This window comes from Pleurodeles waltl, chromosome 4_1 (genome assembly GCF_031143425.1).
Source record: "Pleurodeles waltl isolate 20211129_DDA chromosome 4_1, aPleWal1.hap1.20221129, whole genome shotgun sequence".
Lineage (NCBI taxonomy): Eukaryota > Metazoa > Chordata > Amphibia > Caudata > Salamandridae > Pleurodeles > Pleurodeles waltl.
The window spans coordinates 187308675-187433995 of record NC_090442.1 but is presented as its reverse complement, the minus strand read 5'-3'; the positions used below and the strand labels follow the sequence as shown (position 1 = coordinate 187433995).

At 46.5% G+C, this 125321-nt stretch overlaps 1 protein-coding gene across 3 annotated transcripts; it reads right to left on the bottom strand.

Moving 5' to 3' along the window:
* Positions 1-57554: 57554 nt before the first annotated feature.
* TUBA8 (tubulin alpha 8) lies at positions 57555-113066 on the bottom strand. 3 transcript variants are annotated; one of them, XM_069228027.1, is made up of 5 exons: positions 112569-113066; positions 84344-84566; positions 74543-74691; positions 68730-69410; positions 57555-58019 (listed from the first exon to the last, which is right to left on the bottom strand). In XM_069228027.1, the coding sequence occupies exons 1-5, from the start codon at positions 112569-112571 to the stop codon at positions 57726-57728; spliced, it is 1350 nt and encodes a 449-aa protein (XP_069084128.1). In that variant the 5' UTR covers positions 112572-113066; the 3' UTR covers positions 57555-57725. The 3 variants fall into 3 exon arrangements, with proteins under 3 accessions (XP_069084128.1, XP_069084129.1, XP_069084130.1); XM_069228028.1 differs by lacking the exon at positions 112569-113066 and adding an exon at positions 94849-94976; XM_069228029.1 differs by lacking the exon at positions 112569-113066 and adding an exon at positions 94493-94512.
* Between the last annotated feature and the right edge of the window lie 12255 nt (positions 113067-125321).

Below are 125321 nucleotides of genomic sequence, written 5' to 3'. Positions count from 1 at the left end.
ACCACAAGGAACCAGTAACCAAACTATGGAGCACTCTATAAGGTGCCCTAAAAATAACACTGGCACATGCCTGTACACACATCTAAACTGCACTGATATGATGTCTCATGGACAACTGATGGTGCTATGAAAAGGCAATCAACAATGCCTAAATTATGCCATACCTGGATTAGGTGACATGGAAATATCCATTTCACTAGGGACACAACACAACAACATAGAGCTCCACAAGTCACACCTTACCAAAATGAGTCAAGGCTTGTATTTTCAAGGCCCACAAAGACGTGGCTCACATCTGAAGTTTCAACAAACTACATGGAAGTCAGGTCTCATAGTTCATGCAGAACTGTCTCCAGAATACACACATGAATGGTCTAGTAAGGCCCAGGATAGGCCTCTCATATTTCTCCCACACATGTCTAACTGTACTTCTGAGAGTATCTGTAGTAGATAACAGTACCAAGCAGGAAGTAGAGACACAGACCATGCAATCACTATCAGGAGGATAAAATATAGGCCCTCATTACAGTAAATGCCGCTTACCGCCAGGCAGAAGACCGCCAACACACCGCCGTGGCCGCGGAATTCCGCCACAGCTATTATGACCCACAGCACGGAATCCGCCAAAATTCAGACACCCACACAAGCCCGCCACACCAAAGGTCAGTGATAAACTGGTGAAAACAAAACCTCCACCGTCACACCAACAGAAATACGCCCACACTATCACGACACACGAATCCACGCAGCGGTCTTTCAACCGCGGTATTCCATTGGCAGTACACACCGCCGCGCTCAAATTTCACACACATATACAAAACACAACCACATTAGACAATTCAAAATACACACACCTGATACACATACACAAACCACTCCCACACACCCAATACAATATAAAACACACTCCCACATCACCCACAAACCCCTACGACCACAAGTACCGAGAGAAGGCCAGAGAGAGACACTACAAACAACTACCAAGCATCCACAGGCACACAATACCATCACCCACATTACTTCCACGCACCTCACACAACACACCACTAAATAGCACCCAACTTATCACTACACACACCACCCCACACATCACCCACACCACCACATGGCACGGCAAAGACACCCCAGGTTCTCTGAGGAGGAGTTCGGGGTCATGGTGGAGGAAATCGTCTGGGTAGAGCCACAGCTATTCGGATCACAGGTGCAGCACACCTCCATTGCTAGGAAGATGGAGCTATGGCGAAGAATAGTGGACAGGGTCAACGCAGTGGGACAGCACCCAAGAAATAGGGATGACATCAGGAAGAGGTGGAACGACCTACGGGCGAAGGTGCGTTCCGTGGTCTCAAGACACCACCTTGCGGTTCAGCGGACTGGCGGCAGACCCCACCTCCTCCCCCACAACTAACAACATGGGAGGAGCAGGTCTTGGCGATTCTGCATCCTGAGGGCCTCGCAGGAGTAGATGGAGGAATGGACTCTGGTAAGTTAAAGCTTTATTATTACATCCCCCACCCTACCTGCATGCCATCACATACCCCCACCCTCACCCTCACCCCATCACTCCTACTCCTCACGTATGTCCCAATATCACAAACCACACATCCCAACACCAAGCCCTGCATGCAACAACAAAGCATGGACACCCATCACCAAAGCATGGCCACTGCACATACCCATACACCCCCCTAAACCACCCTCACAAAAGGTCCCACACAGGAATGTAAGCACTGGGGTACACGGACACCCACATATTGTACACCATGGCACACACAGATGTAATAAACATTCTTTTAAACCCCTGCAGGACCCCTACCCAACGTCACCGGACAGGAAGGTCCACACATGTCGACACCACCAACAGAAGAGGCCCACAGTGATGACAGCAGCTCTGTCCAACTGGATCTAGATGACCAGCCTGGCCCATCGGGGACTTCTGGACAGTCGGATCCCCTCTTACAGTCACAGGCCACTACAGACCTTCCCCCCTCTGGAAACACCAGCACGCACCCAGCGGGCCCATACCTCTGTCCCCAGGACACGTCAATCAGCAGTGTGTCCACCACTACAGGGAACCCAGGCTAACCCACCACCCCAACAACAACAGGGATCTGGGGGCAGTGGATTTGGGCACATGGTCCAGGGGACGGAGGCCCAGGAACACAGGGGACCTGGGAGGGCTGCTGTGCGTCAGGGGGAGGACAGGCCAAGGGAACCCACTCTCCACGAGGCCCTCTCCTCCATCATGGGAGCCTACCATCACTCCCAGTAGACGATGGCAACGGTACTGGCCAAGTTTCAGGAGACCCAGCGCCTGCAGGAGGAACAGTATTTGGGCTTCAGGGAGGAACTCAGAGCCATCAGTTCCACCCTGGGCACCATCGTAGGGGTGCTTAAGGAAGTACTCAACACCAGGAGGGACACTGTGGCACAACAAGGGGCCCCTGACTAGCATGGACGATGAACTGCCCACCACCTCCGCCAGTGCTAGTGGACAGGAGGCACCGCCACAGGACCACCACACCAGCACCCAACCCCCTGCAGAGGGAGAACCACCCTGCAAACGGTCCCTGAGATCCAGGACAAAGACAGAGAACGATGCCAAGACCCCCGCCAAGAAATGAGACCACCCTGAATGTCATCCTTTTGTCCCACCTTGTCACCCTGTCCATCCTCAAACTGCCCCAGCTCCATTTCCTATGCCCATTTGGGCAATGCATCTGTGAGACTAATAGACTGGACTCTGCCATGGACATTCCTCCACCATCACCCCTCACCATTTTACAACCCCCTCCAATACTGAGCACTTAAATAAACACCATTGAAGCACAAAACAATCTGGAGTCAGTCTGTGATTTCGAAATAGTGTATTAGCAATTACAGTGGCAAAATGCTCTTTCAATTGTAATGTCAACATACCTATGTCACACAGCTCTAGTCCATGAGGAAACAAAGCATATGTCACACTGTGGGACACATATCTGTGAAATCGTAAGGGAAAGTGACAAGTCAGTGACCATACACTGGGTGAAAACGACAGACAGTAGAGAGGTAGTAGTGTTAAAGTACATGTAGTAGGCAGGTTTGTATTCTTACCTGTGGCTCACTGGAAATATTGCAGGATCACCGAGTTCCTGTTGTCCATGTCCTCTTCTTCTGCTTCCTCGTCTTCACTGTCCACAGGCTACACAGCTGCCACAACACCGCCATCTGGACCATCCTCCTGCAGAAAAGGCACCTGTCGTCGCAAAGCTAAGTTGTGAAGCATACAGCAGGCCACGCTGATCTGGCACACCTTCTTTGGTGAGTAGAATAGGGATCCACCTGTCATATGGAGGCACCTGAACCTGGCCTTCAGGAGGCCGAAGGTCCGCTCTATTATCCGCCGAGTTCACCCATGAGCCTCATTGTAGCATTCCTCTGCCCTTGTCCTGGGATTCCTCACTGGGGTCAGTAGCCATGACAGGTTGGGGTAACCAGAGTCACCTGCAAATGGCGAGGGACAACTGTTAGACACACACTAACCTGTAGGGATATCCCCAGACCCAGACAACCATTCCCACTGACTTGCTTCCAGGTGCTCACCTAATAGCCACACACGGTACCTCTGGAGTTGACCCATCACATAAGGGATGCTGCTATTCCGCAGGATGTAGGGGTCATGCACTGAGCCAGGGAACTTGGCATTCACATGGGTGATGTACTGGTCTGCCAAACACACCATCTGCACATTCATGGAATGATATCTCTTCCGGTTTCTGTACACCTGTTCACTCCTGCGGGGGGTACCAAAGCCACATGTGTCCCATCAATGGCACCTATGATGTTGGGGATATGTCCCAGGGCATAGAAGTCTCCTTTCACTATAGGCAAATCCTCCACCATAGGGAAAATGATGTAGCTCCGCATGTGTTTCATCAGGGTAGACAACACTCTGGACAACACGTTGGAAAACATAGGCTGGGACATCCCTGATACTATGGCCACTGTTGTTTGAAATGACCCTCTTGCAAGGAAATGGAGTACTGACAGCACCTGCACTTGAGGGGGGATTCCTGTGGGATGGCAGATAGCTGACATCAGGTCTGGCTCCAGCTGGGCACACAGTTCCTGGATTGTGGCACGGTCAAGCCTATAGGTGATGATCACATGTCTTTCCTCCATTGTCGACAGGTCCACCAGCGATCTGTACACCTGAGGATGCCGCCATCTCCTCACATGTCCCAGCGGACGGTGCCTATGAAGGACAACAGCGAGCACAGAGTCAACCAACTCAGAGGTACGTACCCACAGCTTACACAGAAAACAAATCATAATCTGAAAATTGGCCTGCATGTGTGTTGAGGCTAGGCCTAGGTATGTGTGACGCAGTTAAAAATTAAGCCATGTGGGCCCCTGAAATGGCGGCTGCCTGACCTGTAAAGTGGGACAATGGGATGTGAGGTAACTGTGCTGGCGTTGTACACCGTCGTGGTAGGCGGTCGAAGACCGTGGCGCAATGCTGCATTGGTTAACATTGGACCCTATGGGTCCCAGGAGCCAATGACGATGTACGTCGGTGGTGACGGTACGCACCGCCGCAGACGTGACCGCCATTTTCTATCAGTTCAATCACTCGATACCTGATCTTCGACAGGAGAGGACCTACACTGCAAGTGCTGCTGTGACCTCGTTCTGGAAGAGACAATGGCTCGTGCGTCTAGGGAAAGGGCCCCTGCCTTCACATCGGAGGAGTTGGAGAAACTCGTGGATGGGGTCCTCCCCCAGTACACGCTACTCTATGGTCCTCCAGACAAACAGGTAAATGCACTGGGAGCATGCTGTATGGGCTATGCCTGTGTGGAGTGGGGTGGATGAAAGATGGGGGGGGAGATTGAGGCGTGCATGAAACGACAGTGAGTGCATGTGCATCATGGCAAGGGTAGGGATGGGGGCCAATGACTGTGACTGTGCATTTGGTAATAACTTTTCTTTTCCCCCTGTACAATTCATGTAGGTCAGCGCCCACCAGAAAAAAGATATTTGGCGTGCCATTGCCAAGGACGTCCGGACCCTGGGGGTCTACCACAGACGGAGCACCCACTGCCATAAGAGATGGGAGGACATTTGCGGCTGGAGCAAGAAGACGGCGGATGCCCAGCTGGGGATGGCCTCCCAACGTGAGAGGGGTGCCCGTCGCACCATGACACCCCTGATGTTCAGGATCCTGGCGGTGGCGTACCCGGAGTTGGATGGGCGCTTGGGGGCATCACAGCAGCTACAAGGGGGTGAATACACTCTCATTCTGCTGATTTTGCAAGCAGTGGAGGTGTCTGGGTGGGGGAGGTGGGCTGTGAGTTTCCCTAGGCCAGGGCGAGTTTAGTAGGAAAGGTCCCCTTGTTCTGGCAGACCCTGTGGCACCCCACCCCACCTGTGTACAGTGCCAAGTACACCTAGTCAGGCTCCTGTGTCATCCATGTGTGCAGATGTCGTCCATAGCCTTGTAGGCCATGTCCCAGGGATTGAACAGTGGAGCCCAAGTATGAGGCATAGTGCAGGGGGCTTCTGTGTCTGTCGTGTCCACCAACGGTAGCGGTAATGCATGCACTCAACATGTCTTTCTTCTGTCGTCCCCCCCTTTTTGTGGTCTCCCTGTTCTTGTGTGCAAAAGCATCATCAGGCGGAGGAGCAGTGGCACCAGAGCAGGAAGGAGCTGCATCCCACATGGCCCTGGAGGGCGAGACAACGGACTCGGAGTTCACCAGTGGGACGGAGGGCGAAGGGAGCTCCACGGCGGGGACAGGAGCTGACACCAGTGACACGGACTCGTCCTCTGATGGGAGCTCCCTTGTGGTGGCAGCAACATCTGTGCCCCCCCGCATCTACAGGTACAGCTGCCACCCCCCCTACCAGCACCGCCCTCCCAGCAGCCCCTCAGCCTTTGCCCCGTGCCCGCTCACCCAGGAGGGTGGGCATCACCTTCGTCCCAGGCACCTCAGCCCCTGCCCCAGTCACCCCTGCTGCCCTCAGTGAGGAGGCCATTGACCTCCTCAGGTCCCTCACTGTTGGGCAGTCTACCATTTTGAATGCCATCCAGGGTGTAGAAAGGCAGTTGCAACAAACAAATGCATTCCTGGAGGGCATTCATTCTGGTCAGGCGGCCCTTCAGCGAGCTTTTCAGACTCTGGCCTCAGCACTGATGGCAGCCATTGTCCCTGTCTCTAGCCTCCCCCCTCCAACTTCCTCCACCCAGACCCACTCCCCTCTACCTCAGCCTATCCCAAGCACACCTTCAGACCAGCATGCACACGCGTCAACACACAAGGGAAGCTCAGGCAAACATAAGCACCACACATCCCACAGGCACTCATACAAGCATCACAGACATGCAGACACACCAACATCCACTGCCTCCACTGTGTCCCCCTCCTCCTCGTCTCCCTCCTCCCTCCCAGTCTCGTCTACACTCACACCTGCATGCACTACATCTACAGCCACTATTGCCATCACCAGCACACACACCACCACACCCCGCTCACGTGCCGTCACCACCCCCACTGCCATTCACAAGTCCCCTGTGTCCTCTCCCAGTGTGTCTGTGACGCCACTTCCCAAGATACACAAACGCAGGCACACACCCACCCAACAGCCATCCACCTCACGACCGCCTCCAGCGCATGCACCTTCACCCAAAGTCACCAAACCAACACCTCCTACAACCACAAACTCTTCCTCCACTCCCAAACCCACTCCAGCTACCCGTCCCAGTGTCTCCCAAAAACTTTTCCTATCCAACCTTGACCTCTTTCCCACACCTCTCCCACCCCATCCGTCTCCTAGGGCCCGACTCTCCAGGTCCCAACCTAGCACCTCAGCCACAACATCTCCGGGACCAGTGGTGCCTGTAGTCACCGGAATCTGGAGTGCACCGGCCACCAGGGCAGGCAGTGTGGCACAGAGCCACAGCACGGACAGTCCCCCACCTGTGAAGCATCAAAAGTTGGCTAGTGCCCGGCGGGAGAGGGGGAAGACTCCAGCCACCAAAGCCGCTCCCAGGGGTACAGGTGGGAGTGTGGAGTCAGCTGCGACACCTTCTAAGGTGGGGAAGGGCCACATGAAAGTCAGCAGGTCTGGGAAGAGCAGCACGGCGGAAAAGACCGCCATCATCCCCGCTGCCCAGGAGGCCACCGTCATCATCCCCGCTGCCCAGGAGGCCACTGCCAGCACCTGCCCTGCTGCTCAAGAGGCCACCGCCACCAGCCCCGCTGCCCAGGAGGCCACTGCCATCATCCCCGCTGCCCAGGAGGCCACCACCAGCACCTGCCCTGCTGCCCAAGAGGCCACCGCCATCATCACCGCTGCCCAGGAGGCCAGCACCAGCCCTGCTGCCCAAGAGGCCACCGCCACCAGCCCGGCTGGGCCAGACAGGACCGCCAGCACCAGCCCCGCTGGGCCAGAGAGGACCGCCAGCACCAGCCCCGCTGGGCCATGAAGGACCGCCAGCAGCTGAGTCAGTGCAAAGGACACCGCTGCAACAAGCACCGCTGAACAGGGCACCGCCACCACAAGCACCGCTGAACACGGCACAGCCGCAACAAGCTCCGCTGAACAGGGCACCGCGGCCACAAGCACCGCTGAACAGGGCACCGCCGCAACAAGCACCGCTGAACAGGGCACCGCCGCCACAAGCACTGCTGAACAGGGCATCGCCGCCACATGCACCGCTGGCCCATGAGCGCCAAGGGCACTGACACTACTGAGGCCACCACGAGCAGGATGAAGCACTCTGGGCACAAGACCCCCTCCAGAACCAGTGAGGTATCACATCCACTTCCTCAGTCCTTAGCAGGATGAAGCACTCTGGGCACAAGGGCCCCTCCAGAACCAGTAGAGAAAGACATCCACTACCTCAGTCCTTGGCAGGATGAAGCACTCTGGGCACAAAGCCCCCTCCAGAACCAGTGGAGAAAGGCATCCACTACCTCAGTCCTTGGCAGGATGAAGCACTCTGGGCACAAGGCCCCCTCTAGAACCAGTGGCGTATCACATCCACTTCCTCAGTCCTTATCAGGATGAAGCACTCTGGGCACAAGGCCCCCTCCAGAACCAGTGGAGAGATACATCCACTACCTCAGTCCTTGGCAGGATGAAGCACTCTGGGCACAAAGCCCCCTCCAGAACCAGTGGAGAAAGGCATCCACTACCTCAGTCCTTGGCAGGATGAAGCACTCTGGGCACAAGGCCCCCTCTAGAACCAGTGGCGTATCACATCCACTTCCTCAGTCCTTATCAGGATGAAGCACTCTGGGCACAAGGCCCCCTCCAGAACCAGTGGAGAGATACATCCACTACCTCAGTCCTTGGCAGGATGAAGCACTCTGGGCACCAAGCCCCCTCCAGAACCAGTGGAGAACGGCATCCACTACCTCTGTCCTTGGCAGGATAAAGCACTCTGGGCACAAAGACCCCTCCAGAACCAGTGGAGACTGTCATCCACTTGAGAGACTGTGGCTTTGCACTACCCAGGATAGAACAGTGGGAAAACCACCCACTGTATAGACTTTAGAGACTGTGGCTTTGCACTCCCCAGGATGAAGCAGTGGGCAAACCACCCACTGTAGGGACTTGAGAGACTGTGGCTTTGCACTCCCCAGGATGAAGCAGTGGGCAAACCACCCACTGTAGAGACTTGAGAGACTGTGGCTTTGCACTCCCCAGGATTGAACAGTGGGCAAACCACCCACTGTAGAGACTTGAGAGACTGTGGCTTGGCACTCCTCAGGATTGAACAGTGGGCATGTGGCCCCCTCGTGGATTTGGCGTCGTGCACTCAACCTGCTGAGGTGCCCCCCCTTTCCCTCCCCCTGAGGTGCCTGTTTTATTGCTATCTGATGCCCTTGCAGTGTTCTCTCCATCATGGTCGGGGATCTTGTGTGGGCCTCACCCATACCATGTGGGCCCAGTGTTCCACGGACTTCAATGGAGTACTACCTGGACTACTATTCATGGTGTATATTTTGTTAATAGTGTATATATGTATATTTTTCCGTACTGGATTTTAATATATTACAATGGTTACACTAATTTTCTTTGGTCTTTGCATTCTTCCGGGGGGGTTGGGGGGTGTAACTATAATGTATCATGATGTATTAGAGTGTGTGTTGTCGTGGGTGAGGGTGGGGGTAGGGGTGTTGCGTGTTGCGTGTGTGTGTCCCTTTTTTTTCCCTCCCCCCTCCCCTGTGTCGTAGGTGCAGTACTCACCGTGGTCTTCGCTTCTAGCTTTCTTGCTCCTGGTAGAGGAGCAAGAAGATAAGGGCTGGCAGGATCTGCAGCTCTGGTTCCATGGCATCCTGGTTCCTCGTGGGGTGTGTAGAGGTGAGCGTTTTCCCTTCGAGGTCCTGTTTCTGCCGTGTTTTTGTCTGCGGTGAATCTGCCCCGGAAAAGGTGGTGGTTTGGTAGGTTGTGATACTGTGGGAGGTACTTTGTCCTCCACCTGTCTGTTGGCGGTGACCGCCGTGCTGTTTGTTTGTACCGCCGTGGCGGTCGGAGTGTTAAAGTGGCTGTCTTTGTTGGCGGTTTCCGCCACGGTCGTAATTCCAATTCTTTTACCGCCAGCCTGTTGGCGGTCTTACGGCCGCTTTAACACCGTCCGCCACCATAGTTTTACAATGATAAACAACATCACTACCCACATCACAGACATGATAAGCATGACATCTGTCTGTGGGGAATCCCTGACCTAATACACATGTCATGCTGACATCACTACAAGTCAATCCATGAACCATCCATACAGTCAGGGCAAAATTCCCAAACAACACACAAGTGTTTGGGACCTACAAACATCATACCACATCAAGGGTACAAATCATCAACAAGTGGGTTTACACCGTGCCCGACCTGTCATGTCCATGATGCCTACTGCTGTTACACGTGACTAACAACATACTAAGAGACATGAATGTTTCTGTCTGATGACATATGATGGTGACACAGTCCTGTCTGAGACATCACAGTAAATGGACAACCAGTGCAGTAGTATCCTGACTACAATAGGACCCCATGGACACATATGTGAGGGATCTGGGATGTCACGCTATCTTCATGGCTACCACATGCCTACATCTCATACATAGTTATGTACCATCTTGGAAATGGACCAGATGCAGACACATAGGCACAAGGCATGTTGGCTACAATGATGACATATCACTCATGAAAATGCACAGTCCCAACTTACCAAGGGGAAGTCCATGTTAACAGCTGACAATACATTTGTCATGTAAGTCATGTCACATGTATGATGGATACCAATGCATCACAGACTGGTGTGAGGCACAAGCACACAACATACAAGGGAGAAAGCTTTACCCTGGGTTGCAGATGTTAACCTACGTGTAACCCCAGACACATGACAGAGGACAGTGGCCCACATCCTATTCACCTTTGGACTGTAACATTTGTCTGGAGTGGTTCCTGTGTGCAAAGTAACATTCAGCAGTATTTTTACAACACTTAGCTGGACACCTCACACTGACATAAGTGCTCACTGCTGGTCAATCATACTGAGGCTACACCATGGTATAGCACCAGGTCCCAACTCCTAAAAGATGAGCACACCATTTGGGGACACATTGCCTTTCTAAAAAAATTGAATGCCAGAAGGTATGTGACACAGGCCACATTGTCAGGGGGAGCAGTCTGTGCCTCGCTCAATCACTTGACAAGAGTCAAGCATGTCATACATTTATGTACTTACCCCCTTGTGGCTGCTGTGCTGCTCTCAAACATCCATCCGAACACTCACCATTTGGGTGCACTAGACACCCGACAGCTGAGGCCCTCCACTGACTAGTTGTCAATACTGTAACTTTTGTGAATCATTACATGATCACCTGACATTGATTAGGTGCAAGATGGAACACATCCCATAAAGTGGCAAATGATAGTTACAGCTCACTGCAAACAATGCACAAAATGATACACAACCTCCAAATGTCACATGCTGCTAAGAGTCATTAGATGCAGCAACAAGCCTACTGACAGACCCATTGTGCACTTACCATATTGAAGGGAGTGACAGGTGGAGCAAACATAGAGGTAATCCTATCTATGTGTGCACATATGCTGAGATAGGTACAGGCACATGCTACTTCAGGGGGTGGGGTTTTCAGTGTTGCATCAACCAGTAGCTACATACATCCACACATGTGTGGACACAGAAACTGTTATGCTATAGGGAAATAGCTGGGCCAGCATTGTACACATCCAACTTCATACCCATAAGCACAGAGTCCACCATCAGGGCACATTACACAATAGCACATTGGTTGCAGATGTGAAATGTCCAAAGATAGTGGCGCATGCACTGGACACGTCAGTGCTGTAAGGTAGAGACAACAGGGCTGAGTGATCAAGGGAGCTGTAATGGCTATGTAACACACTTTGACAAAAATGAAATGAGCAGATTAGACACATATGATGAGCCTGTCCCCAATGCAAATACTATGGTGATGAGTGGATGTTGGCCTAAGAAGCTGTAGATAGGCAGAGAGGCATGAAATGACACCATCACATGTTCCAGGGAATTGGAGTGGGCACAGGGTCACAATTGCAGTGCAAAAAGGGATCCAATACCAGGAGAGGACAAGTTATCCAGTGGTGAGACATACACAGGCACTATTATCAGCAGGCTGAGCAGACAGACCTTCACATCATACCATGCAACAGAGTTACTTATGTAGTCCATAGCCAATTTACTATGCGTGCCTATGTCCAGGTCTGAGGGGCATAGTGAGTCTATACCTGGCTTTAGTGCAATTGTCCAACAAGGCCAAATGTGGCCCCAGACCTATGTGTAAATCAAACAATCAATCAATCCGTGCTTGTAAAGCGCAACTACTCACCCGTTAAGCTCTCAAGGCGCTGGGGTTGGGGGGGAAGTGTAGCGTTCATCGGTGGGGTGGTTCTTAAAAAAGTCATGTCTTAAGTTCCTTCGTGAAGCTGAGGAGGGAGGTGGTTTGTCTGATATGGAGAGGAAGGGCGTTCGAGGCGGTGGCTGTGAAGTAGGAAAAGGAGCGTCCTACTGTTCTGGTTCTGGTTTTCCTGATGCGGGGTACTTCTGCGAGAGAGAGCTGGGTGGAGCGTAGGGTCCTGTGTGGTATGTGGCAGTTGAGTTGCTGGTTCAGGTAGGCTGGTCCGGTGTTGTGGAAGGATTTGTGTGCATGGGTCAGGATCTTGAAGGTGATTCTGCAGTGTATGCAGATGTTGCGAGATGTGGCAGTGTCGAGGTAGGTCGAGGAGCATTCTGGCAGCGACATTCTGGATGTTTTGTAGTTTCGGGTGAGTTTTTTTTTGATTTCGGCATAGAGTGCGTTGCCATAGTCCAGTCTGCTAGTGATGAGGGTGTGTGTGACGGTCTTTCTATGTTCGAGGGGGATCCATTTGAAGGACTTGCGTAGGAGGCGGAGGGTCCGGAAGCAGGTGGAGGTGACTGAGTAGATTTGATGGTTCATGCTGAGATTGGAGTCCAGGATGATCCAGAGGTTGCAGGCTTGGCTGGTGGGGTTGGGCGGGTTTCCGAGGGTGGGTGGCCATCAGAAGACGTTCCATGCATTGGGATCAGGGCCCATGATGAGTACTTCTGTCTTGTTTACGTTGAGATGAAGGCAGCTGTTTCTCATCCAGTTGGCGACTGCTTTCATGCCTTTGTGGAAGTTGTGTCTGGCTTTGTTGGGTTAGTTGGAGGGAGAGGATGAGTTGGGTGTCGTTGGCGTAGGAGATGATGTTGATTCCGTAGCTTATAACGATGGTGGCTAGCGGGGCCATGTAGACGTTAAACAGTGTGGGGCTGTGGGAGGATCCCTGGGGAACTCCACAAGTGGTGGATGTGGGGTCTGCGAGGCAGGGGGCGAGTCTCACTCGTTGAGTTCACTGTAAACAGTGTATTAACACAAATGGGACTCAACCCATACACATGACATGTCATCAATCTCCCTGCTGCCATACAACCACATGTGACTACACTTTACAGACCTTTTATGGAATGATTTAAGTGGGGATGGCTGTCATGGCAGCTCATCTAGCCATGTCCATCCAACGCAACTTGGCTCAGGGAACACTCAATTCACACTCACACTCTCTGAACTTCAAACCTTTCACCGGACATAGATACCTGCCCATTTAGTCAATCATACATATACATTTACAGCACAGAACCAGGCTTTGCAGACTCCAGCTGACTAACTGGCCTTAAACACAGGCTAACAAAAGCTGAGATAGGTAGAGGTAGATGGTAAGTGTGCACATGGTGCACTTACCAGCTCCTCTGGTGAACTACAGAGCTGTTCATACAGGGGTAGGACCTCCTCCACCAGATTCTCCAGCTCTTCTGGTGAGAAGGCAGGGGCCCTATCATCTGTTGACGTAGCATGATTGCTCCCAAAGGCGATACACAGCAGCTCAGGTTGTAGGTGTCTTTCTGGCAGCAGTGTCAGGAGTCAAGTGAGGGAATCTGCATAAATTGGTGGTGACGGCTGCCACGTAGATGACCATCACCACCGGCGGATACTGTCATTGGCCCAAGAGAGCCACAGACAGAAATGTATTCCTATGGCAGTGTCGGCCACGATAGTATCCGCCTACCGCCAGTACGACTTCCGCCAGGGATCGCGGACGATTCCTAATGTTCAGTAGAGTGGGTCAGGCATCCGCCATTTTTTAACCATTTAAAGCAATTACATGAAATATTTTGATGCGACAACAATGAAATAGCTGCTGTTCTGTGGGATAATGAGTACTGTCCTAGTCAAGTCATGTAAGTCAATCCTACTGTCAGCCATATTGACATGTAGTCATGCTGATGTGACAACATGCTTGTAGGTACAGCCACCACCCTCTTCCATACGTGTGACCTAGGAGGTTGTGCATTCAATCGCAGGCAGTTCAGGTAGTCATCTGAACATGAGCTCCCTGTTCACAAGGATGATTGCTACATATATGTTACATATGAGGGCATTTGTGTCCCAGGAAGTGCAAGGCTTAGCTCTGGTGTGTTTGCACATAATGTTTTCAGTGACACACATAACATGTGATATCACATATCACACTTTACATGACAAATATAAGGGACACATTGAGTGACTGCCTTGTTCGATTTATGACCCGCATAGTAACCCTGGGAGGAGACGGATAGACAACATCTTGTGTACCGTCCACTCGCTGACTTGCAGACCGTGGAGGACAGATTAGTGACTCAGATCTACAGCCTGGATAGGCAGACAATCACGGATCTATGTCGTCAGTTGGAGACAGATCTGATGCCAGCCATCCGTCATCCAAATACCGTACCACCCATTGTGCAAGTCATGTTAGTGTTGCACTTCCTAGCCACAGTGTTCTTCCAAAATGCAGTGGTCCTATCTGCTGGGATGTCCCATCTTATGTTCAGTATGGTATTGACGGATGTCCTCTCAGCACTGTTGAAACACCTGGACAGCTACATCCGGTTGCCTCAACGTGAGGATTTGGCACATGTGAAATCAGAATTCTATGGTTTGGCACACATCCCACATGTTGTTGGAGCCATTGATGGTACCCATTTAGTCTTTGTTCCACTGTTTGGCATTGAACAGGTCTATCGGAACAGGAAAAACTTCCATTTTATCAATGTCCAAGTAGTGTGTTTGGCAGACCTCTACATTTCCCAAGTGTATGCTCGGTACCCAGGTTCAGTCCATGATGCCTTCATCATGCGGAACAGCGCTATTGCACAGCTGATGACACAACTGTTCCCAGAGAGGGCCTGGCTGGTTGGTAAGTCACATATGTCATGTGTGTATGTATGTATCATGTCTGCTGTTAGTGCCACTTTGCTCTAAACTCCTGGTTGCACACATGTTGCCTTGCCTTACAGGCGATTCTGCATACCCAAATCGCCCCTGGTTGTCGACACCAGTGAGAAACCCAACCACTCCAGTGGAAGTCCACTTCAACAAGCCAAAATGGGAGAACACGCTGTGTCGCCGAGTGGGCTTTTGGGCACCTGAAGGTGAGATTCCATATCATTGACAAAACAGGTAGAGCCCTCCTCTACTCACCCACAAAAGTTTGTAAAATCATTGTGGCCTGCTGCATGCTCCACAACCTTTCCCTGAGGAGGAACAACCCATACATTCCTGATGAAGGGAAGTTGGCAGTGCCAAGGGGTGAGAATCCGGAAATGCCAAGTGAGGATGACAGTGATTCGGTAAAAAATCGCAAATTGCGAGAAATTTCGAGAAAGCACACCTGGAGGAGCCTGATGGCATCACCAGCAGGAAATGAGTCATCCCAGACAGTTTCAGGTGCCACACCCAAACCAGCATCCTGAGAGAGAGCAGCCCAGCCACTCAGAGCAGCACTCAGAAGGAGCCAGCACACCTGAGCAAGGATGGACACCCCAGGCCAAGCACAGGAGAAGGGAGAAAGAAAGCGCAAGCTCAAATTCAGCGAGCAGGAGCTTGAGGTGCTGACTGAGGAGGTGGTCAGGAGCCATTACCGCCTTTTTGGAAAAAGCTCACTCCAGGTGCCTGAGAGTGAGAAAAGGAGACTATGGGCAGATATGCAATCAAAAATCTGTGCAATTGGAGTGGCACAGCGCTCCATAGAAGAAATCAAGAAGAGGTGGTATGACCTGCGGTCCCATGCGAAGGAGAGGGTGGCAAGGAGACTGCAGGAGGCCAGGGGCACAGGAGGCGGTCCACCCACAGAGGCACCATCCACACCATTAGAGGACAGGGGTCACAGAGATCGACACCTCCGGCACACCAAGTACCAGCCAAGGTAAGTGCAATATTGATTTGTAACCCCATATGTGTATGCACAAAAGCCCCTTAGGAATTAGCAAGTAATGTTAAACATTGTGAGAAGTAGTCCAGTCCACATCTTAGAAGCAGCACTACAATGCATTATGGGAGTGGCAGTCCACAACCCAGAGCTGAAAGTAGCACATACAGGCCCATATTTATACTTTTTTTAGCGCCGCATTTGCGCCGCTTTTTGACGCAAAACGGTGCAAACCTACAAAATACAATGGTATTTTGCAAGTTTGCGCCGCTTTTTGCGTCAAAAAACGACGCAAATGCGGCGCAAAAAAAGTATAAATACGGGCGACAATGTATTTAAGCAGAGTGACACCCAGAGCAACACAACACACACAACACAGTGTAGAGAAGTACCTGTACCTTTATTACCATTGTCTGACCGTAAATGTAACATACATAACTGACATGCTGCATATTGTCGTTGCAGGTGGGCCAGGCCCAGCAGCCACAGCATCAGCACGGGTAGACGAGACTGACACCCATCTGGCCTCCGATTCAAACACCAGTGGGTCTTTCAACAATGCGACTGTCCGACGCAGGCCCAGGGCACTGCCACTGCCAGAGCTCAGCAACGACTCAGATGAGCAGCAGGAAGGGACAATTTCTCCATCAGCAACAGGCAGGCGCAGCCAGATGCAGGAGGTCAGGTGTCAGCAGACCACAGCACCACGCAGGATGGCGACAAATTCCGGGGCACAGCAGCATGAGGCAGGTGAGGGTCCCTCCTTATTTGGTGGGCTGGAAGCTGCTATGTTGCAGCAGCAGCGCCTACAAAATAAGAGGATCCTGGGATTAGAAAAGAATTTGCGCAAACATAACCGCAACATGGTGGGCCTGCATCACCAACTTGACTCCCTCAATAACAACATCGAACAGCTGCGAGGGACAGGTGCAGGGACAGGTGCAGGGATCACAGGACACCAGAGACCTCACAAGTGCTGTCCGTGAACTCTGCCAGGAGCTGCGCCATGAGAGGGTGAGCCAGCGCAGACAGGAGCGCAGATTTAGGAACATGTTTGGCAGCTTCTGTCGTTCTTCTAACAGGGTGGCAAATTCAACTGCACTGATTGCCCGTCGTGCAGTGGCTGCGCAAATGGAGGCAGCACACAGCAGCAGGGATGTTGTGAATGGACTCGTGCAGATCACCAATGTGATCGAGCACATTATGGGACCGAGGTCAGCCACTTCGAGTGAACTTGCACTGGGGGACACTGAGGACAGTTCCAGCCTCAGCAGTGTAGCTGTACCAGCATTGGACATCAGACGGTGCAGTGCCAGGCACAGCACTACCACTGAGGCGGACAATTGAGGTGCCAGTGAGGTAAGTGGGCACCCGAGTGGTGTGCGTGGCCGCAAAAAATGACTTTAGCTGCCAGTGGACTTATGTTTTCACTATGAAGTAATAGTGCATTACTCAGGTCCTTCATTGTTTTGAGTTTCTCACTTAACCTTTTTTTGTTATTCCTCACACGAACATTGCCTGACTTAAGGTAATAAATTTATTTCACTACAGGTACAGTTGTCAGAGGATTTGTGTCAATTATACTCACGTCTGAAATGGTTGTATGTGATGTCGGCACTCCTTTGCCTTCCCTCTGCTGCACTGGTCCTGTCTGCTGGGTGTAGGGGTGGTATGGGATCATCATCCTCATCAGATTCAGTATCACATATTTCTACAGGTATGCCCCTGGTGGTAGCTATATTGTGCAAGATAGCACAAGTAGTCACTATTCTACATGTCGTCTCTGGACTGTATTGTAGTGCCCCTCCACTTTTGTGGAGGCACCGGAAGCGACTCTTCAGCAGTCCAAAGGTGCGCTCCACCACATTGCGGGTTGCCCTGTGTGCTGCATTGTATCTCCGTTCAGCTGGTGTTGCAGGATTGAGGTAGGGCGTCATCATGTAGGTGCGCACTGCGTAAGCAATGTCTCCTGGAAGGGACAGAGGGTATGATAAGAAGTGCTCCATCTGACATCAGCACGCCATCAATGCGCCATTGTATACAGGGTCAATACCTAGTAGATATCCTTCACCAAACTCCCCAGATAGCAGTCTTGTGTGAATCCCGCTGTGGCGAAAGATGTACGAATCATGTGTGCTCCCTGGGTACCTGGCCACGAGATCAGTAATGATGTAGGAGGCATTGCATATCACCTGTATATTCATTGAATGTTGGTATTTCCGGTTGCGGTACACATACTCTGTGGCAGATGGTGGACAGATTGCCACATGTGTCCCATCTATGGCACCTAGGACGTGGGGGAACTGTGCTATCTGGTAAAATTCAATTTTTATCTGCTGTATTTCCTGTGGGGTGTGGGGGAATCTGATGCACTGGTGTAGTTTGCTCAGCATGGCGTTGATAAATGCATTGAAAAATCTGGAGAGGGTACTCTGTGAGACCCCTCCATCTGCTGCTATGACCCCTTGATAGCTCCCTGAAGCGAGTAGGTGGAGGGAGCATAATACCTGCACAGTGGTGGGTATGCTGTGAGTCCTTGGTGTTGTGCGCTGCAGTATGGGTTGTAGCTCAGCTATCAGATCAAGTATCATGGCTGAGTTCAACCTATACCTCTCATATATTTCCTCCTCTTTCAGGTTAAAAAGTGTAATGCGCACTCTGAAAATGCACTCCTGTCTCCTCCTCCCTCTCCTCAAACCTGCCAAGATCCCCATCCTCCTCGCATTGACGTAGAGTGCAGCCATTGTGGAAAAGAGTCTGAGGCATTCTGGGCCTCTTTATATAGGTTGCACCTGGTTACCACCTGGTTTCACTTAGTGGTATTTTGCATGTGCAAAATGCCATTCTGCGAAAAATTGCAATTTGCGATTTTTTGATGCATCTCTTTGCGACTTGGATTTTGCAACTAGCAACTTGCGCCTCGCAATTTCCTACTGGAAATACCGAATCACAAATTGCGACTCGCAAAACCAGGTGGCAACGCAAAAAATTGAAATTTTTGCGATTTCTAATTTTTGGTCTGCGTATGCCTTTCATGCAGTGCAGATCACTTTTTTGCACTCGCAAACGGGCGAATTTAGCGATTCGCACCGTTTGCGAGTGCAAAAAAGTTTCATACATCTGGCCCCTTATTCTGTCCTGTATATTTGTAGGTGGAGATAGGGGGGGCATTTAGACTTTTGGATGTTATTGAATTGTTATGTATTAATAATAAATGATGTGGTTTCTTTTCTAAACCTATTATGCTGCTGTGTATTAATGTTTTTGTATAGGTGAATCTCTAGAGTGGGCATTGTAGTCTTTTGATGTCCTCCATTGTCGCCAGGTCCACCAGGGATGTCTCCATCTCCTATTTATCCTCAGTGGTTGAACTCTAGAGTGAAAAACGGTGAGCAGAATGTCGTATTCAAACATGTACTCAGATTAATATGCAATTTTTGCTTTACAGAAACAGTATGTGAGCTTATAAGTCAGTTGATGTGCCTATGTCTGCTGTGACGCAGTTAGGTGCCATGGCCTGTGCCCCCCTGAAATGGCAGCTGCCTGACCTGTGAGGAGGGTGAAGTGGAAATGAGGTAATTCCGCTGGCGTTGTGCGCTGTTGCGGACGACGACATTGGTTATCATTGGGGCCTACTGGTTCCAGGAGCCAATGGCGATGTATGCTGGCGGTGACGGTACGTACCACCGTGGACGTGACCGCCATTTTCTATCTGTTCACCCATTTGCTACCTGACCTTCGAAAGGAGAGGACCTACACTGCAAGTGCTGCTGTGATCTGTGTCTGGAAGCAACCATGGCTCAAGTGTCTGGGGAAAGGGCCCCTGCCTTCACTTCGGAGGAGTTGGAGAGACGGGTGAATGGGGTCCCACCCCAGTACCCTTTACTTTATGGTCCTCCTGACTAACAGGTGAGTACACTGTGAGCATGATGCGTGGGGCATGAATGTATGGAGTGCTGTGAGTGTAAGCCTCATGTGGGGGGGGGGCCTGAAGGGTCCTGGGCAGAGTGCTGCATGTATGGTAGTCAATGTCTGTGCATAAGGAGATGGGAGGGATATGGTGGGCCATGAGTATGACAGTCCGGACGGTATGACTAATCCCTTTTCTGCTGTATTTTTCCTGCAGGTCAGCGCCCATCAGAAAAAGGGTATTTGGCGTGCCATCACCAAGGAGGTGCAGACCCTGGGGGTCTTTGACAGGCGGAGCACCCACTGCTGCAAATGGTGGGAGGACCTGCGCCACTGAGCCAGGAAGACGGCAGAGGCCCAGCTGGGGCTGGCCTCCCAACGAGGAAGGGGTACCCGTCGCACCCTGACCCCCCTGATGTTCCGCATCCTGGCAGTGGCCTATCCGGAGTTGGATGGGCGCTTGAAGGTATCACAGCAGCCACAAGGGGGTGAGTACCGATTCAGATTCTTCACTTTGCACGCGTTAAGGTGTTACCTGGGTGGGGGATGTGGGCTGTGGGTGCCCCTAGGCCAGGGTGAACATGGCAAAGTAGGTTCCATGATGGGCAAGCTCAGATGCACTCCATCCACAATAATGTTGGTGGGCATCTACTACTGGGCAGGGTCCTGTGGGTTTCAGGTGTGCAGCTAATGGCATTAGGCATTGTATCCCATGGGCTGGTGACTATAATTGTAACTGGTAGTGCATGGCCTAGTGCATAGGGCTGTTCCCTGTGAGTTGTGTACGCCAATGGTAGTGTTATTGCTGGCATTGACCAAGTGTATCCTCTGTCTCTCCCCCCCTTTTTGTTTTGACACCCTGTTCTTGTGTGCATTAGCATCATCTGGCGGAGAAGCAGAGGCACCGGCGACGGAGGGAGCTGCATCCCACATAGGCCTGGTGGCCTATTCCACCGACGGTGAGGGCACCAGTGGGACGGAGGGTAAGGGGAGCACCACGACAGAGACAGGAGGGGACAGTACCGACAGCGACTCCTCCTCTGATGGAAGCTCCCTGGCGGTGGTGGATACCTCTGTGCCCACCCCAACTACAGGTACATCCGCCACCCCCCCTACCAGCCCTGCCCTCCCAGCAGCCCCTCAGCGTGTTTCCCGTGGCCGCTCACCCAGGAGGGTGGGCATCTCCTTCGCCCCAGGCACCTAAGGCCCTGTCCCAGTCAGCCTTGCTGCCCTCAGTGAGAAGGCTATTGACCTCCTGATATCCCTCTCTGTTGGGCAGTCAACCAAACTGAATGTTATCCAAGGTTCAGCAGGGCATTTGCAACAAACAAATGAATACCTGGAGGGCATTCACTCTGGTGTGGCAGCCCAACAGAGAGCATTCCAGGCTCTAGCCAACTCATTGATGGCAGCCCTTGTCCCTGTCTCCAGCCTCCCCCCTCCAACTTCCTCTACCCAGTCCCAATCCCCTCAACCCCAGCCTATCCCAAGCACACCTTCAGACCAGCATTAACCCAAATCAACACACAGAAGTGTCTCAGGCAAACACAAGCACCACACTTCATCTCACAGGCAATCACACAAGCACCATCCACATGCTGACACACCAACATCCACTCTCCTCCACTGTGTCCCCCTTCTCCTCGTAGTCCACCTCCCTCCCAGTAGCGTCTCCACTCACACCTGCATGCAATACATCCTCATCCCCTACCACCATCACCAGCACGCCTATCACTACACACCCCTCACTGGCAGTCTCCACCCCCACATCTATGCCCACGTCCCCTGTGTCCTCTCCCACTGTGTCTGTGACCCCTCCTCCCAAAGTACACAAACGCAAGCACACAGACACCCAACAGCCATCCACCTTACAACAGCATCCAGCCCATGCACCTGCACCCAAACACAGCAGACTGACACCTCCTACAACCACTCCCTCTTCCTCCACTCCCAAACCTTTACCCTCTTCCCACCCCAGTGTCCCTAAGAAGCTTTTCCTCGCCACCATTGATCTATTCCCTACCCCTCCCCCCCATCCTTCACTTCGGGCTAGGGTGGCCAGCACCCAGCCCAGCACCTCAGCCACCCAGTCCACGGCCACTGTGGTTTCTGCAGCTACTGCTGGTGTGAGAGGCTCCAAGGAGGCACCCGTCAGCACAGCCAGTGTACCAGCACCACCTGCCAAGGCCAAGAAGGGTCCGCCACCTCCAGAACCAGTGGAAGAAGGCATCCACTCACCCCCTCCTTGCCAGGATGAAGCACACTGGGCACAATGCCCCCTCCAGAACCAGTGGAGAAGCCATCCACTCACCCCATCCTTATCAGGATGAAGCACACTGGGCCCAAGGCCCCTTCCAGAACCAGTGGAGAAGCCATCCACTTGGGAGACTGTGGCCTTACACTCCCCAGGACCAAGCAGTGGGCAAACCACCCACTTAAGAGACTGTGGCTTTGCACTTCCCAGGACCAAGCAGTGCTCATGGAGCCCCCTCCAGGCCAGTGGCGTTGTACCATCTTCCGGCTGAGGTGCCCCGCCATTCCCTGTCCCCCTGAGGTGCCTGTGTTTTTTTTACCTGATGCCCCTGCAGTGTTCTCTCCGTATTGAGACAGGAGTCAAGTGTGGCCTTGGCCTATGTGTTATGGCCCCGTGGGCCACAGACATTTTGGAGTGGGTATTGTCCCTCCTTTTGTATATATTGTACATACTGTTTATTGTTTAAGGATGTATTTATCTAAATTTGTACTATTACACTCATTTTAATCCATTCCTTGTGTCCTTCCTGAGGGTTATGTGGTGTATATGTAATGTTGTTGCATCTGTTTGTGTGTATGGTGTTGGGTGTTGAGTGTGTGTGTCACTCTCTTTTTCCTCTCCCCTTCCATTGGGTGCTAGGTGCAGTACTCACCGTGGTCGTCTTCGCCGGCGTTCGTGTTCCTGGTGTATGAGAAGGTACATCAGCATTGGAAAAAAGTGCAGCTCGGGCTCAATGGCGTTGTGATTCTTCCTTGAGTGTCGAGAGGTGAGTCGTTTCCCTTCAGTGTACTGTTTCCGCTTTCCTTTTGATGGCATTGGTACCACCCCGGAAAAGGTGGCGGATAGCCCTGTTGTAATGCTGTGGGTGGTACATTGTCTTCCGCCTGGCTGTTGGTGGATACCGCCGCAGTGTTTGTTGCCACCGCCATGGCGGTCAGAGTGTTAAAGTGGCTGTATGTGTTGGCGGTTTCCGCAGTGGTCATGATTCCATTTTTTTTACCGCCGGCCTGTTGGCGGTGTTACCGCCGCTTTATCACCGACCGCCAGGGTTGTAATGAGGGCCTATATCTACCTATCTGCCTATCCTATGGTACAGGGTCTGACATAGCCCTTTTTAATATGGTCAGGTAGACTGTGCTTTGGGATATCTATACAAGTGAATCAATATTCAGTTATTCTTGGCTATTACAGTCCAGACATATTTGCCACCTATAGGCTGTACATTGCAAATAAATAGTTTTTGGGTGACAAGCCACCTGTGTTTTTGTGTTGGTAGTGACACTCATCCTGACCTAGCCTGTGATCTCTCCCTCCTTACATTCACATTCTCACATGTACCTCATTAACATCACATGCTTTTAACATTGTACATCCTGAAATATTCCAAAACACAATCACTATTTGACATAGATAGGGTGCTCAATGTGTTTATTTACAGGTGTTGAGTTAAAGGTGCAAAGTAATGAGTAATAACAAACACAAACAGTGAAGGGATCAGTAATGGTGGATGTCCTTAAAGTAGATGCCACAACAATTGAAGTCCAAAGTCCAGAGTCCTACTAGCCTGGAAAATGGAAAGTGTATGTAGAACAGTCAACAGAGTGATTCTGTAGCACACAAAGAAGTTCCATCAGAAGGAGGTTACTTCGTGGCAGTGGTTGAGCTCTTGACATCTGCACCTCCTGGATGCTTGGGTGGACGTCCCAGCGTGTGGGGGGTCTCTTCAGCTACAGAGCCAGGGGTGTCTGATGTGGGTTCTTCCCCTGGCAAGGCCTGCCTTCCACCGGCTGCCCTAGATGGTGAAGGGGCTGATGTTAGGGGGCCAGTGCAAGGGCCCCAATCCCTGCTCAGGGTGATGTTGATGTTCCTCAGCACCCCTGTAAGGGAGGCCAGGTTGGCATTGTGGGCCCCCCACTGTTGTAAGGAGTCATGGTGGTAATCCCTCTGCGGATGCTTCCTCTCCCTAAGTTCGACAAGTACCTGGCCCATCACGCCTTGGGACTATTGGTATGCTCCCAAGACTTGGGTGATGGTGTCCTGGCCAGACTTATCCACAGCAGCCTCATGCCGCTGGCCCACACCATCCCTCCCACGCACCCTAGCCCACGTAGCTGCGTCCTTGCCACAGTTTGCACCCTACCACTGGAACCAAGTCCATCATTGTCCGAGGTGTCTAGATGAGACTCTGGTACCTGGATTGGGGGGCACATAATGGGGACACAGGCTTGGGGGCGAATGGTTGCCTGAGATGTTGATGAAACAGGGCTGGGAGGAGTCGTCGTGGTCAGGGTGAGGCTGACCAGTGTCGCCGGACCAGATTCCCCAGCTGGGCAGTGCCGTCCTCAATGTTCACATGTCCAGGGGGGGAGTGGCAGTCTCTGGAGGGACCCCCATGTTCCCAATCGCAGATAGACCTGTTGAAGTGATGGACAGTATGTCACAGGTTCTATTGTGACATGTACCTCCAACAGTTTACAGTGACATTTGTTACATGGCAAATACACATTGGCTTTGCATTTCTCCCCTAATGTGAGAGGCACACCTGCTATCCACTGTATGGACCTGACATTTGAGGTGATGACAAATTGTATTTCAAGTCACCTTGCTACAGGCTGTATGAGTATCTTGGTACCTGGATAACTGTCCATGGGCTCATGTTATTCCACCAGTGCAGCAGAATCAGTAGCTGGGCATGATGTGGCTTAGCTCATCTTGGGACCTAATAGTCTGTCATGCTTGCAGACCTAGGACCGTGTAGTTGAGCATGTTACTTGTCAACAAGTGGTCAATGCATTGTGTATTTGTATACTGCCACGTGCATTTCGATGAGGCACCTTGGTACCTTTGTCTGTCAGTGATTTTACACGCAGGTTGGGTTGTCCTTATTGTCCACACTTTTTTCATCTTGGCTTATCTATTCAAGCTGGATCCACTTGATTTGCCATATCACAGAGTGTACTATGGTCTGTAAGTTGGTACCTCCCAGGTAGGTAAACTTCATTAGTGAATTGACAGTCAGCAACACAATGTCATTGTGGACACTGGCCTGGTGTGGGGAATGTCAGCAAATGGCCCTCCTGGGCTTTCAATTTATGTTACACCAACTACCACAAACAGCATACATAAGTCATCCTCTCAGGTGCGTTAATTTTCATTGTGAGTGAATTTGGGAGGGTGTTTGTACAGATGCACAATGGGCAGGTGTTTTACTTTGGGTAAACAGTGCCTTCTGCCTTTAGCACTGCTGTCTTTGCCTGTCCTCCCCACACAGTATACAAATGGGATGCCCTCAAGTGAGTAGAGTTCGGTAGCTGAGTAGAGGGAGAAGGGTCATAATAGGTGAATACACAGTTGTGGCTGAGTGGAGTGACATTCCCAGTGCCTTCTGGCCTTAGCATTGCTGTCTTTGCCTTTCCTCCCCACACGGTATACAAATGGGATGCCCTCAGGTGAGTACAGTTCAGTAGTGGAGTAGAGGGAGAAGGGTCACAGTAGGTGAGTACGCAGTTGTAGCTGAGTGGAGTGACATTCCCAGTGCCTTCTGGCCTTAGCATTGCTGTAACAGCCTGTTCTACCTACTCAGGGTCCATTTAAATGCCCCTCAGCTTGGTACACTCCAATGTTGTTAAATATGGGAATTATTTCAAAGGGTATTGTGTTCTAGTATTGGTGATAGTAGCATGGCACCTGCTGGGAGTTTTGGTGTTGTCAATCCCTGAGGTATGCCCCGTTTACTAGTATGTTATCCCCCCAGGTGGGTCTCATCAAAATGCTGGAGGCCAGACAGATGTCTCTGGACAGGTGGACACTGGGCTTTTAAGTGGGGTGACATTGCAGGTGGGAAAAGGTGAGCAGTGGACATGCATGACATTACATTTGGGGGACACATTTTGTAGTTGGTACTTACCCGACTCAACTCCTCCAGGTATTCCTGTCAAGCCCTCAGGATCCAGAATGCTCAAGACCTTCTCCTCCCATGATGAGAACTGTGGGGGGACGAGGTGGGGGCCCACTGCCAGTTTTGTGTACCGCTAGCTGGTACTAGAACGCCATGGAACGGACCTTGCCCCTGAGGTTGGTCCACTTCTTCCTGATGTCTTCCCTTGTGTGCGGGTAGCTGCCTACAGAATTCACTCTGTTGACTATTCTTTCCCACATTTCCATTTTCTGGGCAATAGTGGTCTGCTGGACTTGGGCACCAAATACTCTACTCTAATGATCTCTTCCACCATGATCCTTAACTCCTCATCAGTGAATCGTGGGTGTTTTTGTGGTGACATGGTGGTTTATATAAAGTGAGGGAATGTGTAGAAATAAATTTGTAGGTGCTGTGTGATGAGTAGGCAATGTGCAGTGAAGTGTGGGATAGTATGCAAATATCTGTTTGGGGATGCAGTGTGGATGTGGGATGTGTGGCTTACATGAGGTGGAGTGGTGCCCATCCTATTGCTTGCACTACAGTTGTTGTGTTCTGCGAGGCGAAGGATTGTGGTGTGTGAATGAGGTGTGTTTTATAGTGTGGTTGGTTGGTGTGTCGAGTGTGTTATGTGTGTCAGCTGCATTGTTTTCAAATCTGTCCAATGTGGTGTTTTGTATTACTGTGAGGACTGCTGAGCACCACGGTTCTCATGGCCATTGGTAGACAGCTATTGCAAGACTGCCATGGCGGTTTCTGAGTTGTAATAGGTTCTGTGGTTGGTTGTTGGGCTTGTGGTGTCAGTGATCGACCCGCCTCTTTCCCACCCTCCATGGTCCTGGCAGAGTCGGGATTGTGGCTGTCTTTTGGCTTTTGTCTGTGTACCTCGTAATACGGTGGTCTGTATGACCGCCAACATAGTGGTCTTTTGGCAGCCACCACTGCGGCGGTCTTGCAGTCAGACCGCCAAACTCGTAATCAGCCCCTAAGTAAAAACATGGGCAACCGCTGGGTGCCTAGACTGCTCAGGGTGACATGGTTACTCCAAGTGCATTGAGTCTCATTAGATGATGGAAAAGGATCAGCGTACGAATGGTGCATCATGTCTCACCTTGGGGACTGCTGATGTTGGGGCTAGCCCTAGGTTTCTGAATGCCTGAGACAGGTGACCTATATGGAGTTATGATACAAGTATTCCTTGAGTGTCCTATATGGTGATTGATGTCTCCAAGGATATACAGAGTGCTGATGTAGAAATCTGACTGAGGTCACTGTACTGGCTGTTAAAATGTCACTCAGGAGATTCCATCTCATGCAATCACATGTATAAGTGAAAGCAAATCACTTTCTGTAAAGGGATGCTGGGAATGGCCTGATTGGAGTGATGCATTTCTGGATGGAGAAGGGCACAAGCCAGAGGTATTTCTGGGTCAGAATCCAGTACTTCAAATGATTCCAGGCACTACCAGATGGGCGAGTGTATGGTACATATGGTGCTGGAAACTTGGCTCACAAAGTGGATACCTAGCTTTGAATGCTAGGAAGGGCTGCTTCTTAGTAGATCTTGGCACTGGTTGCTTTTATACACTGGCCATTTTTCTTATCTCAGCACAGACTCATTTCATTTGTAAAAAAAAAAAAAAGGCGGGTACGTTGGAAAGCACTGGGACTTCACAATTACAAGTTCTGACCTGTGAAACTGTTTACCTTCGCCTACACGCCTGACTGCTGATTATCTGAAAGCACCTCAAAGCAAGGTAATTCACTGCAATTCACATCATTGGGTTGTTTATTCATTCACCTATTTAAACAAAAAAAGAGCATTAGTTAGGCCTCTCCTATCTTTCTATGTGTGGAGTTCTCTGCCCCCCCCCCCGACTCCTGAGTCTCCACAGTCATAAAGTTACCACTACAGTGCAGTTTTGTGAATGCTGATATAGAGTAAAGTTACACAAATGTGTAAGTTTACCTTTGTGAATAAGGCCCGGTGTCTTTTAAGATTGTACTTTTTTAGAGAAAATGCTAGTCTTGTTTTTATCTTCTGAAGCACCTCAAACTTCTTATATATTGTTCTAAGTTTATATTTCAAAGGAGAGAAAAATATTGTTTTTTGTTGATGTGCCAGTTTTACACAGGCCTAGCATAAACCCCATAGGTGCTGAGTCCTTTTTTAAGGTTTGAGGCAATTGTCACTTAAGCCTTCACTTTTTTCCTCAAAGCGTATGCAGGAAAATTTGTGCCTGTGTTTTTCTTCACAAGGTTGTGAGTCTTAAGGTTCCCATGGCTTGTGAATTCACCCTTGAGAAACCCGAGAAAATAACCAAAAATGTAGGAAACTTTCGTTTTATCTTTGAAATGGACCAATGTGCTCTTCGAGAAAGTATGTGGTTTTTAATAAGACTGGTACCAACAAATGGTTTGCTATGCTAACATCACTGTCTTTCCAGCTTTCAGGAACAGTTAGAGTTGTAAAAATAAATGCCACCGTTTTTGTAGTTTTCTAAGTAGTAATCAATGTTTCCTATTTTTGTGGTTACGATCCACTTACATTTTGCAGTGGAAATAGGTATGAAATCCATAGGTGAACCCAGAAAGTTCTATATTTTTGCGAAGTAGACTAAGGGCCAGATGTATCAAAAAAACGAATTGCATTTCTTAAATAGCGAATTTTAAGAAATCGCTATTTAAGAAATGCAAAATGGTATGTATGAATTTTGCGATTCGGTAATAGCGATTTCTTAAAATTCTCAAATGCTATTACCGAATTGCAAATAGAGAATCCGACCCCATTTGCACCTATGGGCCTGTAAGCCCACAGTTGCGAAAGTTTTTGCATTTCCAAAATTGCGAATTCCAGTTAGGAATTTGCAAATTAGGAAATGCAAATCCCAGGGTGCTGGGGCCTAAGGCCCCCTCTGCTGCACCCCAAAAAGGTTTTACGGACAGGTGAAGCACACACATGTCTTAGGGGCATGTGTGTGCTACATGTCAATTTTAAAAATGCATTTATAATGCATTTTTAAAATTTGCACATGGTTACCACCAAACTTTAATTTGTGGTAATTGCATTTCCTAAATGCCCAATTCGCATTTAGGAAATGCTTGATACATGTACTTTGGAAATCGCAAATAGGAATTCTCTATTTGCGATTTCCAATTTTGAGAATCGCAATTTGTGATTCTCTAAATGGGGTCTAAAATTGCACAGCGAATGCCTTTCATACATTGCGAAAGGCATTTTTGCATTCACAAACGGCCGAATTTTGCAATTCGCACAGTTTGTGATTGCAAAAAAGCTTGATACATCTGGCCCTAAATTCTGAATTTATCAAAGCATCATGTTTTTTAGGTCATTTATGGCTTTCCCAAAGAAAGCAATAGCTGAATTGAAAACTAAAAACAATAAGTAGAAAAAATAGAAATAGATGATAAAGTTTTCATCTGTAATTTTTTGTTCTGATGACTTCTCTCGAAAGGACCTTAAGCCTGTGTCGGAGTCTTCTAGTCGCAGGGATCTACAGTGTTGGTTGCCAAAAATACGATACCTAGAGCCATCAACTGAGCTGAAGCTCATTATGATTTTTCATTGTGTACCACCCATGCATCAATTCAAATGGTGAATTCTAATGAATGAAACTGGGTATGAAGTAAACATATCCCTTTTTTAAATGGGCCCTAGAGCATGGGTTTAGGAATAGTGGTTACTTCAGAAAACTCTGAAATTGTGCTTCCTAACAATATTATGATACAGAGGGCATTTTGCAGAATTTGTTTTTGCACATTGGATTACATTTGGAAGTAAAAAATCAGAGCCATTTAGTTGATATGTTGTTTGCTGTTCTCAGTTACAAGGTGTACCCCACTTGAGTGGATGGGCCCATCACTTAAGATAAGAAAGGCCCCAAAACGCAACAAGGAGCGTTCGAGACTTTTCTTTTGAAGAGCTCTCATAAGAGACAGTGTGGGGAAAAGATAGTTATCTCTGCTACACCTGTAACAATCAGCAACAATTGGAGTTCTGGAATGTTCGTGCGATTGATGATGTCAAATGAGGTTTTGGGGTGCATTGTGATTCATCAGATGGCCCCTTGTATTTACTATCACATGCAAACATCATTTGTGCACGTTCGTATGCCTTAACGTACTAAAGCCAGCCTTATTGCCGTTGCCAGTGATTGTTTTGTGAGAGCACTTAGTTTCGTTTCATTTCCTTACCAGACCTTACAAAGGTGAGGAAACACGACCAGCATTAGATGTATTTGCAAGAGACAGCACAACATCCTGCACAGCTGCAAAGGCGTGCCCGTGTCAAAGGGCGTACTAACTAGTGAAGCGGAGGGGGGGACAGGGGACAGGAGGTGAGTAGGAGGAGGAGGGAGGGTGTCTTCTACTTGGAAATCTTCGGACGGAAATAAGAATGAAACATGTACACCGGGAGTCGGGAGCGGCTGTAACCTTGCAGATGTTTTTGGGATTATAAATCACTTCACTGTTTCATAGCATGAAATATTTATGCAGCATCTCCCATCCATGAGGGACGCTTTCAAGCCCCCATCAATTTTATGCCTAAAACGTAAATGAAATATGTCCAGGCAGTAGCGTAGCAAAAATGCGGAGAGTTCTGGCGCAAGCGATGAAAATGAACCCTGGGGTTGTAAAATGTATCATTTACCAGTCCTAAGTGCTCTGGGCCCCGGTGCCACTGCACGTGTTACACCAATAGTAGCTTCGGCCCTGAATGAAGCGATGTGTTTTGACACAACAGGGGGATTACAAAATGGGGGCCCAACAGCCCCAGTCAAGGAGTGCAAGTCCGTCTGGGAATGGATGACCATGAGTGACCACCAGATAACTGGCAATGAAGAGTGCCCTACTGGCTGGAAGCTGCCCCGGAAGTGCTGGTGCATTTCCGTTCAGCATGACTACAATGGATGGGTTCCCTTTACGGGCTAAAAATGCGCGAACGCTATCACTGGGACGCGTGCATCTCTAACGGTGCCTTTATATTAACACCCAGAGGGAACGCCCACTCTAATTAAGCAAAACATTAACAGTAATTTACTTACCAATGTACAATCCATGGATAATAGGAACCAAAAATAACCGTGGGGTATCAGTTTCTTTTAAATTATTAACATTATTATAATTCCTGGACAACCTAAATTAAAATATATTTGATATCTGTTTTATATACTACAAAACATATTGCGATTTCCCTCAGCAAACTATAGCCACATCCTGCAGCAAGCAACTTCAAATCCTATAATTCAAAATACCAGGGGCCTCATTTACGAGGCCCGTGCGTCACTGAGCGTCACTTTTAGCGACGTTCTGGTGGCGCAATGGCCAGCACCATATTTACACACATCACTTAGTGTGAAAGGGGTGTGAACATGGGTGTTGCTGTGTGCAGGAAAGTACCATCTGGCCTGGCATGTTACCCCCATATTTCACTGTATATATGTTGTTTTAGTCTATGTGTCACTGGGACCCTGCCAGGCAGGGCCCCAGTGCTCATAAGTATGTGCCCTGTATGTGTTCCCTATGTGATGCCTAACTGTCTCACTGAGGCTCTGCTAACCAGAACCTCAGTGGTTATGCTCTCTCTGCTTTCTAAATTTGTCACTAACAGGCTAGTGACTAAATTTATTAATTCACATTGGCATACTGGTACACCCATATAATTCCCTAGTATATGGTACTGAGGTACCCAGGGTATTGGGGTTCCAGGAGATCCCTATGGGCTGCAGCATTTCTTTTGCCACTCATAGGGAGCTCTGACAATTCTTACACAGGCCTGCCACTGCAGCCTGCGTGAAATAACGTCCACATTATTTCACAGCCATTTACCACTGCACTTAAGTAACTTATAAGTCACCTATATGTCTAACCTTCACCTGGTGAAGGTTGGGTGCAAAGTTACTTAGTGTGTGGGCACCCTGGCACTAGCCAAGGTGCCCCCACATTGTTCAGGGCAAATTCCCCGGACTTTGTGAGTGCGGGGACACCATTACACGCGTGCACTGCACATAGGTCACTACCTATGTACAGCATCACAATGGTAACTCCGAACATGGCCATGTAACATGTCTAAGATCATGGAATTGTCACCCCAATGCCATTCTGGCATTGGGGTGACAATTGCATGATCCCCCGGGTCTCTAGCATAGTACCCGGGTACTGCCAAACTGCTTTTCCGGGGTCTCCACTGCAGCTGTTGCTGCTGCCAACCCCTCAGACAGGTTTCTGCCCGCCTGGGGTCCAGGAAGGCAAAACAAAGGATTTCCTCGGAGAGAGGGTGTAACACCCTCTCCCTTTGGAAATGGGTGTGAAGGCTAGGGAGGAGTAGCCTCCCCCAGCCTCTGGAAATGCTTTGATGGGCACAGATGGTGCCCATCTCTGCGTAAGCCAGTCTACACCGGTTTAGAGATCCCCCAGCCCTGATCTGGCACGAAACTGGACAAAGGAAAGGGGAGTGACCACTCCCCTGACCTGCACCTCCCAGGGGAGGTGCCCCGAGCTCCTCCAGTGTGTCCCAGACCTCTGCCATCTTGGAAACAGAGGTGTTTGTGGCACACTGGATTGCTCTGAGTGGCCAGTGCCAGCAGGTGACGTCAGAGGCTCCTTCTGATAGGCTCTTACCTCTCTTGGTAGCCAGTCCTCCTTCCTTGGTAGCCAAACCTCCTTTTCTGGCTATTTAGGGTCTCTGCTTTGGGGAATTTTTCAGATAACGAATGCAAGAGCTCACCAGAGTTCCTCTGCATCTCCCTCTTCACCTTCTACCAAAGGATCGACCGCTGACTGCTCAGGACGCCTGCAAAACCGCAACAAAGTAGCAAGATGATTACTAGCAACCTTGTATCGCCTCATCCTGCCGGCTTTCTCGACTGTTTCCAGGTGGTGCATGCTCTGGGGGTAGCCTGCCTCCTCTCTGCACCAGGAGCTCTGAAGAAATCTCCTGTGGGTCGACGGAATCTTCCCCCTGCAACTGCAGGCACCAAAAGACTGCATCACTGGTCCTCTGGGTCCCCTCTCAGCCCGACGAGCATGGTCCCTGGAACTCAGCAACTCTGTCCAAGTGACTCCCACAGTCCAGTGACTCTTCAGTCCAAGTTTGGTGGAGGTAAGTCCTTGCCTCCCCACGCTAGACTGCATTGCTGGGTACCACGTGATTTGCAGCTGCTCCGGCTCCTGTGCACTCTTCCAGGATTTCCTTTGTGTACAGCCAAGCCTGGGTCCCCGACACTCTATCCTGCAGTGCACAACCTTCTGAGTTGTCCTCCGGCGTCGTGGGACTCCCTTTTGTGACTTCCGGTGGACTCTGGTTCACTTTCCTTCCAAGTGCCTGTTCAGGTCCTTTTGCGGGTGCTGCCTGCTTCTGTGAGGGCTCCCTGAGTTGCTGGGCACCCCCTTTGTCTCCTCCAAGTGGCGACATCCTGGTCCCTCCTGGGCCACAGCAGCACCCAAAAACCTCTACCGCGAACCTTGCAGCTAGCAAGGCTTGTTGGCGGTCTTTCTGCATGGAAATACTTCTGCAAGCTTCATCGCGACGTGGGACAGCCGTCTTCCAAAGGAGAAGTCCCTAGCTTTCTTCTTTCTTGTAGAACTCCAAACTTCTTCCATCCGGTGGCAGCTTCCTTGCACCCTCAGCTGGCATTTCCCAGGCTCCTGCCCACTCTCAACACTGTCGCGACTATTGGAATTGGTCCCCTTGTCTTACAGGTACTCAGGTCCGGAAATCCACTGTTGTTGTATTGCTGGTGTTTGTTCTTTCTGCAGAATCCCCCTATCACGACTTCTGTGCTCTCTGGGGGTAGTAGGTGCACTTTACACCTACCTTTCAGGGTCTTGGGGTGGGCTATTTTTCTAACCCTCACTGTTTTCTTACAGTCCCAGCGACCCTCTACAAGCTCACATAGGTTTGGGGTCCATTCGTGGTTCGCATTCCACTTTTGGAGTATATGGTTTGTGTTGCCCCTGTACCTATGTGCTCCTATTGCAATCTACTGTAATTCTACACTGCTTGCATTACTTTTCTTGCTATTACTTACCTAATTTTGGTTTGTGTACATATATCTTGTGTATATATCTTATCCTCATATTGAGGGTACTCACTGAGATACTTTTGGCATATTGTCATAAAAATCAAGTACCTTTATTTTTAGTACTTCTGTGTATTGTGTTTTCTTATGATATTGTGCATATGACACCAGTGGTATAGTAGGAGATTTACATGTCTCCTAGTTCAGCCTAAGCTGCTTTGCCATAGCTACCTTCTATCAGCCGAAGCTGCTAGAAACACCTCTTCTACACTAATAAGGGATAACTGGACCTGGCACAAGGTGTAAGTACCTCTGGTACCCACTACAAGCCAGGCCAGCCTCCTACACTGTGGGCATTCCACCGCAACACTCATTGCATTTTGACGCTGCCCCAGATTTACGATAAATCGTAAACTTGAGGCAGCGCTGAAAACTAACGCCACCCCAAGGGTGGCTTTAGCATGGTGCAAGAAGGAGAAATACTTTTATTTCTCCTAATTTTTCCTTTTTCTATGTGTGCTGCATTCTGCAGCACACATGGAAAGAGCAAAATGACATGAATGATTGTTTATGTGCCGGAAGGTGTCCCTTCCTGCACATGGTGCAAGAATGTCTGTGTTGGCGCATGGCAGCCCACTGTGCGCCAGTGCAGGGGAAAAGGACAGGAATGCGTTGTATCTTGTAGATACGGTGAATTTCTGCCCTTTTCTTTTGCCGCAGGGCAGCACAGCCAGGAGGCTTGCGGTGCTGCCCTGCGCCACAAGATTGTAAACATGCCCCTGAGTATCTTTGTCTAACGTGTTCCCTCCCACATTATTCTTTCTTTCTATTGAAGGGTTGCTGGTCTAACCAACATGACCGCCATTTTCTGGAGCAGCTAAGAAGGCTTACTTCTTTAAAGTTTCTTTTTTCTCAGAGCTCCAGTGTGTTTTGTTTTCGCTTCCTTTAGAGATATTGAAAAGGTGAGGAAATGCAACAAGCATCACTCTGGTTTGCAGGCGGCTGAATCACATCCTTTACCTGCATAGTTACAAAGATGTGACAGTGTCCTGTGTGAGTGCATGAAAAAGAATCTGAGGCAATGAAATCGACTTAGAAGTCCTGAGGCACAGGTCATGAGAATGGGGTTGGAGACCTGGCTGTGTATTCTCTTTCTGGCAGGGACATCTTAAGGCCTTAGGAGCCCTGGGCCAAAGATATGTTGGGGCCCCTGTTCGGAACTGCTTTGAATTGAAGATCTAATTTCAGCTCTTTCACGCTGTCTTTGGCCAGGTCACTGACAGTGCACTGCTACACTCGTCCAATTTCTAAGGGCCTGGTTCGCAGGGGTAAACTTATACTTCTGTGTAAGTTTATGATTTTTTTCAATGCACAAAGGAATTTTACGAGTAGTGTTTTCACGACTGTGGAGTCTCTGCACTCATGGTGGAGACCCCACGCATAAAAAGACGGAGGCTCCACACATAAAAAGATAAGCAGTCCTAAAAATACTACTCATAAAATTGGTTTGTGAATTGCAAAAAAGTATAAACTTACACAAAAGCGTATGTTTACTTTTGTTAATCAAGCCCTATATGTCTTTACAGATAGTGACCCGTGTTTTCAATACTGTGACACAGCAGCATTCACTAATGTTACTGCAAATAAGCTCTGTGACACCCTCCCATTTCTTATATATGAGTTTCTTCTTTGAGCTAAAAAACTTTTTTATGGATGTTGCATGAATCGTAAGTAAAAAAATTCTCAGCAAATCGGGGCGGGGGCTGAAAGGCTGGGGGCCTGGGCCAGATCCCACTTTGCCCATGCCTTGAAACATCTCTGCTTTCTGGGCATTTAGGGCTGGTGGAGCAGGTTGACCAGAGGATAGGGGCATGGGATAGAGGGTAGGGAGTCTAATACCTGGAAGGTGAGAAGGAGAGGTTAGCAGGGGTTTAGAGTGGGCCTGCAGAAGAGGAAATCTTTAACTCTTGTGCACCCCACAGGCCTCAGAAATTGTTGGCTCTGTGAGGAAGGTCAGATGATGGTGTGGAAGATAGGCTGGGCAAATGAGTAGCCTGGTTGGGCATGAAGAAAGGGGAGGGTAAGCAGTGCTTACCAGGTTTTAGGTATAGTTTGCAGGAGCAGCTCCTCCATGAGAGCGGGGGAGCGTCTCCCCACTGAAAAAATGCCCCAGAGCAGCTAAAAAATAAAATGGTAATAACATTTACCTATTACCATTTTATTTTTCAGCAACCCATCCTGAACCGAGTGTCAGTGCAATTGCTGCTGAGTGGCCACAGGGAGCTGTGTACTTATGTTTAAAGTGTGCATGTCCCTCTGGCCGGCCGTCTTGTGACAGCCAGCCAGACGTGCATTTTATACTTCTCTAACCTAGCTGTCTTAGGCAGCTGGGCTAGAGAAAGCACAGTCCTCCAGTGCTCTTAAGAGTGCTGAGAGAGGCCGCTCCCTCAAATCCTGACGCTTCTATAATTCTGCTTAACAGCATGAAAGCAGCACCGGGATTGGGTAGTGCAGTTTCCTGACTACGGAGTTCCTAGGAGAGGAGACACAAGAGCGAGGAGGACATTGTGGAAAGTCAGAAATGTAAGTGCCATTTTTAAAATTATTATTTTAATGGCACCTGTATTTTGCCCGCCCCACCACTCTAAATACATGCCAGCTGCCGCTAGTAGTTTGAGACTGTTTTGAGCATAGAGGTAAGTGTGACACTGGAGGTGTCAAGGGAGGCAGAATGAGATACGTTACTGGTGTTGAGTGTTGCCAGGTGATGGAGGTGGTGGACTGTGGCGCCTCTGTTGGTGTGGCAGTGATAATGTATTTACTGCCACACACATGCAAGGCAGCTGAGGACTGGGGGGGCTGGAGACCACTGGCGAGGGCTCTGAGCCACCCAAGGCCGCGCAGTGTAGGCGGGTGGTGCCACATGTCTGCCCCCGGGGCAGAGCCGGCTTTGTTGCCGGTGGCCCCCGGTGCAACTCTTCTTTGGCACCACTCCCATGACCTCCTTCTCAAGTTCCCTCACTACCTCTCTACAACAGTGCACCTCAGCTATCCATTGCCTCTCCCTGACATACATTTAGTTTTTTATAGCGCTACTCATAGCGTACTCACTCAGTTCTGTGAACCCTCTGCCCTACTTTATGAAGAGTCAAAGCTGCCACTAGAGAAAATACAGAGCTCTCACCACCAGGAGCATGAATCACTATCTTGGCACTTTTATTGTTGCCTGAAAACTGCTGGACGCACAAGGTAGTTCACGAAGTTCATGTGCTTTTAAACCCATAGTTAATTTTAAACCCAGCGCCCCTACCACAGTCAGCGTCAGGTGCAGCTGAACCAGTCACACTGCCCTAAATCTGACCCTGTAAGGGGGGGGAATGACATCACACACATTTTGACCTTTAGTTTCACTCATACACACATGCTTATACATACACGCATTTACACTTACACACATACTCTCTTGCATTTCAATACACACTCACCATTAAGCACGCACACAACATACATTTAAAAGCATTTTTTTCACTTACCTCAGCTGCCATGGAAAGTCATATTCCAGCTAATTGTACTCCTTTTTTCATTTACACTATCAGTGAATAATGAAACATGGTGATAAATGAATAGACATAGATACCTGGGAACCATCTGACATATGCTTTAGAAAGAACGCAATTTGAAACCCACTCTTTTCTGCATTATATATATGGAGGGAGAAGCGAGGGCAAACTGCTACCGTAACTCAAAGGACAGTAGACGCCTGGAAAGAGGCGACAAAGCGGATGGAATGGGAAGGTCACCCGAGAAATCCCTCTTTGGGTGGGAACCCAACTGAAAAAGATTGGGAAATTAAAGGACTTCACCAACTGGGACACCCTAGGTATCTCCGAGGTGGAGAATCTTATTGCATGTACTGTTGTGATGTACTGTGGTTGTTCGGTTGAGTTCTATTTTGATTGTTGTGTTGTGTCCTGTTATGTTTTAATTATGTTGTTTTTTCGCTTTGTCTCATGTTATTCTGTTGAGTACTTCGGAGATGTCAATAATTTCACCTACACCATCAGCTACATTATAAGTTATCAGTTGTAAGCTGGCCTTTCCTTTAAAGCTCCAGTGAAAAATGACCAGTTAACACTACCTGAGGAGATAAAATAGCTGTTCAACTATTTAAGATACCTGTCAGCCCAAAAGTGTCAGAGACCTGTTATCACTTTCAATGCTCTCTTTACGTGATATAGCTTTAATTATGACGGCCCTCATCTGACCCTTGTAGCACCACCAGTAGCATACAGCTCTCCCCTGGTCTAGCCCTCCCCTCCCCTGTCCTTCCCTGATCCCCAGACACCACACCTCCACCTCCAGGGCCTCAGCAGGCTTGCCACTGACATGTTCCATCTGCTGTGAGCATGCAGAAAATGCGAGATGATTTATCACCGGAACTGAGAACATTTTTCCAGAAAAGGACTCTGGTCCAGGTTATTATTTCTCATTCCAGAGTCAAATCTTGTGTTTGCCGAATTTTTCGGTGGAAATACTGGCCTGAATCAGAGACTCTGCCCTCCCAGTACTCATGCTCCAAGATCCGTCAAAGCAAAACACTATTGAAGAGTCAGACAGTGGGCGAATAGCCATTGATTCAGAGAAAGATGGAAAATCACACCTCACTTTTCCAGGTCCATCAGTTACATTAGGCACATACCTTTGCATCATTATCTAAAAGGACAATGGGGTGACAATTAATCACAGAATAATGCTTCTTCAAAAGGCTACGCAGGATAGACCTCCTCCAGGTAACTGGGATAAAAGATGGACAAACCAAGCCAACGAGCCGTGTAGCCCATTACCATGGTTCAATATTGGAAAACTTTGCAGAGACATCATTTGGGCCAGCAGCACACCATGATCGACAGTCTTCCAGCGTGCCAGGATTCAGGGACAAAGAATCAGGCATAGGGATAGTCGGGGATGGAAACGTTGAAGAATGTGACAATGACAACTGAATGGACTTGAAGACTAGACCGCTCCACAGACGTGTTGCACTGCACACTCACTTTCTGCTTCTCAGGGCTCTTCCCGGTGCTCTTCTTAGGCACAAGGGGTGGAGCCTTCGTATGAGGATAGTTGGACATAGAGCCCACACCTGACAATGTGTCCTCAGTCCCAAATATTGACTAGTTCGCACTGTTTATGTTTACATTACATTTGTTGTTTTGTCCCTCCCTTGTGGCCCAAGCTCAGGATTTCGCTTCACCTCCATCCATTGCTGTGTGTGTTGTACAGGAGACCCGCTTCCTCTTACCTCCTCAGATCCTGTCCAGTCTTTGTGGTGACGTCCCAGGGATCCCGGCTGGTATCTTGATCTGTCGGGTGCTTGACACAGCACCCTCCGATTCCAAGACCGGTAAGACTCAATTTCTCTTGCCCTAGACTGTCTCAATCTGATATGAACAGTGCATTCACCTGTGCTCTCCTACTAACCTTACAGCAAGTTTGGTTTGGTTATGTACTGTTCCTCCATCAATGAGGCTATGCTGTACTGCTCCCAGGCTGTGACACATCCATTCCGCGGCAAACTCCAGTCCAGTGTTTCTCTCTCCCTCTATTTCCCAGTTTATCCCTGATTCCAACAATGGATGTATTGGTACATATTCGCGCCTGTGTAGATTAGGGATGGCAGAGATCTACAGCAGGTCTGGACACCATGAAGCTGACACAGCAGAACAGTCCCTTAATTGACTGAATATTCTACCTTTGCTGTCCATTTGTAGAACATATGGGAAATAACTACATTAGCACCTACATAGAGTGTTGTAATGTGACTGTTCCACACATCAGCAGTGGTGTTCTTCACAATTCAAGTTATTTAGGCTGTATAACTTATTTATGAATGGACAAAACATCCTTTAGTCGAAGTCCTTGCTGATATCATGACTCAATATCCATTGCTGTATCCATTCTCCTTTTTCTTGACATATTGCCTGCTGCTACAAGTTTCTTTGATCAAAGAATCTTCTTTGGAAGGCATTCTCTCATACACAAGGGCCCATATTTATGGGCTTTGTAGTGCAAGGCAGTGCAGCAAGTCACCGTGCTGCACTGTCCTGCATCACAGGGAAAGTGCAGGAATGCCGCACAATCCTGTCCTTTCCCCTACGCTGGTGCCTTTTAGGCAGCCTAGCACCAACGCAGGCACCCTTGCACCATGGTGCAAGGGTGCCTGTGGTCTATGCAGGACTGTTACTGTGCAGTATGGGATACCTCCCTACACAAAAACAATCCTGACAGGTTTTTTCCTCTTTTTATGTGTGCTGTACAATGCAGCACACATAGAAAGGAAAAACAAGGAGAAATAAATATATTTCCACTCATTACTCCTCTCCTGGGTGGCGAATCTTTGTGGCATATTCCCAGGATTACAAGTATTTGTAAATCTGTGAATGCGTCAGAATCCATGGGTGTTGCGTGGGAACACCCATGCAACACCCATGGAAACACTTCCCTGGAGCAGGGTAATGTAACGCAGTGATTTGCGCTGCATTACTCGAGATTTATTAACCCACGCAGGGCCGCGTAAAGTGGTCTTGCGTGGCTTCATAAATCTCACTTAAGGTTTGCGTCGCACTTGCACCACGTTGCGTGGTGCGAGCACCGTGCAAACTGGGTCATAAATATGGCCCTTGGTCCTATGTGCTGGAATGAACTTCCGGTACATGTGCAGTGTCCACGACCATGCTGCCGTCAGTAAGAATTTGACACTGGATATGCCAGTGTCTGCGAAAAGACAGCATGCCTGATATCATCTGGACATTTTCCATATTCGGCAGTGTATGGGAAAATGGAGTCATTGATCTCCTCGGCCTGACTGCCTCATGACAATCACTGCTAAATGTAATGGATGAATATCCCAGATTTCCTGAAATTACATCCCTTCAGAGCACAGTTGCTGAGGCTGCCATTCCTGCCTTAAAAAGATTTTTTCTTAAGATATGGCATTCCAAGTAATGTAAAAACAGACAACGAGCTGCTTTTTAATGAGAAATAATTTTTCTGAATACATGAATCCCACCAGCGCAAAACCACACTCTTTTCACCCACAAGCGAATAGCATGGTTGAAAGATTCATGGCTACTTTGAAGAAAGCCGTGTGAATAGCTAAAATGACCATGAATTCAGTCTTCAAAGTGCTGTGTTAGGCTCTGAGGAACTATAAGTTATATCATCTAGGCTCTGCTAAGGGTACATGATACTCACTAAATGGACCGGTTAACACAAGCATGAGCATGACCCAGTCTTTGACCAAGAAACATATGGAATAAAGCAAGTAAAAGGGTACATGCTCACTGGAAGACGGCCACATGTAGACAGGAAACTCTTCACATTTCAGAGGCTCCGAGAATGATCCCTGTATCATGTCTTTGCAGGAGGATGAAGGTGATACTGATCTCGAGGATTTGCCTGAAGAGCCCTCTTCTTCTTCAGATGTTAGGCTGGCCTGACTCCAAGTGCAGAATGTCTTTTCCCTTGACTTCTCATCCAGATCCTTCCCCAGACTCCCTCACTGCTCCAGAGCTTTATACTGACTCGTGTTAGCGCGTCAGTCCTTATTTGGTCTTTATGTTAATAGATAAGGGGACGCGTTATAGGTTGATGAACCTTTTGACTACGCTTAGAGTGATTCCGCCATAAATCCCTAAACTGGATACAAATACATCGGCATGATCAATAAACATCAACCATATCTCTTAAGACTCATTTATTGTTACTCACCATGACCCATTTGGCCGTGAATAACACTATTTAGTAAAAGTTAGAAAGTTTATTTCTCTAGATTAACAATGCTAATGTCACGTAAACTAGTCTCAACACCAACTGATATACATATAAGAACAACACTGGTTGACCAAATCTTCTAAAGAATCTAAATTTAACTAAAGCATTTATCACTAAACATTCAAGAGTCACAGTACAAATCAGTAGCAAGAATAACTTCACATTTGAAATGACATAAATTAGGTTCAGAAAATGAATAACATTGCCTCCTTTAATGATGATTGGTTAGCATTTTCTGTGTCTTCTTCTCTACCTTCAGATTAGAATAGCATGTTTGGGCTTCATGCAAAACAGTTTAGTCAAAAGTTAATCTGGAAAACATCTAGCTATGGCTCTAGCAAAACAGCAGCTGGTACATAGAAACAAATAAATCCATAGTTAAGACAATAGCATTTGGTTATACCTCTCCTCAATGGATCAGCAAGCTGCGATTCTCTTCGTCAGTTAGACATCAATTTGGTCAGCATCAGCAATGGGCAGTGGAAGGGAATGGTTCATGAACAGGGGCCTCTAGGCGATCTCTGAACCATTTAAGGAGCATTACCTAAGGGATCAGCATACGACATCAGAAACTTAAGCAATAAAGTTAAACATAGAAATAAGGTCATCAGGAACAGTTCAGCTCCATAGACAGAATAAAATGAGCGTGAATGATTGAGAATGAGAAAATGCCCTCCTTCTCCCCTGTGCGTTCGGGCTAAGTTAGAATCATCTAAAGAACTTCCCACATTGCAATTGGTCAGAAAATCGTATGTTTACAGTCAATCAAATTAGGATTAATCCTCAAATCAAAGAAATAACTAAACTGTATTTCACACATTGATGATTGGCTCCTCTTCTCCTGTTCCCATTGTCCGACTCATCAGGTAACATTTTGTATCCATCCGTACTCCAGTCAGTGCATCCATTGTTAGTTCCTGAGAACATAGCTGTCTCATGCATCAAACTATACAGTGTAACAACTACTAATACAAGATATTCTAGCAAACAGTTCTCATGGGAAAGTTAAAGACATCTGCTAAAGCATTTGGTCAACACAGTGTGCACAATACATGAATTGATTTCTCTAGACATGCATTCCCACGGTTTTATTAAACAGTACAGTTTAAGAGGCTGTGCAGACTAGGCCCAAATCCCGCTAATTTAAGGCCTACAATTAACAAGCAAATACATAACATAAGATTATTAATATAACACACTGCTACACTTGTACTAATGCAGACACGTCAATTAATATTAATAAGCACTTAATAAAGACACTTCATATTTTAATGTATGCCACTCAAGTAGGCACATTTTCCAAGTCGCACATTATTTTCTATATTAGTTAAATTCTATGCAAATTCTTAATTCATAATACATGAAACTCATTAGTAATAAATTCAGCGTTCACAATTGTCTTAAAAGATTCAGCATAGTAATCCAGTGATGTGGTGTGGATCGCTAGCCAAGCAGCAGAGAAAGGTGTAGTGTCACCATGGTGACACACTCTCCCCCTGCCAACACCGGCCTGGCATTTCTGATGCGCATCTTCGGAGGAGAGAGAAGCACAGTGGTGGGATGAGGGCTTGTAGTGTCAGGCTACCAGGTGCAATACTCACACTGCAGACTGCAAACCAAAGAAATATAATGCTGATTTATAGTTTCAATTTTTACTGGTTTATTATGTGTCAGGGTTCACTGAAGATATTACACACCAAAATAGAGATTGCGCACCTTGAGGCTCACCTTCACTACACTAACGCCTCACACCTCGCCATGACACCTGTCATGCTTATCTTCCACAGCAGAGCCCACCTACATGCCCTAAGCACCTCCACCACACCAGACATCCCCATAAGAACATGCACCACCATACCAACATAATGGTACTATACATTCTGTTTGCTATCACTGTTCTACTGCTTCCTATTGTTTTATGCAAAAGGTGCTGTTTTTACCCATCTCCATGGTACTTATTTTATTAACCTCAGAAGGATGAACTGCTCAGTTGTACCTGAAACCTCCACAACACCAAACTCCACTCCAGATCTGACCCCATCTTCCACATTGGACATTTCTGCTACATGAGACAGCTCAACTACAGCACTAACTTCCAACAAAGCAATGGTCTTCACCGGCACAGTACAGGTCTTTGCCACCAGTCACTTCCACAACACTAGCACACATCACCACCACACATATCACTTCCACCATCCTGACCACTTTCTACTACACTGGTCTCTTTTATGGGCACCACAGCTGTTGCCGCCACCAACCAAAGAGAACCCCTGCTATTGTAATTAAGGGCAACAACAACAAAAGTACCCTTGGGGAGAGTAAAACCTATATCAGCCCTTTCAGAGGGATGGAAACTTGATTTTAGTACCAGAAAGGGTTTTGGGGGGGTCTTCTGCCCTTGAAGTGGCATGCAATTCCAAGCAGTTGGATTGTGGGGGCTGTGAATATATCAATTGCATTAGCCCAATTAAAGAAGAATACAATGTGATGGGTGGAATGCTTTAATTAATCTCAGTAACTGGTAATTACTCTAGGTCGCATCCCAGTTCATCATTGCTTTGCTCATCGAACCACTTCAGTCAGGGGCTTGCTCTAATAGGAACAGCCCAGTCAGAACTGCCAGGCCTAGTCCTCTGTGAACCAGAACACAAGCAACCCCAGACTGATTTTGGCCTAAAGATCTTGCCAGTAGGGTGTAGCTGGTGCCAGTGCCACATTGAACATGGGACCTAGGTCTGATCATACCAGATTGCACCTAGGACATTGCACCGAGGAATGCAAACCTTGATGGGTGGAATGCTTGAAATATTCCCAGCCACTGCTAACTACCTGAGCCGAATCATAGTCCATTGTCATTTTAGTTCATCATGTCACTTCAGACAGGAACCAGCCATATGTAAATCAGTCTGGGTCCTGCTCCGGTAGGAACAGCCCACCCAAAATGCCAGGCTAAGTCCCTTCTGAACGATAACACAAGCAACCACAACTGGTTTCTGCCCAATTAAAGGCATCATCACCTTCACAGTGTGTATGTTTTCTATACCACTGGAAATGTTGAAACTTTCTGTTTTTTCATGAGAGTGGAGGTTGAGTACAGAGGTTATTAAAGGCCATGAGAACTCAGGAAATGCTGCACTTGTGCGGCCACAGCAGCAACCTCTGACAAACCTAGAAGAATAGAATAAGAAGGACTAGCAACTTTGAAAAAGAAAGGCACTTTTTTGGTAAAAGAAAGTTGCTGCTGGGTGCCGGTATGAGATGCATGTCTGCCTTTCTCTCCCGGAAACAGCCACCTCTCTAGGAGCGCAGCTCATCATGTGTAAATGTTTCACTTGGCTACAGACAGGATCCGCTTTACTCTCTGCTGCAGGCACTGGGCCTGTGTTTTTATTTCTTTTGTGGGAGATGTAACAAAGTGTGTAACATTTGAATGGAGATGCCTTCACCCAGAGACAAGAAGCGGAGAAGGCAAGGCCATTCTTCCACCGAGAGATTACTGCGATAAACTTGATACCTCAACACAATGTGCTTTTGGTGTGACAAGTTGGACGAGCATTGCCAGGGCTTCTTGCTACACTGAGGACATACTGTACCTCACTCGCCACACTGTGGTATTTTTCATACTTTGTTTCTCTGCAAGCCTTCCCTTCCCTGGCAGCGGTAGCCTGAATGCAGAAGAAACTGACTCACATGTGATCAGGGCCGGCTTTTGGGCGGTGCGGCCAGTGCAGCTGCACCGGGCGTTGACTGGTGGGGGGGGGGGCACTATGTTTAAAATATAAAATGGGGTTAAAAATAGTTTAATTTCCTTGGGCGTCCAGCAGTTTCAGGCAACAATAAAAATGTCAAGATAACGCTGGTGATTAATGTTACTGCTGGAGAGAGATATGAATGTTGTCTGTGGCAGTTTTGACTCATCAAAGTAGTGCGGCCTGCTGCAGAGAACTTGCATCATGCAGGTCACAAAACTGAGTGCGAGTGAACTATGAGTAGCACTTAATTTTTTTTTAATGTATGTCAGAGAGGGACTATGGAGAGATGAGGGGCTCTCTTGGAGACTGATACTGAGGGAATCATTGGAGAAGAATGTCATGGGGGCAAAAGAAAAAGTAGCGCACCAGGCGCTACTAGTGCTAAAGCCGGCCCTGCATGTGACACTGCAGGCACAATCTGGCCTTCCTGGTTCCTGCTTTTTATCTGGGTCGGAAAGTCTCCATTGCCCATCTGTGGCCATTCATTCATTGTTTCTTGGGTGTTTTTTGGTTGCATATGAGAGTGCGGGCGGTCGCCTATATCATTTTCGTTTGCTGCACTGACCGACCGGCCTCACAACACCCAGAGAAATGGGTGAATGCAAGAATGAATCAATGGAAGGAAGAGTGAGTCCATGGACAAATTAGCAGATGGGTGAGTGAAGGTTTGGATGAACAGATCAGTGAGTATATGACTACATTTGTTTTGAGTGTAATACAATTCAGTGGAGCCATATTATTGCAACAAGAGCCTGGTTGCCACCGAGGAGGGCAGAGGGAGTGTTTCACTGCTGCTAACAAAATAAGGGAAACTTGGTGAGTTGGCGTGGATTCCACACTGTCCTTGGAAACCCGCGAAAAGAGTCATGGAGTCAGACGCTGTGCTTGATTCATGTTGAGTGCACTACAGAGCACGTTGACAACTTGTGTAGCCCAAGTGCTAGCTTCACCGTGAAGATCAGATTCCATGAGGTCTTGACCATAAACTACCACTACCTGCACCAATATGCTTCACTTCATTGGCTCTTGTTAATTTGGTGATGTGTGTTGTCATCTTTCCTGACTAGTTCTCGGTTTTGACAGTGACCTATTGCTAACAATATACATAGAGTGGACTTTTTGTGCGCCCATTCAACCATTGGCTTTCTTCAGTGAGCCCCTCGAAGCCACCCTCAGTGTGATGGTCTTTTTTTTTTGTTAAATATATTTTTGGGAGGGCTTGGAAGCTGCAGTATGGTACTAGGGTGTTACTTTCTCTTTCTTTGCCTTTCTTATATTTTTTAATTTACTGTTTCAGATTGGCGTCCACAAACTAGCCGCCACATCATAATGTATGAACATGAATTTATGGTCACGCATGCACAAGCATACATCACAGGAGCACCACAGCATTATGACCAGGGTCACTGGAATTATGACGCAGAGTAGCACCAGATTATGCTGCAGGGTTTACTGAATTATGTGGCAAGAAAAGGCAAATTATGAGGAAGAGTGTGGCACATTTTTTTATAGTATTACTTCATTATTTTGTCATTTTTGCACATGGTAATATTGTCTGGGCATACATTTCAACTCATTGGTACCAGTTTAACAACCAAATACACAACTGGAAGATGACCAGTTAACCTTTGTGAAGGGTCTTCCACTGCGATTGCACACATGCTGCACAGTTTATAGTCGTTTTTGATCTATTTATGCCAGAATAATTTTTTTTTTGCCAAAATCTGCAAATTATGGGACAAATCCATATTTATGTGAAAAATGCCACAGCAACAAAATTGCATATTTTCAGAAGCCCTGGTCATGACTCATTTTTGCACATACTTGATGCATGAATGCCATCGACCTGATTCAGACCGTTGACTCCTGATCTTTTAAGCCTTTCTTTAGGCATTATAAAGGCTCCATAAAGCCTTTATGGCTTTATTTTATGTGTCTCCTATCTGAAAATTTCTTTGCTGCAATATAAGCCAATAGGGAATATAAGTTCCCCCGATTTTGTTTTCCTAAATCTCTTACTTCCCAGTTTCAAAATGTTGGCATGTCTGTTGGTGACGCACGTGCACATGAATATCATCAACTGAGGTTTTTTTTTTACTGATGCAGTCTAGCTTTGCCAATAGCAATTACCATTCCTTCTCAGGTTTGCAGTTAGCCAAGACCTTTTGGTTTTAAAAACATATATGTATAATATACTTACTTAAAGGGGCTTTCAGCCAATTGTCTTCATCCCTTGGTCTGTTGGTGTCATTCACATTTTGCTTCCGCCCACCACAGCATACAGCACAGGGAAGGGGATCAGCCCACTTTCTCCATTGGCTAGCTTCACTTTGAGTGACTCCATTTTGATTTTTCACAAGCAGCACACAAATGCAAAAGGCCAGTGTTTTTGTTTAGCACTGTATTTATGTTTAAAGTCTGACGTGATAGCAGGCCACTTTCTACCAGCTATTCCATGTTGAGCACAGGGCACATTCCAGCTTTATCAGTTCATGTCTCCTGCTAATGGTGGTGTAAATTCCTTTTGGGGTGCCCTTGATTTATCTGAAAACTGCTATTTCACAGCATGCCACATTGTGTCCATTTGAAGCTGTTTCACATCCGGATGTCCCTGTTTTAGTATGCACACAATGAAGTGTGATTACATCTGCACTCCCTTATATCATGTTTGTATGTATTTTAATTGAGGTCTACTGTTATATTTGTAAACCAATCTGTATGTCCTGCTTATATGGCTTTCTAGTTTGCTTTCAGTGCTCTTGTATGTGGTGATGTTTGTAAACAAATACAGTCTGTATGTCCTGTTTATATGGCTAACTTGTGTGCTTTCAGTGCTCTTGTATGTCGTGTTTCTATAGACATTTAACAATTATATTACTAACTGAAGATGTTTTATTTATCCCAATTTCATGATCTATCTATCTATCTATCTATCTATCTATCTATCTATCTATCTATCTATCTATCTATCTATCTATCTTTGCAATCCTCTCTATTTGTAAAAAAGTTTCAGAAAAATATCACAAAAAAATCATTAGAGAAGGTAAAAGACTGGCAGGTTTGGTGTTAGCCCACAGCTTGTGATTTCACTAACACATGTACAACATAGTTACGTATAGTAGTGTTGTCTTCAGCATTTTGGAGGCCCAGGGCAAAAAATATTTTGGGGCCCCTCTTTGGCAAAACAATCAATCAATCAAACATTTGTAAAGCGCGCTACTCACCCGTTAGGGTCTCAAGGCGCTGATGGGGGAGGTGAATTGCTACTGCTCGAATAGCCAGGTCTTGAGGTGTTTCCTGAAGGTCAGGAGGTCCTGGGTCTGATGTAGGTGGACGGGGAGGGAGTTCCAGGTCTTGGCGGCGAGGTGGGAGAAGGATCTGCTGCCGGCTGTGGTTCGGTGGATGCAAGGGACGGTGGCGAGGGCGAAGTTGGGAGTGTGGAAGGTGAGTCGCTCATTGGGGTAGGCTGGGCCAGCGTTGTGGAGAGCTTTGTGGGTGTGGATGAGGAGTTTGAAGGTGATCCTCTTGTTGACCGGGAGCCAGTGCAGGTCTCTGAGGTGGGTTGAGATGTGGTTGCGGCATGGGACGTTGAGGATGCGACATGCGGAGGCGTTCTGTATATGTTGCAGTCTCTTCTGGAGCTTGGCTATGGTTCCAGCCTAGAGGGCGTTGCCGTAGTCCAGTCTGCTGCTAACGAGGGCGTAGGTGACCGTCCTTCTGGTTTTGGTGCGGATCTATCTGAAGATCTTGCGGAGCATGCGCAGGGTGTTGAAGCAGGAAGATGAGACGGCGTTGAATTGCTGGGACATGGTGAGCGATGAGTCTAGGATGAAACCAAGGTTGCGTGCGTGCGTGGTTGGTGGGTGTAGGTGCGGTTCCTAGGGTGGCCGGCCACCAGGAGTAGTCCCATGAACTTAATTACTCATTTTCTGCTAATTGAAGCCCCATGATGGCAATCAAAATTAAATCATGTGTTAAACGTTGAGCTAGAGAAATGGATAAAAGTAAAATAGAGAAAAACTTCACTTTGCCAAGGGGCTCTTGGAAGGAGGGGGCCCTGGGCCATGTCTTTAAACGTCTCTGACGTATAGAGGTTTTCATCCAGGCTTCATCCATTAGTAGATTGTTGCATCGTTCACATTTTCATCCTCCCATTACAGCAGGCATCATGTGGCAATGAGTCAGCACACTTCCGCCATTGCTAACTTAATCTGAGTTACGGCATGTTATCCATTTACAAGGAGCACATCCGCACACATAAAGTAGTCCCCTTCTGTGGCAGTAGCTACTATGGTGACCGACACCAGCCCTATTGGCTTTGCCAATGCTTGTTCTATTTTAGCTGTAGCTGAACAGCATCATCAGAACTACTGCCAAATAAATAGGTTTGCACTGGCAAAGCGAAAAGGCGGGAATATTCAGCTCTGTGCGACTGTACACAGCTCAGTTGCCTGCGTCTATGCGTACGTGATGTTCACTTGTGGGACGATGAGATTGCCTCAAGTTCTAAATATGCGCTGTACAGCCCTGCAAATCAAACGGGTTTGAAAGTGGCCCGCAGTTTACACCGGAGTTTTTAAACGGAGTTTATGTCTCCCCCTTGTGGTCAGTCCCCGAACTTACTTCTAAGCTTGTGGCTTTGCTGAAGCTGCTTTATTTCACTTCTTAAAACGATTTCTGCCCAAGATCCGGCTACAGCCAGAAGAGTCTGACAGCCGCACTCCTATGCCTTCATCTTCAAGGCCCGTGAACTCTGAATAGGCGTGGATGTTGTATGAGTAACATGTGCTGTTATATGTGCCATTGTGTGTTGCCTGGTGTCATGAGTGGCCACCTGCATGTCTGTTGGTATGTATTTTGTCGATCTGTATTATGCGACTGGCTGTGTGTGTGCGCGCGCGCGTACACGTGCTACTGCCTAAATGCAGACACACACTGGAATTAGGAAATGTTGTGCCCTTGCGTTAACATACACAACAAAGACTTATTGGAATTGCCAGTGCTTAGAAAGATATGGTGTTGGTCAGTGTAGTGGGCTGCATTTTGCCACTGTGATATTGTGGTGTTGTGTAGCATGGAACAGTGTGATGTGATGTGAAGCGAGAATATGAAGGTTGAGAGGGAAAGTGAAAAGGTTCCCTCCCCTGGGCCTCACACCGTCGGGCCTTTACTGCGAGGCCGAGGGGAGGGAGTCCTCCAGCCATTCTGTAGCGCTGTGATGCCCAGGGAACAGTGATCCCCTCCCCTGTGCCTTGCAGCAATAATTTAGCACTGTGAGGCCTAGCAGAGGGAGAAAGAAAAAGAGCGCCCTCCCCTGGGTCGTGTAGGGCTAGATCATGGCTGTGAGGTCCCCTGCCCTGGGCCTTGCAGCACTGGACCGTGGCTGTGAGGCCTAGAGGAAGGGATTCCCTCCTCTAGGCCTTGCAGCACTGAGACATGAATAGGGAGCCCCTTCTCTAGACCTCGCAGCAGTGGGTCATAGCTGCAGGGCCCAGGTAAGGGGGGCTTCCGTCCTTGAGCCTTTGAGCACTAGGGAGTGAGGCCTCTCTCAGGAAACTTGCAGTGCTAGACTATGACGGTGGGGCCAAAGGAAAAATACCCCCTCCCTGGGCCTTGGAGCTCTGGATCATGGTGTGGAGGCCTGGGAGGGATCCTCTGGGCCTCGTAGTGCTAGACCACAGATGTGTGGTCAAAGAGAAGGAATCCCTCTCCCCTGAGCCCTGCAGCTATTAGCCAGTGCTGTGAGGCATAGCAGATGGAAAAAGTGAAAATGGACACACTCCCTCGGATCAATAGCGCTAAATCTTGGCTGTATGGCCCAGGGAACCAGAGCCCCTCCTTGAGTCTCACTGTACTAGACCAAGACTGTGTAGTTTAGGCATGGTAATCCTCTACCCTGGGGGCCACAGCACAAAATTATGGCTGGGGGCACCCCCTCCTGTAGGCCTGACAGTGCTGGATCATAGCTGTGAGGCCCAGGGAAGGGGGCTCTCCCCTCATAGTGCTAGCCTATGGCTGCAAGGCCCAGGCAGGAGAGGAGGTCCTTGCTAACTTGTCTCTTGGTCTCACAGTGCTGGATAATGGATCTGAGACCCAGGGGAGTGGGGCCTCATCACCCAGGCCTCGCAGTACTACACCATGGCTGTGAAGCCCAGGGGAAGATGCTTCCCTTTACCGGACTTTGAGCAGTTAGCTCTGAGCCACGCATTACTGGGTCATAGCTTTGTGTCCAGGTGAGGAGGGTGCCCCCACTGGGCCTTGCAGTGCTGATCATGGCTGAAAGGCCCAGGGTAGTGGGGCCCCTCCTTTGGACCTCACACCACTAGACCATGGCTTGGGGGTCATTAAGATGGGTCCTATGTCCCATGCATCTCGCAGCACTAGACCATGGCTGAGGGCCACCTTCCCTTGACCTCACAGTTCTGGGTCACAGATGCGAGGAGCAGCAGATAGACCATGACTGTGAGACCCAGGGAAAAGGTCCCCCTCCCTTGGGCCTTGCAGCTCCGGATGTTGGCAAGGCCCAGGAAGGGGTTTTCTGGGCCTCACAGCACTAGACCATGGGTGACAAGCCCAAGGAAAAGTGCTCCTCACCCTGGGCATTCACTGTGCTAGTCTATGGTTGCTTGTGGCAGGGGGGTATTGCCTGCATACATCTCAGGAGCGTAGCCACCCACGGTGCAGTGGCCATATTATGGCTGGATTTTACTGTGCAGGCAGCAGGTGGGGAGTACTTTTACTTTGCAACAGGCATTTGGCACCATTGCTATGCTACTTGCCTCTCTTCTATGGGGCTTTACAGCCATGTTCCTGTGCTATGAGGCCCAGGAAAGGACCTTTTTGCTCCCTGCGCCTGGCACCCATGATCGAGCATCGCAAGGTTCAGGAGTCCTTGGGCTTCACAGTATTGAGCCGTGGCTATGAGGCCCATGTATGGGACCCTGGGAAGGCTGTAGCACCAATTGTGCAGCAGATGGCACCAAGGCTCAGGGATGTTAAGTAACCAATTCATCCAAATTATGGCTGTGTTCTACTGACCACCAAGTAAGCAGAGCTAATTCGGTTCGCTTTTATCAGGACCCGAAGCAGCATTGCTACACCACTGGCCCCTTTTCCGTGGGCCTCGCAGCCATGATCCAGCGCTGCAAGCCCAAGGAGAGGCCCATCCTCCCCTGGACATTGCAGAACTAGACTATGGGTGCTAGGAGCAGGACTTGATTATCAACCGGCATGAGGACCCTCTGAGGATATAGGCCTGATGCACCCAAATTAAAGCTGTATTTTAGGGTACAGCCAATGGACAGGAGGTGGGGAGAGGGGGACAAACCTTGGTTGCTCCATTACCCAGGGCACCATTGCTAGGCTTCTGACTCAATGCCAGCCGTGGTCTGATGAGACCTAAGGAAGTGGGTTCTTTCCTTGAACCTCACAACATATGACCATGGTTGTGAGACTTAGAGAATGAGGCTCGTTACAGGGGCATAACTATCAATAGTGCAGCAGTCGCAGTGACACCAGAGCCCAGGGCTTAGGGGGCCCAATGTACACACATGATGGCTGCATTTTACTGTCCAACCAGTGGAACAAGGGGAAGGGTGGTGACCCATTAACCTTGCATGCACCAGGACCCATGTTCCCATTGCTATGCCACTGGCTGCTTTCTCATGGGTCCCACAGTGATGATCCAGTGTTGTAAGGCAAGGAGGATACCTTCTACCTTAGATCTCGCAGCCACGGTCTCATGCTGTAACGCCCATCAAAGTAGTGGGGAAGGGCACACTTTAGATGTGTGTCCTGCATGCTAAGGTGATCTCCTGCTGGACTCCAAGAGGCATATTTTTGAGCCCCTAGCGCCACTGGAGCGTCACTTTACGTGACGCTCCAGTGGCGCTAACCTCTGCTTCATATTTACAAGGAGGTGCAATGCCACTTTTTGTGGCGTTACGCCTCCTTGTAAATAAGGGCCCCTCAGACGCAGTTATCTGCGTCAGAGAGGCGTGCATTGGGTGTTGCTGTGGGTGTGCCACAGCAACACCCATTGCATTTTTACTCTGCCTCAGATTTATGAGATTTCGTAAACCTGAGGCAGCACCAAAATCTAACGCCACCCCCAGGGATAGCATTAGCAAGGCGCAACGAGGAGGAATATTTTTATTCCTTCTCGTTTTTTGCTTTTTCTATGCGTCCTGATACAAAGAGCAAAATGCCAGAAATTAGTGTTTATGTCCGGGAAGGTGTCCCTTCCTGCACATAAACAATCATTTGAAAATGTTGCTTTGGCACTTTTGTGTGTGCTGCATTCTGCAGCACACACAGAAGTGTCAGAGCGCCATTAGTAATTGTTTATTTGCAGGAAGGGACACCTTCCTGCACATAAGCAATCACACCCCGCAATGGAGACATCTTTGTACGATGGTGCAAGGATGCCTGCATTGGCGCTGGGAGCTAAATTTAGTGCCAGTGCATGGGACAACACAGGGGTGCACCGTAGTCACTTAAACATGGCGCATCCCTGCGTTGTGAAAATGACGGAGCGCTGCACTGCCAATTTTGATGCAGCGTCACACTATGTCATTTTCCCATAAATATGGGCCCAAATGTCCAACCATTTTTGCTTAGCAGAGGACTGATGCAGACAAGCAGGCTAAACAAATAAGCATTTACAATGCATTGGGTCTCGTGTTTGCTCAAGTTAGAGCTATTAGCATTGTAAATTCCTAACTGGAGTTTTCTTGCCACATAAATTGAAAATGAAAAGTAAAACAGTTGACATAAGTGAGCCGATTCAAAGCACCACTGCCGCCTTGAGCATGAGCATGAAGGAGAGACACAAAAGGAAAAAGAAGTTCGCTCGCAGTCAAACGTATTGGTAAAAGTGCAATTATCCATGTAACAGGGTCGATGGCCAAGACAGTAACAAAATTGTCCCAAGGAGGGACAAACGTAAAGCATTTACCAATGATAAATAACAAAGGATTTTTGATAGGCAAGCCCCTGAACAAGTGATAGTGACAGGCATGTGGTGGGCGTGGTTAAAAGCCCACAGACACAATACAACAGGCCAGAGCGCTTGCGCGCTCGACATAAAAAGGATGTAAGCCAAATGGGCCAGCATGGAATCCCAGCGCAGTGGGATATCTTAGCACCAACACTCAGAAGCTGACTGTGTAGAGAGGTGTGAGGGATCAGCATTTATTAACATGGTAATTTAAAGGGACTCACAGCACAGGAGGTGACCTACTCGTTCTGATCATTCTCAGTAAGCCTATGTGCTTATGGCAGATATAGAGACAAAGACCAACAGAGAACCAGATTTGCCCAAGATCAAACAACTTGGTCAAATAGGAGAACCAAGATTGTACCAATGGACTTCTTATTTCAAGACTCATAACTTTTCCACTATAACACATCTTATCTGTTGACAATAAAACTCAAAAATTAACTCAGCGATATAAGCTGACTCCATGTAGACATTTTCTTGATGAAGCTAAAAGCCTATTAAGTGTTCTGTGAAGTAATAATGGAAAGTGATTGGTGGACTATAACGTTTTGTTTGGATGTTAAAGTAGAAATCTGGAGACTAAAAAGGTAGAACAATGATGATGTAAGATTTTATGCTCGATCAGAAGGGCTTTGAAGGCAACTCTAGATTGATTGGTAGTTTGTGCAGGGTTCTTAGGAAAAGGTGATTGCCTGTCATGTCTTGAAATGCAGCATTTTGCATGAGTTGAAGTTGAGTTTTTGGGAGCATGTACATAAATTGCCTTAGTGTAATCCAGCCTATCTTGAATTAGGATTTTGGCAACTGCTACGTGCAGATTGCTGTCGACCTAAGGTAAATGTTTCTTCAATATCTCAACGCACTTACCAGACACTTTTCTCACTTGTGTTTTGAGTAATACGTTTCTGTTGAGATGGATGCTCAGATTGCGCATGAATTTTGGTGGGAATGAAGGAGGTTGGCTTCAGAGGTACTTCAAAACCAATATGATCACCATTTCAGTACCATGTACCAAAATGGTTTTATTTCCCGCAGAAACACCTCCTTGAATCCAAGGCACCTGTATAGACTCCTGGAAGCTGTCCCCTGCGGCATGGATCTGGTCTGCATTTCCGAGCCTTGACCTGGAAAAGGCCTTTGATTCCATTTGTTGGGAGTAGTTTGGCAAGGTTCCGAGGCTCTACGGATTCGGATCCCATTTTATCCATCTAATTTAACTCCTACATGTACACAGTACAGCACGGGTACACATAAGGAAGCTCACCTTCCCTTCAATTAGGGTTGGCAGGACTTGACCGGGGTGCCCCGTCCCCTCTGCTCTTCGCTTCAGAAAAGGAACCACTTGTGGTGAGGTTGAAGGTGGAGGGCATGACTTGGGAAATCCAGCTAACTGATAATACCCATTCTATTTCTATGTATGTTGAGAATCTCCTTATTTATCACAGAGATCTTTGGGCTGACCATCCTGGTGTTGATCAGACTTTTGTGAAATTAGCTGCAGCCTCCTGTTTTCATGTTAACTGGCTGGAGTTATGCATTTTCCCCTTTGCCTATACCATTCTGGAGAGATGAATGGATCTAGGAAGAGGCCCCTCCGCTGAGAGGGAACTACTTTCTGCTATTTGGGTATCATCGTTTATCTCTCTGACTGGGACCTCATCAATGGTAACCTAACAAGAGCAGTCTCGTCCCTCACCTCCAAGGTGGTATTTTAATAAATGCTGCCCCTTGCTCAGGTGGGTTGAATTGCCCATGCAACTCTTGTATCACTTTACTAATCTGTCCACCCATTACAACGAGTGGGTTCTGTTATGGCCTGGACAAAATCTTGATCCAGCTTGTCTGGCACACTGGACAACGCAGGGTAGCGCTGGCCAAACGCGGGTCCCGATTGGGGTAGATGGATTAGGGGCTCCTGATTTTCAGCTTTACTTTCTCTCAGCCAAATTTCAATGGCGAATCCAGTGGCTTGCGGGCTTGTCCCTGGAAGTAAAATGCATGGCAGCATGCCCGCTCCACCTAGATGAGTTAAATATCCTTCTGGTTACTGGCACTTGACAGCTCCATGCTCACCCTGGTACCCTGAGGATTTCTCTATGGTGCTATTCCAAGGCCTTGCACCTTTGCTACGCGGATACCGCTCTATGCCCCAGCACACCCATTCCTACACCTTCTTGGGCCACATGACACCCTTACGCAGAGTAAATTGAAACACTTTGGTACAAGTCTAATTTTACAAGATTAGATGATTTGTTTGATGAGGGCAGTTTTCTCCCATCCACACTTTACAGGAAGTTTGCACTGCATGGGGGACAGTTCCTTATATTTCATGTAATTCCTCACTCTCTTCATCAATACTGCTTCACTGGAGTCATTGAAGCAAAGATACTCACATTCATACAATCCCTTTACACAATGGGCTCGGAATGCAGACCTGTGACCATATTTACAACGCCCCTTCGGCACACTAACTCCGCCGGAATGTCCCTTTTGTGACGCTTAGGCGCAGTGTGCCAGCACATATTTACAAGGCCACGTATAGCCACCTCGCATGGCTTTTCATGGCCTTGTAAATATGGGTCCCTTTCACACAAAACTCTTCATGAAAAGGGCGTTCCATTGGTGCTGCTGTGGGTGTTCCCACACAATACCACGACTTTTTTAGATTTTGGAGACTGCTGGTAAAAGTGTAATTGATCCACAGGTGAATGCAATCTTGGGGTGTAAATTCAGATTTTTTAGAGGTGGTTTTATGATGGCAGATTCAATATCCGTTGGGACACCACTGCTGTTTAGAGTAAGGTTAACAATATTACTGATAAATTGCATTATATCTGGGATTTTGAGATGGAGAGTCTTACTCGGAACTGGATCTGAAAGTAATCCTTATTTACGCTGTGTTGCTAAGAGCACAGTATACTGCATTCATTTCTGCACCAGCTCAAAAACCTTGTTGAAGCGGGTGCTTCCTGAGGAATACACTGAGCGTGACATGGTTAAATAGTTGTACAGCGTAGCAGGTCATTTTATGCACGTGAGACCAACATTTATTGAGAAACATTTATTGAGAAACATGTCATGTTCCACAAGAACTTCTAAACAAAATAGCAGATGCATCATGAAATGGGCAAGGCTTTTATTTTATAATTGTCTTCATTATCAACCTCAAAGAGTCTATCCTTCTCCCGTACCTTTTTCATAAACATGTAAAGACACATTAAAACTCATCTCCTTCGTTTTCATCCTCAAAGGAGTCTGTGCCCACTTCCTCATAGTCCTTCTCCAGGGCGGCCAGGTCCTCCCGGGCCTCAGCAAACTCCCCTTCCTCCATGCCCTCGCCCACATACCAGTGGACAAAGGCCCTCTTGGCATACATCAGGTCAAACTTGTGGTCGAGGCGGGCCCAAGCCTCAGCAATGGCGGTTGTGTTACTCAGCATGCACACTGCCCTCTGAACTTTAGCCAGATCGCCTCCGGGCACCACTGTCGGGGGCTGGTAGTTGATGCCAACCTGAAAATTGAAAAAGGTCATTTATTAGGAGCAAATGGCTTAGAAACTGCCCGTCCTAAAAAGTCCCAAAAACATGTATGACGTTAAGTCTGTAATGAGGCGAATGCTGGAGTGTTGACTTACACCTTTACATTTTTGCCTACAAATGTTGACCCGATCACTGCAAGAAACGTGGCCTCAAATGTCCTTCTTTCCCCTTAAAACTCCAGCTTCCCAAAGAAAATTTTAAACATCGACCTTTATCTGATCCTCCCATGTATATGTCCCTTTTACACTCCATAATGCTGTCAATAGTTCGGTCTTTAAACTATCAGAGGTTCCTGACAGTCTTATAAACCTTCCGTGTTCGGCCCTCTTAGCGCAGTTTGATAAATACTTTCTTGCTTCCTGCTTTTACAATTTCCTAATAGTATTAGTATGATCCATGTCAACCTGATTCCCACTAGTCTGCCAATTTCTAATCACTTTCATTCACATTCTCTTTAAGGCTTCAAGCTCATCATTATGCCAATTTTGGGATGGATCCTCTGATTTATTAACACTTGCATTGATTGAATAGTGCTGTACTATCAGTAACTTTACTAAAGATAATATTTAAAGCAGTACAATCTCATAGATTACTAACCCCTCCATTCCTTGATAATATTTAAATTTGTACTTTCTCGTAGATCTCTAATCCCTCCATCACCTTTCTTTGTAAAATCAGAAATAAGATATTGGCGTCACTTATGATATGCATATTCCTATTCTTGATTAAGGAATAGTTACGTGGATATCTTATTCACCCGTGTACACACCGTGCTTTCAATCATGGTATGGTTGTGCAACAGCATTGGTTGGACTGATACACTGGACACTGTGATAGTTTTAGTAAGTACGCAGTCCAATGATTGTTCTTTATTATTTGTTGGCATTTAGACCCACTTTGTTAATCCAAGTACATCCAGATTGTTTAGAAAAGAGGCTTTTCAATATCTTAGATTTTGTTTGCCCAAATATAGAAATCGCCTCTTCTAAAGATCTAGTTGCCCTGCTCTATCCAGCAGTTGTGCAGTGCCACAAAATCACCCTTAAGAAGTGAGTTGTCTGCGGGTTGTCTGTGCACCGCAACGACTACCTATGAAATTTGCCAGTCAAGGTGTATATACAGACCACAGCACCAAATAATGTATATATTGCTGGTTCTACAGAGTGAGCTTGTATTTTTACTAGATACCAAGGAAATGCCACCAGCAGCATCTGTGTTACTTTTTTGCTTGGATATAACATTGGTTTGAGAGTATTTTGCTGATATCAACTGTGCAACCTTTTGTCTGCTTAATTCACATCAAGAATGTTGACGTCTTTTTGTTGTTTATTACAATATTAAGGGCCTGATCACAACTTTGGAGGAGGTGTTAATCCGTCCCAAAAGTGACAGTAAAGTGATGGATATACCACCAGCCGTATTACAAGTCCATTATATCCTATGGAACTCGTAATACGGCTGGTGGTATATCCGTCACATTTGGGACGGATTACCACCTCCTCCAAAGTTGTAATCAGGCACTAAGTGTGTGAGTAACAATCAGTTAAGTGCAGCTCGGCCAAATTTCTGAGATATGTCTGACAAGCCAAATTCCAATCTCTGAGGTTAGAAAGGGTACGGCTGGTGGTGTTGCCGAACAGTGTTGTGGACTTCATCTCTTTTTCAGCAAAGCATGTTCAGTTTAATAATTATCGTTGCTGCTTGTACATATAAAATACTCCAATGGTGTGTAAGGTGAAAAACTTTGCAAAAGGCGATAAAGTTAATGGCTGAAACCAGATTCTGAGGACGGTAAGGTTTTCCAGTGTGTCATTATGTATACTTGGAAGCATTAGTCAATGATGTGTGACATACTAAGGGAAGATGGATGGAACGGACCCGCATTGTATACCATGCAGGCTGGGGAGATCCAAGGTAATTGAGGCAGTGGTTGAGTCATTTGGGGGCATATTTATGAGAGTGTTGCATCATGTTTGCACAACGCAAAGTGGCACATGCGTGATGCAAGGCTTTATGTCAGATTTATGAAGCCATGCAAAGTTATTGTGAGTGATTTTGAGTGGCCTCATAAATCTGCAGTAGCAAAGTGCAGCATAAGTCGCTGTGTTCCACTACTCTCACCTGGGTAGGCATTCCATGGGCATTGCGGTGGGTGTTCCCACACAACACCCACGGATTTTGATGCATCCCCAGATTTACAAGACCATGTAAATCTGGGGATGCGCTAAAACCTTACGCCTCCCCAGGGGAGGCACAATGAAGAGAAATATCTTTATTTCTCCTTGTTTTTCCTTCTATCTATGTGTGCTGCCCCTTTCCGCACAAATACAATCCTGCATGCCGAGCAGAGACCCTTGCACCATGTGCCTGCATTGGCGCTAGGCTGCAGAAAGGCCACCAGCACAGGGGGAAGTTCAGGAATGCACAGTTTTGCTTAAATACTGCACATTCCTGCCCGTTCCCTTTGGCGCAGGGCAGTGAAGCAAAGTGCGCCCTGCGGCAAAATCTCACAAATATGGGCCCCAGTATCAATACGATGGCACCTCATACTTGGGGCCACCTGAATCAACGAGGTAGAGGTCAAAACTTCTGTTGATACCCCTTGGGTAACAATTCTATTAGGCTAGAAGAGTCACATTACTTTTTTTGGGTATCCTTTAAATATTTAATGACTGTAAAACCTCTGAATGATCACGGATAGATCTAAAGGTTTACAGTACACTCAAACTGGAACGGTCTGGTAGAATTAGGAATATAAACCATTGTCTCGAAATAAGATCCAAAAGTGGCATCCGGGGAGCGGTATAAGAGGACCTCCCAATAAGAAAGGTCAGTTACAGTTACTAAAAGAACACCAGAGAAAACCATTGGCGTCAGGTTATGTTTGGCACTGGGTAGGGCAGACGTGCCACTGTCCATCCCACTGGAAACATTTATAGTATCCAATTCTTGCAGGATGTGATCGTAAGTATCTCAGAGGTCAGTGATTTGGGAAAAATCCACCCCTAATGGAAAGATTAGAGTATTTGATATACATGATGTTCGATTTGCTTCCAAGATGTAGGAAAAAATAGAGTAAAAAAGTAGTGAAAAATTCATGGCTTAGGGATGGGGTAAGGAGAAGCTTGGGGTTAGACATAGATTATTTTTAGGGGTTAGAGCTGGAGTAAGGTCTGGTGGGAGGGATGATGTAAGGTAAGGTGTCAGGATTAGGGTTACGATACCGGGCGGAGTTAAGGATGTGGTGAGGAACTGAGTTTGGGTTAGGTCAACTTTAGAGGCTGGGCTAGGGTTTGTTTAAGGTAAGGGATGATATTAATGAACGCGTTATGTTTAGGGTTGACATTAGCATTAGGACTGTGGTGAGGGTTAGGGTTTGGGTAAGGGATGAAGTTAATGTTAGATTAGGGTAAGGCTTTGGGATTGGTGTTCGAGTCATGGTGTAAGAAGAAGGTGCAGTAAAAGGGCGGCACATGAGGTAGGGCACGGGGGCAGGAGTATCCTCACCCGTAAAATGGCACAGGCAACCTAGTCAAAGGGAAAAAGGTTTGGATTAAACAGGGTGTTAAAGAGTTTAGGGTATGGATTAATGTATGTCTATGTACAATTCACTGATGTAGAAATTAAAATCTCAGTTTGTATATTTTCCACACACGTGTATATTATCTGCAAATGTACACCTCTACTTTTTATCAGTACATTTTTGTATTTTACCGGTTGCAGTCTACTGTATTACATAAAGCCTTGTTTTCTTCAAACTAAACAACTGGCTTTGGCTGAAAGCATATGAAACACCTTGAGCGTTGGCTAGATTGTGAATGAGGACCTGAAATGTGACTATCTGTTGTTAAATACCTGCTGCTTCACCCACAGGACAAGAAAGCTGTAACTTGTCTAACAGTGGTCCAGGGGATAGAGGAGGAATGGTTTCTGACCTGCATCTGGAGGCAGACTGAGGAGCAGGATATGTTTGTAGAAGTCTGGATGACTTCTTAGTGTGCCAGCTCACCTCGGTAGTCATAGCCGAAATCCCAAACTTGTTATTTGGGACATTTCCCTAAACAATCTCTCATTCTGCCAAGAAATTACTCAATACTAGGACAAGGTCCAAAAGCTCTAAACCACTGTATGATCATTCGCCTTGTTACCAAGAATAGAGTACAAAGTACCAATAAAATGTCTGAGGTGCACATGTACAGCCCTTAACTTGGACCTACACATAGTGATAAGCTTTCAATATCTTTTCATGGCAGCTATTCTAGTAGCTGTGATGGTTAGGACACTTTTATTTGTGTTTAAAGGAAAACAGCCAGGACCAAAAAAATGTCACCCCTACCCCATCGGCTTAACCTCCATGGGCCTGTTAAAATGAAGAGAAGCACATTTATTGAACTAACACTTAATCCAAGCCTAATACTCTTCCCAAAACATGAAGGAAAGCCTCAAGCTAATCTCAAACTTAAGTCTAATCCTAAAGGCAACCTTAAACCGAATGCTAACCCAAAAACAAAGCCTAGTGCTGCGCCAAGAGCCTAAGTCTGACATCGACCCTAACTACTAAGGCCCTGATTACTAGACCTAAGCCTAATGTTAACATCTGACTGAAATCCCAGCAATTTTGAGTAGCAAAGTAAAAAAACAAAGTAATTTTCAACATAAAATAGTTACAAATAGAGGATTTTGTGTTTACATATTTGGTATTTTTGTTTTAAGTGTTTTTGCTTTATCTTACGCAGGAGATCCTATGTAAAAATGTTCCGATTACTTACTGGTAATTTTTATGACCACACTTGGGGAGAGGAAGATGGGTAAAATGGACTGGAACTAGAAAGAGTAGGTCTCGGGCAATTATTACCGGCAAATAATCTGGACATTACAGCACCCACATCATCCCTCTTCCTTAGACCTGTCCTTACCTCTTGAGGGTATATCAAGCAGTCTTTATGCCATTGATTAAGAAGGACAATCTTTATTCAGTAATATTTACTCTCTTTCTCCCTTCTTGTATTTAACTAGTTACAGAACTCAGAACTGAAGAAAAAAATCTTTACCCCTATTGGTAATTTGTAAACTATAATCTTTAACAAAAATAATAGGCATATATATATATATATATATATATATATATATATATACTTATATATATATATATATATATCTTGGACAGGCTGCTATTAGGGACAGACTTCTCTTGTCTAATGACCTTTTATAGTAGAGAAACATTAGCCATGGATATAGCCAAGTAAAACAAATGGTTTAAGGCTCTGATGACTGGGACCAAAAGAAAGAAAAAGAGAATCAGAAATGCGAAACGCAGCCATTTTGACTAAATATATTCTGACTAGGGGGTAGGCAGAACTTGCGGAGTTTCACTCCATGGAATTCAGCAGTTACATAAAAACTCTATGAGATTCCACGGAGTTCAGACATCGGGCAGAACTAGGCTGCTCGCACTGACCCTTAGCGCCAGGAGCTCTTGCTGCGCTGAAAAAATCAGCATGAATGGCACCACGTGGCACACCAGGTGGCGCTGCTTCTTGAGTTCATTTTGCTGCTGCTCAAGTAGATTTTCTACTCGATCAGCAGCTTTCTCACAGCGAATGGTCAAGATCAACCGTGAGCACCTGAGTTGAAGAATTCTCACAGAGTGTCGTCCTAGAGACTGAAATTTGTACTAGGGGACGCCAAATCTTGCTCACCAACTTACCGTTAGAGAGCCGCATGCGAGAAAAAACTTCCCCACGCAGTGGTTGGCAGAATTTGTCTGGAACGAAGTGGCCAAAATTCCGTGAACTCCGCCGGCGAAGCAGAATTTATTGACCTCCTCTCATTGTGACAGCTCTTCCTGCGTCCAAGTGTGTAAAGAATGTCCCAGTTCAGACAATTAAAAAGACTCAAAATAGGTAAGAAATATCTCCTGTTTGAGATGAAAGTCAGAAGCCACTTTATGCAGAAAAGTAGTAAAAAGACATGAAGACCCTCAGGGTGAAAGCAAAGGTAAGACTCTAAGTACCAAAGAACACCAAATCATCCCAATCTACATGCAGTGATAATCGCAGTCAGAAATCACTTTATCAGAAAGATTCTTTATAGATGCCTCTTCTAAAGGCTCAAACTGAGAAGACTGTAAGGCTTTTAGGGCCAAGGGGAGATCCCTAGGTGGTGATGGATTTCGGATTTTCAGACACACTAAATCAAAGGAAGATGAGGAGCTAATTCAGGTAGCGAGCCTAAATTCTTCTTAGGAGATCTGAAGGCTAGAGAGGACGACGACGCAGTTGCAGCCCTAAAAGAAAACCCTAAGAAATTCAAAGTAACACAGAGGGTCACTAAAGTACATTAAGTCCTAAGATATACACCAGCATCTGAAGGAGGTCCAGTGCTAATTAGATGGACTTCAGTGTGGAGGGGCAACCATTCTGCAACCTACAAAGACCTAACCTTTCGGAAAGCCAGGCTATCAATTTGAGCCTTCTCAGGGCAGAAAGAGGAAGAATCTGTCACACTATGCCTTTCTTTAATAGGACTCTTAATATTAGGGAAAACGGAGGGAAGGAATATAGGAGTCCCGGAGGCCAAGGAGCATCCTATGCCAGAGCCTGAGGATCCCTCTCCATGGAAAACATCAGCTGCTGAGTGCCTCTTGTATTGGCAAAAAAGATCTATTAATGGCTTGCCAAACCCCAGACAAACGATTTGAAGCATTTTTGTTTTCAATTAGTTTTCAATTAGTTGTCTCTCGAGGTTGGGAATACTCTGCTCAGTAGATCTGGCATCTATTTTCCTGGAATATGCGTCACAGTAAGAGACTGACCTAGACAAACATTTTGTAAGCTGTTTTAATTAAGGACTGAGACTTCACTCCCCCTGCGAACAATAAGGGGCTCTGGTATCACACTGACCGTTCTGACCAGCATAGGTTGTCTAATAGATGAAGAGCAAAAATCCTGAGAGCTCTGTAGATTTCAGTCAGTTCTCCACAGTTCCCTGACTAGTCCTTCTCTGTCCTGGACCACTGTTTCCAGTGACTCAGATGGCTTAAAGTTGCTCCCCATCTTACTAGACTACCATTCGTCTATATTATTACTGGCGAGAGAAGACAATCCACTCCCTTTGAAAGAATCATTGGAGAAAGACACCACTGGAACTGCTGAGTCATAGAATTTGAGTTTTTTTTTATATTTAAGGAGGTCAGGTCCCATTGATGGAGGATGTGAACGATCGAGGGTTTCATATGAAGCTTCACCCAAGAGAACTTCACCCAAGAGACTAAAAATGCTGTGGCTGCTTTAATCCCCTTGTACTTGAAGCCAAAAACATAATGGAGTTGAGTGAATCTTCAAAAGAGTCTGGAGGTGGTTCTGTAGTTATTGTTTCCGAACCAAGAAAAGAAAATCTTTTCAAGCGACGTGTCGAAAAGGCCTCCTATGGTGTTGATAAGCCTGAAGATTTGATGTTTCTTCCTCTATTTATCAGCCAGTTGTGACCTTCGAGTAAAGTACAGGCTCTTTAAGTGTAATGTTCCATCTCCTCACAAGTTAATGCATGAATATGCCAGTCGTCTAAATATGGATGGGTTTGTATGCCTTTTTCATAAAGACTTGCCACCGGTTGAGAAATGACATTTGTGCAGGCTATGTAAAAGGGTCACTTTTAATGGTATCTGTGAACACCTGGTCCTGATTCTACAAAAGATCATTTTTTCTAATATCTGGTAACTGAGTCCCTGGTTCCTTCCAATCCTCTTTAATAATTTTTTATAGAGGAAGGTTTTGAGCCTCTAAAGGCAAATATTGTAAAACTACATTAGCCTCCTGTGATGTACAGAGTTCAACTGGATCTCTGAACCCCATATTAGCATGGTGTTGAGTTATTATTTCATATAAAGTACCTCGATTTCAATAGCGCACCATCTAGATTCTGTATCACGTGCATCATCAGAATCCTGAATCGCACCTAGATCTTCATCTCCTGAAGCACTCAGGGTCTCCAAAAGAGGATTAATCACAGGTACAAGGATGGAAGAAACTTTTCTAAAGCTGTAGATAGAGCTTCATAAGTCATAGATTTCAAAACGGCTACAACTATGCTAGATTTCGAAGATATAAGCAAAGTATGACACTTATGTGGCTTAAAGAACTATCTTCGGAGCTGCAGTGCCTTTATTTTTTAAGAGCACTGATCTGACATTTCCCATACTGATGCTGCTCATTTCACCATTAGTGTCTGAGTAAGGTCGCCTAGCCAATTTCCAAGCTATATTATAGGAACCACTTCCAGGTCAATGTTTAACAGTTTTCCAATTAGTTCTTCTTATGGTGCAAAATTCAAAAATTAACTTATTGGCAGGTCGTTCAAGTCAATTTCTTCCACTTGGGCTACTATGTTTTCTTGAATAATGTACTAATCTAAGCGCTTTCTCCTCCAAGCATGCATCTCTCTGAGTCATATATCTTCCATAAAACATGTGATGGTGCCTGGCAGTCTATGAATGAAAGTATTATAAGTAATTCACCTACACAGTTACAACAAATGTCAGAAGGGAATGTATATGTGTCAACATGTATGGGTCGGAAAACTCTGTAAATAAGAATTGAAGTAATACCGTGCACTCAAAAGATCTTTAAGTTAAATTCAAGTAATCACTATAATCAATGTATTTGTGCTGCTTTGGTAATGGAACCTGCCTGCCTCTACGAAATGTTTAAGTCGAGCTAGAAAACCAACCATAAGGTTGATTAGAACCAAAACGCACTACGAAAGGCTCGTAGGCCAAACAACTGTACAATGTTTTGAGATTCAAGAAAATGTGTTCGTAATATGATAAGCGAATTCTCAATATTGACACGTTATTGATTGGAGTATCATGCTAATATTACTTCACATTCAAAGTACTTTCAATATATAACTTGACATAGACCAGTGTTAACATAATTCTGTTTTATACTGGTACTTAGTTTTATCTATTTGTTCCAGCTACCCCTGATGAAGGGTGTAACTACCCGAAATGCATAGTGTCTCAACAACAAAACTGTCATATTAACACTGGTCTACGTCAAGTTATATATATTGAAAGTACATTGAATATAAAGCAACAGTGACATGATCATCCAAACCATAATTTGTCAATAATGAGAATTTGCTCATCGTTTTATGAATAAATTATGTATGACATGAGTCTTTTTTAGTTTGTTGAATCTCAAAAAATTGTAGATTTGTTTGGCCTACGGGCCTTTCGTAATACATTTTGGTTCTAGTCAACCTTATGGTTTTCTAGTTCGACTTAACAATGTATGGGTCACCACATAGCTCCTGGATGGGTGTGTACCACCTAAAGGGATTGCGTATACTTTCCCCTTCACCAGTGCTTAATTTGTAAATAAATATGTGCCGGTGCCCAAAGCCCTCCTCCTAAACACACGGCTGCTACAATTAAATGTGGGAACACGGAATACTGAGGCGGCGTAATCATGAAGCCATCTCGGGCCTCTTCAATCCATATAAAGCCACTACCTGCCCCTTCAGCTCACTCTAGCTGCTTTCTGCTTTCTCCCTTTGTTACGCTTTTTCTTTTTTCCCTTCCTCAGTCTATCCAATATGCATCTTTTGCTTGCAGCAAATGCTTGAGACAGAAGAATAAGCCCCGGCCCTCAAAAATAAGTGCCGGTGCTCCGCACCGGAAACAATAAACACAAATTAAGCACTGCCCCTCACAGGAGTGTAGCCAGCATCCTTCCGGTGCCACTCAACCACAAACGCTACTTAATTTGAATCGATGGTTTCCGGTGTTTGGCACCAGCACTAAATTGTCAACACCGGCACTTAAGACAGTCTGCCACATGGTGTTGCTGTCTAAGTTAGCGATGGGCACAAAAACAGTTGTCTATTAATTAAATATACATTAAAATAACTAAGACCTGCCGCCCAAACCATTCTTATACTTTTAGGGGCAAAGAATAGTCTGAATTGTCACACTTGTAGGAGTGCAATGGCCGGTAATTGTGTTGGTACGACATTGGCAGCACTGGCAGGGGCAACAGGTGGTGCACGCTGCAGTGGCCGGTGAGGTCCCTGGTAGTTATTTTTTTTCACAATTTAAGCACTAACCACAGACAAAGAAGCATGGAGCTTTCAGCTGCACCGTGCATGCCACATTCTGTCTGGGAAGGATGTGGCGGTACCACATACTGCATTAATGTTTTTAATGTGTTACCATTATTTTGTTCAAACATAATTGAAAGGTACATGGGAAAAACATCTGATAGGGGAATAATAACAATGTATGGAGTGGGATGAATAGAAAGGGGAGCAGAGGATGAAGGGATGGTCAAAAGAGATAATTTCACCAATCCCAGAGTATTTAAAGTCTGGTAGTCATGGTGAAAAGGTGAGTTTTTAGTTAGTGTCAGAAGGAATTTAAGTCACGCTCTAAAAAGATGGTGGATGGAAAGAAAAATCTAAATTCTGGGAACCTTGTGAAACAATGCTTGGGATGAAATTTTAAATTTCCTGTAGTGTGAACTGTCAAGATCCAGAATGTCTTTGGTGCATTGTAATATGTATTAGAAATGCATGCATGTACCTTTTCTTCACTATATATATTCAAGTTCATTTTTTGTCCTCCCCTCTGCTGCCATACACAATACCATCCCCACATAACCTTATAGTATCCTTCCTCTCACCTTAAATCCAGTGGGGCACCAGTCCACAAACTGGATAGTCCTCTTGGTTTTGATGGCTGCGATGGCCACGTTAACGTCCTTTGGCACCACATCTCCGCGGTACAGCATGCAGCAGGCCATATACTTTCCGTGCCGCGGATCGCACTTCACCATTTGGTTATTGGGCTCAAAGCAGGCGGTGGTGATCTCGGAAACAGACAGTTGCTCGTGGTAGGCCTTCTCTGCTGAAATGATGGGTGCATAGGTCACAAGTGGGAAATGGATGCGTGGATAAGGCACCAGGTTTGTCTGGAACTCGGTCAGGTCGACGTTGAGGGCACCGTCGAATCGCAGAGAGGCAGTGATAGATGAGACGATCTGGCTAATCAGACGATTGAGGTTGGCATACGTTGGACGCTCAATGTCTAGGTTGCGGCGACAGATGTCGTAGATGGCTTCGTTGTCTACCATAAAGGCACAGTCTGAGTGCTCAAGAGTGGTGTGAGTGGTAAGGATAGAGTTATAGGGCTCCACTACTGCGGTGGAGACTTGGGGGGCAGGGTAGATGGCAAACTCCAGCTTCGATTTCTTGCCATAGTCCAGGCTAAGGCGTTCCATGAGCAAAGAAGTAAATCCAGAGCCGGTTCCACCCCCAAAGCTGTGGAATATAAGAAACCCTTGTAGGCCTGAGCAGGCATCGCTCTGCAAAAATAAGAATATAAGTAGGTAAGTAGACATACCCTGAAATCTGGAAAGAAAAGTATTTAATCCTTTACATTTCTGTACATTCCCAAAATATTAGTAAGGACTAAGCCAGGCAGTACAATATGAGCACATCATGGTTTTATATTTACCCCACACCTTAGAAGATCCACAGAAACCATAAGCAGTTTTGGCTTGTGTACGAACTAGAGGCCCTCTTTGTTAAGGCAGAAATTTCACTGTAGTCGAGCAGAAGGAGGATATTTGTATTTCAAAACGCAAACAATTCAAACGTAAACCGATACAGTGACGATATGTGGGCTCTCTGCAAAGATACTTCAAAAATAATCCTTCTGTGATGCCAAAATATCTGTGGACACTTTGCTCGCCAAGATATGTTCTGAAACGCTTGTGGACCTTCCAGACCCTTGTGTTTTGAGTTCGCTAGGGCTGAGTGTGCCAGATTTGGGGGAGTACCAAGTAGAGCCCAATGCAGTACACATGGCAGGACTAAAGCCTCACCCAGAAGGGTGTGAGCCCTGTAGTCAATACTGCCTCTGCTAATTCTACTACTTTTGTTGATACCCCTCTTACTACTACTGATTTTATTGGTACTTCTACTGCCACCACGATATGTACTGCTGACCACATAGTGGTCCTACAGGCTCATTTAGTAGTATATACTACTATTTCTAGTTCAGGAATAGCAAAGGCTGCCACATGATGGAGCACCTGAGCTCAAAATGGCAATGACTCATATGATGTGGACACCTGGGGGCAGCATTCCAATGACTGACATGCACTTAATAAATGTGACTAAATGATAAACAGAAGAGGGTCCTCATTACATAAGTTGTAGATGCAGTGTGTGGAGAATCATGTATGTGGTGGCCCTTGTGTCCTTCAGAGGGTCACCTTTCTTGCCAGGAATTATGGTACCAACACCTAGTTTAACACAGACAACATATATAGGGCCTCATTACGACACTGGCGGCCGGCCATAACGCCGGTCCCTCCAACATACAGCCAGGCTTCCGCCTGGTGGTCATAATCCCCAGGGCAGCTGTGAGTCCCCGACTGCCAGCCTGTCCACGGAAAGGCTGGCGGTAAGGGGGTCTAGGGGTGCCCCTGGGGGCCCCTGCACTGACCATGCACTTAGCATGGGCAGTGCAGGGGCCCCCAGGCACAGCCAGATCGTGCATTTCACTGCCCGAATTTCGGGCAGTGAAATACGCGACAGGTGCTGCTGCACTCGCTGCACATCAACATTGCCGCCGGCTCTATTACGAACCGGCGGCAATGTTGATGTGACTTTTCCGCTGGGCAGCGGACGGAAACACTGTTACCGTCCGTTGGCCCAGCAGAAAAGTCATAATAGGGAGCCAGATATACCGCCAGCACTGGCGGTATACTGGCGCCCGCAGCTTCAGCAGTCTTTTGCAAAGACCGCTGAAGATATAATGAGGGCCGTAGTTCCTTTCCAATAAGCACAGGCTCAGCTTCCAGTGATAATCACCTTCACTGATGCACTACACCTGCGGTGCAAATAAGAATTCCTATAGAAGAAGTTGGTAGTAATCATGGAACTCTCACACATCTCCACTGACACAGGAGATCACACACACTGGTGCCCTGGCACTCTCTCATCAGGTACAACAGGTGTGACAGTAGGACTGGGCCTGGCCTCTCAAATATTCCTTGTTCTCAGCAGCCTATAATGACCTACTGAAGTTCTCCGACCCTTCCATTCAACCCACAGCTGCATAGTTAACTTAGGCCACATATGGTGTACCACTGGGGTCATCCTTTTCCTGCTTGTGTGCATCTATGTGCACCATCTACTGCCACTGATTAGACTCAAACCTCCACATCAAAATACCTACTCTCACTCACTTGCAGTGCTCTGAGGGAGCCATCAGGCAATGTACAGCATAAAATAAAAATCCAGCACAAATAAAATCCATAGCTTTGCGTAATTCAGAGCTGCCTAGGCTGACCAGCCCTAGGGTCTGGCTGCTTCACTAGCCTGGTTCCTCCCCCTACAGCACCTGTTGATGAGCACTGCGGATACCCTTCAACGAGTGTTATTCTAGAAACTTGTTGCCTTGGTTCCTTGCCTAGGACCATCTGGGTTAGGAGTCTCCAACGAGTAGCTCAGAAGCTACAGGTAGCTCACTAGCACCCTCAAAGTAGCTCTTACAGGTGAAGCCAAGTTCAGCACATCATTCAGACATTATGTATGTCAAAGAAAGCATTAATGCACATTTCAAAACCCTTAGAGTAGCAGAAAGCCAAATCAATGACAGAAGCTCATTATAATACCCAGACTCACACTGTGTTGGCCTATTGGGTCTCTCACATCTGTTTTCACTCAGCCTAGCTAAGCCATGAGGAGACTGGCCATGTTGTCGGCCCTGCTCTTTCAGCCACACCTTGTCTGAGAACAATGGTCTGTGAAGGAAGAGTGCTAGCAGTAACCAGTGCGAACCCACTGAAGAGTGGGAATGCAGGTGCCAGAGTGAAAATGTGTTTCTTGGATGAGGGGTTGGTAAAAGAACTGAGGACAGCAAGGCATGGGCCCAGAGCTAAGCCAATGAAGAGCCTCCGGTGCATTTTTGTTTACGGCTGTGTCTGTGTGAGACATTGTGTCCTTACTTACTAAACTGTGTTGCTCAGTGGAAGCTGGGCCTTTTATCAAGGACCACCAAAAGCACATGATACAGCCTCCATCATAAGGAGTTCACCTCGGGCACATTTGTGTCCATTCATGTTAAAGTAGTGGCAATGGCATAATAATGGTCATCCTTGACATATTTGTAGCATTCTTGATCTAGTTGTGGGACACTGGTACTCTTCATTGACATATGAAGAGCTTGACTGGTCTACTTTTAGCTATCTCTGACATAATGGTGGCTCTCACTTGCACAGAAATGGCCATGACAGACATATGGTGAATATACTGTCCATTACAGAGCCAGGCTCTGGTATGGTATAATGGTGGGCATTAGTGCTTTACTACAGGCATCGTTGATGGTGAGCATCTATGTTGCCAGATTGTAGTTCCTGGGCACTTTAAGCAGAATCCATCCATGCGAGGCATTTCTACATGTGAGTACTCAATGAAAATGAAAAACTGATGTTTGGAGTCTGTGTTTTTCCTAAAAATGAAAACTGATGTTTTGAAGGTAAAACAATGTTTTTTAGAAAATATTTTTCTTCTGGAAAATTGAGTTTGTTTACCAAAAATGGGAAGTGTTATATGATAGAGAAATACGATAATTTTTATTTGATAGAGAAATACGTGTATTTTCAGAAACTGATATCCAGGTGAAGACAAATGGTGGTAGTTTCAAAACACATTTAAATTTGTTTGCTGAATGATAATTCAAGTTGATTTGAGGAGGCTCATTTGTGTGGGTATGTCTTTTGTGCCAGGGGGCATGTGATGTTTTAGATTAGGGGAGGCATTTAAATTTGATAACCTTTTTCCGGGTATTTCTGCTGGTAACCTCGTCTGAATTGCTTGCGTGGGCACTACTTATAATTAGGGTGATCATAGTATTGCAGCACTATTTTACAGAGATACAATTTGCTAGTAGCTCAAGCAGACTTTCTTTGAGCAAAAGTAGCTCTCACTACAGAAAAGTTTGGAGACCCCTCATCTAGGTGTTACCCCAATCTCATGCTGGGACCTAGTGGGCCAACACTAGCCCTGGATGAAGGTGGGGGAGTGCCCAGATCGTCAGAGTGGGGGTCGACGACCCAACATGATGAGCCTGATATGCTTGTCTATCTACTGTTGAGATGGAGGACAAAGCAACCTCGGTGGACATCTTCTACCATCTCAGAGCGGACTAAGGCAGTGTGTATTTACACCTTCCCCAGTGACATAGAACAGGCAAAACACTTTGGTAAATCAGCCCGTCAGGATCTACCTATCAAACTCTCATCTATCTCTGGGCTGGGCACAATCCTCATTCTGACGAAGAGGAACTAAGTTCCAATGGTGGCTTGTCAGTCAGTCATGAACAACACCCTTGCAGAGTCCCGTCAACACCCTTCTTTCAGAAGAGCACACACTGACATCCACCAAAACATTCTCGCAACAGGCAGACTTCAGTCAGTCCCATTGAATTCCCGTCAATCGTATGTACACATGATGCATTGCATACTGACAGCAAGCCTCTGCCCAGGTATTATGTCTCATCACCCTCTTGTGGAATATTAACTGCTATCACAAGCCTTTCTAGCCCTTCTATAACACTGTTAGTTAATGGGTTGTAAAGTGATAAATTAGGAGGTAAAAGTTTTGCAACTTTATTTTTTCTAAGATCGTTGCAAGTTCTGCAACGTACAAAGCTGATAACTTTTAAAGAAAAGGTGATAAAATGGGGCAATAGATTATAAAAGAAAATTATTCCTACTAGTGCTTTGAGATGCAAACTGGTTGCTGCTGCTGGGCAGTCAAGTACCAGCCATTCCCCACCCTCCAGAAGTGCCACCTCTTAGGGCAAGACTGCCTCTGTAAAGCGAACACACAAAGCATGGCTGCATTTGTCCTGTTGGAAGCCCTCACCCTGAACCTCCTGCCTGTTGGAAGCCCGCCTCTAAGGGTGCGACTTTCAGAAAGAAACAATGGAGGATGCACAGCTTTTCCAGAACGTCCTGTGGCCAGGCATGGCAAAGGCCTCGAAATGTTACAGGGATAACGCCCTACACCAAGCAGCAGTCCCAGCTGCCTGATATTCTGCCCGTCTTGGGTGGGACATCTGGCTGCTGGGAATCTAAGTCGGAGAAGCGACTATTAAAAACCATCTCACACCCTGCAGAAGACCTTGGACTGCTAGTAACGCTACATCACTGTGACTTTCAACAGTCTCATTAAATACATTTGGGAATATTTATTTTGCTATATACATTTGTTTTGCTCTTTATTGATTCTGGGGGTATTTTCAAGAAAGATCGTTTTTTTGCAGTTCGTGTTGAGGTGACCGTATAATCATGGTTCCCACTCACGCTTTGCACCACGACACAACTTATGTCCACAATATGATGGCACTCTTGCCCTAGTCTATGCTCTCACAGCTACAACATCACTCAGCTCAGCACTTGGGATCAGCCCTTACACTCACCAGCTTCCGAATGCGGTCCAGCACTAGATCGATGCTCTCCTTGCCAATGGTGTAGTGGCCGCGGGCATAGTTGTTGGCAGCATCTTCCTTGCCAGTGATGAGCTGCTCTGGGTGGAACAGATGGCGGTATTTGCCGTTCCGCACTTCATCTAAGAACACAAAGAAATTATATTTTGCACATTTAATGCACGCATGTACTAACTGGTAAAGCGGTGCCCAAGTGAGACTGAAACAAACTCAATGAGCAGAGGAAGTCGTGGTAAGGGACAGATCACACATTGACTTTGGATGTATCTGCTAGATATAAGCCACCCTTGGTCTATGAAGTCAGATCAATGCTACATTTTCAGGATGAGCACTAGCCATTAAATGATTCCATCTTAGATTCATTATTAATGTTTTCAATGTGGATATCCGGACAATCTTGCATGGCTCCGGTTAAATGCACCAAAGTTTGACAGGCCTACCTCAGTACAAGAGACAGAGTACACTGTTCTTTGTTTAAATGATTGCTTATTCTTAAGTTAGCCCAGATCCCTTATCTGCCCCCAGCACCTCTTTGGCCAGGAGATTCTAATGCAAACCATCAATTCACTCCAAACTGATCTGCTGAGATAGGTAAATACACTATAGCAATAAAGGCAATGGAGGCGGTGATTCACAGGGATCTTTTGAAGAAACAGATGTACACAAGGTCAGTGGAAGTGGAAGTTCTAGAGCACTCCCATGCCACAATGGGGGAATGTCTGACTTTCAGGATTGTGCAATGCACCCCTAGATTAATACGGCGGTCCAATTAGAGTCTGGAAAATGACCCCATAAAGTTTCCCATGTTGGCATATTAGCTGGGATTGCTAAATATATTTTTCCCCCAATTACTCGCGTCCCCTGCCCCTCCAGGCACGTGACCCTCCCCCCCCCCTGCCCCCCCCTCCCCCCACACACACCCTTTCAGCACCGCAAGCCTCTCCTGGCACTAAAGCTGGCCCTGGCTGGTAACACTTCCTGGGACCTTAGGCAGAGGTACTGTAGTGTAAATGCATTTAAATAGAGCTTACGGCTTATTTTAATTTGTGGTTTCTGTTCAGTGTCATGCAATTCCATGATCTTTGTTAGAGTCACAGCTTTACTTGCAAAAGTCTGGGATACAAACAGGGGCAGACTGGGAAAAGGATGCAGTGTGGCATACTGAACAGTGTTTGGTTGCAGTGCCTTGTACTTAAGCACCAAATTAAAGTGCAGTGAAACAACTGTAAGAGTAATGGTGTTCACTCTGCCATTTTCATGGCACTCTGTAGATGCTTCATAAAGTTTCCCGCACTGTATGAGTTGGCAGGTTTTTTTAACAAAGTGTTTTTATTAGCATTTGTGATATCTCTACAACAGTCCATAAAAGAAAAAAACTAATATACTAAAGGAGTGTAATTTCCTCAAACTACATCCTGCTCCCCATTCCCGCCGGCCTATCAAATATTCAGTTAATAAAGGGAAAGTTCACTAAGAAATTATTAGAAAACATTCTCATAATTTCTTAGTGAACTTTCCCTTTATTAACTGAATATTTGATAGGCCGGCGGGAATGGGGAGTGTCCTCATCACTGCCCCATTAAAAGCAATCAGGAGTCAAAGAGTCGAAGAGTTGGAGCGCTCGCTCAACAGAGTCATGTGAGCACTGTAATAAGTTGACAATCAACTGTGCTACTTTTGATCAAAGCATCTTGTGATCAAACATTTACTCGCTGGTGATGGAGTACTCATTTGCCAAACTCTAAATCAGGCCCCAAGTCACCAACTAAATCCACATTAGACCTCACATAGTCACATCTCGGCATTCCATTTGATACACAGTTCAATTACTACTTTATATATTCATTTCACCAACCTGCTATACGACAGTTACTTTTGTGCCTATCAATTTTTCTCATATTATTGTAGAGGAGCGGTATGTCACAATAGTTCCCTTGTGGACCCCATGTTTTATCAAGCTTCCTATAGCAGCCGCTAACTGAGAATATTGTCTTCTCTACCACATGTATCATTTCATATGGTGGGCCCAAGCCTCTTTCATCAGAGGAGCCATCCATGCCACATCCTGGCAATGTCTCTTGTGGCCAACCGGCTCTCCATTGTTGTTCACCTTGCTTGACAGGAGTAAGCTCCCAGATCCTCATTCTCTCAACCTAACACCCATCTAAGAACCATGGGAGGGCTTGGATACATCACAATTCCCCTGGGCATCCACAGGAGATTGATCCTGATTTCTTGAGTGCCTGAGACTGGAGTCTACATCGACTGGGACACAGACACTCAAAACCTCTGTAGATGCCAAAGAAGCAGACATAGATAAAGTCTTGTCCATTGTGCTGTAAAGAGACCTACCAAAGTATGGCCCTGAACCTCCATTAATTTCCATGCTGGAACCTCTTGAAGGGCCAGCAGGGTAGACAGAAGCATCTGAAGATGACCGGCTCTTACTTTGGAAAGGAAGATTTTTCCCTGAATCAGTCCTGAATCTGGCCCCTGCAACACGGATGCCTAAAACCTTCGTAAATCCCAAAAGAGCAGACATAGGTGATGTCTTGTCCATTTCACTGTAAAAGCACATACCAGTGAATACATACCAACTTATGGGCCTGAACCACTTTCCTGCTGGAGCCTTCTAAAGAGAAAGCAGAAAGACAGAGGTCTGAGTATGAACAGCTCTTATTTTGGGAAGGAAGATTTTTCCTGACTCTGCCTCCTATTTGCCATGTTTTTGGATGGATTGAGTTAACGATTTGGGATATTGAGTTTGGGCTCCAGACTGTTCAGCATGGTCTTTATCAGTTCTAGTGATCAATCTGCCCGTTTCTGAAGGAGCATGAACTAGCCAGCCATCAATATCTGAGTAAACGGAAATGCCCTGGAGATGAGCCACAACTAGAGCCACCATTTTTATGAAAATCCGCAGTGATGACCAAACTCAGATGAAAGAATTCTGAACTGCCAGTGCTGGTTCAGATATAAAGTCTCAGAAATCTCTGGTGGAAGTTTACAATGGGCGTGGGGAAAGAGGTAGCTAAAAGCTAGAAAGTGATTCAATGGAAGTAGAGAATTGATTCTTTGAACGTTCTCCCTTTTGAACGGGATGAGTTGTACTCATCTGTTCACCTCTTTAAGGACATTCACCATCGATAACCTCTTGTTACCTTGGGAACAAAGAAGATGATAGAGTATAACTCCAATCCTTTTTCCGATTCTGGAAGTGAAACAGAAGTGAAACAGAGGCTTCCTTTTCCACCAGGGCTTTGGGACCTTCCATTATTGCTGTCTTCTTTGTGGGAAATCTTGGCCATAGTGTACGAATGATACTAAAGTTCACAGATAGAGAAGGAAGTCCTATTTTGCAACACTCAAGACCACAAGTCTGAAGTTAATTTTCTAAATTTTTTCAGAGTTGCAATTTTACCACCCACTTGCCATGTTTGGCCTGAATTGCATATAATCAGAAATGATGTTCTTTGTTGAATGACTCATTTCTGCGTTTTAGGAATTTGTACCAGAAAAGATTTCCTTGAAACTTAGCAAATCTTTCTGATGACTGTTGTCTTCTCAATGGTTGTCTAAATGCTTTCTTGAAGGATCCCGAAGTCTTGGATGACTGTCTCATAAATGAGGAACAGTGCTTCCCCTACTTAAACATGTGATGTAGATTATCTTAACTCATAGCCAAAAAGCCTAGATTCTCAAAGAGCATTCCTAGGGTAGTAGCCCTTTGATCTGCACCAATATTACTTGCTAACACTGAGGCTCTTATCTTATTAAGGAACATATCTGACAAAATGTCCACTAGTCGTCCCCTTCCTCTTAACTGATCTGAACACTATGTACCAACATTAACAGCTTTCAATAAAACCTTAAGGAAATCAGCAATTGAGAGGTATATGCTCCAGATATACATGCATGCAGTGCCAAGTGGGACTCTGAAAAGACTCTCATTAATCCAGAATCAATCTTTTCTGCTAGATCATTTAGAATGGTCCCTTCTGCCATTGCGTGCTTCCTACTAGACGGGCAACTAAAAATTCCACATGTAAGTTGTCAGGGAATTTACATTACATATTCACCAAAAGGTAGAGCCAGGACATAACACGTGTTAGATTAATCTTTCCACTCCTGTATCACCACATCCAACACATGCTGATGGATGGGAACACCTGTATTGGAAGCCTTCTGAAATTGTCTTGGTGATGTCACGTCCTATAGTCCCAGCTTTTCAAATGCAGGAAATCCTATAGTCTCTTTTATATGTGTCAGCAATTCAGGAAGCATGCCCTTGGAAATATACTACTCTCCACAATTGAATATTTTCACCATCTCATCACTATCAGAGTGCTAAACACATCATAACATATTTCATTTGTTCTCTTCCCCTCTACAATAGAGTTCTTTTTCACAGACGGAAAGGTATCTAGGATAATTTTGTTTCCTTCCTCATCATCAACTCTATCATGTCTCTGCCTTTCAGGCAGGAGTGAAAAGTAGGAACTTGAGGAAGAGTTTGCAAAAAGTATTCTTTTTTGCATCTTTCCTCATTTTCCAAAATACCAAGACGTCCTGCAGATGACCCCACTGACTGCAGCACTTGAACAAACCTTGAGGCAGCTATTTAGTGGCCTCAACCACGTGGCCACTAGTACCGCTCTAGCAAGAAACTTCTTGTGTCACATAATGCCTACGCCAGGCATAATGTATGCAAGGGGGGCGTTCCCCTGTCAGGGGGACAGCAAAAATGGTGCAAGGGAATCTATGAGATTCCACTGCACCATTTTTAGCGGCGTTTTTAACGCTTGCATAGAGCAGGCGTTAAAAGGGGACACACCATTATTTATAATGGGCCCCTATGTACCTTGTAGGATTAGCGCCACTTTTCTTAAATTTGGGCAAGAGTTTCTGAGAATACAATTGGGACTACAAGGACCCATTATATACCCTTCTCTCTACAGTCAGGGCCTCTGAGGATACCTTCTAGAAACCACGTAGATCATGCCCATCCTTCTCTGTAGAGACAGAGGGCCAGATGTACAAAGCCCCTTTGCATTTCTAAATGGTCCGAATCAGTATTTCGGGCCGTTAAGAAATGCAAAACGGCCTTTTCTAATGTACAAAGGCCTTTAGGGAATTGCAAATTGTGATTTCTATCCTATAAAAATCGTAATTTAAATCCCCAGATTATAGGCATTACTATTTGAGATTCCTATTCTGATGTACAAAGCATTTCCTAAATGCGATTTGGGCATTTAGGAAATGCAATTACCATTGACTTGAAGTCGATGGTAAGCATGTGCAATTTAAAAAAGCACCCCAAAATTGCGACAGAACACACACATGCCTCTTGGGCATATGTGTGCTCTACATGTGCACTGCTATTTTGGGGTTTACTAAGGGGGGGTCTTTTTCCTGTTGCCATCCTTGGTTTTACATTTCCCAAATAGCGATTTCTATGAAGTTGCTATTTAGGAAATGCAAAATTGCATTTTAGTACATCTGGCCCAGAGTCTCAGTTTCAGAGAATTGCCTATTAAACCTAGTGCTTTTAACCAATTTCCTTCGTAATATGTGCTGGAAAATGCATCACTTTGCCCGTCAGGCTCTGGCTTCCCTCGCCTCGTTGCCCCAGTTGTTCAGCCGTTCCCTGCCTCTCATTCCATGTTCATCTCCACTCCCCTCCTTCTCATCTTAATCAATTTCGGCATCATCCCGCCTCTGTGCCATGTGTCCCCACCACCCGTCTCATGCATCCCCTGACTCCTGTGTTATCCATTATCCTGCTCCCTGTTTTCTGGCTTTCTACTTCCGGTGTCAGCCTAGGATAATGCAGTCTGCATCAGGAAAAGGCCACATGGAGGTTTTCAAGGGCATGAGATAGTGCTCTTTAAAAACAGAACGATCTGTTGACTTTGCCAATGCTTATTATTTTTGCAGGCGTTTACTTTTCAGCCATTGAGGCTCTGCAATGAGTGGATAAAAACATCCCAAGGATCTGGCAGGATATGAGTCATTAAGGGACATGGGGTCACAATGGATTATGAGGGATACACTGGGTGACGTGGATCACAATAGGTGATTTGTCACAAGGGGTGGCGAGGACACCAAGAGTTAAGTGAGAACAGTTGATTGCCTGGCGCCTTCCTGACAGCCCTGAACTGAACCGTGTATTTCGAAAGCCAGTCTTATGCATATGAAAGGTAATACAGGAGATGTAACATGTTAAATCACATCTAAAAATAATGTGTTACTAACACCCTGTCCCTAAGGGACTGCTGAGCGTGGAGCTTATTCTGTTCACAGCAGCACAAGGTGTGCTCTGGAGAGTGGGTGACCCTGTGCAATGCACATTTCTTTATTACAGCCTTTGGATTTCCAGTCACTAGCCTATCCAAGGTATTCCAAAGTACAAGCATTTTTCATAGAAAAGAACAGGAATATGTCAGGCTTTCTAAATGTACAACATGATTTTCTCATAAGTAGGAGCTATGAATTTCTGTGACTCATGCACTCACTCACTGAAAGGCATCAGCCGTGACATTAAGTGACTGAATGAGTGCACGATCACCTGGATGCACAGCTTAGTGAATGAATGAGGGTGGGTGACTTACCAAGAGGATGGCCACAGTTGGCTTCCGGTGTAACGGATTCATGAAGCATAAACCGAGCTACCTGCTAGACTGAGAGTGCACAAAGGGGGTGAGGGGAGTGTGGACTGAAGTCGAGGGGCGCATTTCAGAGAGAGTGGCTTGGGGTTATCAAGCTAAGAGCTACCCCTTGAAAAGATGGGTTTTCAGCAGGCCAGGGCTCAGCGTCTTGTCTTTCAGTGATATCTCTGGGCAGCAAAGGCTTGCTTCGATATGCTGAAGGATGGTTGCTGACTACACAGTTGTCACGCTAAATAAGGGTCAGCGTAAAGTGAGACATATTTCTTTGAATATACACTTAGAACGGTATAGGGAATACTACATTGAAAACCATTTACCTGTAGTTGCAGGGGTGTGACCCACAAACATGTTTTAGACAATGCAGTGAAACATAAAACAAAATGGCGGCCAACACCAATATTTTGAATGGGCCCATGTTATTCTGTGATCATTCACGTCACACTCAGCAAAGCCCTCTAACTTGCATTGGGTTTCTGTCGCAATCCCCCTCCGTCTCTCAAAACCCAGTAGGTGAAACCAGACTTCAAAGAAACACTTTAGTATTAATCAGTGTACCTCCTCGTAGTACATTTCTAAATTAGGCTCATTGATTGTAAACAGAGTAGTGATTTTCAAAAGACCCGAGGTTAAATAAACTGGTATCAACAAGGTTTCGCTGATAATGGTATTTCTCAGCATTGCAGATGGATGTTTCCAATGTCCATTGATGAATTGCAACCTCTCTTGGCTCACAGATCGGTAATATCTCTCAGCTGTTCGAGCATGGTCAAATTTTTTATTTTTCTATTTTTCATGGGTCCCTTTTGTGTTGGTACCTCAAAGTAAAAAATTAAGACATTTGGTGAACTTAATGGGTCTGGATCTCAAAATTGGTCAGTTGCAGTCAGCAGTTCTTTGTGCATTAGAGCCACTGAGGGATTTCCGATGACTATATACCAGAATCCACTAGTCAGAGATGTAACAAATCTTTCATCTGTGGGTCCGTATGTGCCATGGGCTTCTTTTGGGCACAGTTTAAAGACATGAGAGCAGGGAAGATGAAAAGTTTCCCTTTGGCGTCTACAGTTTCTGGATCCTAAAGCCATGCTACGCGGGGGATCCTATTCAATTAGAGCAGGGGCGTGTGCTCCGCAAGCATTCTCTTTTTCATATTGCTCAACTGCATTTTATAAGCATTGGTTTGTTCCACTGAATCTGCTCTTCCACCAGGGAACTACTGATCCTTACTAAAACTCCAATTGTGGACTCTGCACCAGGATCTGGAGATCTTTGGGCAGGTAGATGAGGTCGTCCGGGTGTGGGGAGAGCTGGCACATTTCCAGTCTCAGGCATACTCTTTCAGGGCCCTCTTAAACACGTCTTCCAGCTTGATCCCAGCAAGCGGAAATACAGGAAGCATGCAGCCTCTCTTTTAAGTAACACTCAACAGGTCCCCTCCAGGCCATGGGGGGAATGCTCTAGAAACCACAAAACAAGTACTTCTGTTCCCTGATGAGCTGGCCAGACGTCCAGCTCCCAGTCAGCTCAAGGTCTAGTTTCAAGGTTTTGGTGACCGCGCAATCATGAGCAAGAGACAATTTGCAGCCTGCCCCGATTTAAGCTGTTCAAACTGGTTTGAATTTGAACGAGTTGTATATTTCAGTTCCTAAACCTTGCATCTCACTAAGTACATATTTTGAGGGATTGGAGGATGTGCACATAGTGAGGAAGCAAGAATTGTGAAACAGCTAGAGGCAGTGGCTTGGGAAGGAGATGGGGAGAAGGCTAAATTGTGAAACAGAGAGAGGCAGTAAATCATGTGCAAAACGAGGAATGAGAGAGATAATTGGATTGGTTGGGGATTTAAAACCTCCGAGCTTCCCTGCCTTAGGAACCTTAGGTTCCTAACCCACAGCCATAAACCTACATATCCGCAAAAGTTGCTGATACGAAACATTTCACAACTAAAGCATGTTTTGCATTTGGAATGTTTATTGGTTAGGAAAATTAATATGAGAATGAATAGCTACAGTTCATATTTGCGTAAAAACTCTCAGTTTTCTTTAGCAAACGTGCCTCTATCTACCTCAATATTATTTAAATATGTTACGTTTCGGACTGTATTTGTAAGCATGGTTAATACAGAGCTGAAATGCAGCATAGGTTCTTCATTGTTTAAAGCATTTGAGAGAAGTCATCTCCAAAATATACTTAATTTACTTTTGTGGAAACTGAAAGCAGGAGTGAATTTTTTTGTGCAAATTAATGTTCATCCAAGCACCTTCTATTATGACGTGCCATACTGCCATTTCTCTCTTCACCGCCCAGTTTCTTCTGGGGGCTCTAGCTTTGACTTTCACAACTGGGGCTTCAGGCAGGAAAATGCAATCGGCTTTGTGCATGGTGGTAGCTGATGAGCAGCAGGGTGGATGGCACTGATTATGACAAAGGCGGTTGATGGATGGTGTGATTGGCTAAGGCAGTGACGCCCTAGCCAATAGGAAGGCCCAATGTATTTCTTTGCTATAGGGTTCAGGATGACTTTGCTGAGCCACTGTTTGACCCCATGAAAGAAGAGAAAAGTCCTTCATCCATGAGTTGAACAATGTAGAGACAGCGAACATCTGCCAATAGCCTTGGTGGGATTGCGATAGAAGGCCATTAAACTGAATACTAAGGAACTGAAATGTAACAGCCTTAGACATAAGAAACAAATTGAGTGATTGAAAGGCGGGATTGATACGTATTCCTCAAACCAACTTCACAGTGAAGCAGTGCTAAAGCAACTATTATAGCTTGTTGGGTAAGTTAGCTGCCATATTAAATTTAATTGAAGACGGTTACTATGGTTTCTAAAAATGACCTTTAGTGGTGATCTGTGTGCTTTATAAAAAGATCTGCAACATAACATAACAGGACTTACAGCTGTCCATTGCCCTTTTAAAAATGAACTTTTTCAGCTGAGTAAGCTCCTGGTGACAAATATACCACATGTTTATTCCAAACAGCTACCTCCTCATCTTGTAGCCATTGAGATACCACGTGCCGTGACCACCATGATATCTCCTAGGCCTCCATTAACGGAAGCACATGCTTCGCCAAGCTCTCCTCTCTGTACTGAACTTACCTACAACAGTGGCCTCCAGGTCCACCATCACCGCCCGTGGTACGTGCTTCCCCGTGCCCGTCTCGCTGAAGAAGGTGGTGAACGAGTCATCCGAGCTGCCAACACACGCTCCATCACTGAATGTGCCATCCGGGCGAATGCCATGTTCCAGGCAGAACAGTTCCCAGCATGCATTGCCGATCTGGACTCCTGCCTGCCCCACGTGGACTGAGATGCACTCGCGCTGAGGAAAGAAAAGAGAACGGAGGGAGGGGTGAAACACGGCGAAGCAAGACTAAGAAACATACACTGTAGATTCACATTGATATCAAGACCGTGACCAAACTACAAGACACAGAAATCTTACTACATGTTATGTTAAAAAGTAGGTTAATATAGATTCACCAAAATCAAAGTGCACCACAAGACAAAAATGTTAGGTTATTACACACTTAAATAATATCATATTTGGCGTATTATGCATGCTATTAAATATTTTAAGAATTTTATATTGCTATATACTAAGAATCGCATGTAACTTAAGCACAATTTAAAGTGACTTATTCGGAATCACTCCTCACAAAATAACCCATCTATAGGACTGAAACTGCAAAAAAAAATTGCAAATGCACAGACAGCAGGATCATTTTTTTGCAAATATATTTTCTTTCATTTAGTTTTCGTTTTTATAAAGCACAAATCAATCGGATAGGTGTCAGCACGCTGTACAAGAGATAGGGTTGGGTTAAATCCTTACACAGAAGCAACAAGAAAGCAATGAAGGCAAAAAGATGAAAAGATTAAGACAGTCACACTATGGTCCCTAGAGGAACAAGAACAGGGAATAAAAGAAGGGCGTAGAAGGTAAATGTTGCTAGAAGTGATATTAGGAGAAAAGGAAGGAGACTGAGGGTTTACAAGATAAAGGTATAAGGAAGAACTATAAGGGAGAGGGTTTAGGAAATAAGAATAAGGGAAACCCTGAGGTGGAGGGTAGCCTAGAGTTACATGAAGAGCAGTGCCTAATTTGTGCTTGTTGTTTCCGGTGCTGAGCACCGGCACTTATTTTTGATGGCCGGGGCTTATTCTTCTGCCTCAAGCATTTGCTGTGAGTAAAAGACACATATAGGAAAGACAGAGGTAGAGAAAAATGAAAAAGCGTCACAAAGGGAGAAAACAGAAGGCTGCGAGAGTGAGGTGAAGGGGCATTGAGTGGCTTTATATGGATTGAGGAGGCCCGAGATGGCTTCAGGATTACACTGCCTCAGTATTCCGTGTTCAGACATTTAATTACAGCAGCTGCGTGTTTAAAAGGGGGGCTTTGGGCACCAGCACGTTCTTATTTACAAATTAAGCACTGATGAAGAGTCGAGCCAGAGGTGGTTATGAGGATGGGGAGAGATGAAAGGAGAGGAGGTGGTGCATAAGGGTGTAAGGGAAGACCAAGGTCTTCGAAGGACAACGAATGGAGAACTTTCGAGTGAGAGTCCCGACTAGACAGGAGTGAAGGGTTTACAATAACAGAATGGGCATACATAGAGTAGGACGTCAAGATAGGCACAGGTGTAGGGTAGTGATTTTTGGTCATTAAGGGGTTTAAAGGAGAGCGTGGTAGGAAGATAATGAGTAAACTCGGATATTAAACAAGAACTTTCCAAAATAGGAGTCTTCCTGAGTCCCTGAAAGAGGCTCCATAGCAACAGATATTTTGCTCACCCACAACCCCTCCACAGTTTCTGAAACCAAATCTCCAAGCGATGAACCAGAAACACAAGCATTCTATATTGAGTGTGCATTATGCAATACGCGGTACGCAATAATTATTTGCTTATATTGAATTGTGTATGCCCATAGTAGAATATAAGATTATGTTGTATTATATGCAATGATGTAGCACTTAATTCAGTAAAACAATGTTATATATAAGTTTATTACAGTTTGTATGTCCCAATAGCAATTGTGCAATCTCTGAATGTTTTAAGCTCGAAGTTCTTAACTTTTTGATTTCTGTGGACCCCCACTTAATCATTACTAGAATCTGGGGACCCCATTTAATCATTATTGGAATCTAGGGACTAACCACTGAGTTGTTACTGGCCTAAGCAATTTTGATGATTTGAATGGCAAAACGAAAAACAAAATTAAGGAAACCAGCATTCATAAAGCAAGTACACCAATTATGAAATATTTGATTTAACTGACAAGTAAATATAAAAATCAAAATGTTCCTTATCTAAAATCATTTGAGGCCGCCAATCATTGTTTATACTACATTATGTGCACTGCACATGCCAGGCTCCCATGAACAAATCTAAGGATAGTAACTTAATTTTTAGTCTCCTATTTCAAATTCCTTTACATTTACAGAAACATTTTAAAACGTTCAATTTTACATTTTGGTTCTTTATTTAAATACACCTTATGAATCTGTTAATATTATTTGATTTTCGAAGCAGTCATGGAGGTAAGTGGACTGGCCAACAAGGCACAAATACATGGTTTCGTGATGGCTTATACCGGGCAGCGGTGCTGTACACATACCACAGCTGAATAGGACGAATGGTCCATATCTCACAGATATTCACTGGCATTGAGCTGAATGTGACCTCCCCACCCCTGCACCAAAGGGTCTGCAGGGGCCTGTGTTATGGCCCTGGTGGACAGTGGCCTGCCAGATCCTTTGTTTCATTTAGATAGCAGGTTTACTGAGAAATATTACCCTTCAATCACATGTTACACGTATTTTACCATAAATGCACCAACGGAGAGAGAGGGAGCAGCCTGGTCGTGTCCTCCCTACTCAAGCATCAACACACTCATGGAAGGCTAAGGAAAAATCGCTATTTGGTTGTCCCACGGAAAAATAAAAAAGATTTTGGAGTGATCGTCTCACCCACAGCTTGTTGTGGCATGCTTAATCATTGGTGACAATCCGCACCATGGTAGGTAAATGCCACCATGGTGTCCTTAGCCATGTCATGTGTGTTTGTTTTCTTCTAAAAGCAAAACTATTAGGTTTCCACAAACATTTTACTCTGGGCATTGGGATGGAAATGGGTAACCAGATGCATTGCTCACTCCACTACGCAAGGGTAAAACTTTGGTAGCAAGTACAATAATGCAGTAATTAAGATTATTAAAATCATTGTTATACTAATGTCTATGGTTATAAGAGCACTTGGCGCAGATGTATTCTATTTTAACACAACGCTGCACAACAACCAACTCTGCGGCACCGTGTAGCCCAGGAAGAACACAGAGTAAAGGGTGCAGAGCAGCATCTTGAGGACTGGCCTGCTGCTGCTGGCTTCCCCTGCGACTGCACTACTAAGGGCCCCCCTGTACCTGTGCGCTGTCTGTCATAGGACCTGACTTGCAAGCATACTAGTCCACAGTAAATCCCAATGTCTAGATGAATGCTGAAGGGTCCCACGCGCTGGATGCATGCTGTGACAGTCATAGCACATGCAGGGTCCCATGCACTGGATGCATGCTGTGACAGTCATAGCACATGCAGGGTCCCATGCACTAGATGCATGCTGTGACAGTCATAGCACATGCAGGGTCCCATGCACTGGGTCTATGATGTGAAAGTCATCACACATGCAAGTTCCCACGCACTGGATGTACACTGTGGGACTCATCACGCATGCAGGTTCCCACGCACTATATGTACGCTGTGAAACTCATCACACATGCAGGGTCCCACGCACTGGATGCATGCTGTGAAATTCATCACACAAGCAGGGGCCCATGCACTGGATGCATGCTGTGACAGTCATAGCACATGCAGGGTCCCATGCACTGGGTCTATGATGTGAAACTCATCACACATGCAAGTTCCCACGCACTGGATGTACGCTGTGGGACTCATCACGCATGCAGGTTCCCGCGCACTATATGTACGCTGTGAAACTCATCACACATGCAGGGTCCCACGCACTGGATGCATGCTGTGAAATTCATCACACAAGCAGGGGCCCATGCACTGGATGCATGCTGTGATACTCATCATCCATACAGGGACCCATCCACTGGATGTATGCTGTGAAATTCATCACACATGCAGGGTCCCATGCACTGGATGCAAGCTGTGAAATTCATCACACATGCAGGGTCCCATGCACTGGATGAATGCTGTGGAACACATCATGCATGCAGGGTCCCATGCACTGGATGAATGCTGTGGAACACATCATGCATGCAGGTTCCCAACCACTGGATGTATGCTGTGAAACTCATCACACATGCAGGGTCCCACGCACTGGATGCATGCTGTGAAATTCATCACACAAGCAGGGGCCCATGCACTGGATGCATGCTGTGAAATTCATCACGCATGCAGGTTCCCACGCACTGGATGTACGCTGTGGAACTCATCACACATGCAGGTTCCCACGCACTGGATGTACGCTGTGAAACTCATCACATATGCAGGGTCCCACGCACTGGATGCATGCTGTGAAATTCATCACACAAGCAGGGGCCCATGCACTGGATGCATGCTGTGAAATTCATCACACAAGAGGGGCCCATGCACTGGATGTATGCTGTGATACTCATCATCCATACAGGGACCCATCCACTGGATGTATGCTGTGAAATTCATCACACATGCAGGGCCCCATGCACTGGATGCAAGCTGTGAAATTCATCACACATGCAGGGTCCCATGCACTGGATGAATGCTGTGGAACACATCATGCATGCAGGGTCCCATGCACTGGATGAATGCTGTGGAACACATCATGCATGCAGGTTCCCACGCACTGGATGTACGCTGTGAAACTCATCACACATGCAGGGTCCCACGCACTGGATGCATGCTGTGAAATTCATCACACAAGCAGGGGCCCATGCACTGGATGCATGCTGTGAAATTCATCACACAAGCAGGGGCCCATGCACTGGATGTATGCTGTGATACTCATCATCCATACAGGGACCCATCCACTGGATGTATGCTGTGAAATTCATCACACATGTAGGGCCCCATGCACTGGATGCCCGCTGTGATACTCATCACACATGCAGGATCTCATGCATTGGTGAAACTCATCACACATGCAGGGTCCCATGCACTGGATGCAAGCTGTGAAATTCATCACACATGCAGGGTCCCATGCACTGGATCCATGTTGTGAAACTAATCACACATGCAGGGTCCCATGCACTGGATGCATGTTGTAAAGCTAATCACACATGCAGGGTCCTATGCACTGGATGAATACTGTGGAACTCATCATGCATGCAGGGACCCATGCACTGGATGAATGCTGTGAAACTCATCACGTATAAGGGTCCCACGCACTGGAAGAATGTTGTGGAACTCATCATACATGCAGGTTCCCACGCACTGGATGTATGCTGTGAAACTCATCACACATGCAGGGTCCCACGCACTGGATGCATTCTATGAAACTCCTCACGCATGCAGGGTCCCACGCACTGGATGAATGCTGTAAAATTCACTCATGCAGGGTCCCATGCACTCAATGTATGCTGTGAAATTCATCACGCATGCAGGGTCCCACGCACTGGATGAATGCTGTGAAACTCATTACACATGCAGGGTCCCACGCACTGGATGTATGCTGTGAAATTCATCACACAAGCAGGGGCCCATGCACTGGATGTATGCTGTGATACTCATCATCCCTACAGGGACCCATCCACTGGATGTATGCTGTGAAATTCATCACACATGTAGGGTCCCATGCACTGGATGCCTGCTGTGATACTCATCACACATGCAGGATCTCATGCATTGGATGAATACTGTGAAACTCATCACACATGCAGGGTCCCATGCACTGGATGCAAGCTGTGAAATTCATCTCACATGCAGGGTCCCATGCACTGGATGCATGTTGTGAAACTAATCACACATGCAGGGTCCCATGCACTGGATGAATGCTGTGATACTCATCATCCCTACAGGGACCCATCCACTGGATGTATGCTGTGAAACTCATCACACATGCAGGGTCCCACGCACTGGATGCATGCTGTGAAATTCATCACACAAGCAGGGGCCCATGCACTGGATGCATGCTGTAAAATTCATCACTCATGCAGGGTCCCATGCACTCAATGTATGCTGTGAAATTTATCACGCATGCAGGGTACCACGCACTGGATGAATGCTGTGAAACTCATCACGCATAAGGGTCCCACGCACTGGAAGAATGTTGTGGAACTCATCATACATGCAGGTTCCCACGCACTGGATGTATGCTGTGAAACTCCTCACGCATGCAGGGTCCCACGCACTGGATGTACGCTGTGAAACTCCTCACGCATGCAGGGTCCCACGCACTGGATGAATGCTGTAAAATTCACTCATGCAGGGTCCCATGCACTCAATGTATGCTGTGAAATTCATCACGCATGCAGGGTCCCACGCACTGGATGAATGCTGTGAAACTCATTACACATGCACGGTCCCACGCACTGGATGCATGCTGTGATATTAATCAGACATGCAGGGTCCCACCACTGGATGTATGCTGTGATATTAATCAGACATGCAGGGTCCCACGCAATGGATGCATGCTGTGATATTGATCAGACATGCAGGGTCCCACCACTGGATGTATGCTGTGAAACTCATCACGCATGGAGGGTCCCACGCACTGGATGCATGCTGTGAAACTCATCACGCATGCAGGGTCCCACGCACTGGATGCATGCTGTGATATTAATCAGACATGCAGGGTCCCACGCACTGGATGCATGCTGTGATATTAATCAGACATGCAGGGTCCCACGCACTGGATGCATGCTGTGATATTAATCAGACATGCAGGGTCCCACGCACTGGATGTATGCTGTGATATTAATCAGACATGCAGGGTCCCACGCACTGGATGCATGCTGTGATATTAATCAGACATGCAGGGTCCCACGCACTGGATGAATGCTGTAAAATTCACTCATGCAGGGTCCCATGCACTCAATGTATGCTGTGAAATTCATCATGCATGCAGGGTCCCACGCACTGGATGAATGCTGTAAAACTCATTACACATGCACGGTCCCACGCACTGGATGCATGCTGTGATATTAATCAGACATGCAGGGTCCCACCACTGGATGTATGCTGTGATATTAATCAGACATGCAGGGTCCCACGCACTGGATGCATGCTGTGATATTGATCAGACATGCAGGGTCCCACCACTGGATGTATGCTGTGAAACTCATCACGCATGGAGGGTCCCACGCACTGGATGCATGCTGTGAAACTCATCACGCATGCAGGGTCCCACGCACTGGATGCATGCTGTGATATTAATCAGACATGCAGGTTCCCACGCACTGGATGCATGCTGTGATATTAATCAGACATGCAGGGTCCCACGCACTGGATGTATGCTGTGATATTAATCAGACATGCAGGGTCCCACGCACTGGATGCATGCTGTGATATTAATCAGACATGCAGGGTCCCACGCACTGGATGCATGCTGTGATATTAATCAGACATGCAGGGTCCCACGCACTGGATGAATGCTGTAAAATTCACTCATGCAGGGTCCCATGCACTCAATGTATGCTGTGAAATTCATCATGCATGCAGGGTCCCACGCACTGGATGAATGCTGTAAAACTCATTACACATGCACGGTCCCACGCACTGGATGCATGCTGTGATATTAATCAGACATGCAGGGTCCCACGCACTGGATGCATGCTGTGATATTAATCAGACATGCAGGTTCCCACGCACTGGATGCATGCTGTGATATTAATCAGACATGCAGGGTCCCACGCACTGGATGAATGCTGTAAAATTCACTCATGCAGGGTCCCATGCACTCAATGTATGCTGGGAAATTTATCACGCATGCAGGGTCCCACGCACTGGATGAATGCTGTGAAACTCATTACACATGCACGGTCCCACGCACTGGATGCATGCTGTGATATTAATCAGACATGCAGGGTCCCACCACTGGATGTATGCTGTGATATTAATCAGACATGCAGGGTCCCACCACTGGATGTATGCTGTGATATTAATCAGACATGCAGGGTCCCACGCACTGGATGCATGCTGTGATATTGATCAGACATGCAGGGTCCCACCACTGGATGTATGCTGTGATATTAATCAGACATGCAGGGTCCCACCACTGGATGTATGCTGTGATATTAATCAGACATGCAGGGTCCCACGCACTGGATGCATGCTGTGATATTGATCAGACATGCAGGGTCCCACCACTGGATGAATGCTGTGAAACTCATTACACATGCACGGTCCCACGCACTGGATGCATGCTGTGATATTAATCAGACATGCAGGGTCCCACCACTGGATGTATGCTGTGATATTAATCAGACATGCAGGGTCCCACGCACTGGATGCATGCTGTGATATTGATCAGACATGCAGGGTCCCACCACTGGATGTATGCTGTGAAACTCATCACGCATGGAGGGTCCCACGCACTGGATGCATGCTGTGAAACTCATCACGCATGCAGGGTCCCACGCACTGGATGCATGCTGTGATATTAATCAGACATGCAGGGTCCCACGCACTGGATGCATGCTGTGATATTAATCAGACATGCAGGTTCCCACGCACTGGATGCATGCTGTGATATTAATCAGACATGCAGGGTCCCACGCACTGGATGAATGCTGTAAAATTCACTCATGCAGGGTCCCATGCACTCAATGTATGCTGGGAAATTTATCACGCATGCAGGGTCCCACGCACTGGATGAATGCTGTGAAACTCATTACACATGCACGGTCCCACGCACTGGATGCATGCTGTGATATTAATCAGACATGCAGGGTCCCACCACTGGATGTATGCTGTGATATTAATCAGACATGCAGGGTCCCACGCACTGGATGCATGCTGTGATATTAATCAGACATGCAGGTTCCCACGCACTGGATGCATGCTGTGATATTAATCAGACATGCAGGGTCCCACGCACTGGATGTATGCTGTGATATTAATCAGACATGCAGGGTCCCACCACTGGATGTATGCTGTGAAACTCATCATACATGCAGGGTCCCACGCACTGGATGTATGCTGTGATATTAATCAGACATGCAGGGTCCCACGCACTGGATGCATGCTGTGATATTAATCAGACATGCAGGGTCCCACGCACTGGATGTATGCTGTGATATTAATCAGACATCGAGGGTCCCACGCACTGGATGCATGCTGTGATATTAATCAGACATGCAGGGTCCCACGCACTGGATGCATGCTGTGATATTAATCAGACATGCAGGGTCCCACGCACTGGATGCATGCTGTGATATTAATCAGACATGCAGGGTCCCACGCACTGGATGCATGCTGTGATATTGATCATACATGCAGGGTCCCACGCACTGGATGCATGCTGTGATATTAATCAGACATGCAGGGTCCCACCACTGGATGCATGCTGTGATATTAATCAGACATGCAGGGTCCCACGCACTGGATGCATGCTGTGATATTGATCATACATGCAGGGTCCCACGCACTGGATGCATGCTGTGATATTGATCACACATGCAGGGTCCCACGCACTGGATGCATGCTGTGATATTGATCATACATGCAGGGTCCCAAGCACTGGATGCATGCTGTGATATTAATCAGACATGCAGGGTCCCAAGCACTGGATGTATGCTGTGATATTGATCACACATGCAGGGTCCCACGCACTGGATGCATGCTGTGATATTAATCAGACATGCAGGGTCCCACGCACTGGATGCCTGCTGTGATATTGATCATACATGCAGGGTCCCACGCACTGGATGAATGCTGTGATATTGATCACACATGCAGGGTCCCACGCACTGGATGCATGCTGTGATATTGATCACACATGCAGGGTCCCACGCACTGGATGCATGCTGTGAAACTCATCACGCATACGTGTTGTTTATTTTTACTAACAATGAAGACATTTCTCCTTGCTGGCGCCCCCTTCAAGCAGGAGCTAGTTTTTTATGCAAATTCCAGTCTGGCTTTCTGAGTAGAGTGGGCTTCACGTCAAAAATGATGGTCGTTTGGAATGTAACACCCCATTAGCACCCCTTGACGCAGAGTGATGCAAAACACCACAGTTAGCTTTTTGCTCTGAATAAACGGTTCAATTCCATTTGAAAATACCTTTTAAACTGAAAGGTACATACCAATGCGTTGCTTTGTGTGAATTTGCCACGGCGCAAGATGATAGAAAATCCAGGCCGTATACTGCTTACAACGCCCCCCCGCCCCCCCAACGGTTGTCATATACGGATAGAAATTCGCCAAGGATCACACGATGCGGGCAAGCGGGATAGCCTGGATCAGAATTCTTTGAACTTAGTTCCGCAGATACCAAATTTGTCACTAGCCCACATCATCTCACATAACATCAGTCAGCCGCTGGGCTCCTCGCCTTCCCTAGCCGGATTACCCTACACCCCCCCCCCCCCCCCCCCCACCGTTCCCCCCACAGACGCGCACACACCCCTCTAATCTCCGCAGACATCCCAAACCAACCTACTGATTTGCTCCTGAGTCCCCACATGACCAGAGGTGCCAGGATCCAATGTGTTCCCTGATTTCTCTCTCTCTCCAGGTGCACCCCCCGGGCTCGCTGTCCCGGGCACTCCTCCAGCAGCAGTCTCCTGGGCCCCCAGCATGGCGGGGTCTATAAACAGACAGCCAATGGAGGCCTCCCGCCACGGACACTCGCTGACCCCTGGGCAGCCTCAGGCCTGCAGGGGCCGGGTGTCCGCCGGCAGCCTGGGCGCAGGTTTATTCCTGGTACCACCTCAGTGTAAGGGGATAGGGGCGGGCGGGCTCAGCCGCCCCGTTAATGCCCTCACCCGGGGTGCCGGCCGGGCCTGGGCGCCAGCAGGTGTTTAGTCCAGTTTAAAGACACCCTCCATCCATTTGCAGCCGTCTAACTCAAACCGAATGCAGAATCATTCACTCATAGTTACCGAAGTTCCAAAAAGGCTCTCGTCGCAACAGACATCCCCAGAATTCTCTTTACTCTAAAGCGCTTAAACGCCTCGTCAGGGGTAGTAAATGCTAAATAAACGTAGTTGCAATTATGTGAGATCTCTGTTCACGTTGAGGGACTCTCAAGTGCATTATCTACAGACTGGGCGAACATATGTGACACTAATCGCTTATCCTAAAAATGTGGTCTTGTCAACCTACCCAATAATAGATATAGCGCCTCACTGCGAGTAAATGCAGCTGCACGATTACATGTATTAACCAGGCGTGGCATTACCAGGTCGCTTGATAATATCACACCTGGCAATGCCACCTGCCTCACCAGTCACCTTTCAGCACCTAAGAAAAAGAACTCTCAGTAACTCTGGAAACAACTCACTCATGCAGAAGAGAGCCTACTACACTCGTTCTCTCATGGGAATAAGCCAACAACACCCACCAACTCTAGAAACAAATCAGTTTATCAAATGATGAACGTTTTCACATGACTCTTGTTACAGAGCAACAAAGCATGGATCTTGAAGAAAGACTACAGCACCTGTATATTATAGTACCGGAACAGCGACCATTGGAGGTCTGAAAGTGTGCAAATTAGGTGCTTGTGATAGTTGTAGTAACACCAAGGTCACATCAACTAAACAAGTGTCCACTGCACATCACATTATTGAAGAAAAACTCCTGTACATTTGCCTCTGAGCTGACTCGCTGCACACTGGAGCCTGATGACCGAGATCCAGTAAGAAGTGGGCCCCATGCCCAACGATATCCCTCCTGACATGAAGCAAGGCACAGAAACTGCCAGTAGCTGTGAGAACCCCACTTCCAGAAACCCTGAATAGACAGTTCTGGGAGTTGTGCTTCCACCAATTCAACACCCAAGAGAGGACAAAAAAAACACAGAACGGGCGGTGATTCTGAATTGGTGACTACAGTCAGGTGGGTCCCTACATGGGGTTGCTTGTGTGGACATTGGAAGGCCATCTGGCCAAGCAGTCAGGCTGGAAGGTTCCCACTGGAGCAAGACCACAGCCTTTTTTGCATAAAGCTGGTTTCTTGAGTGGCATAGTGGATGGAAAATGATCAACTGGAATGTGGCCTGTGTGACCATGGCTGAGATATTTTGCAAGCTTTCCACCCATTGTTTTTTATCTAATGTCTTTTAGTTGACAAAATTACACCAATGCATAATATATCACATTTGCTGGATACACATCATTTGATGTATTTTTACACCTCAGCTCTCATCCTATGATCTCATTACCTCATAAACACATTTTGAGTGCCAGCCTTCCTACATAAGAGTGTATTTACATCCATCTCGGCGCGCTTTCTTCGACACTCGGCTCCATGTGGAATTAAGGGATCGGCTGCTATGGCAGGATGTGATGTGTTTGAAACCCTTATTAGAAGATTTCATTGATTTGGAGACAGTATGTATTGGTCTGTCTCATCTCGCCCGCCCCCTCAGCATTCTAATTCCCAGATGATCACATTTGTTGATCGAAAATTGAAAACAGCCCCAAATGGCATTTATCCCAGTACTGCTTATACTGTGGTATTTACCCTGGGAAAAGAGATACCAAGGCTGCCATCATGCAGACGCATGGGTGTAATAAACCCACAAACTCCAGTGGGCTTGGGGGGAGAATAATGTCCACACCAAATGCACATTGCAAGCGTCCCCCACCCGAGCCACTTTGGGCCACAGGGACCAACCCAGAGCCTTTATTTTTTTAATTCAGGAGAGTGGGCTGTGTGGCACCCCTCCCTAGGCCTTTATGGCCTCAGGGACCCCATCGCCAGGGGCTCCAGGTTGGTGCCCCGGCACCCATCCTGACACCCACAAAACTGGGGGATGGGTGAAAGGGAGTTCCAGGGCCCCCTAGGCCTGCCAGCATCCTGCATGCAGCCATCCTGGGTGCATCAGGAGCCGGGTTTTTTCCCACCCAGAAGGAGAAGCTGTGTTTGCTTGCTCCCTCTGGACAGGAACAATCTGTAGTTCCCTGCCCGCAAGAGCGTGGGCAGAGAAACAAGAGTCTGGTCCCACCCGGATGGAGCATTTTCAAAGCACCTGCCAGGTGGGAGCAGACAAGTTTCCCTGCCCACGCTCTTGTGGACAGGGAAACAGTGTCCTGGGGGTGGGCTCCCTGGATACAACAGTAGAGCCGGCCCTGGGGAATGGGGTCTCCGGGGCCTTTAGAGGCTCTGGGAGGGTAGTTGCATGCCCCACTCCCCTTTAATTTTTATTCAGCCAGGGGATTGGGTCCCGGGGCTTCACTGAGGCTCAGAGAGGGGCCAAGCAGCCCCCTTCCCTTTCATATTTTGCCAGGCCCCAGGGGACGGGGGTTCCTGAGGCCATGAACAGGCCAGGGAGGGAGGACCTTATACTTACTTTTTGGCCCTGGGAGATGGATCCTCAGAGCCGCACAACTCCCTTCCGTTTATTCTACATGGCAGCCCTCGGTCAGCATTTCATTTTTAGGTTGAGCATAGCAGCGTGCAAGCGCTGCTTTTCTGATGTGTTGGTATCTATGTGGGCTTTTAACCACGCCCATCACTATCACTCGTTCAGGGGTTTGCCTTTCAAAAATCCTTTGTTATCATTGGTAAATGCTTTACGTTTGTCCCTCCTTGGGGCAGTTTTGTTACCGCCTTAGACATCGACTCTGATACTAGGATAATTGCACGATTGCCGATATGTTTGCAAGCAAACTTTTTTTCCTTTTGTGTCTCGCCTTCGTGATCACACTCATGGCTGCCGTGGAGCTTTGAATCAGCTCGCTTATGTCAACTGTATTACTTTTCATTTTCAATTTATGTGGCAAGAAAAGTCCAGTTAGGAATTTATAATGCTAATTGCTCTAACTCGAGCAAACGCGAGACCCGTTGCATTGCTAATGCTTGTTTTATATAGCATGATTCCCCGAGAGTCCTTTGGGACTCTCACAGGATTGCATCATTTTTTTAAACAAACTCAAAACACGTCACCTATGCCTGCCTGCAACATTGTTTCTCATGTTGCAGACAGCCAGTCAGACTACTCGCTCACGCTGGAGCCTGACTTCTGCAGGAGCGAGTTGACCCAAAGGAAAAAAGCCCAGTGGGCCAATCAGAATGCTCTATTTTGTGAAAGTGGGTTTGAGGGACTATTGCGAGTTTGATAAGGCCACTGCTGCCACTGCAACCACTGTTTAGCCGTTTGCCCATCGCGTAGGGAGGTGGGAAACAGAGGAAGGTAGATGGTACAGCTGCAGATTTATGGCCGATGTCCAGTTACCACCCTCCTCTATGTACCATTACTCTTTCTGCTGACTCTCTGGACAGATTAAGGAACTGGTAGAGATGAACAAGGGATGAAGCCGGGATTGATCATAACTGAAATAAGTTTTGAGGTTCAAGGAGTTTCTCCTTCTTGGACATTTCGGACCTTCTGAGATAGTAAGACGGAGAGGTAGATTATTTTGTTCATATTGAGAACTGTGTAAGTGAGATGGGGTGCTCTGAATTTAATCCTCAATCTAGGGGTGGCCAATGGAGCTCTTTGAGCTTTCCTATTCCAGAGATGAGTTGTGCAGTCAAACGAAGGAGGCCTGTGTGAGGAATATGATCATTGACAGAGACCGATTACCAGAGGACTGCACAGTTGAACAAAAAAAGTTGGTTGATAGATATGTTTTTAGGAGTGCAAAAACTATATCTAGACAATTTTACAGTCTGGTTTATTTACCACATAGACTTAAATGTCTGTGCTTTTCAGTGGTTAGAGGACAAATTCTGCTTTTGTAGGTTCAGTGCATGCGGCTGGTCTGACATCTAAGAATAATCTAAGAATATTTTCCAGGAAGGATCAAAGGAAAGTGCCCTTAAAGGAAGATGTTGTAAGTTACAGTTCAGTTATCCTCACACGGGTTCATAGCGACACGTGACTTCTCCATCACAGCTCTCATCAGCACCAGAGAGACTGAACAGAGCTGAAGAGAGTTAGAATTAATGTCGACCTCTGGCGGAGACAGAAGTTGGAGTCAAGGCTCAGAAATTGTCCTCCCCTCTCGCACTGAAGACTAGAATTAAGGTCCAGGTGTTTGACCTCTTTTCGCACCCAAGTGGTAAGTAAATTAGTTTCTTGGCGACAGTGTCCCTTTGAAGTTCTAGAAATGTTGCAGGCCTGAAACCCTTGGGCGCCAGTTGTCTGTGAACTGGTTCGACTTCCGTCTGTGTTTACATTGCATGTGCTGATAAAGAACTTAGGGGGTTATTCTAACTTTGGAGGAGGTGTTAATCCGTCCCAAAAGTGACGGAAAAGTGACGGATTTACCACCAGCCGTATTACGAGTCCATTATATCCTATGGAACTCGTAATACGTCTGGTGGTATATCCGTCACTTTACCGTCACTTTTGGGACGGATTAACACTCCTCCAAAGTTAGAATAACCCCCTTAATCCGTCCACGGATAAAAAGCACGGAAATGAAATTCCTACTGTTACAGTCAACAGTGAATACATTTACCTAGATACTTGCCTGATTTGCATTGCTAATATAATTTGTATTTTATTGAATGTACATCGGGCTTCTCTAACATGCTCCGGAAAGTTTGGCAGGGCTGGAGGCGCAGGTAGTCACATATATGCTAAGTAGCCCAATGTCAAACATGATAGCCATAGGTATTCGTAGCTTATTAGCCAACAGCACTTCTCAAGCAGGGACTTTTGAGCCCACGATAATGGAAAAGGTAAAGATCACACGTCTCAATGTAGACTTCTGCTAAAAAAAGACCAGAGTGGCTGATGGGGTGACTGGTGCATCTTGGCAGCATTGCAGTGCCCTGTCAAGATCATCTCTGATAGGTAGGCTGGAGCAGGATTTTGCCTCATGTCAGCATTACCAATGGCTGCCGGGCCTGAGGAACAGGTAGTCCAAAGCCAGGATCACCTCTGAGAGGCCTGTATGTCTGGGTAGCGGTCATCTGTATGACAGACCTCCCTCTGAAAGGGTTATGGGTGCGGTTCTGATTCAGTCGTATGTAAACCAGTGACAGAAAGGTTACTAGCGCTAGGTACAGTGAGCCTCATGTTAAAATCCCCTCTGAAAAGCTGTGAGTCAGTGCAGAACCAATCAAGTCAAGCGTGCATCAGAAAGGGTGACGGGCACGCCCCAAGAAGCCTCATGAATATGACTGTCCCTCCCCCATTACTTCTGGAGCAGGTACTGAAAAAGTAAGTATGCAACAATTTGGGTACATTGAAAAAACGGTACCTAAAGTATGTATGTTATTCCTACCTTAAGAAAATAAGGACTACGGTTACTTGTGAGCTAAGCATATTTGTTTCTTTCTCTGAAATGGATTTCTCAATTCAGAGTAACGTGGATTCTCCAAATGTTCGTGACAGGATAATGCATCAATCCTTTTATTGTTACTCTCATGGAACACTTTAAAGTAAGCGTTACCCAGACTCAAAAGTATGACCATCATGCTCTCTCCCTCATTTGAACATTGATAGCTTTTGCGCATTAGGTCTTGTGGCCAGGAGCTGCTTTGAGTGGGGTTTTATACTCCTGCTTAAAAGCCAGAGGCAAACACTCATCCATTCACATAAACAGACCGGCCGTGGCTACAACTAACCTCCATGCGGCGGGGGAGGCCGCGGGAGATCTGCTCCTTAAACGTCTCCATTAAACCCCGCATCTGAGTGCCAGCAGCTGGCTAAGCGCTTGATGGGTTGTGTTATCAGGTAACCCCTGCACCTCTGCACCTCTTTGGTACCCTCCCTGCACTCGCTTGTCTGTATCTTCTCTTGTGCAGACAGACTGGCTCGAGTTTCTTTTCTCCGTGCCACCGACAGCAGAAGCCACAAACCACAAGCCAAGGGCCAAGCGAGCGGCTGTTTCCACGAAACCACAGACCAATTGAAGTTCTCTAATCTACTCCCGAAAACAATTACTCTCTTCCTGTAGAGTTTCATTGGTCTTCAGCCAGATGGCTGAAACCATTCCCCCAAGCACTGTGGTTTTTCACCAAAAATGCGGGGAGGGGTTTTAGAGGATGCCCACAATCGTTTGATATTGGCACCCCCCACGGGGGTGTCCTTCAGAGCGGATCATTCTGAGGCCCTGCGGCAGTCGTGTGTGCATCAGCCACAAACAATCTACACTCCACCAGTTTCTGCAGGTCGAAGTGCTGGCTGGCACTTCTTGGCATGACCGCCATACTTACAACAGCACTGGCACTTGTCAGCATAACTGTTACTGCTGTACTGTTGATGGAATAGTACAAGTACTTCTCAGCAGGAACACAGTACGTTTATTGCGACAGCAGCACCATCAGTAAGAATGAAGTGAATCGCGTGAAGGAGTGACCGCCAGGCCTAGTTTTCCACGTAAAACACTCACTTGTGGTATAAACATATTTCTTCGTGTCATACCACTTCTCCATCTTTGCCCAGTGCAGCTCTGCTGGATACTCCCATAAAACAGGCAACGCTGGTGCAGAGATTCGTCCCACTGCATCCCTTGTCCAGGTCCCCTCATGCATCCTGCGGGGCCACGGCTGGTGAACGCGTGCACAGCAGCCATTCTAGACATGGCGACCTATAGTAAACACCACACTGACAACTGAGCACTCCACGGTGCGCCGAAGACCTCGCCTCTGCAGCTCCACCAAACTGGCAATTGAGCATTTCACAGAGGGGGCAGGGGACTACTCATTGGCCAGCTACCTCCAAATCCCCAAGGGCAGGATTGCACGGATTGTTGTGACCACAGTTTGAAATAAGCATTGGCAAAGCCAATGAGTATCAGCAGCGCACCCTATTGGCTTTACAGATGCTTTTTTTGCGGCATATGCCATTACAAGTGTTAGATAGGCACTAGAAATGGGGTGTGTTGGATTGGAATGGGGTGGAATGGACTGGCGTGGCATGGACTGGACTGGAGTGGGGTAGGGTGGATTGCGGTGTACCAAGGTAAGTGTATTGGACTGGAGTGGGGTGGGGTGAATTGTTTTGGAGTGGGGTGGATTGTGGTTGATTGGAGTGGAGTGAATTGGGACGTAGTTGGGTGTATTGGATTGGGGTGAGGTGTATTGGATTTGAGAGGGGCAAATTAGAGTGGGGTGGATTGGAGTAGGCCAGATTGTTTTGAACTGGAGTGGGGCAGATTATTTGTACTGGGGTGGGCAGACTGGAGTGGGGCAGATTGTTCTGGATTGCAGTGGGGAAGATTGGAGTGGGTTGGATTGTTTTAGACTCGAGTGGGGTAGATTGGAGTGGGGCAGATTATTTTGGATTAGAGTGGGCCGATTGGAGTGGGGCAACTTGTTTTGGATTGGAGTGAGCAGATTTGTTTGGATTGGAGTGGGGTAGATTGTGGTGGACTGGATTGTGGTGGAGTGGATTGGGGTGAGGTGGATTGGATTAGAATGGGGTGGAATGAAGTGGGGTGGAATGGGGCGAATTGGAGTGGGCTGGATTGGAGTGGGGCAGATTGGAGTAGGGTGGATAGAAGTGGGGCAGATTGGAGTGGGGCAGAGTGGAGTAGGGCAGATTGTTTTGGACTGGAGTGGGGCAAAGTGGGACAGAATGTTTTGCATTGGTGTGGCGCTGATTGTTTTGGACTGGAGTGGGGCACATTGTTTTTGATTGGAATGGTGCAGATTGTTCTTATTGGAGTGGGGCAGATTATTTTGGATTAGAGTGAGGCAGATTTTTTTAAATTGGCATGAGGTAAAATAGAGTGGGGTGGATTGTTTTTGACTGGAGTAGGGCAGATTGAAGTGGGGCAGGTAGGAGTGGGGCAGATTGTTTTAGATTAGAGTGGGCAGATTGTTTTGGATTGGTGTAGGGCTGATTGGAATGGGGCAGATTGTTTTAGATTAGAGTGGGACAGATTGTTTTGGATTGGTGTGGGGCAGATTGTTTTGGATTAGAGTGGGACAGATTGGAGTGAGGTAGAATGCAGTGGGGTAGACTGTTTTGGACTGGAGTGAGGGAGACTGTTTTGGAGTTAGGCATATTCTTTTGGATTGGAGTGGGGCAGATTGGAGTGGGGTAGATTCTTTTACATTGGAATGGGGTGATTGTGTTAGATTAGAGTGGGTGATTATGTAAGATTGGAGTGGGGCAGATTGTTTTACATTGGAGTGGGGTGATTGTGTTAGATTAGAGTGAGGTGATTGTGTTAGATTGGAGTGGGGCAGATTGTTTTGGACTGGATTGGAGCAGATTGTTTTTGATTGGATTGGAGCACATTGTTTTGGATTGGAGTGGGGCAGACTGTTTTGGATTGAATTGGGGCAGGTTGTTTTGGATTGCAGTGGGACAGATTGTTTTTGATTGGATTGGGGCAGATTGTTTTGGATTGGAGTGGGGCATGTTGCTTTAGATTGGAGTGGGGTGGATTGTTTTGGATTTGAGTGGGGCAGACTGGAGTGGGGCAGAATGTTTTGGATTGGAGTGGAGAAGACTGTTTTGGATTAGAGTGGTGCAGATTATTTTTATTGGAGTGGGGAAGATTAGAGTGGAGCAGATTATTTTATATTAGTGTGGGGCGACTGTGTTAGATTAGAGTGGGCAGATTGTGTTAGATTAAAGTTGGGCAGATTGGAGTGGGGCAGATTGTTTTGGATTGGAGCAGTGCAGATTGTTTTTATTGGAGTGGGGCAGATTGTTTTGGATAGGGGCAAATCATTTTGGTCTGGAGTGGGGCAGATTGTTTGGGATTGGAGTGGTGCAGATTATTTTATTGGAGTGGGGAAGATTGTTTTGAATTGGGGCAGATTGTTTTGGATTGGAGTGGGCAGAATGTTTTGGATTGGAGTGGGGCAGATTATTTTGGATTGTTTGCAGGGTCCTAGAAGTTTAAAAGAAGTACCTCAATCACGTCAGGAGCAGTGGACACTCACTGATTAATCAATCAATCAGTACTTGGTCCCTGCACCACAAACAGGAACAGAAATGATGCTAGGCCTGCAGTGACCAATTACGAGGCTGTAAAGACGAGTGCCATGCAAGCCAACAAATGGTAAGCAACGAGTGGGCTCTAAGCCTACTGTAAGATTATAATAGTGTCAAAGAGACAGCTCATGCACTGTAAAGCCGACACCTAATGAAGAATGTTCCGATTTTATGGCGTTGATTGATCTGTGATTCACTGCTGATATTGTTTAACAGCAGCTTTTGAAGGACTGCGCAAACAGGAAACTAAAGAAGGCAATTTTTCACTGCACCCATTTACAAGGTATATATAATCTATGGCATTACGGGTAAATGTACTGAATAGTTCCATTTTAAGAAAAGAAGAATTCAGGGTTATACCTTTGTATATTTCAGTCGAGTTGGGGTCCCATACTTTGATGACAGATCCTATCCATGCTTGCCAAATGTACATGATGCTTTCTTGAGAAGAACAGAGATAAATGCTTACTACCTTGATTGGAATCCTAAAGAAATTTAACAAGCAAAAATATAAGCAGGAACATTCTCTGGTGCAGAATTATTGAAAGTCTAGCATTTAGGAAGACTTGCACTTTTGGATAACAATTTTATTGGTATGCCGCAATTCTAGAGTCCACTCAACTATTTATCTAATGGGTGAGAAAACTGTCATCAATAAGACAGCTATAATATGAGCATTAAGCAAGGACTATTATGTGACCAATATATTCTAAGACCCTCCCACACAAGTGACATCTTCAGTCGGACATCTTTTGTCAGGTACTTCTGAATTCTTGTTTTCCATTGAATTTGTAATTGAGCGGCACATTGACTGGAATTTGATATTATGATTTAGCAATTCCACCAAGTAACTTTGAAGACAAGCATATTAAATGGTTTAGTGGCTTATAAATCGAAGAATGGGTATCTAAATTGAAGACATATCAAATGTATAATTAATCAACTTTTTGTAGTATTTATAATAATGTTTAAATAACACCAACTTTATTTGTATACCCTTAAATATTTACCAGCTTCTTAGAGTTTAAAGAGAAAGCTCAATATTCTTTATACAACAAGGATTGAAGTGCTTTTTTTTAGTAGCAAACAAAACTGCTTCCATGTATTTTAGGCTAGAAGAATACTTTTCTTCCAGATCTTGTATTAAAGAACCTTTTAAGTAAAACCAAACAAACTGCTAGATAGATCTATATTTTACATTTTAGCTACTTCACGTGTAAGAGCCCATTAGATAGATATATTAACAGCATATAACATCAATAAAATTACCTTTTTTTCAAATGCCTGTAGTAACAAAAGGATTGTATTGCCACTTTTTAAAGCTTTGTAGCATTTTAGTCCTATGTTTGAAACAATCTATTCAGCTCAAATTGCAGATAAACAATATTCTTAAATATGGATAATTCTCTCTATCATCAATAGCAACTTTATTGAGGCTCAAAGCCAAAAAAGTGCAACAATAAATAAGACATCTCAGAAAATAAAATTCAGTTAATTGCAATCATAAAAATATATCAACTACCCAAATCTTCAAAAACGAATTCAAAACATAAAACACAAGCATAAAAGATAAAAATGTATTCCCCTCTAACAACACCTAACAGTCAACTGCAAGCATCTCTTACATATGGCACCAGGCCATAAACAAGTACCTGGATACATTAAAAAAACAATTGGTTAATATGCATTGTTTTTCAAAATTCTAAGTACCACAAGATGCTGAGTTATACCTAGATTTCAGCACAGTGTAACCAGCCATTTTGATCCCTGATATTTATAGGCATTACAAAAAAAAAAATGCACCTCAGTTTCATCAGCCCCACCACATGCAGGGCACAACGTGGTCAATGAATTACCAGCTTCTGCCCACTTGCTAGTCAACAAGCAGAAGGTAAGAGATCCATGCCTAAATTGCAAATACCGCTTTCTTGCTAGCACTGACTGCACCTCATCTAAAAAAGGTTAAAAACCATAATAATCTTTAAAATCTAAAAACCTAGGAGTCATAAAACCACGGTCAGAGTAGCCCAGAAGTGTGGTCAAATTAAAGTGCCTATAGGACATAAGCCTGGTCATTCTTGGATATCGCCTGGCAGGCCACCTCAGGGTGCTCCACAGACTAGCCCTACCTATACATCTCTCTTTCATACAACATCCATGTTTCAAAATTGGATAACAGCAGCAGCAGTAGCCAATTATTTTTGTTTTTGATGCACAAATTGACGAAAACCTCTAATTTCTAATCTGTAGTGCCACTTGATTAAGTATGGTATATTTACATGACAGCTCAACCTCTACATCAGCAGTGTACTTGACAGACCATCCCCAACTCAGCAAGTTTATGCAAAAACCTCCAATGTATAGATTACAAAGAACTATGAGAACGATATACCTCTTTATGTTGTTTATGATACATTGCATGCAGTTAGTCTGGATTAAGGAGTCTGAATATTGAGAGGCCTTTTCTCTTGAGTTCTGGGCTGTTGGTTCAGTCTTTTACCACTAGTGTCCCAAAACCTAGGTGTTAGAAATGGGGTCTCTGGTTGGCAGTCAGTTTGTACTTTGTCTAAGCAGGGACCCTCACTCTAGTAAGGGAGATACACATCTAGGATAACCGCTGCTCACCCACTTGGTAGCTTGGTACAAGCAGTCAGGCTTATCTCAGAAGCAATGTGTAAAGTATTTGTACCAACACACACAGTAACACAGTGGAAAAAAACACAAAAGTGGCAACGCCAGCTTAAAAAACAGCCAATATTTATCTAAATCAAACAGGACCAAAACGACAAAAATCCAACATACACAAGCAAAGTTATGAATTTTTAGAGTAAAAAGATTCTTAATCCAGGGAAATCAATAGTACAACACAGTACCTACTTTGAGTCAAAAATGAAGCCGCACGGGCGAGCATGCTTCGGAAAAGTAAGCGATGCATCAATTCCTGACTCGCAGGTGAGGCCGTGCATTGTTTCTTCTCTAGTCGGGTAGGCGATGCGTCATTTTTCTCTCCCGCAGAAGACCGATGCGTCGATTTCCAGATTGGCATACTCAGGTCTGCACATGTTCACTGTGGTTTTGACGCCCAGCGAAGTTGAGTGCAAAATTCTGGTGCACAGTGGTGAAGAGCCGTGCTGCATGGGTGATGCGTCAATTTCAGCAGCCACAAGCGGGTGTTGCGTTGCTTTCACAGCTGCGATGCAGGTGGTGCGTCAATTTTTCAGCTGCAAAGCAGGTGCTGCGTCAATTTTTCTCTTGCTCAGCTCCTGTGAGTGGATTTCAGTCTTTGTTCTACCAGCTCCTCCTTTCAAGGGCCCCAGGACTGGATTGGGCACCACTTGGCAGGGTAGGAGTCTCAGCAAGATGCTAGCAGAGGAAGTCTTTGATGGCCCTGACACTTCAGAACAGGGTGCAAGCTAAGTTCAAGCCCTTGGAGACACTTCACAAACAAGAAAACACAGCAAAGTCCAGTCTTTGTCTGCAGCAACTGCAGGCCAACCTAGCAAAGAAGGCTCACAAGCAAAGGGGCAGTACTCCTCCTCCAGCTCATCATCTCTTCTCCTTGGCAGAGGTTCCTCTTGATCCAGAAGTAATCTAAAAATCTGGGGTTTTGGGTCCACTACTTATACTCCTTTCTGCCTTTGAAGAAGGCAAACTTCAAAGGAAAGTCTCTGTTGTTCACAAGATCCTGCCTTGCCCAGGCCTGGCCCAAGATGCATACCAGGGGGTTGGAGACTGCACTGTGTGAGGACAGGCACAGTCCTTTCAGGTGTAGGTATTAGCTCCTCCCTCCCCACTCTAGCCAAGAAAACTCATCAGGATATGCTGGCTACACCCCAGCTCCCTTTGTGTTACTGCCTAGATGGAATTCACAAACAGCCCAACCGTCAGTCTGACCCAGAAGTGGATTGCACAAGCAGGCAGAGGCACAAAATGGTTAAGCAAGAAAATGTCCACTTTCTAAAAGTGGCATTTTCAAATTGACTATCTAAAAACCAACTTTACCAAAAGATGTATTTTTAAATTGTGAGCTCAGAGACCCCAAGCGCCAAATCTATATCTGCTCCCAATAGGAAAGTGCACTTAAAAGATATTTAAAGGCAGTCCCCATGATAACCCATAAAAGAGATAGGCTTTGCAACAGTGAAAACAGAATTTGGCAGTATTCTGCTGTCAGGCCATGTAAAACACATCAGTACATGTCCTAACTTTAACATACACTGTACCCTGCCAATGGGGCTACCTAAGGCCTACCTTAGGGGTGCCTTACACATACAAAAAAAGAAAGGTTTAGGCTTGGCAAGTGGGTGCACTTGCCACGTCGAATTGGCAGTTTAAAACTGCACTCAGACACTGCAGTGACAGGTCTGAGCCATGTTTACAGGGCTACTCATGTGGGTGGCACAATCAGTGCTGCAGTCCCACTAGTAGCATTTGGTTTACAGTCCCAGGGCACCTCTAGTGCGCTTTACTAGGGACTTATTAGTAAATCAACTATGCTAATTATGGAAAATCCAATGGCACATACAGTGTACACAGAGAGCACTTGCACTTTACCACTGGTCAGCGGCGGTAAAGTGCCCAGAGTACCAAAACCAGCAAAAACAAAGTCCAGCACACAGTCAAAAATACAGGAAGCAGAGGCAAAATGTCAGGGGAGACCACACCAAGGATGCCAGGTCTAACACTAGGGCACAATTGTACTCCAATCAGATAACCAGGAGCTTCCTCTGTAATCTGTAAAAGGTGGCTTTGACGTGCAGTCACAGCTTATTTTAGGAGGTGATTGTCTGTTTGGAACTTAGACACATTATGATCACACTTACGAAGGTCAATTTATAGGCCGTTAAAAAAGATACAACATAAAAAGTTAGAAGGTCCTGTCCTGTCACAATATGACCCCCCACATTACTCTAGTCTTTAGAAATTTACAGTCTGACCATATCTCCATATTGAAACAATTACACAAAGTATATTGATCACAACCAGTGAGGTTTCTAGTAGTTCATTCGTCGTCATCTTGTAAAACCGGGGACTACTTTTATACATATAAATTACAGTGCGGTTAACAAATTCCTGTAAAGTATAGTTGGTGCTCTGGTTTGTTTGTTGTTTGTCCTAGTTTTCTCTTCAGCTCAGGGTTCAAACAACATACCTCAGCAGATATGAGAAAGAGCTGCTGAGACTGTATCCAAAGTCCCATAGTCCGCCAAAATGTGTGCCAAATATTTTTAGCAAGCTTCTTGAAGGTTTATAGAAAAGTCTGCATGTATCCATAGCTTGTACTTTTTTGCTGCTGGCCTTGCCCATGAAAATCAGGAGAATCGCTTCAGTTTGTGGTAAAATATCCTGTATAACACTCAAAAAAAGGTCCAGAATATTTACTGAGCAGCAAGCAGCCTACTTCTCTGCAGCGATACCGCTGTGCATACAAATGCTCCACAAAAAGTGAACATTGTAAACAAATAGAGAAAAACCATGCATACATATTTCAGCATGAACTTATGACAAACATTTGCAAGTATAATGAATCGCACGTCATGGGTTGTGTTTGACTTGCTGGGTTTTAGTAGCATAAAAAATAGCTTGCAGAAAAGACTGTGCGGAAGGAGACCAGGATACTCTACAGACTGCATGAAGGACTACAATTAGGGAGTTGGAAAAACTTCACAAGTGAAAAAAAAATCTGAGCAAACCCTTACCCACCGCCCTGAAGTGAACTGAGACCCTAAATAATGAAAAGGATGCTACTGGTTGGGATAACTAAACCACAGAAGGCATCATGTTAAGGGGTGCCTTGGCAACAGGGATCCCAAGGTCCGGTATGGAACCAGAGGACTGGTGGGCATCTTGTTGTATAGCACCCAGCTTGAGTTATAAGCTTCAGGAGCCTTTATCTTATTAACCCCTAAGTGTGTTTAGTGTTCTTAAAACAAGTGGGCACCCAAAGGACCGATGGCACCAAGTGGACTCGTTGGCATTGCGGTTAGGGTGCAGCCAGACCTACCACCAGGATATCCCTGGAATTTAAGTTGTAGGATGGCGTTTCCAATACTTCTGAGCTCAGGCCTGCCACTAGAGCGCATTGATGGTCTACGATAAAAGGTGGAACCAAGAAGTTCCTTGTCAGTTGAGGGATGGATGATGGAGGCACCCACAGCCAGCCTGTAGGGCGCGTATCCTGGGGCACGTCGAGGGGGCAGCGCAGGGTTATCAGCAGACCCAGTCCTTCGGTGTCAACCCTCTTGTGACGCATACGGTGCAGAGATGCTTCAGGTTTGTCAGCTCCGCCTGGGTTCTAGGAAGGCTCTCGTCTGCAATGACCCTCCAGGAAGCCTCTGGTCTGGTTGCTGAGGTCATGGGGCACTCCTTGTCACACCCGGCAACATAGCTCCTTTTCTTTCTGTCTTCTTCCTTCTGGATTGCTCCGTTCCCTATAGCTGTCCCTTTTCCTTGGATTGCTTTTCCCCAGGTTGCTTTGTTTCAACTGCATTGTTCTTTTCATGTGATTATTTAATTTTCATTGGTTTGCTCTCGTTTACCTGGATTGCTGTGTTTCCTTTAGGTTGCTCTTTTCCCTGGGTTGTTGTATGTCCCTTGGGTCGGTCTCCTTTCCCTGGATTGTTCTATGTCCCTAGGGTCCTTTTCTCTGAATTGTTGTGTCTCCCTTGAATAGTCCTATCCTCTCTGTGTCACTCTGTCCCTGGACCGCTTTTTCTACTAGTTTACTTTGTCCTGCATTGCTATTTCCCCAGAATTTTTCTGTTCTCCTGGGTCTCTTTGTAACCAAGACATGTGCCTTTCTTCTAGTTCTCCTAGATTGTTCTTTCTCTTGTATTTCCGCTTGCCCTGAATTGCTTTCTTTAACCCATTTGGCTCCTTGCAGTCTTTCTTGGGTTTCTGTCCTCTGTTGTGGTTTTTTCCTTCTGGGTTGATGTTACTCCCCCCTTAGCAAGGCTCCTTTTCCCCAGATCCATGTGTGATCTGAAGTGCAGTCTATCACTCATACTGCTTTCTCTTCCAAATCTGCTTTTTCGTATCAAGGCTGTGCACCATGTGCTGATCTCCGAGCCACACATCTCCATACAGCGACTGTCTCATTCTATCCCAGTGTCTCCTTGGAAACCCTTTAGTGTGTGCATCTCGTGACTTCGGTCTGTCATCAAGATGCCTCTATATAACCTCCCCCCCCCCCCCCCCCCGTCTCAGATCTAGCGCCCCTAGCGCAGCTCTGTATACCGCAGTCGCCCCGCTCGACACCCCTGCGCCCCTTCCCTTGGCAGTCTACCCCCTGCGTCCCATGGCTGTCACTTCTCCCTGCCATGTCTGGGATGTGGGAGTGACAGCAGCCTTCTGCGCCAGGGCAAAGCGGGATCTGGCCCAGGGCGGGCACAGCCTTTCAGCGCACCCCGCCCCCCGTAGCACCAGCTCTGTTCTGCAGACTCTCGCCCTGATTAATACTTAAACAGATTGTTTTAAATGCTGCTTTCTTCTAATTAATTTTAATGTGGGTGATTTGTGAATTTAATGGAGAGATTTTGCAGAGAATGTGTTTTTGTTTCATGCAACATCCATAAAAAAGTTTATTTTAGGTCAAAACAGGACCTTACATATGACATGAGGTCCAGGGCCTCAAAATCCTTAAGATGTTCCTGCCCATTGCACCCACAAACAGGTGACAGTCGCCTGGCGGGTACGACCCCCACTTTCAATAAATGAAAAAGGGCCTGATGTTGTGAGTATAAAACACATTAGACCCTTGCTGACTGCGCTCCAATGCACAGTTCAAGTTGGACCTCCATTTCCTAGCAAGGGAGTGGACCTCTCTAGGCCCCTGCCCCCACACACGGCCCACCACACACCCCACGCCCTGCATTACCCGTGACCCCCACAGCCCCCTTTAGGCCCCTGCCCCCACACACGGCCCACCACACACCCCACGTCCTGCATTACTCGTGACCCGCACAGCCCCCTGCCTCCACACACGGCCCAAACACCCCACGTCCTGTATCACCCGTGACCCCCACAGCACCCTGCCTCAACACACCCCACGTCCTGCACCACCCGTGACCCCCACAGGCCCCCTTTAGGCCCCTGCCTCCGCACACGGCCCACCACACACCCCACGTCTTGCACCACCCACAGGCCCCTGCCTCCGCAGACGGCCCACCACACACCCCACGTCCTGCATTACCCGTGACCCCCACAGCCCCCTTTAGGCCCCTGCCTCCACACTGCCCACCCCACGCCCTGCACCACCCGTGACCCCCTCAGCCCGCCTGGCAGGGCGAGGGCCGGCGCTCTCTTACCATGGTGTGAGCCGGGCCGCGCTGCTCCTGGTCAGACGGGTGGCCGAGGTGTCTGTCTGGGCTCCGGGGACGGGAATGTGCTGCTGTCACCGCCACCTGCCGCTGTCACTTCCGTCTATGGCCAATACCTCAGCGGCTGCTTCCTTGGCGGTCCGCCGGCCGTCTCTTTGGCAGACCTGTGTCCGCGGCCTTGCTGTCTCTCCTAGTTTCACTGACTCACTTCTCTCTGTTGGTCTCTCTTGCAGGGGGGCACTCTCTCCTGGCTGTCTCTTTATGCCTCATTGACACTTCCTCTCCTGCTGGCCTCTCGCGCTCTCTCTTGACTGTCTCGGTATACCTCACTGACACTCTTTCCCCTGCTGGCCTCTTGTGCTCTCTCCTCTAGGCGGGGCACTCTCCGGGGCTGTCTCTTTCCCCCCTCGCTGACTCGCGTTTGCCCTGCAGGCCTCCGGGCGGTCTCTGGCAGGGCAGGGGCTGGCAGTGGGCGCTTTGGGTGGGGGTCCCGGACGTCGCCCATCATCACAAGCAGCCCGGACACCATCACAATGCGGCCGGTGACAGGCCCTGGGCCGGGGGCAGCCACCTGGGGTGGTGGCGGGTCACACCGAGGCTGCAGATCCAGAAGAGACACCCAGCCGCTCTCGGCAGCCCCTGGTGACACTTCACGTGTACCTGTCCGTTCTGCTCTCGTGTGATGCGCACCACAACACCGGGCCTCGTGCACCCGCCTCTGCAGATACACAATCATGTCTTGTGTACCCAGGAACTGTCTACCTCGGCAGCAGCAAACCTCGCACCCGCACATATCTGCACAGATACAAAGGGGTGGAGTATGACACCCCCTAATACATGTATTTTCTGATAAATGGGTGCTTTCTGTCGGGTATGGTGAGGCGTCTGTCGGATTTCACCAGGAATTTTTACAGACAGACAAAAACGCGCACGCTCTTACTCTGTTTTGAAAGTGCTCAAAAACATTTCTCATTTCTAATAGGCTGGCTATGTTTATTATGGGGGATTGGAGATGAAATTTGTTTACTGTACATGACAAATTGTTCTTATTGTTTTTAAATTGATGTGATATTTGTGTATAATTGACCTGTTTTTACTTGTGGACCTTTTATGGCCTTTCTCTGTGCTGAATAAAGTAATTCGAATTATTGCTTATTTTACCAAATATGATGCGTTCTCTCTTAGTACCACCCCCTCCCCCCCCCCGCTTTCCGCCGTCCCTCAGGCCTCTCCTGCACCCTACTTGTCCTATAATGTGTTCACACAATATATACCAGCCGGATTGTAGGAAAAACTGAAGCTAACATCGCCCCCCCCCACCAACCTTACCGACCAATCCGTGCCACCTGTACAGCTGTGAACCCTCCACGCGCCCCCAGGGCCTGACCACCCAACCCCGCCGTACCCTGCATCCCTCTCCAGGCGACCACAGCCTTCCGGCCTGCACCTATTAGGCCGCGATTCCTCATTCAGCCCTTCGGTGCGGCTGCACATACCCTGACTCCTGCCCACAGCATAGCAGTTTCCACACACACCATACGCCCCTCATTCTACAGATATGTATAGCTGCGAAATACCCCTCACCCGTCTCCAAACAACTATAAACCTTACACCTGCCCTTACCGTTACACCTACACATCTTATTCTGCCCATACAGCTGTCATTCCTACCTGCACTTACCATACACATGCACGTCTCAGCCACCCATCTGTGGAGCTACACCCTGCATCCTCTGCTATACAACCATAAACCGCCAACCTGCCCTCATAGTACACCTGCACAGCTCATTCTACCCATCTGTGTGGCTACACCCTTCATCCTCTTCTATACAACCACAAACCGTCAACCTGCCCTTATAGTACACCTGCATAGCTCATTCTACCCATCTGTACGGCTATACCCCTTATTCTATATATAACCACAACCTGTCAACCTGCCCTTATAGTACACATACACAGCTCATTCTACCCATCTGTGTGGCTACACCCTTCATCCTCTTCTATACAACCACAAACCGCCAACCTGCCCTTACCGTTACACCTACACATCTTATTCTGCCCATACAGCTGTCATCCCTACCTGCACTTACCATACACATGCACGTCTCACTCCACCCATCTGTGGAGCTACACCCTGCATCCTCTGCTATACAACCATAAACGGCCAACCTGCCCTTATAGTACACCTGCACAGCTCATTCTACCCATCTGTGTGGCTACACCCTTCATCCTCTTCTATACAACCACAAACCGTCAACCTGCCCTCATAGTACACATACACAGTTAATTCTACCCATTTGTATGCTACACCCTGCATCCTCTGCTATACAACCATAAACCGCCGACCTGCCCTTATAGTACACCTGCACAGCTCATTCTACCCATTTGTACGGCTCTACCCCTTATTCTTCTATATATAACCACAAACCGTCAACCTGCCCTTATAGTACACATACACAGCTCATTCTACCCATCTGTACGGCTATTCACATTATTCTTCTATATATAACCACAAACCGTCAACCTGCCCTTATAGTACACATGCACAGCTCATTCTACCCATCTGTACGGCTATACCCCTTATTCTTCTATATATAACCACAAACCGTCAACCTGCCCTTATAGTACACATACACAGCTCATTCTACCCATCTGTGTGGCTACACCCTGCATCCTCTGCTATATAACCATAAACCGCCAACCTGCCCTTATAGTACACCTGCACAGCTCATTCTACCCATTTGTACGGCTATACCCCTTATTCTTCTATATATAACCATAAACTGTCAACCTGCCCTTATAGTACACATACACAGCTCATTCTACCCATCTGTACGGCTATACCCCTTATTCTTCTATATATAACCATAAACTGTCAAGCTGCCCTTATAGTACATATACACAGCTCATCCTACCCATCTTTGTGGCTACACCCTGCATCCTCTGCTATACAACCATGACCCGCCAACCTGCCCTTATAGTACACCTGCACAGCTCATTCTACCCATCTGTGTGGCTACACGCTTCATTCTCTTCTATACAACCATAAAGTGTCAACCTACCCTTATAGTACACATACACAGCTCATTCTACCCATTTGTACGGCTATACCCCTTATTCTTCTATATATAGCCATAAACCGTGAACCTGCCCTTATAGTACACATACAGCTCATTCAACCCATCTGTACGGCTATACCCCTTATTGTTCTATATAACCACAAACCGTCAACCTGCCCTTATAGTACACTTGCACAGCTCATTCTACCCATCTGTACGGCTATACCCCTTATTATTCTACCTGTAGCCATAAACCGTCAACCTGCCCTTATAGTACACATACAGCTCATTCTACCCATCTGTACGGCTATACCCCTTATTATTCTACCTATAGCCATAAACCGTCAACCTGCTCTTATAGTACATATACAGCTCATTCTACCCATCTGTACGGCTATACCCCTTATTCTTCTATATAACCACAAACTGTCAACCTGCCCTTATAGTACACCTGCACAGCTCATTCTACCCATCTGTATGGCTATACCCCTTATTCTTCTATATAACCACAAAGTGTCAACCTGTCCTTATAGTACACCTGCACAGCTCATTCTACCCATCAGTACGGCTATACCCCTTATTATTCTATATATAACCATAAACCTGCCCTTATAGTACACATACACAGCTCATTCTACCCATCTGTGCGGCTATACCCCTTATTATTCTATATATAACCATAAACCGTCAACCTGCCCTTATAGTACACCTGCACAGCTTATTCTACCCATCTGTACGGCTATACCCCTTATTCTTCTATATAACCACAAACTGTCAACCTGCCCTTATAGTACACATACACAGCTCATTCTACCCATCTATACGGCTATACCCCTTATTCTTCTATATAACCACAAACTGTCAACCTGTCCTTATAGTACACCCGCACAGCTCATTCTACCCATCAGTACGGCTATACCCCTTATTATTCTATATATAACCATAAACCGTCAACCTGCCCTTATAGTACACATACACAGCTCATTCTACCCATCTGTGTGGCTACACCCTGCATCCTCTGCTATATAACCATAAACCGTCAACCTGCCCTTATAGTACACCTGCACAGCTTATTCTACCCATCTGTACGGCTATACCCCTTATTCTTCTATATAACCACAAACTGTCAACCTGCCCTTATAGTACACATACACAGCTCATTCTACCCATCTATACGGCTATACCCCTTATTCTTCTATATAACCACAAACTGTCAACCTGTCCTTATAGTACACCCGCACAGCTCATTCTACCCATCAGTACGGCTATACCCCTTATTATTCTATATATAACCATAAACCGTCAACCTGCCCTTATAGTACACATACACAGCTCATTCTACCCATCTGTGTGGCTACACCCTGCATCCTCTGCTATATAACCATAAACCGCCAACCTGCCCTTATAGTACACCTGCACAGCTCATTCTACCCATTTGTACGGCTATACCCCTTATTCTTCTATATATAACCATAAACTGTCAACCTGCCCTTATAGTACACATACACAGCTCATTCTACCCATCTGTACGGCTATACCCCTTATTCTTCTATATATAACCATAAACTGTCAAGCTGCCCTTATAGTACACATACACAGCTCATCCTACCCATCTTTGTGGCTACACCCTGCATCCTCTGCTATACAACCATGACCCGCCAACCTGCCCTTATAGTACACCTGCACAGCTCATTCTACCCATCTGTGTGGCTACACGCTTCATTCTCTTCTATACAACCATAAAGTGTCAACCTACCCTTATAGTACACATACACAGCTCATTCTACCCATTTGTACGGCTATACCCCTTATTCTTCTATATATAGCCATAAACCGTCAACCTGCCCTTATAGTACACATACAGCTCATTCAACCCATCTGTACGGCTATACCCCTTATTGTTCTATATAACCACAAACCGTCAACCTGCCCTTATAGTACACTTGCACAGCTCATTCTACCCATCTGTACGGCTATACCCCTTATTATTCTACCTGTAGCCATAAACCGTCAACCTGCCCTTATAGTACACATACAGCTCATTCTACCCATCTGTACGGCTATACCCCTTATTATTCTACCTATAGCCATAAACCGTCAACCTGCTCTTATAGTACATATACAGCTCATTCTACCCATCTGTACGGCTATACCCCTTATTCTTCTATATAACCACAAACTGTCAACCTGCCCTTATAGTACACCTGCACAGCTCATTCTACCCATCTGTATGGCTATACCCCTTATTCTTCTATATAACCACAAAGTGTCAACCTGTCCTTATAGTACACCTGCACAGCTCATTCTACCCATCAGTACGGCTATACCCCTTATTATTCTATATATAACCATAAACCTGCCCTTATAGTACACATACACAGCTCATTCTACCCATCTGTGCGGCTATACCCCTTATTATTCTATATATAACCATAAACCGTCAACCTGCCCTTATAGTACACCTGCACAGCTTATTCTACCCATCTGTACGGCTATACCCCTTATTCTTCTATATAACCACAAACTGTCAACCTGCCCTTATAGTACAAATACACAGCTCATTCTACCCATCTATACGGCTATACCCCTTATTCTTCTATATAACCACAAACTGTCAACCTGTCCTTATAGTACACCCGCACAGCTCATTCTACCCATCAGTACGGCTATACCCCTTATTATTCTATATATAACCATAAACCGTCAACCTGCCCTTATAGTACACATACACAGCTCATTCTACCCATCTGTGCGGCTATACCCCTTATTATTCTACCTATAGCCATAAACCGTCAACCTGCCATTATAGTACACATACAGCTCATTCTACCCATCAGTACGGGTATACCCCTTATTCTTCTATATAACCACAAACTGTCAACCTGCCCTAATAGTACACCTGCACAGCTCATTCTACCCATCTGTACGGCTATACCCCTTATTCTTCTATATAACCACAAACTGTCAACCTGCCCTTATAGTACACCTGTACAGCTCATTCTACCCATCTGTACGGCTATATCCCTTATTCTTCTATATATAATCATAAACTGTCAACCTGCCCTTATAGCACACATACACAGCTCATTCTACCCATTTGTACGGCTATACCCCTTATTCTTCTATATATAACCATAAACCGTCAGCCTGCCCTTATAGTACACATACAGCTCATTCTACCCATCTGTACGGCTATACCCCTTATTCTTCTCTATAGAACAATAAACCGTCAACCTGGCCTTATAGTACACATACACAGCTCATTCTACCCATGTGTACGGCTATACCCCTTATTCTTCTACATATAACCACAAATAAACCTTCAACCTCAATTGGAATGCTTGTACACCTACACCTCCGATTCACCCAGTCTGTGCAGCCATACTCCTCAACCTCACCTGCACTTACCCTCAGCCTACAAGTGTACCGTTCTACCCATCCGTACGGTTACAGCTCTCGTTCATCTGTATACAACCACAGAAACCCAACCTGCGCTTAAAATTACACCTACACTACCCACATCTCATTCTACCCACTTAGACAGTTATACCTCTCATCCTTACACATACATGTCTCATTCCACCCACCTGTATGGCTACACCCTTCATCCTTTTCTATACAACCATAAACCTTCAACGTGTCCTTACGTTACACCTATACATCTCATTCTACCCATCAACATAACTATACCCCATATCCTTCTGTATACAACCTCAAATAAATGCAACGATAAAAAAAAACCCTGCCTTCACTTAAAACTACATCTACACATCTTCCTACCCATCTGGGCAGTTACACCTCTCATCCTTACCCGTGTTTACCATTCCACCCACGCACCTCCCATCTACCCATGTGTACAGCTTTACCTCGTATTCTTCTCTATACGACCAAGAACCTCCAACCTTCATGTAAAAGGACACCTCCACGTCTCATTCCACCCGTCTGATTAGCTTTAACTCTCATCGAGCCCAACATCTCGTCTGGCACCTGTACAGCTATACCCCCCATCCTTCCTACACGGACATACACCTCCATCTTGCACTTACCATTACACCTACACGTCTCGTTCTGCTACTCTGCATAGATATACCCCCCCTTTTCTATATAACCATAAAACCTCGACCTGCACGCAGACACATCACTTCCCAGCCTCCTGTACAGCCATACCTCTCATCCTTCTCTATACAACCAGGCACCTTCCACCTGGACTTTGTATTACATAAAGTGTATTTCATTCTATACATCCGATTAGATATACCCCTCTATACACCATAAAGCATGGACTTGCACTTCGAGTACCTGTAGACTTATAGATCTCATTCCCATCTGTACAGCTGTGCCCCTCACCATTCTATATACAACTATACACCTTTGCCTGCACTTAACATTATACACTGCTCATTCTCTGCCCATCTGTACAGCTATACCTCTCATCCTTCTCTATACACCATAAAGCACGGACTCGCTCTTAGAGTACCTGTACACTTACAGATCTCATTCCCATCTGTACAGCTGTGCCCCTCACCATTCTCTATACAACCATATACTTCGGCTGCACTTTAATTATACACTGCTCATTCTCTGCCCATCTGTACAGCTATACCGCTCATCCTTCTCTATATATATCCATAAAGCTTTGCCTTGCAGTTACAGTGCCTGTACACCTGCACATCCCCCCACATCCTCTATAAAGTCATAAATCTTCAGCCTGCACTTAACATTACACCTCCACAGGTTATGTTATGTGTGAAGCACCTCCCCGGGTGTGTATCCCAGTACTCAAGCAGGAGCTCTATGGGCTGAGCCCGGGCTAGGTGAAGGTCTTCAGTTTTTTCCAGGATTCAAGAACTTAGGAGGCGGCTCTGATGTGCAGGGGAAGGTTGTTTCAGGCTTTAGGAGCCACGGAGAAGGTACGACTGCCGGATCTGCTTCTGCGGATGCAGGGGGTGTGTGAGAGCAGGAGTCTGGTAGAAGTATTTGGTAGTTGAGGAAGTGGAGCCAATGTTGTGTAAGGCTTTGTATGTGTGCATGAGAATCTTGAAGAGTGCCTGTTTGTGGATTGGGAGCCAGTGATGCGCTTTGAGATGCGGTGTGATGCGAGTGCAGGATAGAAGGTTAAGCTTGGCTGCTGAAATCTGCATGGTCTAGAGTTTTCTGGTCAGCTGACTGTTGATTCTGCCATAGAATGTGTTGCCGTAGTCCAGGTTACTGGTGATGAGGGATGTCGCAACAGTTCTAGGAGTGTTGGTGGGGGGCCATTTGAAGAGCTCTTTGAGCATCTTAAAAGCGTGGGAGCAGGAGAAAGAGACCACACTCACTTGGCTGGTCATGGTGAGATCATCGTTAATTACTATTGCCGAGAGGGGTGTGATTCACAGTTAGTTTTCTATAATGTTTTTATTTAAAACACGGTACAAGAGAAGCAAACAGCATCTTGATAGACAATCATCAGTTGCACAGATCATAGAATCCTCGACACACCTCTCCACACTCACAACCATTCAACTGGTGTGGTTCAGAGTTGAGCAGATTACCAGGTAGAGTCCCAGAGCAAGAGACCTTTGCTGAAGATTACTGCGTCTGTCTTGTCTGTGTTGTGCTTCATGAAGCTGGTTTACATCTATCTGGCAATTTTGGTCATGCAGGCAGAGAAATTGGTTTGGGTGTTTGGCATCTTGGAAAGGGAGAACATGAGCTCAGTGTCATCAGCACAGGATATGAAGTTGATACCATGAGTGTGGATGATGCTGGCGAGTGGAGTCATATGGGCTTTGACCACAGTGGTGCCAAGTGAAGATCTTTGTGGTACTCCGCAGATGAGGTTGACAGCATCCGAGGTGCAGGGGACCAGTCTGTTCTGTCAGGAAGGAGAGCAAATCCAGTGAGCTGTGGATCCTTGGATGCCGGCTTAGTGCAGTTGTTGGATAAGAATTGGGACAGAGTGAGAGACGGAGTTGAAAGGTCCAGTAAGATGGGAGCCACAGTATTGTCTCTATCCAGGATCATCTGGATGTCATCGTGATGGAGATGAGGTGGTCCCTATACTGTTGTTGGGCTTGAATCTGGATAGAGTTGTGTAGAGGAGGTGGTTGCCACTGAGATGGGTGACTAGATGTTTGTATATTATCTTTCGTGTGACTTTTATCAAGTAGGGTAGCAGGGAGGTAGACTGGTAGTTGCTTGTGTCGTCAGGTCTCCAGAGGGTTTCTTGAGCAGGAGGAGTACTGTGCATGTTTTCAAGCTTTCCTTGTAGGTGGCTATGATGATTGTGTTGTTCAGGATAAGGGTGAGGGCTGCGCTGATGGGGTCCAATCTTTTGATACAGACATAGTGAGAGCAGGTGTCCATGGGTGATCTTGAGTGTTTGGACTGCATGGTTGTTGCTGCCTCTTGAGTGGTGATGGTGGCCATGTGGTCAGGGAGGTCCTCTGGGTGTCGGTTGCGATGGGCAGGAGGGCTCAGATGGGGTTTGAAGTTGTTATAGATACTGGTGATCTTTTTGGTGTATAGAAATGGACAACTAGTTGCAAAGGTCCGGAGAGGGGGTAATGTTGGTGAAGCTTACTGCTGGTGATGTGAACTCTTTCACTAAGGTGAAGATTTCCTTGGAGCTTTCGGTGAGAGTGAAGCATTTGGGGGCTCTGATTTGCTGATGGTGGCAACTGAGGGCAAGTTACTTGCACTGGCGTTTGGCGAGTCTGAGCTCTTCCATGTATCAGCTCGCTTTTGGTCTTGTTCTTGTGTGTTTGTGCAGGCAGTGATGCAGGCATTGAAGTTAGCGATGGATTCAGGGAGGTGGCTGTTGTGTCGAGGGCGGTGGTGTAGGAATTTGAATGACAAGGATTTTTTCTGAGATCTTGTTCCAGTTCCAGTGCCATTGTGAAGATTTGGTGATGGCGTTTCTGCGGTGGTGTGGAATCGGTATGCTAAAGTTGACCAGGATGTGGTCGGATCAGATGATCTGTGTAGGCTTACCTCATTGTAACTATCTGTACAGCTATATCCCTCTTGCTTCTCCATACAACTTAAGCCTTTGGCTTGCACTTACCATTATGGTTATATACGATATTCCACCTGCACTTCTCTATACAGCTACACTTAACGGTATATCTGTACTCCTACATGTGGATACCTCAACAGAAATATAACTTCTGAAATGTTAACAGCTCTACAGCTTATTCTACTGCACTATCAAGTTATTCCACCTTCATGACTTTTCCTACCTGCACTGTACAGCTACATGCAATATCATTTCTGTCATTACCTACACATCTGATGTTCTTAGCTTACCTCTGTTATCTTTATTTAACTATGCCCTACCTTCATAAACTGTAACAGAACAATGATGCCCTTGTCCTGGGGCAAAGCTCTCAAGGGTCCTGAAGGGATTAAAATCTGCAGGTCCCCCCAAGAATGGCTTAAACTACCACTTATACGTCACACTGATGATGCGGTCCTGCTCGCTTGCTCAACATCTGCTGAGGAGATTTGACAATTATCTTTTGGTACATGATGAGAACCAAATAAGTTTAGTCGATCCAGAGACAACTGTTGGCTGAACTTCTTGACAGTCTTCTTACTTATTTATGTTAGGTGCGCAAAATACTCGGGGAGTTAGAATCACTGCCTCTCATTTCAGGAAGATCTTCATTGAAGATCCAGGTCCCAAATACTCTAGAGCAAGACCTCTGAGCTAAAGATGTTAATCTAGTGGCAAGCTTCCATCCATTCCACTGATATCCCATCAGCTCCAGTGTCTCCGAGCCTTGGCAACAGGTATATTACTGAATCTGAGATGGGCAATTTTCAAAATCGTACTGTCGTCCAAGGCTGTAAACAAATCAAAATCTGCCGAATTTCTGAGCAAACTTGAGTGTGCAGTTTGTCTCAGGCCGGAATGTAAACCATGAGAAAATAGAGTAATTTGCGTTATAAAATGGGGACATCTTGCTTAGTGAGATGTAATTCATACAGACCAATTTGAACAAATTTTAGAACTGGTATTCAGTAACCAAATTGGTTAGCGAAGTTACACACAATCCATGCAAATTTGAACAGCATGGATCTGTCCCAGAAAGGAGATTGTCCCACCGACCCACACAGCGACAAAAGTTATCGCTGCCATTTATTGAGAGATCGTTCCATAATCTATCGTCAGCATGAAAGGGAAGAAGAGAAGGGCTTTGATGTTCAGAGTTTGTTTTGGTTTCAATGGTGTAATTGGTCTCGAACAGAAATTCACTACTTCAGTTAATTCTTCAGTTAATTCTTCTGTTAATTCTTCAGACAGTTCATCCACAGCAAAAGTTACTGTTAATGTCATGAGCTTTGGTAGCTTCTCTATTACTCAGAGAGAGAGATAGGAAAGCCCTATATTTTCTTTGTTCTCTTGGCATGAGAAATAGGTGGCATCAGGATTTTCACACTGTTTTTTAACCAACTACATGAGCATTCCAGCTGAATGCTGTCAGCGGAGGGCATCTGACTCGGATGGTGCGAATTCTGCACCGCCCACTAAGAGAGGCTCTAAGCTCAACAGGAGGAGTTTGCGCTTCACAGAACATGCCGCCTCTAACCAGAGACAAAACAGTGCTTGACATATTCCACCAGCAAACTCAGCATTTAATTATGCAGCTGCTGGGTACATTGCTTCAAGTGTCACACAACCATCCACATAGTCAGGAAATGCACATATAAAGATAATCTTTATATGCTTTGTACACCCAAACCTTGAAGTGGAATTTCTGCATTTCCAGATTACAAGGAGGTATTTATGTCACGCAACAAAAAACATTCCAGACTCATCAGCCAGATGGCTGCACATCTTCTAGAGTCAGGTGAAGTTTCAAACTTACCTTAGGAAGTCAGGTGAAGTTCCGAAAGTTTTCTGAAAAAAAATACTTGTGAAATAATTTTTCTTTACGAAGTGTGGGTTTTTGCAAAGTGTTGTTGCACATACTTACTTATAGCAAACATTTTCTCCTATTTGGTTTTTATCTTTGCAAACTAGGTGTTATTTGTGAAGATTGTGAAGTTTTACACATACAATTGCTGAGGAAATCATCCTTCTCAACTTCACACCCTTTATATCCATTGCAGAAGGGCTGAAATGTAGAGCTTACATCTGTGCTCAGGTCAAACATATCGGTCAAGGGAGTGATACCCTGGTAGAGAACTTGAAATAAGGAAAAATGACTTATAGACGTTAACGTAGCGGACCATAATACAACAAATCAGGTTTAACGCAGTCAAGTGCAAAGAGAACTATTAATGGTGCAAAATCTCAATTCAACATGGAAGGTGAGGAACCCCATTTTCCTTCTGTCTGTTGCTACTTATGTTACTGCATCAACATTACTAAATTGGCAACACAAAGGCGAGAGCAACAGGAGTAAGGGGGTTGACAGGGATACCTAGCAGAATAGCGGATGTTCTTACTGCGTTACACAACATTGATGAGACCCTACCCCAGCCTCTGGGCCCAGCTCTGGAGCCACTACTGTTGAGGATAAGCATAGATTAGAGACACTTTAGAAGGAGGCTGCACATGGACTATGCAAATGGTACCTGTTCTAACTTTCAAGTTCTTGGATGAGCGACTTGATGATCTAAACAACCACATGCTCGAGAGATGAAGGAAGGACAAGTTAGTGATCGCTAAAGATCAACCAACCTACATAAGA

Bases quoted from the DNA above. Each gene is read 5' to 3' on its own strand.
- TUBA8 (XM_069228028.1), bottom strand. From the start codon at position 94,872: ATGTGGGGACTCAGGAGCAAATCA. The intron at 84,567-94,848 runs GTAGGTTGGTTT...TTCTTTCCTCAG, and splicing joins GGGGACTCAGGAGCAAATCA to CGCGAGTGCATCTCAGTCCA. The intron at 58,020-68,729 runs GTGAGAGGAAGG...TTCAATTTTCAG, and splicing joins GGTGCCCCACTGGATTTAAG to GTTGGCATCAACTACCAGCC.